Here is a 139,607-nt window from a genome sequence, read left to right on the forward strand (position 1 = left end):
TTTGGTTAGAGCCCTCAACACATGATACCATTTTTGGAAGGAATGGAAGTCAGTACTTGTTTCTTTCTCTGTCAAATTCAAAAGAATCAATATCATTAGATGGACTTGGACAGCCCAACCCAAATTAGGCAACAGGGAAGAGCAACAATATCCCTAGGAAATGATTTACCATGAGGACAGGGAAAGATAGGAGAAGAGATGAGCTGGGAAAAGTCAATCCTAAATCTGGATTCATTAGTGAATACGTCCCCAGCACACCCAGCTGGAGGCCGACCAGGTCTGTGTGTACCATGAGCACTTGAAGGTGGTAAAGCTGGGCTATATTTGGCATAGATTGCATTTGACAATTCTCCCCTGTGCAATGAGGAACAGCCATGGTCTGGACTAGGATATACAGTATCCTTGGTGGCATAATTAGAGCCACGGCTGTTTGGCTTGGCCAGGGTCAGCAGACAGCTATCCTGAGGTTCAGTTCCTGCAACAGTAGTGATGATGCAGATGGTTTCTGGGCATCAGGAACATGGCCTAGTCAGGGCATGTCTTCAGACTGCTCTGATTTCAGAAAGCAGTATACCAGGCATCTTAGCCAACCCTGTCTCAGCAGCGCATTCTGGAGTTACAGCATCAGGAGCAGCTCTGTGGAATCCTCTAGCCTCAAGGGGCACACTGACTTTTGGTCCAGAAAATTATTCTTTTGCTAAGAAAAGAATAATACTTTATATAATACTATATAATAATAATACTAGAATGACAGACATCTGGGCATGAATCAGCTCCCTTGGGGCTTCTTGAATGTACTTGAGGAAGAACACTCCAAAAAAAAAAAAAAAAAGCAAACAAACAAACAAAAAAACACCAAAAAACTGGACTTCCTGCAGTCGTGCATGCCACACAAATTTGTATTGTAAAAGGAAGTGTGACTGGTAAGGATCATACGAGGACACTTTTTTCCAGGTCACTTCAAATACTTCTTTTCTGTCTCTGCAAGATCCTGTTTCTCTTTGAGCTACATCAATCAGTAATCTACTTTTGCTCATTTGTATTCTTGCCTTGGAGACTTCATCATACATCTTCAATGACTTACATTATCTCAAACTCAATTTGCCTAAAACTCACCTCAGCAGAAATTGCTTACAAAATCAAAAACCAAAAATGAACAAAGGACATAAATAGGCAATTTGTAATAGAAAAAACTCAGATGGCCAATAAACATATGAAAAGATGTTCAATCTTATAAGGAATTTTTTAAACAACACTGAAAAAAAATTTTTTTGCCTGTCATATTGATAAAGGTTTCCCCAACACCTAAGCTTCCACTCTCATAATTCAGATCCAAAGTTATTTTTGGAAAGGTGATCCCAAGGTCTACAAGCTTGTTACTGGTTTCTTCTGTCCCCTTGGGACTCTTCTCTCCAGGTGAATGATCCCTCCATTCATCAGGTATCTTCACAAAGAGATGGAAGATCTTCTGACATTTAGAAAAGCTAAGAAAACACTATGGGTCCAACAAAATTAACTGATTTCTTCTAAATGTTCATTCATTTGCTCTCTCCTGAGAGCAGCAAAAGATCTGGATAGAAGAAAAGACACACTTACAAACCTTTCACCTATTTTCACTTGCTACCATGATGCCTTTGATGCTTTTAGGTGTCTTGTAATCCTAATAGAATCTAAGCTTTTGAGGGGAAGTGAAGGGGCCCAGAACCATGTTATATTTCTTTGACTTCTGCTACAGTAGTTCTCATACAGAAAATGTGAAATAAATGTTCGTTCATTTTTTGATTACCTTCCACACAGTATAAAAATTTCAACAATAGGGCGCCTGGGTGGCTCAGTGGGTTAAGCCGCTGCCTTCGGCTCAGGTCATGATCTCAGGGTGCTGGGATCGAGTCCCACGTCGGGCTCTCTGCTCAGCAGGGAGCCTGCTTCCTCCTCTCTCTCTGCCTGCCTCTCTGCCTGCTTGTGATCTCTCTCTGTCAAATAAATAAATAAAATCTTTAAAAAAAAAAAATTTCAACAATAAATTTAATTCAAAAAGGTGGATAGTTGGGGCGCCTGGGTGGCTCAGTGGATAAAGCCGCTGCCTTTGGCTCAGGTCATGATCTCAGGGTCCTGGGATCGAGTCCCGCATCGGGCTCCCTGTTCAGTGGGGAGCCTGCTTCCTCCTCTCTCTCTCTCTCTCTGCTTGCCTCTATGCCTACTTGTGATCTCTCTTTGTCAAATAAATAAATAATAAAAAATAAAAAATTTAAAAAAAAAAAAGGTGGATAGCATGGTTGTGGAGTACTTGAACACGACGGTTGGGCAGATTTAATTTCCCATCTTGACACTGCTGTTTACTAGCTATTTCTTGACCTTCCTAAGCCTTGTCTTCGTTTTTTGTAAAATGGGGAGATAGTGGTATGGTTCTTGACACAGAGTATGCACTCAATAAATGTTATATTTATATATGTTATATTTGAGAAATTATCTTGTAAACAATCTGTAATAAGTAAACCTATTAAATCTTTAGATGATTTTTTATTGCAGCATGACCACAATAGCCAAGAAATGGAAAGAGCCCAGATGTCCATCGACAGATGAATGAATAAAGATGTTACACACACACACACACACACACACACACAATATTACCCAGCCATCAAAAGGAATGAAATCTTGCCATTTGCAATGATGCAGGTGGAACTAGAGGGCATTATGCTAAGTGAAATAAATTAGTCAATTGCTCCCTCTTGTGGCAGGATTCTTAGTCAGAGACATAAGTATCACCTGATTTCACTAATACGTGGAATTTTAAAGAACAAAACAGATGAACATAGAGGAAGGGAATTTACAATGAAGATGAAGGGAATGATAAAGAGAAAATATGTAACAGTGATTATGATATAGTAAATTTTAAGTAAATGTTAATTTTTGTTGACTTTATTGAAGGAAAAATGATTTCAATAATTAAGACTAATTGTCAGCTTAAATCCCCCAGTTCCTTACTGTTTATTATTATGAGCTGTGTAAATAAAAATTGAGGTTTTGATTTTATTGAGCACTTATCCATTGCTGACAAGAATATTGAGAAAAATTTGATAAAACCTCATAAAGTTGACAATGCATATTTCCTCTCTAAGCAATTCCACAATATGAGCCTTACTTAGAATGTCATACATATATACAAGTAGATATGTATTCGTATAGGAGTAGCTATGTTTTGGTGATAGAAAAAAGTCTGAACAAGCTACATTCCCCTAATAGAAAAACGGATAAAGGATGAGATTGCAGCAGTTCAATCACGTCTTCTTTATTTTAAATATTTATTTATTTTAGAGAGAGGGAGAGAGAGAGAAAAAAAACACAAGGGAGGAGGAGAGGGAAAGAATCTTCAAGCAGACTCCCCACTGAGCGGGGAACTCAATATGGGGCTCCATCTCATGAGCCATGGAATCACGATCTGAGTCGAAACCAAGAGCCAGTTGGTTAATCGACTTAGCCACCCAGGCACTCCCAGGCTCCACTTCTGATTCTAGTTCTTTGGCTGTTTCCACCGTATCAACAGTTCTGTACTTCACTGAAGTCTTGATCCATCCAGGTCATCCGTGATGATCAGAATGAATTTTTCTTCTAAACTCCCATTAATGTTGACATTTTGGCCTCTTTCCAGGAGTTACAAATGTTCTTAAATGACATCTAAAATGGTGAATCCCTTCCAGAAGATTTTCAATTCACTGTGCTCAGATTCATCAGAGGAATCACTATCTATAGCAGCTATAGCTTTATGAAATGTATTTCTTAAATAATAAGACTTGAAAAACAAAGTTACTCTTTGATCCATGGGCTGCATGGATTGTTGCAACGGATGTTGTTTTACATCTCTGTTAGAGCTCTGGGGTAACCAGGAATATTGTCAATGAGCAATCATATTTTGAAAGGAATCTTTTTTTCTGAGCAGATCTCAACAGTGGGCCTAAAATATTAAGTAAACCATATCATAAACAGATGTGCCATCACCTAGGCTTTGTTGTTCCATGTATAGTGTACAGAGTAAAGATAGCATAATTCTTAAGAGCCCTAGGATTTTTGGAATGGTAAATGAGCATTGGCTTCAACTTAAAGTCACCAGCTTCATTAGCCCCTAACAAGAAAGTAACCCTGTCCTTTGAAACTTTAAAACCAGGCATTGATTTTTCTTCTCTATCTATGAAAGTGCCATGGCGTCTTCTTTTAATAGAAGGCTGTTTCACCTATATTGAAAATCTGTTGCTTGGTGTAGTCACCTTCATTGATTATCTTAGCTAGATCTTCTAAATAACTTGCTATAGCTTCTACATCATCGTTGTTTTACCTTGCAATTTTACATCTTGGAGATGACTTTTTTCCTTAAGTCTCACGAGCCAACATCCCCAGGTTAAAATTTCTGTGGCTTCCTTGCCTCTTTCAGCCTTCACAGAACTGAAGAGAGTTAGAAACTTGCTCTGGATTAGGCTTTGGCTTAAGGCAGTGCTGTGACTTGTTTGATCTTCTATCTAGACCACTAGAACTTTCTCCATGTAAGCAGTAAGGTTGTTTCACTTTCTTATCATTTGTGTGCTCACTGGAGTAACACTTCTAAATTCCTTCAAGAACTTTTCCTTTTCATTCACAAGTTGGCCAACAGTTTGGTACAAGAGACCTAGCTTTGGGCCTATCTCATGTCTTCCTTTACTTCCAACATATCTTCCTCACTAATCTCAGTCATTTCTAGCTTTTGACTTACAGTTGACAGATCTGTAACTGCTCCTTCCACTTGAACACTTAGAGGCCACTATAGGGCTATTAAATGACCTAATTCCCATAATGGTGTGTCTCAGGGAATATGGAGGTCTGAGGAGAGAGTGACAGGGAAACAGCTGGTTGGTGGAACAATCCAGAACACACATATTTATTCAATTCACCATCTGATATAGAGGAGGTTTGTGATACCCCCAAAAGAATTCAAATGGTAACGTCAAAGATCACTATCAAGAGGACCATAACAAATATAATAATGACGAAAAATATGAAATACTGCTAGAATTACCAAAACGTGACACACAGACACAAAATGAACAAATGTGGGAAAAATCGTACTGATAGATTTGCTCAGCACAGTGTTACCACAAATCTTTAAATTGTAAAAATAAGAAAAAAAGCAATACTTGCAAAGTGCAATGAAGTGAAGAATAAAATGAGGTGTATTCTGCAATATGTGAAAGAACTGTTTTGACATCAAGTAGGATGATTGCTGTTCCTTATTTCCTTTGCCTTGTTACAGAATAGTATTCCATCTCATGACCTGTATTTTTGCCTTTGAATCATGGATCCTTAGTGTCTCCCAAGGCCTTAGAGTTAAAAGACAGGTTTCTACTTCCTTTCAATGAAAAGGAATTTTTAAATACACTCTTATTCTTCAGTGTTTTAGGTCTTTTAATAAAACAAACTAAAGGGGCACCTGGGTGGCTCAGTGGGTTAAAGCCTCTGCCTTCCGCTGGGGTCATGATCCCAGGATCCTGGGATGGAGCCCTGCATTCATGCTCTCTGCTCTGCGGGGAGTCTTCTCCCTCCTGCCTCTCTATCTGCTTCTGAGCTCTGTCAAATAAATAAATAAAATCTTAACAAATAAATAAATAAATAAATAATAAAACAAACTAAATTATCCTTGTTTCTTATTTCATGAATAACAAATTGTTTCTCTTGCCAGGGTCCACTCTAGAACCTCAAATGATTGACTAGTTAAAATAGAAGATATGGAAACCTCCAGATTAAAAAAAGAAAGATAAAGGGCCCATAGACATAAATCCCTTACTCTTTCATAAAAATGGAAGGTTATATGCCACCTGCTTTCATGTGAGTTAATGTACCATTTCAAATAATCTTGTATTATTAGCATACACTAGAAAGAATAGATTATTATCGTTAAAAAAAAAAAAAAAAAAAAAAAAGCCTTTTCATGAGTCCTGCGACTGAGTTTCGCGTCACGGTAGAATACTTGGGGAAGGCTAACTGGGCTAACTGAAGATTTCTGGAGCCGATACCTCATTGGTTTCAAACACTAAGTAAACCAGCCTAAGTAAGCCGGCATTCCACATCAAGGAGACACCAACGGGACTGTGTGTTTTTGTTTTGATAAATCAAGCAAACAGCTCTTGTGTTCCATGTACGATGCCTTTCACTTGCAGTAACGTAATCATCTTTCATCATTTAGTAAATACATATTGAGTGTCTACAATTTGCCAGGCTGTGATGCTGCCGGGAAGAAAACAGCAACCCGGGTCCTGTGGTGCTTACATTAAGGGGAGATACTGCCTATGTATCCAAAAAAAATCTCGCCACATAACCTCAATCTGTAAAACCTGGCTTGGGGAAACGGAAGAGCACGCACGCCCTTGGAGCAGCTGGAGGTCCAAACCCAGGCGGCAGCTGGCGGCGACCAAAGCCGGAGACCCGCCCCGCGTCGCGCGGAGAGGCGCGCGGCAGTGACGCGCAGGCCTCGCCCACTGCTCCCTTACAAGCCGCGCGCTGCTGTGACGCGCAGGCCTCGCCCCCTGCTCCCCGCTGCGCGCGCCCGCCCCCGCGAGCCGAGTGCGCAGACTCGTCGGCCCGGCTCCGGTTCTGTCGGGACGCCGCCGAGCCCGCGACGTCGCCTCCGGGTGAGTTTCTGAGGGGGCCGCCAGGCCTTGTCCTTCCGCAGTGGCCGCGCGGGCAGCAGGGCGCTGCAGCCGCAGTCCCGGCCGCGCTGTTTGGTAAACAGAAGCCCCAGCGTGCCCGGAGCGTGCAACCCCTCGCTCGGCCCGGCCAGCCCCGGGCGTGAACCGAGCTGACGGAGGATGGCAGCCTCCGGGGTGGAGAAGAGCAGCAAGAAGAAGACCGAGAAGAAACTTGCTGCTCGAGAAGAAGCTAAATTGTTGGCGGGCTTCATGGGCGTCATGAATAACATGCGGAAACAGGTACCGCCTTTGTGGGAGTGACGGACGCCAGGGGGGAGGGGGTCCGGGACTCGCGCCCCTGGCTCCCTGGGCCGAAACCGCGCCCGGCGGGGTCGCGGCTCCCTTCCTCGGCCCTCGCCCTTCCTTCCATTTTCGCACGCCGGCCGAGCTGCTGTTGACTCGAGGGTCGCTTTAAACCGTTCTCGAGCCGCAGCGTCGCCTCGTCGGCGGATGCTGTGGCTCCCAAGTCCCACTCCTGGGGGACTCCCCGGGCTGGCATTCGGCGTCGCGTATCGGTTGTGTAACAGCTCTGCCCTAGTTATCTCTTTGTGAGGCGAGGATTCCTCCATTGGCGAGCCGCTAAGGTGTCGTGAGATCTTGTGCGGAGAAGCCCATTGGCACAGCCCAACCCGAAGCCCCCAAAGGGAAAGGCACAGCTGGCCTAAAATCAGCTCCTCTTAAATAAGGATCCCCGGCCCTCCTCTGGGTTAGCCTGGAGGAGCTAGTCGGAGACAAATTCTCCTGTACGTGTTCATTTCGAGCAGAAACCGTCACCGATAATACCGCGCAGTCTTTTAAGGCCCCTGTGCGCCTCTGATTAAGAGGAGCTCTTTGTTCTGGCTTTGATGTGTGGCGCATTAATGAAAGTCTTCACGCCGGCGAAAGGTGGGTTATGAAAGGAATAGATTTTAACACGGAGAATGTGCACTAGAGATGTTTTCTGTTTTGTTTTGTTTTTTAAATTCTATGACCTCTTCTACCAAAGGGCGTAGGAAAGTCACTTGGTTAATTTTTTTATTCCGTGAGCTTTATTTCTTTAAAAAAAAAAAATGCGCATCGAAGGAGATGCGGGAATGTTTCTGTTTTGTAACCGTGGTTCTGTTTTTAAAGAAGACAAAAGGATGTGCGTCTGAATAATAGCAAAACCTCATTTGCTTATCTAGTGGTTCTCATGAGAATATGGAAAACAGGACAGGAATATAAGATTTATATGAAGATACTAGCTTCTGGTTTCTTTAAGCAAACTCTGACTGCCCGGATCTTGTCTTTGTTCATCAGCTCCTGGCATGGTGCATGAATGCAGTAGATATCTGTCCAAATGCCTTTAAATCTTTCCAGGCTTTTGTGCAGAAGTAGCTGTGAACGTCTGAATTCAGTATTGTGTGTAACTTACTTTCATGTATCTATTTTCATGTATACATTCAAGTGCCTTTTTTTGTTAACCTTTTTATATTTACAACACCATTGACTTCATATTACTGGTGCATTTAACAAGTGTCTGCTTGTAAAGGGTGAACACCATTCACCAGTGCTCAAATTTGTTTCCAACATCCCTCCCATTCCCCCCAGATACGTGGTTTTATCTATCCACACCAGCATGGTGAGGCATCGCCTCATTCCTTAAGGAGATAGGGTGCAACTAGGTTGCAGCATCCGTTGTTTATTTGAAAAAAAGGGGATTTTCTGAAACTCTGTGTTTAGCTCTTTGGGTTTAAAAATTGATTCATATCTGGTTCTTAGACTTAGCTTTAGACTTCATTAACTTCTGTTTATTTACTGTTAAGCTAGAAATAAAGTTACTGAAAAATCAGGATTCTGTTACTGTTACTTAGTAGGAAGGGGAAAATAGGTACTGGGTGGAACAGCCAGGGATCTCTTCCACAGTGGTTAACTGACCTTAATATGTTGGATTCTCTCTTTGTCAATGGCTTTACTTGTTATTTGGGTATTCTCCAATAGAACTTCTATGGAACTTCCAACTTCATGGAATCCCGCATCTTTTTCAAGATGTGCAGTTTCAGTCTGCGGTTCATTTACATTGTACTTGTATTGTTCTGTTTAACATTGTAACACAAGAGAGACTCATCAAGAGTGACTGACAAGGGCAGTTGATGGGAATTGGCAGAAACAAACTGGTCTGAGCCAGAAGAAGAATGTTTGAGTGGGAACCAATTTTTTAAATGTTCTTGTCCTTTAGTGAATATTATGCTGTGACTATTTTTGCTTCCCCATATGACCTTATTACTTTGGGAATCAAAATAATGTGTGCCTCAATGACAGGGACCCTTCTGTACATAGCCAGGAACATTGTTACAGGAAGTTGAGAAAGTGGTGAAATTAGAATATCTGAATTCCAGTTCCCGCTCTGCCATTAATTAGTTTTGTGATCTTAGATAAATATGATTTAGGTCATTTCATCTTTCCGTAGCCTGGCAGCTAACTCTATACATAGAATAGAGTGGGGGTTCTTCAGAGCCAGCAGCCTCAGCTTCTTATGGAGCCTTTCCCTTCACCATCCTTGCAGTCATTTTTAGCCTTTTGTTTTTATAGTAAACTTTCCAATGAAGTATAGGAATCACTGAAAGGATACAAATCATAAACATGTAGCTCAATGAATTATTGCAAAATAAACACATCACCACCAACAAGAAATAGAACATGAAGAGCATACCAGAGGTCCCCCTTTACATTCTTCTCAATCACTACCCACCTTCCAAAGGTAACCAGTGTTTCAACTTCTATCATCATAGATTTTTTTTCCCTGTCTTAGAACTTATATAAATGGAATTATACAGTATATAATCTTGGGTATTGGTTTCTGAAAGCTAACATTATTTTTGTGATATTTATTATGTGGTTCTGTGTAGCTCTAGTACATCCTCATTGTATTTAGTATTCCATTGTATAAATATACGACAATTTATCTATTCTATCATTATGGACATTTGAGTTATTTCTCGTTTAGCACTATGAAGAATAGTACTACTTTTTTTTTTTTTTTTAAGATTTTATTTATTTGTCAGCAAGGGAGCACAGCAGAGAGAGCAGCAGGCAGAGGGAAAATTAGGCTCCCTGTGTAGCAAGGATCCTGATACGGGACCGGATTCCAGGACCCTGAGATTACAACCTGCACTGAAGGCAGACACTTAACCAACTGAGCCACGCAGGCATCCCAGGATATACTACTTTGAACATTTTTGCATATTTTGCTCATGTGCACGTGTATGCATTTCTGTTGGGAAATACCTAAGAGTGGCGTTGTGGAGTCATAGGTTATGATATACTCAGCTTTTTTTTTTTTTTTTTTTTTTTTTTTAAAGATTTTATTTGTTTATTTGACAGAGAGAAATCACAAGTAGATGGAGAGGCAGGCAGAGAGAGAGAGAGTAAAGCAGGCTCTCTGCTGAGCAGAGAGCCCGATGCGGGACTCGATCCCAGGACTCTGAGATCATGACCTGAGCCGAAGGCAGCGGCTTAACCCACTGAGCCACCCAGGCGCCCCTATACTCAGCTTTAATAGAAATTGTTATTTAGTGTCCAGGGCTGTGGCAGTTTACACTTAGGCCAGCTGTGTATTGGTTTTTTACTCTACATCCTTATCAAAACTCAGTATTGTCAGTCTTTATAATGTTAGTCATTCTAGTGGGTTATAGTAGCATCTTTTTTTTTTATAAACATTTTATTTATTTATTTGACAGAGAGATCACAAGTAGGCAGAGAGACAGGCAGAGAGAGGGGGGGAAGCAGGCCCCCCGCCGAGCAGAGAGCCCGATGCAGGGCTCGATCCCAGGACCCCGAGACCATGACCCCAGCCGAAGGCAGAGGCTTAACCCAGGCACCCCTAGTAGCATCTTATTTAATTAGGTTGAGCACCTTTTTATTTCCTTAACTTTTTGTTTAGATTAATTTTATTACCTGATAAACAACAGAAGAGCTCTGCAAAGTGGGGCTAGGTCCTAGTCACTACTTTTCATACCTAATTGCTTTGGCTCTTGTGTTAATGAAGTCTAGGAGACCTTAAGGGTCAGGAGACTCAGGAGACCTTCCTGAGTACCACTACAGTTTACAGTTGCCTCATGTTAAGTGAATTAAAGCATAATTAGAATTTAAAAGCTTATGTTAAAGCCCTACTGAGAATTATGTGAGAGAACCAAAAAAGCTGATTTAAGGATTGGATGCTGAGCAGTCAGGTGGGCTTACTTACTAAGTAAAATGACTCAACTTCTGTACACTCAGCTCTTCAAGATTGTAAATTACTAGTAGTCATTAATCTTTACACGGTCTGTTGTGAATAATCTAAACCTTCTGCCTTAAATTCTGAATAATAGAAACAATTCTTGAGCATTTATTTTCAACCAGCCATTCTGCAATGTGTTTTACATGCTTTGTCTCATTTTGTTTCTCCCAACAGCTCCCACTGACAACTCCCATCCTCCAGACCTTCCTATTTTTAACTCTCCACTGTCTTCTTCTTTCTGTCCACTTAGAAGATAATCATCTCTCTCTTCATTCCCTTTCCAGTGCCTCAGGCTTTCATGACCTTCCATCCTTTTTTCCCATCCATCTGATAAAAAGCATCAGTGACTCTTTACCTTTTTTTGTGCAAGGTTTCTAAGCACAGCTGGAAAATATCCCATTACTGGGCAGTTCTTTCCCAGGTAAGTCCTGTTTTCCTCTACAATGAGTCCTCTCTCAGTATCTATACTTTCAGTATATCACCCCTTTTTGATACCATAAATAAATAGAAGACATTATTTTAGAACTATCTAACTTTTAAATTTTCACCACAAAATCTATATACTTATTTTGACAGTTCTTAATTTTTTTTACAGTGAAGGAGCTGCCTCTTTCCATCTAAAGCCAGTACTTTCACTTGGGCTTTGGCTCCCTCAATATTAGCCTAGTCAGGAAAGTTATACTGTTGGTTATTCCATCTCTATTGAGCATCTTTAACTTCTCCTTCTCTATCAGAGTCTAGCATTTAGGCATGTTTTAACTTCTCTGGTTTTTAAATTAACCATCCAGTCCAGTCTACCCATTCTTAGTTTCAACATTCCTCTATAAATAATACCTCTCTCCCTGCTGTTAAAGCCAAAGGGTGGGTAGATTCACTGCCCCCCCTCCCCATTTTGGCTCACTATTGACTTACTCCTCTAGCTCATTTTGGCTTTCTGACTCCTCCGTTTGGATGAATGCTTACTGAGACCCACTGTATGTGGGCATTTTGCTAGATTCTGTAGTTGCAGTGATGAGCAAAATTAGACAGTCCTTGCTCAGGTTTTAGTCTAGTAGGAGAGTGAGACATGAGTCAAGCAATCACACAAAAGAAATGTAAAATTGCAACAGTGGTAGTAGGTATTATTAAAGAGAAGAATGTGATACAGTGAGGGGTTGGATGATTTGACCATCAAATCAGAAAGATTTCCCCAAGGAACTGGTAAATGAACGGAGAGCTGAAATAAGAGTACATGTTAATTAGGCACCTTAAGGTAGAGCCTCTTAGGTAGATGGAACAACAGATGCAGAGGCCCTGATTCAGAGACCTACTTACCATAGAGTGGCAAGTGCAAGAGGCTGATTAAAGACCAGAGTGGCTGGAGCACCAAACATTAGGGGGAGGATGGTGTAAGATGAAACTGGAAAAGTAGCTAGAGACCTGCCCATGCACAGTCTCCTAAGTCAAGTTAGGGGGATTTACCTTTATTCTAAAACTCCTTCAGATCTGTGTTGTGCAGGTGAGAGAAGGAGGGAGACAGTTGGAAGTCAGATTATCTTGAGTAAGATAGGAGCCAATTGAAACAGTCACTGGAGAAATTTGGCCCTGAAGGAAGTAGGGAAGTAAAATGAAGTTCGTTTGGTTTTATTTGTTTCAGTTGGAGAGATGTAAGTGTGCTTAAAAACTGAAAGGAAGAATTCACTCGATATGGAAAGAGCTCAGATGTCCACTGGCAGATGAATGAATAAAGAATATGAGAGATATATAATGATAATGTGACGTATATATAATGTAATGGAATATTACTTAACCATCAAAAAGAATGAAATCTTGCCATTTGCAATGACATGGATGGAACTAGAGGGTATTATGCTAAGCAAAATAAGTCAGTCAGAGAAAGACAAATACCATATGATTTCACTTACATGTGGAATTTAAGAAACAGTTGAACATAAGGGAGGGAAAAATAAGATGAAAACAGGGAAGCAAACCATAACAGGTTCTTAACTATAGGAAACAAATTGAGGGTTGCTTCAGGGGAGGTGGGAAGTGGGGATGGGATAATTGGAGGATGGGCATTAAAGAGGGCACTTGAAGTAATGAGCACTGGGTGTTGTATGCGTCTGATGAATCACTAAATTCTAACTCTGAAACTGATAATACAGTATATGTTATCTCAGTTGAATTTAAATTTAAAAAATTTTAAAAAGAATGCATTTGAGGTGTAGTGCTTGAATGTATATGAGACAGAATGGATAATTGATAGATGATTCCTGAGATGAGATCTAAAGTAAAGGTAATTAATCTCTCTTGGAAGAAGGACATTTTCTCTTCTATAAGAGTGGGAAGGAAGAGAGGTTGGTATATAGGTATGTTTGGAATCAAGAGAATAAAGGAGTTTCTGTCCAGAGGCCTTTGTTCTCTCTAAAAATGGTAGATGAGATCATCCACTAGAATGAAGGAGGAAAATGAAGCTAGAGGTCGAGGCAAGTAATTTTTGTGAAGGATAGAATTGGTAGGATTGCTGCCAGTATTTTTGAAGGTTTTTTGAGGTTTATTATTATGGATTTGTAAGGAATATTTATTCTTAACCAGGGTTTCAAAGCCCTGTCTGATGTGATCCCAATCTATTTCAGTCAGATTTCATACCACTCTTAGCCATTTCAGTCCAGGCACCTGTCTCCCTTCAAAGCCTGAAATGTACCAATGCCTTTTAACTCTCTTTCTCTCCTATTCATGCTTCAGTTCTTACTTTAATGCCATTCTGGATAGAGAGTATCTGATAGACCTAGCTTGGGTTGAGTGCTAAACCTTTGAATCAGGTATCTATGCTAAGGAGAACAAGGTCTTGTAGCACAAACGTGATCTTGAAAGACTCATGTACTGAGACCATTTCTTGAGAGGGGAGAACTCCAGTGAACATTTACTACAAAAATTCATATTGTTGGGGTGCCTGGGTGGTTCAGTGGGTTAAGCCTCTGCTTTCAGCTCAGGTCATGATCTCGGGATCCTGGGATCGAGCTCAGTAGGGAGCCTGCTTTCCCCTCTCTCTCTGCCCGACTCCCTGCCTGCTTGTGATCTCTATCAAATAAATAAATAAAATATTTTTTAAAAATTCATAGCATTGAAATAGCCAGCATATTAAATATTTTAGGCATAATAATATAGCATACAATTTAGTTTCATTCTGTTAAACTGTCAAAAATGTGGTTGATTAATATTTAAGAGAGACAGTCTTAAGAATATGCCATCTATGCTAAATACCGTAAATTCTATACTTAATGTAAAGTTAACATGCTGGCAAATGGTGTGCCAGGATTAAATGAGTTCATTTTGTACTTAAGTTGAATCACACTGTAATATTATAGTGTAAACTTTTATCATGAAAAATTATTCTAGAGTCGTTTATGGGGCACCTGGGTGGCTCAGTTGGTTTAAGTGTCTGCCTTCAGCTCTGGTCATGATCCCAGGATCCTGGGATCGAACCCCCCATCGGGCTCACTGTGAGGTAGGAAACCTTCTTCTCCCTCTCCTTCTGCCTCCTGCTCATGCTTATGCATGCACGTGCGCACTCTTTCTCTCTCTCTGTCAAATAAAATATTTTTTAAAAATAAAGTGGCTTTGTATCTTCTATAAAATTTTTTAGTACTGTTGCCTTTCTTTAGTCACTCATTGCTGTGGGAAGCAGTATGCAATAGTGGAAATAACATGGATTTTGGAGTCAAACAGCTCTGGGTTTGAATCCTAGTTCTGTCTTCTTACTAATTGTGTGACATTGGGCAAGTCACAACTTCTTTAGACTTTTATGTTTGTATGTGCACAACAATGGCCATAATATTATATTGACCTACCTTACTGATGTTGGGGATAGTGAGACAGAGAAAGTGAAAACTTTTTTTTTTTTTTAAGATTTTATTTATTTATTTGACAGAGAAAGATCACAAGTAGGCAGAGAGGCAGGCAGAGAGAGAGAGGAGGAAGCAGACGCCCTGCTGAGCAGAGAGCCTGATGCGGGGCTCGATCCCAGGACCCTGGGATCATGACCTGAGCCAAAGGCAGAGGCTTTAACCCACTGAGCCACCCAGGCACCCTGAAAACTTTTTTTTTTTTTTAATTTTGTTTATTTGAGAGAGATCACAAGAGCGGGGTGAGGGGCAGAGGGAGAAGCAGACTCCCCACTGGGCAGGGAGCCCAGTGCTCAATCCCAGGACTCTGGGATCGTGACCTGAGCTGAAGACAGGCGCTTAATCAACTGAGCCACCCAGGTGCCCCTGAAAATTCTTGATAAATTATTCAGTATTGTCATATAATGTTAGTATTGCTATTATCACAATGAATCTCCTGGAATTCTTGGTTACCAGCAACCAAAATATGTCCTCTCTTAAGCCAAAATAATTTATTGCAAGAATATCAGGAGCTTACCGTATTGACCATAGACTGGAAGAGGAGCAGGAATGGCAAACAAGCAGAAATCCTGGCATTCTCTGTTAGATAGGCTTTGGAGATTCTGTAAGCAATTATAGTGTGGGAAAAGTCTTGACTATTTGCTGCTGCTGCTGCTGCTGCCACTGCCATAAAAACAATTTTTCCACCATCTTTCTATTATTTGCTCAAAATTCAGAATCCTGAAAGTAGGTAAATAATTGGCTGGCCTTAGATTCTTTGCCAGGTTTTGGCTCTGCTGAGTAAAGAGAAGAATTAACTGGGGCGCCTGGGTAGCTTAGAGGGTTAAGCCTCTGCCTTTGGCTTGAATCGTGGTCTCAGGGTCCTGGGATCAAGCCCCGCATCAGGCTCTCTGCTCAGCGAGGAGCCTGCTTCCCCCTCTCTCTCTGCCTGCTTGCTTGTGATCTCTCTGTCAAATAAAATCTTTAAAAAAAAAAGTAAATAGGGGCGCCTGGGTGGCTCAGTGGATTGGGCCGCTGCCTTCGGCTCGGGTCATGGTCTCGGGATCCTGGGATCGAGTCCCGCGTCGGGCTCTCTGCTCAGCGGGGAGCCTGCTTCCCTCTCTCTCTCTCTCTCTGGCTGCCTCTCTGTCTACTTGTGATTTCTCTCTGTCAAATAAATAAATCTTTAAAAAAAAAAAAAAAAAAAAAAAGTAAATAACTGACTCTTAACTTCCATATTGCCCTCTTACCAACATAGTACATAAAGAGGAATTTTTCCAGAAATGGGAGCTTGGGGTTCTAATAGGCAGGAAATTGGATGCTAGATTGCCAGAATCCATTAAAAAAAAAAAGTCATCAGGTTTTTCACTTAACTATATCTGACTTCAAGATTACTTGGTGATAGGGCGCGCCTGGGTGGCTTAGTGGGTTAGGGCCTCTGCCTTTGGCTCAGGTCATGATCTTGGTCCTGGGATCGAGCCCCTCATTGGGCTCCCTGCTCACTGGGAAGCCTGCTTCCCTTCCTCTCTCTCTGCCTGCCTCTCTGCCTACTTGTGACCTCTGTCAAATAAATAAGTAAAATCTTTAAAAAAGAAAAAAAAAAGATTACTTGGTGATATCCATTCCTTCTATAGTCATTTCAAGATTCTGAGGCCTAATTCGTTTTTTTTTTTTTTTTTTTTAAGATTTTATTTATTTATTTGACAGAGAGAAATCACAAGCAGATGGAGAGGCAGGCAGAGAGAGAGAGGGAGGGAAGCAGGCTCCCTACCGAGCAGAGAGCCCGATGCGGGACTCGATCCCAAGACCCTGAGATCATGACCTGAGCCGAAGGCAGCGGCTTAACCCACTGAGCCACCCAGGCGCCCCTGAGGCCTAATTCTTAATAGAGTCTTTACATGATTATGGAGGGGAAAATTTCATAGTTAAAACTTACATAAATATAAGAGCAAGGATGAAAATAAAAATAGAAGCCTCATTCATTTTTTATTATTTATTTGTTAATATTTTTATTATTCATAATTTCTTCTTTTTCTGCCTATTCCTATTCTTTAGGACCTGCAGTTCAGGGTTCTTTATCTGATGGTATGACGTATTTCTTTATTCCTAGGTGTCTTGAACCTTTGGTCTTGCCTGTATAGGGTCACTTTAGTCTTTCATTAACATTTATTCCTGGATTTAGTACCAGCAAGGGGCCTGGAATTTGGTTTTACAGTACTTATAAGCTGAGTAGTTAGCCTATTGCTGTTTGATGGATGCTGGCAGAAGACATGAGACTCCTAGGTTAGAGACAACATATTTGATTAGTTAGAGCACAGTATCATGAGCTTCCACATGTATGTGTCAGTTCCCCTTGCCCCACAAGTACTGTGAGGGTGACCCACTGGGGCCCAGATGGATGTTATACACACAGTGGGTTTGTGTTGTAGCTACGGAATGAACACTGAGCTTAAGGAGTCTGTCATTTTATAGCAAACAGTAAGCAAGCCTATTCTTTACTCCTATAGGGAAGACTATCTTATCCCTTATCGTTGCTTACTGCCAACATAACCCTGAGAAATGGCCCATGGCATGTCCAGGAAGATATGTAGGAATTCGAGAACCATAGAGGACTCTTCTCTCCCAACAACAAGAAGGTATCCAAGGGGATCCCCGAGCTCCAGTTATCCTCTGTCCCATAGAGAAGAGAAACCTTTTTCTTTCTCCTTCAGGTTCAGGCAGCTAACCAAATGTAAAAACTTTTGTTCTTTCTATCCCGTGCGAGGAGAATGACAAAATGCCCAGTTGTAGCCTTAACTTCTAATTCTGTAAAAATATTACTCTGTCACTTGGTCAGAGCATTCTTCTTTTGGGTCCTTGTATCTTCAAACTAGCAGAATCCACCTCCAGAAGGACTGATTGGTGATATCAGAAGCAAAATATTTGTGAGTGAATCGTTAAGCATCAGGGGAGCTTCTTCCATCCCTTGGTTGCCAGGCTAAGTCTGACTATATAGAAAGTGTGTTGTCTGTGTAATTTTTTTTTTAAAGATTTTATTTATTTATTTGACAGACAGAGATCAAAGTAGGCAGAGAGATAGAGAAGAGGAAGCAGGCTCCCTGCAGAGCAGACAGCTCGATGTGGGGCTCTATCCCAGGACCCTGCGATCATGACCTGAGATGAAGGCAGAGGCTTTAACCCACTGAGCCACCCAGGCGCCCCTGTGTAAATTTTTAAAAATTTTTTTTTTTAAGATTTTATTTATTCACTTGAAAGAGAGTACAAGCAGGGGGAGAGCAGAGGGAGAGGGAGAATCAGGCTCCCCACTGAGCAAGGAGCCCCTCCCACCCCCCATTGTGGGCCTCAACCTCAGGACCTGAGGATGATGACCTGAGCCAAACCATCTGCCCCTTGTCTCTGTAAATTATGTGAAATCACATCACTTGAAAATGGATTCTGCTGCTTAAAAAGTTTGAAAACCACTATTATAAGGCTTTTCCCTGAAAGGAAAAGGAGAATGGATATACATACACCCACACACATGGTGTGTGTGTGTGTGTGTGTTTGTCTCTCTTTGTCCATCTGTATGTGGTATGGGGAGCAGAGGGCAAAGGGGCTGGGAAAACATGTTTGACCTTCAGCCTCACCTAGGAGTAGGAGCTCATCTCTCTCCTACAAGTTTTGCTCAATGAGAGTGACGTTATCATCTGATTAAGCTAGAAGTCAAGACATTGTTTTATTAATGGTGCAATTATTCTTTTGAGATGTACATCTACTAAGATCTCCATCAGCTAAGGAGACTAGGTAAAGTATGTCTTATAGTGGACTTTACAGATGGATTTGGGCCCAGCCATCTTTTATTCCCCACTACAGGACATATGAATATGCAGATTCCAAAATTTAAATATTGGGGTATCCAGGTGTGAGATTACCAAGTACCCATCTATCAATAATGTGTTTTTTTAATATATATAATTTTTTAAAGATTTTGTTTATTTGAGGGAGAGAGTGCATGTGCTTGCACATGAGCCTGGGGACAGGACTGAGGAAGAAGCAGGCTCCATGCTGAGCGGGGAGGCCAGTACTGAGCTCTCAGGACCCCGGGTTCATGACCTGAGTCCAAGGCAGACACTTAATTGACTGAGCCACTCAGGCATCCCAGTAGTGTGTTTTATTATGTATTGTCTGGCTGTTAATCTTTATGTAAACTCCCTGATGAGAATCTCAGAAGGTTGAATAGTAGAATTCAGGTACCAAAGCCCTATCCCAACTCCCAACAGAAGTAACTGGACTGAGTAAATAAATAAGAATTTGTTTCCAGGTGTTTTGTGTTTTTTTTAGGTTTTCTGTTTGGTTTTTGTGGTGGTTGTTGTTTTACCTGCACAGGGAGCATTTTGTCCTATCTTAAAGGCATCCTCTATCAATAACTGTTCTTCTGTGTATCTTCTGTAGACCACCTCAGAAAAGTTATTTAAATTTTTTCCTCCAGAAAGCTTTTAAGTGAGTTGATAATCTATTAACTCCAGATTGGAAATTCACTTCTATTTCCCATCCCCAATTTTTCTCAACCAAGATTTCTTTCATGGCTCTCCAGATTATCTGCAGTGACCAACCAAGTGACAGCTTAAAACACTCCATCTAATTACATATTAGAAATACGAAGTCCCCAAAATTTGACTCCTATGAACCCACTCATTATTAAATTCCCATGTCTGTGATCTCCCTGTCAGTTAAAATTAAAGGCCCTTCCAAATATGTGCTCTCCCTTGTTTCTTACACCGCTCAGGCTCAGCTGGAAAGCATTAGCTTAAGTGTTTGGGCAGATTCTGGGAAGCTTTCTTCAGTAGCTGCTGCCTGGGCTGTCTTTCATTGGAATATATTAAATTAGTTTAACACCTCCAAAGATGAATTTCTCCAATTTCAAGGTAGTTGGTGCCACGTGTTTTCAGAATGTTGAAGGGTTCCTAGGGGTCTTAAGATTAGCACAGCATCATCTCCACCCCCACAAACCCAAAAAGATAACTCTACAATAAATAGTGCAGATATTGACACCTTACTATAAAGTCCTAACCTACATTATTGTTCCCAGGCTAAAACAACAGAAACTTCAGTTTCTAGGAAACAGAGAATCTTCAAAGAAAACATAAAGATGTCTGGGCTTTTTGCTTGCACATGTTTCCAGTCTGTGTTTGCTATCTATAATTTGCAGATTCTAAACTCAGGTGAGAGGAATCACTTATCCAGAGGCTAATAGAACACTTTACCATATAGGGAAGGAATTTTCATCCACGCGTAATAATACTTCACTGACATAGGATACCTTTGTTCTTGGAAAAATTTGCTAGGGGGATTTACCCAGCTACCAGGTCTTCTAGAGTCTCCCTTTTTCCCGTTGTCTGTTCTGCACATTTAAATCATAATTTTTATTTCTCTTTTGAACCTTATGTTCTTGACAACCCAGTGCTGAAATAGTTGAGTTCTGTGTAGTGACAAAGTATTTTCTTTTGAAAGACGAATGATCCACATTTGTAGCAGGCAGTCGTGCGGAGCAGTTAGTGCCTTTGCATTCTCTACAGTTCTGATCCAACTGGTTGTTCTTTATCCCTGTGTCCCCAATATGATCCTATCCTGTGAAATTCCTTTTTTCTACTACTAATCCTAACTCTTGGAGGGATCTTTTTTCCTTTCCATTTATCTCAGCAGGAGAATGACCTTTCACTGATTCCTCTAAAGCCTGTGGTCCCCATAGGGACCAATATGGCCTTTACAGTGTGCTTCTCAGGACCTTGCCTTTCCTCGTTATTTGAGTATTCCATGCTTTGGAAACTCAGTGGTAGCATATTCCTTTTTGTTACCTATATGTGTCAAAATGGGCTATGACTCTCTTGTCTGTTCCTTTCAGGCATCCCCAACTGAGTTGTTAACCTGTTCAAGTTGAATCCTTTCCTTTGTACATAATATAGAGCTAACATTGTTTAGATTAGAATACCTTCCTTACTTTTCCTTGTCTTTTGATTTGGGGCCCAAATGTTTGTTTTGCTTCTTTTCTTTAGTGCCTTTCTTATAGACGCTGTCACAGTGGAAATCAAGAGGTCCCGTGTGCTCAGGATTGATTCAGCTGCTGCCAACCTTCATACCCTCAGTAAAGTAATTCCAATTATGGACAGGTTCAGCCTCTCATTTAGGCTTGGATTATGTCTGGGTTGTTTGACCTTCCTTTCGTGTGACCTAATACTCTCCCGTAGCGTCTTTTCCCCACAGACTTCCCAGATATGTTCCACTATAGTATGTAACATTCCTGTCTTCCCATCCATGTCACCTTGCAAATTACATAATGGATGCACTGCTTTGTTGCTGATCTTCCTTTTCCAAAACTTTACAGATCTATCTGAATTTAATGTAATCACCTGTTAAAACTGTCTTAGTCTTTAAGGATAGTCCTTAATTATGTGTTTGATTTCTTACCTTTAGCTTTAAGAGAGCTCTACAACAAAAATTTCTTAGATCCAGGCTTTTTCTGAGAACCGTTTTAGTCTACTGCTGAATTTTGCTTTTCTTCTTCATATATCTCTTTGGCTTATATCACCTTACTTGAATAAATAACAGACTCTTTTTTTCTAGTCTCATCTTGTAAAGAGCAGTTAAAACAAACTATATCTCCTTTGCCTTTTAAAGCTGTTTGACCTAACTTGCCATGTTTCCCTTAAGGAAGAAATCCCCTTTTTCCTCTATTAATCTGGGTATCTCACTTTGTTTTTCTTTTACTTTCCCGTGTGCCTTACTGTGATTATGTATGTTTAAATCCAGTGCTATTTTTCTTGATTATCTGAACAGATAAGATTCCTAAGGCCTTTTTTTTCTTTTTTAAGATTTTATTTATTTATTTGACAGGCAGAGATCACAAGCAGGCAGAGAGGCAGGCAGAGAGAGAGAGAGGAGGAAGAAGCAGGCTCTCCACCTAGCAGAGAGCCCAATGTGGGGCTCGATCCCAGGACCCTGGGATCATGACGTGAGCTGAAGGCAGAGGCTTTAACACACTGAGCCACCCAGGCACCCCTCCTAAGGCCTTTTTAATTTTTCTCTTAGCTTAGTTTATTATGGCTTTGTTGAGGCTTTCTTAGTATCTCAATCGAAGAAGATGATTTACCCCCATATAATAAGGGCTCCATTTCCCTTTATCTTTTCAGTGATTTAAATCCATCACCCAACTATAGTTGAATCTACTACAGTCTACTCAGGGATTTATATCCAGGGCCAACTTGAAATCACGCTGGGCAGGACTGATTGCAGAACCTTATTGACAAGCTACATAAATCCAAAGGTTAGTCATTCCTCAGTCCTCTTTTTGGGATATGATGAAGGATACAGTTTGGGAATAGAATTAGCTGCATGCCTCCTAGTAATGCCAGCACATATTGTTAAAAGTTAGAACCTTTTACAATGCTGTGGAGCTTACATGGAGACTACTGCCATTTGCAGTCCTATTTACCTGGCAAACACATAAAGAGAACAGGTCATTCTACCAACGCTTGCCTGAAATGATTGCGTTTTGAAGTGAAACCTTTCCCAACCAAAGGACTCATATCTGTAGGCACTAAAGCATCACCTAAATTTCTCCTTGTCTTCAGTGCATTGAATGTCTCTGCATAATGGATTTCAGCAACCCTCTTCCACTGTTGGTTCCAAACATTTGAGATATGTTCCACTTTGGGGCAGACTTACAGAAGAAAATGAACCAGAAGGCCTAGCAGTGTGTGTGTGGTCAGTGACCTCTATTTTATTCTTGCTTGTCCTATAGAACCTCTTCCACAAGTGACATTGGAGAAAAGGACTGAACCTTCCTTCCCAGTACTTAACTTGCCCCAGAGAAGAGATACTATATTATGAGAGAGAAATCTGTTTCCCCTCAATGGGTAACAGTTATACTAATACCAATTTTTCAATTATCCATTCTCTTACCACTTTTTTTAAAAATTAGTAGACTTTGCTTTTTAGAGTAGTTTTAGGTTTACCAGAAAATAGAGCAGAAAGTACGGAGTTTTCCATTTTTCCTCTCCCCCTCCCAGTTTCCCCTACTGTTAACATCTTGCTAACACAAGTATGATACATTTATTAAAATTGATGAGCCCGTATTTTGTTACATTATTATTGACCACAGTTTACATTAAGGTTTATTCTCTGTGTTGTACATTCTGTGGATGTTGTCAGTTGTGTACTATAAATGTGTCCCGTTACAGTATCATAGGAAGTAGTTTCACTGCCCTGAACATTGCCAGTGCTCCACCTTCTGGCCACATTTTTGAAATAGTATCTTTATCATATATTAAATTACTGTTTAATGTAGATCCCTTACATTTCTTACGTTTATTTCTCAACATTTAATTATTTTGTTGCTGCCATGCCAGGTTTTTGTGGTTTTTTCCCCTTATTTGTGTTTCCTTATGGCTTACTGCTCACATATAGGTTAGCTAATTGCTTTTTCATATTTATCTTATTTCTGTCCAGCCATCTTACTGACTTTTTTATTTAGTTCTATAAGTGTTAAGTTTATTTATCTTCATTTTCTTACTGATTTTGTTACCTAAAACCCCAAGTTCAGCTGCTCATTGCTCAAAAGCCAATACTTAAGAGACCAGTTTTGATTGGAAAGGCATATGAGCTTTATCCAGAAGGCTGACCACCTGGTATTGTCTAAATACCAACTGAGGTTTTTACCTGGCCCAAAGATTTTTAAAAGCACTTTAGGGCAGTTAATCAGTAAAAAGGGAGTTCAGTGGTCTGTAACACTTCTTGACTGTGTGCAGACTCAATGGTACCAGCTACAGAAGACATAGCAGTGCTTGAAGGTTGCATATTGGTGCTCTGGTTCCTATACAAAGAAAGGTTTGGCTCATCAAGAGGGCTACAGGTGCTTGCTAAACTTAAATACTGGTAAGTTGTCTGGGGCAGAGGCAATTTTCAATTTGGCTAAAATTTTCAGAACAATAATTGATTAATAGTAGTAACAGTATATGTGTCTCTGTTTCAAATTTAAATGAGAATGCTTCTTTTGTGTCACCATTAAATGTGATGTTTGCTTTTAAGTTGAATCACCTTCAGCGAACAGATACATCATTTACTTTATTAAAAAGTATACAAGGAAATGAATTTTTAATTTTGCCTTCTATTGAAGGTTTTCTATGTGAAGTTTTTCTCTTTTAACCTGTGAATATCCTGAATTATATGAAAGAATTACTGTTCTTGAATGCTCCTTGCATTCCTAGAACAACGTTTGACTAATAACCCTGCTGAATTCACTTTGCAAATATTTGATAGATCTATAAGTAAGTCCCTAAAAGAAGAAAAAAGTGCACAAGTACAAAGAAAATGGGATTAAAATACCACCTGGTAGTTAGAGAAAAAAGAAGACAGCAAGGAAGCATAATAAATTATGTAAAAGAATATGGCTTCTGTAAAATGAAACATGAGTTATCAGTAATAAATATGAAGGACCTAAATCTTACTAAAAGTAATTTTAGATGGTGAGAATTTCACAGATTCACAAATATGTGCAATATATAAGAGACTAAAAATTCAAAAGCTGAAAATAACAAATACAGGTGGATATAAACAAATTGCCAGAGTTTATGTATTTTTTTCTTGTTCTATCCAGTGAACATGTATTGTCCAAAGGGTAGTTTTTGTTTAAGTTTCTCTTCATTTCACATAAGACTTGTTACCTTTCATATTCCAGTGTAACCCAGATCTCTGTCTCTTCCCATTTTCTGTCTGCAGATAGACTCTTCCTGAGTGGAACCTCTTTCTTTAAGTCAGTCCCATCTCTTGTTGAAACCTGTTAGTCTACATAGTACAGTCAGATGTACCATTTGGATACAAAAGGTTCCACCCATTCCTTCCATAACATTAATATCCAGCTGGAGATTATTCTTAGCACTAAATTGCTGTGCAGAGAATGCTCTGATTTCTTTACCTTTCTAAAGTGCCTGTAAATCCATGCCACTAAAACTCACTGAGTATATATTTTGGAAAGGTTTTTCGCTGCCTTTCAGTATAGTTGTACATCTTCTGGAACTCTGGTCAGCAGCCATAGACTCCTCCCTTATCTAACTTTCTTGTTCTTCTGTCCAAATTCTTTTTCTCCCTCCTTTTCCTTCTTTTCTTTCCACCTTTTTTCCCTCTTTCTTTCTCTTGAGCAAGTAGATCAGCTTGTTTCGTTGTAACCAAATAGTTGACTTGGTTTTGCTACCTGGTATTTTCGGTATGGTATGTGGCAAAGTCACCTAAGAACTATGCCTACTCTGTACCTCCCCCACCAAATCAAAGGAAATAAAAATTGAAAAATTTGAGACACTCTTGGGATAACAATGGCTTTAACCATAAGTAAGTTGAATAGAATATCTAAGTAGCCGTCTGTAGGCCTTATAAAAAAAATCTTAACATAGCAGTAAAAGTGAAATATGTTCATCTTTTAGCCCACTATAAAATAAAACTAAAGCTCATTTCCTTTCTTGTACTGAGCATTACCGTCTCACTTGGATTTTTATTCGTGGACTAATAAAGTAGAATATAGTGACTTACCTATCAGAAATTATATTAGTAGTTTCTTTTTTTAAGATTTTATTTATTTATTTATTTATTTATTTATTTATTTGAGAGAGAGAGTAAGAGCACAAGCAGATGGGAGAGGTTGCAGGGGAGGAAGAAGCAGACTCCCCCGTGAGCAGGGAGCCTGTTGCAGAACTCCAGCCCAGGACCCCAGGTTATAACCTGAGCCGAAAGCAGACACTTACCAACCGAGACACCCAGGTGATCTGTATTACTAGTTTAGTAATTCCTTAAAATTTACAAAATGTGATAGAATTTTCTCTTATTCTAGAAGTATTATTTGCCTCATATTCCCAGTGCTAAGAGTTCCTAACATATCACAGTCTCCATATTTTCTCTGAGACTAACCTGTACATTTTATCTTCAACTTCATTAAGAAATTGAAATTTTGTTTGACAATAAAGATATTCTTTCTCCTTGAAATTCATCTTTAAGTGTGCCAGTAAACCTTAAATTTTTTCATTACTATTTATTTCTACAGCATTGTAAGTATTTAATCTAACTCTGCCTTCTTTCGACAACCTAGAGTGACACCATTTTGGCCTTGGTCAGAAATCACAATTTAAAAAGCGGTTGCTATCCAGCCCCTATCAGACATACATTTGAGAGAAGTGTTACTAAGGAAAGAGTGCTGAGTGGTCATTGGCTTTGTCCAGTCTGCATTCTGAATTGTTTTTGTTTCAAGTTAAAGCTGTGTAAGCTACTTTCTTGGGAAATACAGTGTGAACTTTGGGTCTTACCAAGTATTGATAATTTTTTAAAAACCCAGATTGCTATGTTTGAAAAACCATCAAGGACATTGCTTTTACTTCATTTAAAATCTCCATAAAATAACACCATGAGAAATACCTTACATTTTGTGTCAGGGAAAAAAATTGGTTTTTCTAAAGGATTAGTAGACTGCTTTTCTAAGGGAAGCTCAGTGCCATATTTTAATACAGCAAATCATGATAGCAACTCTACATCTCTTCTAAATGTGTCTGAGGAACAGTTTCTGTGCTGGACAAAGACTGGATTTGAATAGAAAATTGAGTTGAAGCATTTGTCAAGCACCGGTTTTGTATGTTTGCTAAGCCAGGCCCAGTGCGCCCCTTTTCATTTCATTTATTTCTCCCTTCACTAGAAAACGTTATGTGATGTGATCCTTATGGTCCAGGAAAGAAAGATACCTGCTCATCGAGTTGTCCTTGCAGCAGCCAGTCATTTTTTTAACTTAATGTTCACAAGTAAGTATATTAAAGTAAAACATAAAATTTTTTCCATGAGAATGAGGTGGAGTCTAAATGAAAATATCTTCCTAGTTTTTAAAGCATTTAAGAAATTAAGGCCATAAAACAATGAAATGATTGAAAAGTGGTTGTGGTGAGGATTGAGCAAAAGAAAAATGTTCTTTCATCAACCTTACAGGCCCAAAGATTTTATGGATAAAGGTACAGTTTCTACTTGAATGCCCAGTTTTCTTCTTGACTTTAGATGGAAAAGCAAAGAAGAAAATAAATGTTTAGGATAATTTGTCTAGCAAGTTAAACTAAATAAAAATGAAGTATGAAATACCATACTAGAAAGAACTCTAGATTTAAAGTTAAGAACTGGATCCAAGTCCTGGTTCCTCTGTTTAGTATTATTTTATGAGCTTGATCAGGTTATGTAATATATCTGCCTCAAGTTTTCTCTTTGATGCTCTGGCTACCTATAAGGTTTTTGGTAGAGAATGAGAGCTTTGTTAGCTATAGCTATATTTATTATAGCAGTTGCATTGCTGTAATTGTCATTGTTCTTGTAGATGTTTGCCAGCTGCACCAGATGTAGTTTTGCTCACAGCAATTTAGAAGAGTGCTACTCAAGTATTTTAGGACTTGGGGGAATATTAAGACTATTTTATATATGTGTTTACTTGGCTTTTTTTTTTTTTTAAGAAATATACTAATTCACTAATTTCCTAGCTTATTTTAATTTAAGGCACTTTTCAAGTGTGGAGAATTAATTTTGCATTTATTATAGGAATGTCGGGCTTTCTGGGTATATTTTTTCCAGAGAAATCTCTGTCCTATTATTCTTTTCCATATTTAACATGGCCTGGAATGATCTGGCCCTCAGTTAAACTAATAATAGTACTCATGACATTTATATTTCTTCTTTTCATTTTAGCTAACATGCTTGAATCAAAGTCCTTTGAAGTTGAACTCAAAGATGCTGAACCAGACATTATTGAACAACTTGTGGAATTTGCTTATACTGCTAGGTAAGTTAAGAAGGATCATTTCCATTATAGAGAAGTAAGGTTGGCATCTACCATGCCGGAGCATTGTGGTGACAAATTGGTATGCTCCAAATTCTTCAACATGAAAAACTACAAGGATGCCATACTGATGCAAGGACTGAAAAGTTTAATTTTCTGTTTAATTTCGGGGGCTAATAGGATACATTTTACAATAGCATTATTTAAATAATAAATTGTAGGAGATTAATATTCACTTTAACTTCTTTGCAGAATTTCTGTGAATAGCAACAATGTTCAGTCTTTGTTAGATGCAGCAAACCAGTACCAGATTGAACCTGTGAAGAAAATGTGTGTTGATTTTTTGAAAGAACAAGTTGATGCTTCAAATTGTCTTGGTAAGAAATCAGATTCCTACTAAAAACCAAACTTTAATGTGTATTTTAATTTTAAAAAGTGTGTTTATAAGTATCTTCATCTAATTTTAAAGACATTGTCCACTAGAAAATATGCTCAGAATACATTTTAAGAGATGCTTAAGGAGGTGCTTATTAATCTAGGCCTCAAGAAGCCCATTAAAAACTGTACTATGGGGTGCCTGGGTGGCTCAGTGGGTTAAAGCCTCTGCCTTCAGCTCAGGTCATGATCTCAGGGTCTTGGGATCGAGCCCCACATTGAGCTCTCTGCTCAACGGGGAGCCTGCTTCCTCCTCTCTCTCTGCTTGCCTCTCTGCCTACTTGTGATCTCTGTCTGTCAAATAAATAAATAAAATTTTAAAAAAATAAATAAAAATAAAAAAATTAAAAATAAATAAAAATAAAAACTGTACTACAAAAAAAGCAACAAAAAAAACTGTACTACATTTTTTTTTTTTTTTTTTTTAAGATTTTATTTATTTATTTGACAGAGATCACAAATAGAGAGGCAGGCAGAGAAAGAGAGAGGAGGAAGCAGGCTCCCTGCTGAGCAAAGAGCCCTATGCGGGACTCGATCCCAGGACCCTGAGATCATGACCTGAGCCGAAGGCAGCGGCCTAACCCACTGAGCCACCCAGGCACCCTGTACTACATTTTCTAGAAAAAATATGAAATAACTTTAATAATGATTTTTTATGTATCTGGAATGAAGAGTAAGGATTGCATCTGGTGGTGGTATGATATATGATATCATAAGTATGAGTGTTCACCTTTGTTGAAGCACTTAAGATTGCTACAGTCTGTCTTGAATGAGAAAACTGGGGTTGTGTATATTGCCTGAGGTCTTATAGCTAGTTTGTGGAGGTGCTGAGGTTGGAATTTAAGTAATCTTGTTCTCAACTACTACACTATGTTGCCTCTTTACATTCTTAGTTGTGCTAGCTATTGTTTACTGGAAAAACTAAAAATCCTAGACTATAAAGTAAGATACTAATTAAGGGACTGCTATGGGGGCATGTGGGTGGCTCAGTCAGTTAAGCATTCAACTTTTGATCCCACCTCAGGTCATGATATTGGGGTCTTGAGATTGAGCCCCATGTTGTGCCCCACACTCAGCACAGAGTCTGCTGTCCTTCTCCCTCTTTTCCTCTCCCTGCTGTGCATTTGTCTCTCTCCCTCTCTCAAATAAATAAAAACATCCTTTAAAAAGACCAGTCTCTAATCTCACCTGTGCAATAGAGACATTCTGGGATGAATCTATTTCTCTGGGCCATAGTTTGGGGCTCCATTCATCAATAAGATTAACATTCCTGAGATTTTACTTATTTCTCCTTATATAAGTATTTTCACAAAATTTATTATAAAGCGGGAATTCAAATAAGTTTTTGGAAGATGATGACTTAAATATTTTTCCCTAACTCCCTACCACTCTAAATTTCCAACCAGGTACTTCAACTAAAAGAAAAACAGAGTAGGGAGTGGGATATGATGGTACAAAGCATACTGTGGAACCTGGAGCAAGTTTGTGCTAACCACATCTTGGGCTTTGGGCTTCTGAGGAGACCATTTAGGATTTTTTACTTCTGGATCCCTCTGTCATCATTGTTTTCAAAGCTGAGAGGAGGGACAGCATAGCAGCCTAAAAGGGAGCCTGATTCTCTTGGGCTATCAATGGGGCAAAGATAGTGGCCCAACTAGTTGAGCCAACTACACTCTCAGTACCCAAAGGAACTACTTCAGCCTGCTTTCTGTTTAGCCCTGAGTGTGGCTCTACCTGTGAGTTGATCAGAGAACTCTTTGTTTTTACCACTTGTCAGTTCTCTGCTACCTAGAAGACCCCAACAAGCTGTTTTCCACGAATACCAAAGGAACTCATGACATCTGATGGAACTGGGCAAAAATCATTCTAGGTTAAAGGAAACCCAGTAGTCTGAGGTACAGAAAGCAAGCTAAACAGCCAAAATGAATGTTTCCTATAGACAACGTTAATATAAGAAGAGGAGAACTTAAGATAGAAAGGATGCATATGAAGGGGGTGGGGGAAAGCTGTGATTTTCCATGAAATTCCATTGAATTGAAAAATAGATTGGATATTCCTAAAAATCAGACTGAAGAAGATCAAACAGAGAAAACTGTCTCATGATAACAAAACAAAAATGCAAGGGAATGGAAATAATTAGTGAAAACATAAAAAAATGAAAGGAAGATGAAGGGACAGTGATATGAAATAGGAAGTTCAGAAGGAACAGATGGAGGAAATGCAGTATCAAAAAAGTAATAAAACGTATTTGAGCTCAAAAAAAACTTTACTTTTCACACCAAATTATACTAAGTACCAGACCTGATGAAGTAAGATATTCCTCTCCTAGATATATCCTAGTGATATTTTTTGCCTCCAAAATCAGGAGAGAACTTCTCTTTGGGTGATAAAAATGCTCTGGCACTAGATAGTGGTGATGGTGGCACAACATGGTGAATAAACTAAATGTCAATAATAGTAAGTTTTATGTTGCATATGTTTTACCATAATTTCTTAAAAAACCAATATAAAAAGAATTTATAAGCTTTTAGAGAGAAAGAGTATGGTAGGTTAGCCAGAAATTGGCCACAAATTCTTTCCATCCTTGTATGAGTCTTTGTATATGTGGTTTTGTAGCCGTCAATCAAGAGGTAGAGTTTTTTCCCTGTGTAGCCTAGGCTTTGCCATGTAGCTTGCTTTAGCCCATGGGACATTGGCAAATGTGACATGAGCAAAGGCTTAAAAAATGATTATGCATTGGGGCTTGCCCTTCTTTGCTGCTGGGGACTCTTTTGCTATCATGAAAAGATTAGAGGCCATTTGGGGCACAGATGAGCTGTACTAGCTGATGTCTGTACCAACCAGCTTACATACTACGAGATAAGTAAATGAGGCCAGTCTAAACCATCCATTCCCAACTGAGCAACCGGCTAACTACAGACGTAAGCTAAACCAGCCATGTTCAGAAGAACCACCCAGTTGACTCAGAGAATTGCAAGAAATAATATGTTACTGTTATGTTGAGCCACTAAGTGCTAGAGTTGTTTTTCCTGCAGCAGTAGATAACTGGGGTTCCTGGGTGGCTCACTTGGTTTAGCATTTGTCTTTGCCTCAGGTCATCTCAGGGTCCTGGGATCAAGCTCTGCATAGGGCTCTCTGCTCAGCTGGAAGTCTCCTTCTCTGAGCTCACTCACATGCTCTCAAATAAATAAAATCTAAAAGAAATAGATCTCTCAAATAAGTAAAATCTAAAAGAAATAGATAACTAATATAAAAGTTTACTTAGAAAAGAAAGAATCAGAATGACATCAATTTATCTGTAACAGGAAGTTAGAAGGTAGTAGAATTTGACATGCAAATGGAGAAAAAAATTACATTTTAAAACATTCATTGGACACATTGCTAAGACAAATATTTGTTAAAGATTTTATTTATTTATTTTTGACAGAGAGAGATAGAGACACAGTAAAAGAGGGAACACAGGCAAGGGGAGTGGAAGAAGAAGCAGCAGGCTCCCTGCTGAGCAGGGAGCCCAGTGTGGGGCTTGATCCCAGGACCCTGGGATCATGACCTGAGCCAAAGGCAGATGCTTAACAACTGAGCACCCAGGCGCCCTTGAAGAATTATTTTAAAAGAATTTTTAAAGAGGTATTAAAAATGAACTTACAGGCTATATAGAAATATATGACAATAAGCACAGAAAAAATCAAAACTTTGGAATGTGACTCAAGTATTTCTTTAAAGAGAATTTGATTTGTAGTCTTCAGATACTTCCAAATAAATGCATTTATTTTTATCTCAACAGAGTAATCTACTTGAAGAGGTAGAAAAGAAAATTTTTTACACCTAATGAAAGTAAAAGAAAATACCTTTTTAAAGTAAAATTAATAAAATGGAAAAATCACACTAATAGACTATAGATTGACCAGAGAAACAAAAGCTAATTATTTCAAAGAATCGTATAAAATACCTAACAAGTCTAATCAAGAAGGAAAGATGAGGGTTATCTAGATGGCTTAGTCAGTTGGACCTCCAGCTCTTCGTTTCACCTCAGGTCATGGTCACAGGGTCCTGGGAGCAAGACTACCCCCCCACCCCGCCCAGTCAGCCAAATTGAATCCATCAATGAATGTCTTTTTAAAAATAATTCTTTACCAAAAAAAGTAATAATAATAATACTTTGCCACCCTGGTGTGAGATATTGGTAGTGGAGGAAGTTGGTTGTTTGTGGAACAGGAGTATATGGGAACTTTGTACTTGCTATTAAACTTTGCTGTGAACCTAAGACTACTGTGGAACTTAAAATCATATCAAAATGTAGAATCAAAAGTAGAATCTTATAAGCTTATTTTAAAATTTATTTACAAGAGAAAATGTTTAACACTAGCCAAGAAAAAATGTGAAAAAACATTGAAGGGGCTTTTCCTACAAAGTATCAAAATCAGCCATACTTAAGTCAGTATGGTATTGGCATAAGAATAAACAAATCAATAGAATAGAAGAGGATCCAAATTTATGAAATTCGTTCAGCCTCGTATTTCTGGAGTCATACTTTGTCTTCAGTGTATGTTTGGGGTTTGTTTGGGTTTTTTTTTGTTTGTTTGTTTTTAATATTTTATTTATTTGACAGAAATCACAACTAGGCAGAGAGGCAGGCAGAGAGAGAGGAGGAAGCAGGCTCCCCGCTGAGCAGAGAGCCCCATGCGGGGCTCAATCCCGGGACCCTGGGATCATGACCCGAGCAGAAGGCAGAGGCTTTAACCCACTGAACCACCCAGGCGCCCCTGTTTGGGGTTTTTTAAAGTCATTTTCTATTCATTTACTTTCTTTTGTATTTAGGTATAAGTGTGCTAGCAGAGTGTCTGGATTGTCCTGAATTGAAAGCAACTGCAGATGACTTTATTCATCAGCATTTTACTGAAGTTTACAAAACTGACGAATTTCTGCAACTTGATGTCAAGCGAGTTACACATCTCCTCAACCAGGACACTCTGACTGTGAGAGCAGAGGATCAGGTAACTAAATTGTCTTCCCACATTTTTCTTAGGAAAAATATCCTTATTGATTTCTTATGTTTCATGTTTGGATACATGACAAGGAAAAGAATCATATTGGGAGAGAATCTGTTCATTAAACAGAGTATTCCAAAATCGTTTCATAGGAAAAGTAAATCTTGGGTGCTTGCAAGGGCTTTCTGTCTGAGAGGTAGGCCATTTGGTAGAAGTAAAGTTATTGGATACCATGGTAGGAAGAATAATGCTTCCCCTCCAAAGATGTCCACATCCTAATCCCCAGAACCAGTAAGTACCTTACATGGCAAGTGGGACTTTGCAGATGTGGTAAGTTAAAGATCTCTGAGATGAAATTATCTAGGTGGGCCCACTGTAATCACCAGACCCCTTAAGTGTGGAAAGGTAGGCAGAAGAGTCCATGTCAGAGTGATGGGATGTAAGAAAGTCTTGGCCAGTGATTGCTGGTTTTGAAGATGGGAGGAAGAGGCCATAAGCCACGGAATGCAGGCAGCTGCTAGATTCTGGAAAAGGCAATGAAATGCTTTCTCCTCTAGATCCTCAGGCAACCCTACTGACACACTGATTTTAACCAAGTGTGACACATTTTTACTCTCAAACTATTGGAGGTGTAAGCTGGGTACAGGCATTTGGGAGCTAGGTAGTCCAACAGTAACACTTTGATATGCAGACATTCAGTTAATCCCTCTTTTCAGTCCCACACCCTTCTCTGTATTTGAAGGCAGTAAATTTATGATAATTTGTTACATCAGCAATAGAAAACTAATAGAGGTACTATAAGATCATAAGCCTTGAGTTACTTTTCTTCTAAAGATAAAAGATTTGCACTGAGCCATTTTTGTCTGGTCTTAATGGCCCAGAGTCATTGGTTATAGTAGTCTGCAAATTGACAAGTTGGACCTGGAAGACCTGGCTAGGCAAACAACAACAAACACAACCACACTTCTCAGCTATGTGACTAAAATTAACTGACTTTCATGCATTATGGAAAGGGAATTAAAAAACAACTTTAGTCTGAAGAAAACCTGGCAAATGGTATCTACAGATCATCAGACCTGATGAGCACTACGTATAGGTTAATATTGTCAATGATAAGTTATGTTGATATTATGTACCCTTAATATAAAGTAAGGAGAATGGCATGGCACCTCTGTGGTCTTCCTCTGAAAAAACTGTAATTCTGGTTTAATGAGGAGAACATCAGACAAACCCAAATTGAAGGACATTTTACAAAATATCTGACTAGCAGGGCTCCCGGGTGGCTCAGACAGTTGAGCATCTGCTTTCAGCTCAGACCATGATCTCAGGGTCCTGGGATCGAGCACTGCATTAGGCTTCCTGCTCAGCGGGGAACCTGCTTCTCCCTCTCTCTACTGCTCTATCTGCTTGTGCTCTTTTTCTTTAAATAAATAAAATCTTTAACACTGTCAAAGTGATCAGAAACAAGGAAAGTCTGAGAAACTGTGAAAGTCTAGAAAATCTAAGGTGACATAATGAGTAATGAGATGTGGTATCTTTTATGGGTTTGGGACAGAGGGAAAAATTAGATAAAAAAACTAAAGTTTTGGAAATATGGACTGTACTTAATAATTGATTCGTTAGTTGTGATAAGAGTATCTTGCTACTGTGGTGAGTGCTGTGAAGTATGTAAACCTGGTGAATCACAGACCTGTACCCCTGGGGCTACTAATACATTTTATGTTAATAAAAAATAAAAAATTTATATATGAAAGAAGAGTACCTTGCTAATAATATAACACTTTAACAGCAGGGTGCAGGGTATATGAGGGACTCTGTACTATGTTTGCAACTCTTTTGTAAATATAAAACTTTCCAAGATTAAAAATTTATTTTTAAAAAAATAGGCCAATTCCCATAAAAAATTAACTCATATGGAGATCAGAACTTAGGCCATATTAACAGTAACTCCAACTGAACCAACTTAAGTAGCTCAAACAATTATGTGGCAGATTTTTATGTTTATGAAATAAAAGATGTGTTATCAGTGTGTTTAAACTCATGATTTGTGGTGCACCTGGCTGGCTCAGTTGGTAGAGCATGGGACTCTTGATGTCAGGGCTATGAGCTCAAGCCCCATATTGGGCATGGAGCCTAATTTATTTACTTAATTATTTTTATTTATTTATTTGAGAGAGCACATGAGCAGAAACAGCAGAGGGAGAGAATCTCAAGCAGATTGCACCAAACACAGAGCCAACTCAGGGCTTGAGCTTATAACCAAGAGTCAGATGCTTAACTGACAGCACCACCCTGGGGGCCCCTGGGCATGGAGCCTACTTTAAAAACAAAACAAAACTAATAATTTATAAATCAAATTGTGTTAATAAACTTGGACTTGTTTGGTAAAAATAAATGAGTGCTATAGTACTATTTTGAAAACAATTCTTATATAAATGTCCTTTAAAATATAGAATTTTTATATTGTAAAGTTTCTGGAAAACAGGTATCAATTCATAATTAGGAATACTGTATTGAAATAAAGTCATAGATGACCTTCATATGTCTTGGAGTGGAAACTTCCCCCTGAGGAAATTAGTCTGTGTTCCTGGTACGGAGTGAACATGTATTGAAACTATCATTAACCAGTAGGTTTCTATCAATTGAAATGTACATCACAGCTCCTTCTGAGAAGAAGTTACTTTTTTTTTAAAGATTTTATTTATTTGACAGAGAGAGATCACAAGTAGGCAGAAAGGCAGGGAGGCAGGCAGAGAGAGAGAGAGGGATGGGAGGAGGAAGCAGGTTCCCTGCTGAGCAGGGAAAGACCAATGCAAGGCTCCATCCCAGGACCTTGAGATCATGACCTGAGCCCAAGGCAGAGGCTTTAACCCACTGAGCCACCCAGGTGCCCCAAGAAGTTACATTTTGTTTTAAAAAATCATAAAGTCAGTATCCTATATCCTCCTGTGATTGCATTATATAGTAGTAATTAGTTCTAAAATCTATCTACAAGAGTCATTAGAGCAGTGGGTAAACTATTGTGACATACAGGCAAGTATTTGGGAATGAAAGAAAATATCTGAATAAAATATTGGGAATAAATGGTTGTATCTTCATGAGATCCTCCCCTAACCTTCAGTATGAGAGTAAATAGGTAATTGGAAATGTTGCTGCCTTCTAAGAACTTTATTTACTATGCTATTTTCCCTCCTTAGGTTTATGATGCTGCGGTCAGATGGTTGAAATATGATGAACCTAATCGCCAGCCATTTATGGTTGATATCCTTGCTAAAGTCAGGTTTCCTCTTATATCAAAGAATTTCTTAAGTAAAACGGTACAAGCTGAACCACTTATTCAAGACAATCCTGAATGCCTTAAGATGGTGATAAGTAAGTTGCCTTACTGTCCATCCATAACCTGATCCTATAGCTAGTTTCTCTTGAGCTTAAACACTTTAGAATGGATCAGACTCAGCGCAAGGGAAAAACATTCAAGACTTAGCTCTTTTAGATACTTAATCCATGGGGGTTGTCAGCTCTTTACTTGGAGGAGACTTACATAAGCCCTTATTTTATAGGGACACTGTGATAGAAGGAAAAATTATTTATACCTTGTTTTCTTTTGTGTATGATAGCTTTCATGCTCTTCATTTCTGGTGTTTCTTTTTTTTTTTTTTTAAAGATTTTATTTATTTATTTGACAGAGAGAAATCACAAGTAGATGGAGAGGCAGGCAGAGAGAGAGGGAGGGAAGCAGGCTCCCCGCTGAGCAGAGAGCCCGACGCAGGCCTCGATCCCAGGACCCCGAGATCATGACCTGAGCCGAAGGCAGCGGCTCAACCCACTGAGCCACCCAGGCGCCCTCTGGTGTTTCATTTTTTATATTAGTCAACCATATAGTATACTGTGATCACTTTTTCCTTTTTTTTTTTTTTTTTTCCTGGCCTAGAACTAATATCTGCCATACTTTTTCATTACTTAGTTTTTCTTGACTTGGAGGCTAAATAAATGTTCCTCTGTGAATGTTCCTTAATAAAATTGTACAATTAGACAATTTGTTGCTTTTCTTTTATTTCTTGGAAACATCCTTCATAGAGTCTTCTTTCTACATATTCCAGTATGGACTGTTTGCACTCTAACCTTAAGGCACACTTATCTTAGACTTCCCTTCTCTGCCATCCTGGATGTCCTTTCACTTCTCTCGTAAGTTAGACCCACTGTCTTCCTGGACCCCAGGTGTTCCCTTTTCATAAGTCTCTCTATTGAATGGAATGTATCCCCTAAAAGGTTCCTGAGAAAGTATATCTGATAGTAAATATTTGGAGACTTGATGAATTTCATGTATTTGTTTTACCATAAAGAGTTGAAGGATTCTTAAACTGGGTATAGAATTGTGTTGAAAATCATTTTCACTTAGAATTTTGAAGGCAGGGGCGCCTGGGTGGCTCAGTGGGTTAAAGCCTCTGCCTTCGACTTAGGTCATGATCCCAGGGTCCTGGGATAGATCCCCGCATCGGGCTCTCTGCTCAGCGGGGAGCCTGCTTCCTTCTCTCTCTCTGCCTGCCTCTCTGCCTGCCTCTCTGCCTGCTTGTGATCTCTGTCAAATAAATAAAATCTTTAAAAAAAAAAAAAAAAAAAAGAATTTTGAAGGCATTGCTCCATTATTAACTAGCTTCTGGTGTTATTTTTGAGAAATCTGTCAAAATCTGTCAGTCTGACCCACTTACTTTTTTGTATTCCTCCTTTGTAAGCATTTAAAATCTTTGGTGGGGGGGTGGTGCTCCTGGGTGGCTTAGTCGGTTAAGTGTCAGGTCTTGTTTTTTTGTTTGTTTTTGTTTTGTTTTTAATTTGGCAGAGAGATCACAAGTAGGCAGACAGGCAGAGAGAGAGGGGGAAGCAGGCTCCCTGCAGAGCAGAGCCCGATGCAGGGCTCGATCTCAGGACCCCGAGATCATGACCTGAGCAGAAGGCAGAGGCTTTAACCCACTGAGCCACCCAGGTGCACCCAGGTTTTTGCTTAAGTTCTGATCTCCTGAGTCCTGAGATCAAGCTTGGCCTCAGGCTCTGCGCTCAGCAGGGAGTCTGCAGCCAATCTTCTCCTTCTGCCCCTCCCCATCTTGTGCGTGTGCATGCACACGGGGGCTCTCTCTCCTCTCAAATAAATCAATCTTTAAATAAATATTTTCTCATATCCCTGAGGTTCTTCCGGAAGTTCACAATAATGTAACTTGATGTGACTCTTTTTTTTTTTTTTTTTTTTTTAAGTTATCATGTTGGGCATTTTCTATCATTTCAACAGATTTCTTTGTTCTCTGTTACTTGTATTGTGATTCTTCAGCAATTGAGTCTCTAATCTTATCTCTCTTGTTACCCATCTTTGCTTCTTTGTTCTATCTTCTGAGAGGTAGCCTTAATTTTTCTATCAACACTTTTATTTCAGCTCTTTTTAATTTCTGTGAGCTTTTATTTATTCTCTGGTTTCTTATTTCATGGCTAAAATATCTTATTCTGAAGTAGCATTGTATACCTTTCATGCTCTCTTGTCTGTATTTTCTGTATTACCTTTGAATTTTGTTTTTCTCTTTTTGTTGCTATTGGAAGCTTTTCTTAGATGTTTGCTATCATCTGTGAGTCATATTTATAAGACTAAGTTATTATTAAACTAGTAGATAAGGCAGTGTATGCATGGGCTCCTTACCTCTTGGACTGAACTGCAGGGTAATCAGTGTAAACAGTTTCTTAATTGAGGAGCCTTCAAATGTCAGTATCTGTAGATACTTTCTCAGGTAGCTAGGTATAGACAGCTGGGTATAGACATTCCTTGGTAGGGAATATTTTGATACATAAACTTAGTCCTTGTCTTCAGGCTTATACCCTTCTCTGTGTGATTCCTTGAGACCAGAGTATCTCCAAAGACCAGTCCTCACATATCCTACAGTGGAGAAGGCATGGCAGATTACCTGACTGTGTAGGAGACCTGGCAGTTCAAATGTTGTTTATTCAGAATTTTAGAGTTCTCTTATCTTCATCCCCACCCCACTTTCTGGGATACTTTCTATCTCCAATTAGGAATCTTTCCATGGTTCTGCAGGATAATTTGGCTTGCTTGTCATTGGCATCTTCTTCCACATCCATTTCGGTTTAGCATTCTATCTGCTACCAGTCAGTCTTCATTAACTAAGTTTTAGGGTTACAGACCTATTGTCAAAGGTAGAGTTTGTGTTTGTTACTTGCTTCCCTGTTGTCTGGGATGGCTTTTAAGAGAAGCGGAGAGAAAAAAGGTCTTAAAATGGCACATTCAATCTCAGGTTCTTTTATATTATATTTATATTATATCTCAGGTTCTTTAAATCTGAATCTGGCTTTAGAGGTTTAGTTGGAAATGTCTTCCTTATTCCAGGATGATATTTTAAAAATTTTATAAATTCTTCTCATGCACTTAATAAATTTCTTCTTTTCTCCTTTTTTTTTTAAATTTTAAACTTTATACCCAACTGAAATTTATTTGAATAAATAAGAATCTAGGTTGTTGGGTTTTTTCCCCTTTGTAAGTCTGGCAAGATGGCCCAGTATCATTTATCAAATAATTCATCTTTTCCCACTGATTTGAAACATCATAAACTAAATTCCCACTAATCTATACATACACAAAAATCAGTTTCTCTTCCATTTTATTCTGGTACCTTTTAATTATTGTTGTACCTCACTTAAATTCTATATCCTGGAGAATTTATAATTTTCTTCTTATAACTTCTACACTTAAAAAATTTTTTAGATATTTTTGTTGTTGCTATTATGAATTATATATTTTTCTTTGTATTAGTTATTATTGATCCCTTTTAAAACTTTTTTCAGTTGATTTCTCTTTTTCTAGGGCTTTAATTTTTTATCTGCTAATAATGATAATTCTAGCTTTTCCCCCTATTATCTTGTTACACTGCCCTATTATATTAAATGGCTTTTTCATGACAGTGTTCAATTAACTGATAATGGTGATAAATGGCAACCTTGTCTTTTCCTTACTTTAATGGGAATACCTTTAGTTCTAGTGGTGTGGACATGGGTTTTGACTGTCATTGGCTTATGTATGTGTGTGGTACATAGGTGGATATGAGTGGAGTGGATAGTAGGAGTCTATAATTAAGAAAGTACTTTTCCTAAATCTTAAACTTTAATAAACACCTGTAAAAGTTATTTTTTTCCTGAGTTTGAGGATTTTGGCAAGTATTTCTTTAGTGTTACTGTTTTAAAATTTGGTATGCATATTTAAGCTATACAGAAAAGTATAAAAAATAATACAGATATTCATGAACTTACCTAGCACCTTAAGAAAACAATACAGATGAAGCATCCAGTGTACTCCTTCCCAGTGACAGCTCCCATTCTTCCACCTGAGAGGAAACAGCCCTGAATATGGTGTTTGATTACCATATGATTATTTAAACAGTTACCATATATATAGGCAGCATCTAGTATTGTTTCCCATGTTTCTAAAATCTATGTAAATGTTACACTGTATGTATTCTTCTGGAAATTGCTTTTAAAAATACTTTGTAATTCTCATGTTTTCTCTTGTGACCAATAAGTTAAATAGAAGGGTGCTTTTAAATTAGCCTTTGGTTATAGATTTTACTTAATTGCATTGTGGTCCAGGAACATCATGATCAGATCTTTAGTATTTATTGAAAGTTGTCAATTTTTGTAAAGTTGTCATTTGTATCTTTTATGACCTAATTTTTTGGTCTAGTTAATTTATCAGTTACTGACAAAGTTGTATTATATTTACCCACTATAGTAGATTTCTCAGTTTCTTCTGTAATTCTGTTAATTTTTCTTTTATATATTTTGAGGGCTTATTAGTGTGAGTTTAGAAATGTTATCTTCCTAGTGAATGGGACCTTTTATCATTATGTAGTCATCTACTTTTTCCCTATAAGATTATTGCCTTTCTGTATTTTATTAGATATTTATATAACTAATCTACCTTTTTATCTGGTTAGTGATTTCCTGGCTTATCTTTATCCTTTTGTGAAGTCTTTTCAAACATTTTTTGTCCTTATATTTTAGGTGTATCTTTTTCAAAACAGCATATAGTTTGATTTTCTTTTTTAAACCCTTTTTTATTATCTTTTAACAGGTAAATTATATTCCATTTAATTTACTGTAAGTACTACTTATTTGAATTATTTCTAATGCCTTATTTTGCACTTTTTGTTCATCTCAGTTTTTCTGTACTTCTCTCTTGTCTCCTTTTGGGTTGAGGTTTTTCCCTACATTTTTTCCTTCTACTGTTTGAGAAGTTTTATACTCTGTGTCAGTCTTTTTAATAGTTATCTTTTCTATTTTAATACATGTACCTTAGACATTAATATTTCTACCCTCCTCCATGGGGCACCTGGGTGACTCAGTCAGTTAAGCATCTGTTTTTGGCTCAGGTCATGTTCCAGAGTCCTGGGATTGAGCCTCATGTTGGACTGACTCCCTGCTCCATGGGAAGCCTGCTTCTCCCTCTCCCTATGCCTGCCGCTCCCCCTCCTTGTGCTTTCTTGCTCTCTCTGTCAAATAAATAAAATCTTTAAAATTTTTTTATTTCTACCCTCTCCAGAAGAAAACAAGGATCTTAGGACACTTTAATTCAGTTTCTGTATTTACATGTTTATTTGTTCTGTAATTTAGTTCTCTTTTTCTAATTTTCCAGATGAGACATGGTAATTTTTTAATAAATTTTTAAAAATATTATGAGTGTTTAGATTTACCCATGTTTGCCAGTTTCTTTCCCCACCATTTCTTCTTGTGTCTTAGACTTTCCTTCTGGATTATTTTCCATATTTCTAAAGAACGTCTTTTATAAACTTCATACATTTATAGTCTATTTGTTGTAAATTGTTTTGGTTATCTGGAACTGCCCCCCCCACACCCCATGCTCTTCTTAAATGAAAGGTTAACTAGGCATATAATTCTAGATTGAATACTTTGAAGATCATTCATCCTGCTTTCATCATTACTGTTGGTCCCTGCTGTTCATCTAGTTGTCATTCTTTGTAAATGATCTGGGTTTTTTCTACGGCTTTTTACAAGAGCTTTTCTTTACTTCCGGTGTTTAGCGCCAAGTATGTGTGGGCATTCATTTCTTTGGTTTATCCTGCTTGGTATTTGTTTTGTTTCCTGAATTCAGTGATCTGTGTTTTTCATCATTTAGAAACTTCTCAGCCATTTTTTTTTTTTTTTTTAGATAATGCCACTGCTTCGGGAATTCGAATTAGAAATGTTGGCAAGTCTTTACTTTGTGATTTCTAAACTTTTCATTCATCTTTGTCTCTTTGTGTTATATTTGGGATAAATCTTGAAATGTATATTCCAGTTCACTAATGCTGCTTTCATCTGTTTCTGTTCTGATCAGTTGTTTAACTTATCCTTTGAGTTTTGAATATTAGCTACTTAATTTTTTTCAGAGCAGCCTTGTCATTTTTTATGCTCTTTGCTCATGTTTTCCGTTCTTTCATTTCTATAAACATTTTAAATATAGTTATTTTGTGTTTTGTGTTTAATGAAGCTAATACCTAAAGAGTCTCTGAAGACCAGATGCTGCTGTTTGTTTGTTCTTTTGACTTATTTCTGTCTACTTAATTCCTTAAGTGTTTTGTAATTTGGGATTGTGAGCTTATATTTTTTTATCTTAATTTCCAAGAATATTGGGAGGCCTGGGTTAGACTATTGTGGGTCTTCCTGCTCTCCTCAAAAAGAAAATGGTATTTGCTTTTGCCAGGTGTCCTGGGGCATAAGAAAAAACAAGATTATGTTGAATCTTTCTTAACTTATGCATTCCTAGATGTGCAAGTAGGTAAATTCAAACCTCAAACCTGCACAAGGACAGGCCATCATTACAAATTCTTAGGAAGGAAACTACCTCACCTGGAGCTGAAATTTAAGTAGGCAAATTACAATTTACCTCTTTTGCCATAGGGCAGTTTGGTTTTTTGGCTTTTCTTTTTTTAGCTTATCTTTTCATTAACGGTATAATAATCTAAGTGATCTTGCTTTAGGCAATAATCTCAATTCTGACAGCTTACTTGTATAAATCCAAGACCTTATCTTCTCTCCCTCATACACCCAGTAAGATAATTTCTGAGTTTCTGATATTATCAAAAACCCTCATAGTGGTACCATTAGTACTTATCATTCTAGAGGTCTCTTAATGCTTACTATTCTAGACTTTAGTTTTCTCATTTTTCTCCCTCTGATCTTAGCTGTACATTTTCTTTGCCATTTTAACCATCTTGTTTTAAGTAATCTCTACCCCCCTCCCCAGGGTGGGGATTGAACTCAAAACCCAGAAATCAAGAGAATTGCATACCCTACTGACTGAGCCAGCCAGGTACCCCTTAACTGTGCATTTAGAAGAATGTGGGGGATAATGGTGCTTGGGTGGCTCAGTGAGTTAAGCATCTGTGTTTGGCTCAGATCATGATCCTGGGGTCCTGGGATTGAGCCCCATATCCAGCTCCTTTGCTCAGTGGGAAATCTGCTCAAGGGTTCTTTCCCTCCCTCCCTTTCTCTCCCCCTGTTCCTCCCCCTACTCATGCTCACTTGCTCTCAAAAAACAAAAAGAATGTGGGGGTTTTTTTTCTTTCTTTTCAAGATTTGTTTTCTTTTATTCTTTTTAAGATTTTGTTTATTTGAGAGGGAGAAGGGGTGTGAGCAGGGGGAATGGCAGCGGGAGAGGGAGAAGCAGGCTCCCCACTGAACAGGGAGCCCAATGCAGGGCTCAATCCCAGAACCCTGGGATCATGACCTGAGCCAAAGGCAGATGCTTAACTGACTGAGTCACCCAGGCACCCTTATTTATTTATTTTAGAGAGAGAGAGCACAAGCAAGAGGGGCAAAGAGAGGGAGAGAGAATCCCCAGCAGACTCCACACTGAGCACAGAGCCTGATGTGGGGCTTGTTCTCACAACTCTGAGACCACAGCCTGAGCTGAAACCAAGAGTTGGATACTTACGCAACTGTGCCACCCAGGCACCCCTAAAACAAAGTTTAAATGTTTATTCTTTCTGATGTTACAGTTATTTTGTACCAGGAAGTATTTGTGAAAGTCTGAACAGTCATACTGCTGTAAGTAGAAGTTTAGCTTATTCTTTAAAAATGCATGAAATACGAGTATACTGACTGCAGTATGCTGAGTTAAGTACACTCCTGCAACTCTCCTGGGCTCTTGAATTCCCATTCATCTTAAACCAAAAAACCAATGTGGACAGTATCTACAAATGCAATCAGCAGTTAGATTTCAGTTAATGTGGTAAGCAAGAAAATCTCTCATGGAAGGTAGTTAGAACCTACTTTGAACCAAAAGTTGTTCTTGGTACCTCATCTGGACATTTCACTTAAGGTATAGCTGGTCTCAGTCACAAAGTTTTAAGGAAATAAGTGAAAGAGAAATGAGCATTTTCCCTCCTGCCTAAGACATCTTTCTTAAGAGTGGCCTTAAGTTTGAATGTCTTAGTTATTAAGACATTCTTAATTTGGAAGTCAAGTAAAATTTTCATTAAACACCTAGTTAACGATACTGTCATGATTTTCGGTATGTTGACCCAAGATTGTCCCTTAAATTGGAAAAACATATGATATATTCATACAATGGAATGCTTTGTATTCACTAAAAATATTTTAAATGAATAATAATTTAGAAATTTTTCATAAGTGGCAAAAGCATAAAACACACTTGTGGCCTGTGTGGAGCCCTCCTAAGAGCAGTAGCTCTCAAACCCGAGCATTTCTGGTTCCAAAGTCTTGGGGTATTATACAGTAATCTGGATTTTTAACAAGTTTTCAGGGGCCGTTGCTGCTGGTGATGGTCAGGGAGCCACAGTTTAAGAGCTTCTGTCTTAGACCTAGAGTTGGGTGGCTGAAGAGGGGGTCAACAAACTACATGCCACAGACTGTACCTAGCTAGCTCTGAGTTAAAAGTGGTCTCTGCATTTATAAAGTATTACAAAAACAAATGGAGAGTATGTGACAGAAATCCTATGTGACCTGCAAAGCCTAAAATATTTACTATCTGGCCCTTTTCCAAAGAAAGTCTGACCCCTGACCTAGAGCATGCACCAAAGCCTTAGCTGCAAAGGTTGCCTGCTGCTCTAATACAAAGTGCTTTTACTCAAACTCTAAAATGAAGGAAATTCTAAATATTGATACTGATTTTCATTCACTCACAGACTTCTCCAGCCTGTCTCTCTTTTTTAAAGGCCCACACAGACTCATGAACAAGTGTTTTGCATGTGTTAAGAATTGTTGACATTATTTTTTTTATCAATAATACTACATATATAGTTCAAAACAATATGAAAGGGTATATAGTGAAAAGTAGATCTCTCCATTAACCCTGCTCCCTATCCCCTTATCCCCTCATGCTGGAGATTACAATCTTATATATCCTTCCATTGGTAGTCTGCATACACATTTACCTACATATACTTGTATAAATTACGTATTTAACTATATGCATAAAATATAAATTTTTAAAACACTAATGGTATCATACTGTGTATTCTGCTATGCTCTTTTTCATTCCACATTAGTTTTTGGAGATCATTCCCTCGGTACATATTACCCTTTTTTGGTTTTAACAGCCACTTATAATATTCCATTGTATGAATATACAGTAATTTTTAGCCACTTCCCTGACTGAACTTTTAGGTTGATAAACTCATAGAAGAATTACTGACTAAAGAGTGTGCATTTGTAATTTGGGGGAGATCATATATATTGCCTTCCATATAGTTTGTACCTGTCCACATCCCCACCAGCAGTGCGTAGGAAGCAGTGTGTGTTCCCCCACACCACACCTATAATATACCCTGTTTCCAGACAGTTTGATGATGGCCAATCTGATAAGTGAAGAAGTATGATTTACTTTATTTCTCTAACTAGAGCACTTGAGCATCTTTTCCTATGTTTAAAAGTAGTTTGTAGTTCTTTTTCTTGAGCTGTGTTTAGTTACTTAGTGGAATTTTCTATTAGTAACTGGTTTTAATCTTATTAATAGGGTTTCTTTCCAGTTGGTCTGTTATATGATTAATAAATATTTTCCTAGTTTGTCATCGTCTTTTGGTTTTGTTTCTTCTTTGTGCCATGCAGCAATTTAACTTAAAATTTTATGTAGTTAAGTCTGAAATGTTTTTTCATGTCTTCTGTGTTTTATGCCTTAACTTCCATATTTGGGGCCCTTTTTTTTTTTAAGATTTTAAAAATTTATTTTAGAGGAAGAGAGAGCATAAGCTGGAGGTTCAGAGGGAGAGGAAGAAACAATCTCCAGCAGACTCCATGCTGAGCTCGGAGTCCAACGCTGGGCTTTATCTCACAACCCAGGGTCAGGACCTGAGCCAGAAACAAAGAGTCGCGCACTTAGCTTCTCCACCCGCTCCTGCTCACTTGCTCTCTCTCAAATAAATAAGTCTTTCTAAAAAATCATCTAAAGAACCTACTTCTCCAAGTTTTTTATGTGCATCTAAATTACCTAGAGTTTTGTTTAGTATGTAGATCCTGATTCACTAAGCCTAGTAGATTTTGAAGTTCAGTAGTTCTAACAGACTCCCAGATGCTGAAGCTGCTGGCCTTTGAACCACATTTTAAGTGGCAGTACTAGTACCTGGACCATACCAACAGAATTTTTAATTTTTGAGTCTGTGGTGGTTTCAGAGATTTTTGGCAGCTATTGCTTGAAGAGCCAGATAATTCACTGGTATATAGTAAGTGGGTGGGGCATTCTTAGCATAGAAGTGATTGCTAAGAATAATAAATTGTTAGGACTCAGATCCTTACATGTTTTCTTGCCTCTTTGCCCCTCACTCTTTGCTTAAATGCTGTAGAGGGATAGTAGAAAAACAATTACAGAAATAAAAGCACTATGATGTTTGGTTATTTCCTTTTCAAAGAATTAAAGTGCCTGAAGTTTCTTGAAAAATTGCCATGTGTTTTTCTGCAGGTGGAATGAGGTATCATCTGCTGTCCCCAGAGGATCGAGAGGAATTGGTAGAAGGCACAAGGCCCAGAAGAAAGAAACATGACTATCGCATAGCCCTCTTTGGAGGCTCCCAGCCACAGTCTTGTAGATATTTTAACCCAAAGGTAACTAACTTTTGTTTTTGCTTTTGAAAACCCTTAGCACATAAACACTCAACTGCCATTGGTAATAATAGCTCATGCCTTCTAGAGAAGTTGCAGTTTATTTGTTCTTTCACATCTTTTGAGATACACAGTTCTCTTTGTTTAACAAATAAGGAATTTGAGGCTTAGTCAGATTTTAAATATTTTTGTAATTCATCCAAAGCACTGCATAGTAACCACTATCAGAGAAAATGGAAAACTAGTTTTCCTTCTTATTTTGTTAGCAACTCCTTGCTTTCCTTATATGTCATTTTCAATGAAAATGTTCTGGGGATATATGTGGTATTCTCTCTTTAGTAATTATGTTTTAATGTAAAATAATACATAGTAATTCTAGAAAATTTGGAAAATGTAGAAATAACAAAGAAAATAGAACAAAGAAATAACATTTAACAAAGAAATAACAAAGAAAAAAGATTAAGTTACCTTTAACTCAACCATCTAGAAATGATCACCAATTTTAATGAGTTTTCCAGTATATGTTATGCCATTTGGGCCAGCAAAGCCTAAGTCATAGGTCTAGAAACACAATTTTTCTTAAAAGACTATTAGTTAAAACCTTGAGAGAGTCCACTCACATTTCTACCCCTTGTTTCTTAGACCTATGTGTTTTGGCTATGGAAGAGAGAATGCCGCATTTTGCTAGTTCTGTGTGTTTTACTGGGGCTGAGCAAATATCACAGTTATGAAAGACAGAACCTGTAACTCGTGTTGAATCTACCATATAATGGTCTGTTTCATCATTTTGTTGGCCCATTTTTTATTGATGATAGATACCTGATGAGTCCATTATCCTCTTGACATCAGGATACTTATCTGATACTCATTTCTTTGGAGGTATTCTATGTAATACTGTAGTAGAGACGAACAAAGCTTTTATAAAAACGCATATGATGCTGTCCAGAGTACAAAACATTGTAAAGGTCAATCCAAATCCATAATCAGTATCCATTCTAATGAGAGTAGGGCATTGTCTCTTTTATCAGTGGAGGGGTCCCAGTGTAGTTAGCCAGGTCTTAGGTAACTAACTAGTTCCCCAAGGTGTGGTAACAAATCAAGGGCTTAGGATTGGTCCATATTCCTGATGAAATGGGCGCTCTCTAGTATGGATAGCAGCATTGGCCTTAGGAACATTAGTTTCCATTGCTCCTGGCTTACGCAGCCTCTGTCACTGCCCCTATGGTTACTCATAAACCCACTGAGCAAGCTTCAGATTGGAGAGGGAAGATAGAGATGCAGGAAGATAGAGATAATCCATGTGATTATTAAGAGACTTTGCTGAAGTTGTGGGTACTCCAGTAAGAATTCATATGGGATGCAAATTTGTGTCTTTTCTAAAGGGTCATCTGCATTATCCTTCCTCAGATCTTTCTGTCAGCAATCTTACATTGTTACTTATTTCAGGTCTATATCCATTTAGGTAAACTTTATCAAGAATTGATAAAACCGTAGCCTTTCCTTCCTGAAGGGTATAACGGAAAATAAAAGGAACTACTTAAGATTCTGCCAGATCAAGTGCCTGGGTGGCTCAGTGGGTTAAGCCTCTGCCTTCGGCTTAGGTCACGATCTCAGGGTTTGGGGATCGAGGCCTGCACTGGGCTTTCTGCTCAGCAGGGAGCCTGCTTCCCCCTCTCTCTGCCTGCCTTTCTGCCTACTTGTGATCTTTCTTTCTCTGTCAAATAAATAAATAAAATCTTAAAAAAAAAAAAAAAAGAAAGAAAGAAAAATAAAAAGAAAGATTCTGCCTGATCAGATTCACAGACCTGTACCCCTGGGGCTAATAATACGTTATATGTTAATTTAAGAAAAAAATAGATTCTGCCTGATCAGAAGGTTTCTTCTCAGTTGTCCCTCAGTACCATTCTGAAGGGACTATAATGCTTTAAATGTCTACTCTTGGCTAGTACTATCATAAATGGACCAAGCTCAGGTCTCTCAAATTTATCAGCTGATATATAGGGACCACCTCTATGAAGACATAGAGGTGAGGAAGAAGGCCTCCTAGGAAAGGGTGTAATTAGCTCATTTGGGTATTCTGTGCCTTTGAGACCTTTGTAAGCCCAGGGTTGTGTTTAAATACCACATGACTGGTTGAAGGTATGCTATTTGGTAGATCAGGTAAAACTGTTCAGTGTGTTAATAGTGTGGTTACCTGATTTCCCTTGATGTCAGACGTTTGCTGTCTGTCAAGACCCACTGGCCAGCCAGGAGCTATTTCCTAAAAAAAAAAAATGATACCTGCTTAAAGGAGGTTGGCTTAGCTCCAGAATCCCAGATCATGCTCTATGGTCATATTGGAACATGGCCCAAGCAATAAGCTGCGTCCTAGTCAGTATCCGGATGTCTCAGGATCACAAAGTAACCTGAGCAGCCAAGCCATTTTACTGTAGCCTGTCCCACTTAAAAAGCTGTCTCCTGCTCTAGCTTTTACTTGCAACTGGCAGCATTTTGGTTTACCCACTAAAAGTATTTAAGTGGGACACCCAATTACAGGATACGCCATCTGTTAATATGTAGGAGGTACTTGGCACAGCAAGGTATATCCTTTGTTTCCAAGGAGCTATACCAACATGCTATAGATCAGAACTTGACAAATTTTATCTTAAGAGACCAGATGATAAATATTCTCAGGGTTTTCATACATGAACAAATGGGCATGGCTGTGTTCCAATAAAACATTATTTACAGAAACAGGCAGTGGGCTGTTAGTTTGCCAGCCTTAGTTTGCCAGCCCCTGCTCTAGACCTGTGGGCATCTAAGAGCTTTATAGTGACCATCACTGTATTATAGGATAAACTTCTGTCAAGCACTTGTCTTACCATGTCCTGTTCTACAAACCTGATCAGTATTATGGGCATCAATACATGAGACCGTATGAGACTACCCTTGGTAAAGTGAGAAGGGACCAAGGCTCCTGCAGCTTAGATTATAGCACACAGAGAGTCAAGAGATCCTTGAGGTTAGACCTGGAAATTATTTTGTTTTTCCTGCCAGTCAAAAAAGTCCCATCTAATTGTCTGAGTAGACACTAAAAGAAATATACACATTAGCCAAAGTGTTAGCTGTATGCCAAGTTTTAGTAGTTGTTTCAATCTGGTCCAGGAAGAAGACCACCCTGGCACTGCCACAATGATTAGAGGCACTGGTCTTGGCAGTTCAAAGCAGCAGTTCCTCCTCTGTTTCGGTAGAGGAGGTCGTCTTACCAAAGAAGGCTTCTTCTGTTTACTGTAATCTTAACATCACGATTCATAGAGTGGATATGCTGGGAGATAGCAAAAAGACCTCTCCAAGAACAAAGGATCAGAATTGGATTGGCTAAACACCATTATATTTGGACTGTCCATATTGGGCTGCTCTTAGCCCATCGATCTGTGTCTCGCCCATTCCTCCATCTCCAGAATATAAGCTGACATTCTTACAAAGACATCTAGCTTCCTTTCTCAGTAAAGACTGGTGTCTGGCAGGTACCACAAGGCTTCATGGCCTATGCAGTACAATCCAGTAAGCACAGTGGTATTGTGCTTAAGAGATTGATACACCTTCTATTTCATACTAGGTAAGGTTAAGACTCTTAACATACCAGTGCCTATTTAATTTCAGTGTTTTTTGATTTTTCAGGATCCTTTTGAATTAAGAGCAAGTAATTTATAAATGTGGTATGTTTTTTCCAAGCAAAAATTGAGATCCTAGGACTTTATAATTCTATGAACTACAGCTTTCAGGTGTTGACAATAATCCCCTCTTGTTTTCCAAAGTCTAACTATGGTATTGGTTTCTACAGTTAAAAGCAAAAAACCTAGCTACACTTATGAGCATAGCATAACATACAGACTTGAATCACTATGTTGTGACCTAAAACTAATATGACATATGTCAGCTATACTTCAGTTTTTTAAAAAGGCAATTAAACTACATTTCAGTAGGAAAAAAATTACATTAAAGGAGGTAGCTCTTGTGGTAGACAGAGGGACAGGAGAATCCTGATTTCATTTAGGAGACAGTATACATTGTTTCTAGTATATGGGAAATGTGGAATGACTCTTAGCACTTTATTTTTGATCTGTAGTTCTAACACTTTCCTTGATTTTTTTTTTTTTTTAATTGGACAGTTGAAAAGAAGCATATATTCTCCACAACCCTGGAAATGAAACTGTGACTTCAGAATTCCTATTTGCTCTTATCAGTGATGCATACATACTTACTGCTCTTTTGTATACTCAACCAAAAATTTTTAGACTTTCCATGAATAATTCAAATAATTGAGGAAGTAACTACCAATAAAAATATCCTCATTCTGTCATTTATCTCTTATGCCCTGAAGCTAACACCCTTAGAATCCCACTTCAGTGTTTATTAAATGTGTCTATTAGAAGTACCAGGCCTTCCCTTGTTTTTGCTATAAAACTTTATCCTGAGGACTTTCACCCATTACTATTTTTGTATATAATATTTTAATATAACTTAATTAGACAGTATTCTAGTAAAATAATTGGGAAGGCTGATTTCATTATAAGTTGTTATTATCTATCTTGAATCTGCCTAAATGAACATTATTTCATCATTGACTCAAGTAGATTGCTTAATGAAAAGTACTATACAGGAATTACTTTAAAATTCTTGAACTTAATCTTCAGAAATTAGAATTCAGAAATTCAGATTTGGCCTTCATTAAGTGAGACCCATTTGTGTGTGTCCTATACTAGCCTCAAATTTCTCATTTTCAGAATTGATCTCTTTCGAAGGGGCAATTGAAGCAGTATATTATTTAATTGAATTATTCAGAATTAAGACAGTATCCCTATAAACTGATTTTTTTTTATTTTTCCTAGGATATCACTGATGAGAGGAGGCAAATATTTGTATTAATGGCTGACTGAAAAATGATAAAATCTTAATTTTCTTTCCTCAATATTAATAGGAAAATGTCTTGGGTTATTATATAAAATTGAAATTAAATACTTCTTGCTATGGTCCTTTTATAAAGCTTATTGAGCCTCCATTTCCCCACCTCTACCTGTTTTTAAAGTTTTCAAGTGCTTAGTCATTACTGAAAAAATTGTTTATATGTAACCAGTGCTCTATTCTCTTAGTATTGGTATTCTCAAGTTGTAGAATGAGAATGTCTTAACGATATTGATCCCTAAATAAAAATTGACTTAACAGACCAGTTTTTATTTTGACTCTTCCTGTAGATAAAACAGTGAGCTCTTAAGGGCAAATGAGTTCTTTGCAAATGTCTTGGTTCACCACTTTAATATGGTAGAGAAAAAGGGATTTTGCACACTCCCTGCCAAAAACAAATAAAGACTAAGACCAGTAGGGTAAGGGCCAGAGCCTATAAATTACAAAGGCAGAAAACCATATGGTGCCATATCACATCAGGTTCAGGTTTACCCTGAGTACATTTTCTTATTCAGAACTCTTAAGTAGACCCATCGCTGAGCTTAGTGTCTGGCCCAATGTGGATACTCAAGTTCAAAAGGATGAATAAATCAGTGTAATTTAGTATGACATTTCACAAGCAATTTTGTCAGTTGGTTTTATAGAACTGGATTTAAATATGGATGGGCCCTAAATCAAAAGAAATGAAGTTACCTTCAACTTAGCACACATTTTCCTGTTGGAAATATTGTTTAACATAGGCACTGCAGTGCTTTTTCTCAGAGTATCGTAGCCACCTGACCTCTTAAAATAGCCCTTTCCTGAGGAGATAGTCCCACTCTGTGATCAGGGTGGAAATGGGCGGTTAAACATTGCATATGACTATGGAAGATAGGTACATAAAGAAGTGTACACTTTAAAAAATTAACAAGGCTTTTATAAGAGTATATCAGTAGTGCTTGCCACCAGCAAAAGAGTGCCGTAGAAGCGGTATACGGAGGTAAAAGGTGAGCACTCCTAAAATGATCAGGAGCACCTACAGGAACAAAATACCCAACATGGGCAGTAGTCATCCCAAGTGGATTGGTCATAAAACTGCATGCCCAGAGGCTGATATTGTTGGAATGCAAGTGTGGGTCACCATGGGTATTCCTTATGCTTCCTTAGTTGTCATTATATTAGGCCCCCAGTGGTAACATGTCCTCTGCAGCTTGTGCACATTAAGTGTTCCTCAAGCTTGATTGTTTGCGGGCATTTTGGTTAGACAGGTGGTCTTCACGTTCATGTGGAAGAGACTGGAATGTATTCTGAAATAAATTCTCAGCAGAGTACTCTGCCTTCCTAGAATGTCTTCCAAGATATTGAGAGCCTCTGTTCTTCTCTTTCCACGCATCTACCCCACACGCTGTTCTATAGTTTTGTTCTGAAATCAACCTGAAAGCCCATTGCATCCCACGAAGTTCCCCCTTCAGGGATCTGTTTCCTTTTTCACTGCATCTACAAGAAACCCCGGGGAAATATGACTAACCACAGGAGTGATGACGTCATACTCATTCTCTTCAAGCCATAATTATCATAAATTAACAGATCAGTCTCCTAAAAGAGCTGGGAGAGAGCAGAAATGGAGCTGTAGGTGTTTGAGTGGGGGCTGTAAGTGGGTAGGAATGAAGAAACTAAAAATGGTATCTGTGTGTGGTGGTATTTTAAAGGACTCCAGCCATCCTGGAATTAGCTGGAGAGTAGTGGGCATATGAACACAGGACTACAGGGGTAAGGGTCAGGCTGAGGGTAACCAACAGAGAAGGAGATAAATTTTCACTATTTACTATACCATGTCACTTGAAAATTTCTCTTAGCTATCCTGGTAATTTTTCATATGATGAAGCAGAAGCAAAGTAAGATATGTCATCCTAGGAGTATTAAAACATGTCTGAATAGGTTTGTTGTGATTATTTTCTTTGAATATTTATGATCAGTTATAAGAGATAATTATCCTCAGCTGTTAGAAACAACAGAGCACATTACAGATGCAGAAACATGAAGCAGTTGGAGGCTGAGGTCAATGAGGTGGCCACTGAACATAGCCATTTAAAAGTCCCAGTATGGTGGGTGCCTGAGTGGCTCAGTTGGTTAAGCATTCAGCTCTTGATCTCAGCTCACGTCTTGATTTTAGGGTTGTAAGTTCAAGCTCTGTGTTGGGCTCCACACCCAGGGAGGAGCCTACTTAGAGGAAAAGAGAAAGTCCAAAAATGGAACAGGCATTAACAGCCTTATTGATTTGAAGAACTCCCCCTGAATTAGATTTGTCCATGAAAGTTTCATGAAGGTTTTCTTGAGGGCAACTTATTGGTAGAGTTTGGATAGGGGGAAAAAGACTAGAATATATTGAATCCTAAGTATGAAGGCATCTTTTTGGCTTGATAAGTATGGCTTCCAAAGCATTACTTAACTGAATGGAATCTAACAACTGTAGATTCCATTTTTGTGCTTTAAAAAATTTTGTGATTTAAAAGATTTTGTGCTTTAGAAAAAAAGAGATTAGACAGGTGGAAGAACTGAAGGACGAGGCCATTGGTCTTTTTTTTCTTTTGTGAAGTTTTTTTTTTTTTTGTAAAGGAAAGCAGCTCTTCTGCAGAAAGAGCATTTCAAGTTTAGGTATATAAACTTAGGCAAATTGGCTAGTCTTTCTAAACTTCAGTTTTCTGGTCTGTTAACAAACTGAAATCTCAGGATTTGTGTGGGTTTCTATTGTTCATTAGACTCCACCTTTTCTTTGATCTTCAGGTACTCAATTTCTCCCTGCCATCTTTAGGATTCCTCACTTTCCATATTTAAATGTAAAAAGGCTTACCATCTTCATTTCTTCATTTTGTTTGTCCCCCCAATTGGAGCCCCTTGGCTTTAGCTCCTGTACTCCACACATCTGAGACAGAGCAGGTGTTTGTCCCTTCGTGTGGACTGTTTATTAAATGCGTATGTAACTACATTTTGAGATTTGAAATAATCATTTAAAGGGTAATATGCGGGCACCTGGGTGGTTCAGTGGGTAGGCCTCTGCCTTTGGCTAAGGTCATGATCTCAGGGTCCAGGGATCGAGTTTTGCGTTGGGCTCTCTGCTCAGCAGGGAGCCTGCTTCCCCCTCTCTCTGCCTGCCTCTCTGCCTACTTGTGATTTCTCTCCCTGTGTGTCAAATAAATAAATAACATCTTTAAAATAAAATAAAGGGTAACATGCCTTCCTGTGCCAAGATTTAAGATAACATATCAGTATTCATCTAAATGCAAATCTTGTGTTGAGATAACTGGCAGAGTGCTAGCACAGGGATAGTTCCCTCCTATTTCATTTGTTTTCTACTCAAAGGACAAGCGATATTACTGAACATAATATCCTTCTTGGGTTTCACTTTTGGGTTTCATTTCATATTTAAATTTCTAAGTAGTTTAGGTTTGAGTCTTTGGTTTTTGGTGATACGGTTTTCATCTATGAGTGGAAAGGAAGAACATTTTGTGACTTTATAAAGAAGCAGTACTCTGAATCAGTAATCCCCTTTAAGCTGGTCTCTGGCCTTACTTCAGACTCCTTACTCATGTTAACAGTCCTTAACAGCTGAGAACTGACCACTTACAGGTTTGCTGTTCCTGGTTTTATCTAGCAGTTTACAACAGCATAGTCATGCCCTCCCACCCTACCCAGCACCCTCTGTGGAAGCCATTTTTTTCTTACTACAATACTGTATTTCTTGAAGAATTTAGATTACAGGAGTGGTTTCTCCTAATGGCTGATTATCAAACCCCTTTCTGGACTTTAAGAGGTTAATATGTTTCCAGAAATATTTGTGTGACCCTGTTGAAAATGAGTATATTTCAAAATGGGTACAACCTGTGAAATTACTTGGCATGATCAAGTGTTTACTTCTGAAGACCAGAGTGCCCTAGTAAGTGTGCCATTTGGAAGGAAGGCAAAGACTGTTTTTGATCTGTTTTGTTGAAATGCAGTCTCAGAATATAGCAGCTGATAAGTTTTTCAGTTCCTAAACCCTTAAATTAATTTTTTAAATACTATTTTGTCTTTTTTTTTTTTTTTGAAGATTTTATTTATTTATTTGACAGAGAGATAGCACAAGTGCAGAGGGAGAGGGAGAAGTAGACTTTCCACTGAGCAGGGAACAGGATGCAGCAATGCAGCACTGGATCCCTAAGCCAAAGGCCGATGCTTAACCAACTGATCCACCCAGGCACACCTTCTTAAATTAGTTTTACTTTGACTTTTTTGTTAAAGCATTTAGCACTGTTATAAGCATTTGCTCTGAGAAGTTGTTTTCCTTTTACCATGTTTTTGGCACCATTTGCCTGGTTGTTATATTTACTTTTTCTGTTTAAAACAAACAAACAAAAATGGGCACCTGGGTGGCTCAGTTTGTTAAGTATCTGCCTTCAACTCAGGTCATGACCCCAGGATCCTAGGATCCAACCCTGCATAGGGCTCCCTGCTCAGCAGGGAGTCTCCTTCTTCCTCTTCCTCTGGCTCTCCCTCTGGCTCTCTGGCTCTCTCTCTCTCTCTAATAAATAAAATCTTTAAAAAAAAAAAAATGCTCACTCTAGAAAATTCAAATATAGCATGATGTAAAAGAGAAAGCCAGGACAATCGCAGTATCAAAAGACATCATCAACACCATTCCAGTCTTCTCCATTTTACATATATGGGATCATACTATATGTGCTGTCTTGCAGGAACTATTTTTACTCTTTTAGCATTTATATTGTGGAGTTATTTTCATATCAGCGAGAGAGTATTCCATCATAAGGATATAGCATAATTTATCTAAGTCTAAGGATATACTATAATTTGTTTAATTCTATCTTCTTCATGCTCATCTGGCCTATTTCCTATTTTTTCCTGTTAAAATACCCCTGAAGTGAAACATCTTGTATATGCCAGCTTTATACACTGTCCCAGTTTTTTCTGTAGGGTAAATTCCTGGGAGAAGAATTGTTCTGGCAAAGGATAAAGATAGAAACTATTTTGATTTACAAAAAAAGTAAAGAAAAGCCTGGTTTCTAACATCAGGTACTATTTGTTGGTTGGTCATAGATTTCCTGTCCCTCAGTAGTGCCACCAAACGACCAGGGGCCAGAGTGACAAGATGCTTTCTGGAGTCCGTGTGGTTTAAAGGCAGTCCTATAGTGAGGAACTGGTTCAGATTAGGAGCCATGTGCAGGATCTACAGTCTTTGACCTTTAGAAAGTATAAAATGAAGAGGGCTCAGCTGGATGAGACATTTACACAAATGTGGCCTAACATCCAATAGAAATATTCCCTTCAATATGCTAAGCCCTGGGCTTTAATACCATACAAAGACAGGGGAAAATCCCAGTTTTTCAGAGAAGCTGTGGTTTTAGTGCTTAAGCATTGCTTTTCTTTCTTTCTTTCTTTCTTTTTTTTAAGATTTTATTTATTTATTTGTCAGAGAGAGTGAGCACAAGCAGACAGAGAGGCAGGCAGAGGCAGAGGGAGAAGCAGGCTCCCCGCTGAGCAAGGAGCCCGACGTGGGACTCGATCCCAGGACGCTGGGATCATGACCTGAGCCGAAGGCTGCTGCTTAACCAACTGAGCCACCCAGGCATCCCCAAGCATTGCTTTTCTAAGTGATAAGATAGGGAGGCTGTGCAGAAGGACCTCAGTGGCCATCATGCCAACATCCTGATTTGTATGATTTGTAGATGAGGCTGGTTCACTTCCTTTGATGTCAAGTGAGATGCCCAGAGTAACTTAGCTAGAAATACAGCAGGAACAGAACCCATATTATTCCATTCCCAGTCCAGTGTTCTTTCTAGGAGGCCCTGTAAGAAGATTTTTTCTTTAAGATTTTATTTATTTATTTGACAGAGAGAGAGATCACAAGTAGGCAGAGAGGCAGGCAGAGAGAGAGGGGAGGAAGCAGGCTCCCCGGTGAGCCAAGAGCCCGATGTGGGGCTCGATTCCAGGACCCTGGAATCATGACCCGAGCCAAAGGCAGAGGCTTCAACCCACTGAGCCACCCAGCTGCCCCCCTGTAAGAAGATTTTTAAAGAAGCAGAGCAGTGTAGGAGTTAAGAGTACAATTTTGGAGTCCAACAAATTTGAACTTAAATACTGGGTTCACCACTGGGTTCACCACTTTCTAACTCTGTAACCTTTGACATGGTACTTAACTTTCTAAGATTTTGTTATCTATTAGATAAGGTTCTTACCTCATAGGATTATTGAGGAAATTAAATAAAATAATGTTTTAAGGTATTTCAATATAGTTCCTGGAAAGGGCACTGCTCTATAATGAATTAACTAACTGTTAGCTCTTTGTTCAGGGATGCTTTCTAAATCATTTGGACCCTAAGATATTGAATTTTAGGGCTGAAAGGGAAGGGCCCTAAGATCGTCTAGTTCAGTCTTTTTGTTTCAAAGGATTAGGGAACTAACATCCCTGAAAGGTGAAGTGACTCTGTATGACCCACAGCTTCTCCACAGCCTAGCTCAGTGCCTGTGTTTCCCAGTTCCACAGAGCTGCATTCTTTGTGACCTTCTGAAATGAATGAAGCCAGAAGTGTTTTATGCATTTTTCATGAAACTGCTTCTAGGGATGTTCTTGCATCTGGTATAAACCTGCTTTCTCTATGGATTGTTGCCGTAGTTCTATGATTATTTTTTTAAAGATTTTATTTATTTATTTGACAGAGATCATAAGTAGACAGAGGCAGGCAGAGAGAAAGAGGAGGAAGTAGGCTCCCTGCTGAGCAGAAAGCCCGATGTGGGGCTCAATCCTAGGACCCTGGGACCATGACCTGAGCCGAAGGCAAGGCTTTAACCCACTGAGCCAGCCAGGCGCCCCTCTATGATTATTTTTTAAATAGCTCTTAGAAACTAAGGGGTGCCTGGATGGCTCAGTCAGTTAAAAGTCTGCCTTAGGTTCAGGTCATGATCCCAGGGTCCTGGCATTGAGCCCCAGTTGAGGCTGCCTGCTTAGTGGGGAGTCTGCTGCTCCCTCTGCTTCTGCCCCTCCCCCTGCCCGTGCTCTCTTGATCTCTTTCTCTCTCTTAAATAAATAAATAAATAAATAACAGTCTTTTAAAGAAAAGAAACTAAAATTAGTCAGATAATAGCTTAACAGAAAGTACTTATAATTTAGTAATCTTAAACTCAGATTACATTGACTCCTTGACGTTTCTCCAGAAATCTTAAGGTTTTACATTTTTCTTAATTTTGCTTTCCTTTTTTTCCTAAGATCTGTCTTATTTTTGCTTTGTTTCCCCTCAAAATTATCCAAAATAAAATTCTCAAGTCTTATAAATAAAAAGTATTTCTTTTATTTTGGATTTGGTTATCTTGATTATTGAAATCTATATCTGTGGTGTCTCTATTCTTTGAAGACTCAATGTGTTTTTAGAATGCAGATTAGTATAAAATCAGTCCTTATTCTCAAGGAAAATAGCAGGCTGATGTTTTTGCCTTAAGGGATTTAGAGAAGCTATTACAGCCCCTCACCTGAAGAAGCATTTCACTGTTGGGGCGCCTGGGTGGCTCAGTGGGTTAAGCTGCTGCCTTCGGCTCAGGTCATGACCTCAGGGTCCTGGGATCGAGTCCTGCATCGGGCTCTCTGCTCAGCAGGGAGCCTGCTTCCCTCTCTCTCTCTCTCTGCCTGCCTCTCAGTCTACTTGTCATTTCTCTCTGTCAAATAAATAAATAAAATATTTAAAAAAAAAAAAAGAAGAAGAAGAAGAAGAAGCATTTCACTGTCTTGTAGCCTCTCACTGCTGCTGGAAAATCATCCAGGACAGGATGTAATGGAGTGCTCAGTCACCAAGTCCAGACTTTAGTGTGGTGGGGGATTCAGAGCAAGGCAGTCAGGGAAGCCTGCAAAAAGGAAAGAAGTCTTGACCTTGAGCTTGAAAAAAGTCTAGAGTGTATATATCACAACAGAGGAAAGAAAGGCTAACTAGGATGAGAGAAGACAGAACTTTTACGTGAATGTGTATGTGTATGGATGCATAAATGGGTGATATGTCAAAACTTCCTTCTACCTTTGTTTTTTCCAGGCTTTCCAGTTTTCCCATTTTCCTATCTTCTCCTCAGCCAAGCACAGAGCCTTGCATGAAATAGATACTCAATAAAACTTAACTGAATTAGATTATGTTTTTAGAATAACAGTTCTCTGCCTGCACACATACACTGTAACTCTACTGCTGTGTATCTATCTTATTGCTGACATAAAAGCTGCATGTCCCTGTAGCTTGACCTGTAGCCTAGGAGCTTAGGAAACCTTAAGCAACCCTTCTTCTACGTGCGGGCCCCAGGTTGGGAGTAGTCCCCTGGCATTCATATCTATGGAACCTGTAAGTCTGACTTCTCAACTATGCACATTACCTCCTAGGCAGTATAACAAATTACTAAAGGGCAAACATCAAATCACCTTCTTAGCATTCTCTTTTGGGTGAGGAATAGATTGGGAAAATTTGACTTTCCAGTGAGATCTACCCATACACACACACGGGAAAAAAATCCCCCTCCTCCCCCCCCTTCATTTATACAGCCACAGCCAGGTGTTTTCAAACACAGGCGCATTTGACCCCTGGTAGGTATATTTAATGAGCTCAAATGTTAAAACATTAAATTTTAGCTGAAATGAAATTATACTTGCATTCTAGGTAAAATGTTTGCAAAGGTCATTTCATCTGCCTAGAAGATAAACTATTAGAATATTAAATATAGTCAGTATTGATCAGACTTAGTGTCTAACATGTACTCTGACCAGCGACAGTATTTGGAGAGATGAAAAAGACTTAAAAACTTGAGGATGGGCACCTGGGTGGCTCCGTGGGTTAAACTTCTGCCTTCGGCTTAGGGTCTTGGGATCGAGTCCCGCATCAGGCTCTCTGCTTGGCAGGGAGCCTGCTTTCTCCTCTCTCTCTCTGCCTGCCTCTCTGCCTACTTGTGATCTCTCTCTGTCAAATAAATAAATAAAATCTTAAAAAAAAAAAAAACCAAAAAACTTGAGGGTATCTAAGGAAGTCAGAGCCCATATTACAAGTAGATAGAAGCATGTGCCTTTTTGCCCCCCACCCCACCACACACACACACACACACACACACTGGCTAATCATTTTTCCTTTGGGCTTACAGTTCCAAGAGAGCAGTTTATTTTAATTCTTAAATCTGGAGCCTAAGCCTTATACGACTGGTACATATAAGCACTCATTTATTTCTTACTCAAATCCTTGAGGAGTAGTAGAAAATTAGAACTATTCTGTTACCAAACTCTTGGGAATTATTCCCCCTTTTTTTGGAACTGTATCCTTTGTCTCAATGTTCAAGCTCATTTAGCTAAAAGAAAACATTTTGTTTGTGTTTTTAATCCCAGCTCCTACATGGTCAGTTATTTTTAATCTGAAGGGTAGTATATCTTAGAGATCATTCAAAAGAATCTATCGCCCACTTTCTCATCCTGAAATTAAGGAAGAGCAAGGAAAGATAATGTTCTTGTGGCTATCTTTAGAAATTATAGATAAGTTCCCATATTACTTTCTAATAATATCAAATAAATTGGGTATAAGAGTGGCAAGACTTAAAATTCACTGAGAGTTAACAGTGTATCTTATTAATGAAACTATTTTTCTGCTAACGAACTTTGACAGGTAGGAATATGAATATATTTCAGAATATGTAAGAGAATTTTTAGTTTGCTTTTGAGGGATCACGCCCTGTTGAGTATAGTAATTATTTTCTCTCATTTTTTTTCATTCTATGGTATGCAACTCTAAGAAAACAAATTTTAAAAATAATTTTCCCCAGGGGGTACCTGGGTGGCTCAGTCGGTTAAGCGTCTGCCTTCGGCTGAGGTCATGATCTCAGGGTCCTGGGATGGACCCCAGCATCAGGCTCCCTGCTCAGCGGTGAGTCTCCTTCTCCCTCTGCCCCTCCCCCCAGCTCATTCTCACTTGTGCGCTCTCTTCCTCTTACCCTCCCTCTCTTTTTCAAATAAATAAAATATTAAAATAATAATTTTCCCGAGTTTTTTGGTACCCATTGAGGAAAACAAACTTTGGGGGAAATGTTGTATTTATCCTGTAGTTTTGTGTGCCTCCCAGTCAGGGGGACACATAGATCCTAAGTTGAGAATAAAACAAGGATTAAGACTCTCATTTTTCTGGCCACCCAGAAAGTAGAATGTTTATCATCGCTAGGAGCTGACACCTTGATGTGTTCCACATGAGGGGTTCTTCTTTTTCCTGAGACCATTCCTCATGTTCTGTGATGCTTAATCTCATCTGATCAATGCCTGAAATACTGGACACTAGTGTGATAGCTATCCATCAGATTTTCCCAGAGGGAACTCAGCATTAATAATCACACACACACACTGCTTTGCTCACTGAGATCAGGAATTGTTTGGATTTCTCTTTGAAATTCTCTAATTGTTTTCAGATATTTTCAGAAAGCAGCAGGAACACTGTAGCTTCCTTGCTTAAAAAAAGGGGGAGGATCCAAGATCCTGTGGCTTTGGGAGAAATCCCCCCATACATTTACATAGAAGAAGGTCCTTGGATGTACCAAACATAGTGAGGAAATGAAATGATCCCATGAACTGCCCTTGTTGTGAAGTACTGATACATGCTCATTTCTAATCATCAGGAAGAAAAAAGTAGGTTTCCAGACTGGTTAAAACAGATTACTCAAATATTTCATAGTAAATATCACAGCTTTAAGAGTCCAGCTAAATAAACTGGCTCAACTGAATATTTTTTAAAAATGTAATATCACAGAAGTCTACAAAATATCTTCTAGCTTTAGACATCAGCAGGATAACAGCAGTTTAAGCTTCATATTATCCAGTGATTTTTTTAATATTTTATTCATTGATTTAGAGAGTGCACATATATGTGAGCTGGGGGAGGGACAGAGGGAGAGAAAGAATCTCAAGCAATCTCCTCACCAGTGGAGCTCGACTCAGGGCCCAATCCCACAAGCCAAGATCATGACCTGAGCTGAAATCAAGAGTCTATACCTAACCGACTGAGCCACCCAGGCACACTGCCAATGATTCTTTATATCATTCTGTATATCTGGCAGGAAAGGAATGAGTATGTTTACATTTGGGTTTTTATTGTTGTTCTTGTTGTTTAATTTTTTTTTTAAATTTATTTGAGAGAGAGAGAGAGCACAAGCAAGAGGAATGGGCAGAGATGGGGAGAAGCAGGCTCCCCGCTGAGCAGGAAGCCCAATGCGGGGCTCAGTTCCAGGACCCTGAGATCATGACCTAAGCTGAAGGTAGACACAACCAACTGAGCCACCCAGGCACCCTTGTTCTTATCTGTAAAGATTTATTTATTTATTTATTTATTTATTTATTTGAGAGAACGTGTGTGTAGGGGGAGGAGCAGAGAGAGAATCTCAAGCAGACTCCCCACTGAGCACAAAGCCCCACCTGCAGCTCTATCCCACAACCCCAACGAAGGTCATGACCTGAGCTGAAATCAAGAATCAGACATATGGGTGCACCCAGGTGGCTCATTGGGTTAAAGCCTCTGCCTTCGACTTAGGTCATGATCTCAGGGTCCTGGGATCGAGCCCCGCGTTGGGCTCTCTGCTCAGCAGGGAGCCTGCTTCCTCCCTGCTCTCCCTGCTTGTGATCTCTGTCTGTCAAATAAATAAAATCTTTAAAAAAAAAAAAAATCAGACATTCAGGGGAGCTACCCTGGCGCCCCTATTTACATTTGAAAGTTGTGTGTTTTTTTCTAAATTACAAAGCTATTTATTTTAGAATTTTCTTGTGTTACCATCCTTAATAACAGAAGGAATAGAAGACTGGTGGTAGTGATACATCCAAATGTATTAGAGTTTAATCTGGAGCCAGAAAACACCCAAAGCAGTCACCAACATTCTTAAGAAATCACACAAGATTAAATTAGATCGTGTCTCAAGCCAAACTATATGTACTCTAGCAAACTAACATACTCCTGTATTTTGTATTTTCTCAACTATATCTTTGCCTCATTTGTGTCAATTATATTTTTGCATTACTGACTGCTTCCTGTCCTTTCCGGTTACAGGATTATAGCTGGACAGACATCCGCTGCCCCTTTGAAAAACGAAGAGATGCAGCATGTGTATTTTGGGACAATGTAGTATACATTTTGGGTGGCTCTCAGCTTTTCCCCATAAAACGAATGGATTGCTATAATGTCGTGAAGGATAGCTGGTATTCCAAACTGGGCCCTCCAACACCTCGAGACAGCCTTGCCGCCTGTGCAGCAGAAGGCAAAATTTACACATCTGGAGGTTCCGAAGTTGGTAAGGACTTAACTCAGTATTTTTGTCTGGGGAAGGTGTTTTACCAAGTGTTCCTTGGCTTTCATATTTACAAACAATTGGTATTGTCTTTTTGACTTTTTTTTTTGAAGATTTTATTTATTTGACAGAGATCACAAGTAGACAGAGGCAGGCAGAGAGAGATGGAGGAAGCAGACTCCCCGCTGAGCAGAGAGCCCGATGCAGGGCTCGATCCCAGGACCCTGAGATCGTGACTTGAGCTAAAGGCAGAGGCTTTAACCCACTGAGCCACCCAGGCGCCCCTTTTTAACATAATTTAAATACATATCTGTCACATTTTAGATCCCATTTCCCTGAAGGTTTACCTTACTTTTCTATGAATCATTTTACAAGAACTTCAGGTTCCTAGATTATGTTAATTGTCCCATTTTTTTCTCATATCATCTGTATTTTAGTTCTATCTAGATTAATTTCATTTTTAAAAAATATTTTCTTTTTATTTATTTATTTGTAAATGAGCAGGGGAGGAGAGGGGCAGAGAGAGGAGAAGCAGACTCCCCACTAAGCAAAGAGCCCAATATGGTGCTCAGTCCCAAGGACCCCGAGATCATGACCTGAGCCAAAGGCAGACATTTGACTGACTGAGCCAACTTGGTGCCCCTAGATTAATTTTAGATACATAATATTATTTGCTTTAAAGACTGCAGAGTTTGGCTCACTGACAGACCCTTTAAAATCTATTACATTCACATTTTTTTAAATCTGTTATACCTTATTACCTGTTCTTTATTTGTATCAGAGAAAAGTAAGAATCATATTTCTCATTTGCATTTATTCTTTAACTATTTCATATAAAGGCTGGGAGTGCTGTTTTATGCTTAATTGATCAGAACAGGGTATGGATTTGGGTGTAAAAAATCTTTGTCGTTGATGGGTAATTTGTTAGTGTCCAGTGGTGGTCTTTTTCTAAATGAATAATTTTTCTAAATGGATATTCTAGGTGCAGACTAGATGCATAATAGCTCTCACCTTTTCAGGTAGTTTCTTTAGTTAAATAATGGGCTTATAAAGAAAACTAGGAAGACCCAAGTAAACCTGAGGTGTCGAATTCAAATGTCAATTAAGTCTTTATTTTCTTTGATGATTTTTATATTAGGCCAAAGAATGTTTTACTTTAGGTCAGCATATTTATGTTTTAAGTTTTTACTCCCCCACAAGATGTCAAAAGAATATTAGAAAAATTAAAGGTATTTTAAAATGTGACTTAAGAAATTATCTTTTCCCCCCCTTTAAAAACATTTTTTAGAGAACATCTAATACAGCATATTTCAAATACAATAAATCTTAAAGATAATAGAAAGTAACTGTACTGTAGAAACACTTTTTGTGGAAATTAGATAACTTTATATCTTCAGCAATTACTAAGTCAATTTTTTACTTAAGTAGTAGTTTCTCATGTCTGCCATACAGTGTGTATTTCCTCTTAGCACCAGCTGAATCTACCAAATTGAAAATGTTCTGAGAGTTAAAAAAAAAAAAAAGTTATTGTTAATCGAGACCATTACTTCTTCCATTTGTTACTCCCTGGACTTTGTTTTCTGTAGACCTTGACTGTGATGGAGAACCTTAAGGGTGGTATTGTTTTTAAGTATTATCAAGAAGCCCAGGAGTGGGAGATGAGTTACAATTAGGTTAAATTTTAACTTCATGGGGCACCTGGGTGGCTCAGTGAGTTAAGCTTCTGCCTTTGACTCAGGTCACCATCCCCGGTGCTGAGATCAAGCCCAGCATCGGGTTCCCTGCTCAGCAGGGAGCCTGCTTCCCCCTCTCTCTCTGCCTGCCTCTCTGCCTGCCTCTCTGCCTACTTGTGATCTCTCTGTCAAATAAATAAAATCTTTAAAAATTTTATTTTAATTTTTTAAAAAGTTTTTATTTAAATCCTAGTTAACATACAGTGTAATATTAGTTTCAGGTATACAATTTAGTCATTCAACACTTCATGCAACACCCAGTGCTCATCACAGCAAAACAATGAAATTTTTTTCTGATTATAATTTCAAATGTGAAAAAGCCAGAAGATTTAAGAAAAAGTTGAAATATTTTAAAAATGAAACAGCAATGTCTAGTCTAGTGGTCTTAATGGTTGTGTGTGTGTGTGTGTATCTCCACATATAAATAATCCTAATGCTTTTAAAATCATACATATATATGTATTTATGTATATATATTCAGTGTCATACTATATAAAATTTTCCTTTTTTCTTAATTTTTTTTTTATTTTTTTATAAACGTATAATGTATTATTGACCCCGGGGTAAGTTCTGTGATTCGCCAGGTTTACAGACTTCACAGCACCCATCTTGTTTCATTTATTCTCTTCCTACCCCCCAAACCCCCAACGTTGCATCTCTACTTCCTCATATCAGGGAGATCATACGATAGTTGTCTTTCTCTTATTGACTTATTTCACTAAGCATAATACCCTCTAGTTCCATCCACATCATCACAAATCACAAGATTTCATTTCTTTTGATGGCTGCATAGTATTCCATTGTATATATATACCAGATCTTCTTTATCCATTCATCTGTTGATGGACATCTAGGTTCTTTCCGTAGTTTGGCTATTGTGGACATTGCTGCTATAAACATTCAGGTGCACATGCCCCTTCAGATCACTATGTTTGTATCTTTAGGGTAAATACGCAGTAGTGCAATTGCTGGGTCATAGGGTAGCTCTATTTTCAACTTTTTGAGGAACCTCCATGCTGTTTTCCAGAGTGGTTGCACCATCTTGCATTCCCACCAACAGTGTAGGAGGGTTCCCCTTTCTCTGCATCCTCACCAGCATCTGTCATTTCCTGACTTGCTAATTTTAGCCATTCTGACTGGTGTGAGGTGGTATCTCATTGTGGTTTTGATTTGAATTTCCCTGATGCCAAGTGATGTGGAGCACTTTTTCATGTGTTTGTTGGCCATCTGGATGTCTTCTTTGCAGAATGTCTGTTCATGTCCTCTGCCCATTTCTTGATTGGATTATTTGTTCTTTGGGTGTTGAGTATGGTAAGCTCTTTATAGATTTTGGATACTATACTGATATGTCATTTGCAAATATCTGATATGTCATTTGCAAATATCTTCTCCCATTCTGTCAGTTTTCTTTTGGTTTTGTTAACTGTTCCTTTGTTGTGCAAAAGCTAAAAAAAATTTTTTTTTACCTTCTTTTTTCTTGGGAAGGAAAAAAGCACTTGTTGCTTTATTAGTATCATTTCTAAAATTCTTTATTGAGCCCCTATAATGTACAGAAGTTATAAGACAGGATGTATATGTTTTGCTGTTAAAATGTGTAATCAAAGTACACTAGAGACATACAGTGATACCTTGAGAGTACAGTCCCGACTGGGTCAGCATGACTTCAGGGCTTACACAGCCACTGAGAGTAGTCAGGAAGAATAGTTTTGTTAATGGTGCAGTGACTATTATAGAATGTTAAATGATAAACCTGAGCATATTATCAGATAGTAGTTTTCAGAGTTTAAGGTATGGATTTACCATCTATAAATAGCTATGCTTTATAAGGATTTAAAGTTTAAATAATTACCATCATGCCTAACTGGGCGTGAAGACATACATAATGTTACTTAATTTTTCTTCTGAAATCAAACCAATTTCTTTTCCTAAAGTTAGTTACTAATAAACATCTCCAGCACATCTTTTTAAAAAATATTTTTCTGAGATCTGTACAAACAGGGTTAGCTTTTTCTTAAGCTAGTCCCCCATTTTGCTGTTACTGTTAATTAAGTTCAGAAAAGACTACAACTTTATAAATTCTTCCCTCCAGTAAGTAATGACCAGCTCTACTGTCAGCTCCCTCCCAACCCACATATACACTAAGAGAAGCCTGATGGAGCCTTTTTCTTTTACAGGAAACTCAGCTCTATATTTATTTGAGTGCTATGACACGAGAACTGAAAGCTGGCACACTAAGCCCAGCATGCTGACTCAGCGCTGCAGCCACGGCATGGTGGAAGCCAATGGCCTGATCTATGTTTGTGGCGGAAGTTTAGGGAACAATGTTTCTGGGCGAGTGCTGAATTCCTGTGAGGTTTATGATCCTGCCACAGAAACGTATGTATCATTTAAAATTCTTATTTTAGGGACACCTGGGTGGCTCAGTGGGTTAAAGCCTCTGCCTTCGGCTCAGGTCATGATTCCAGGGTCCTGAGATTGAGCCCCGCTCTCTGCTCAGTGGGGAGCCTGCTTTTCCTCCTCTCTCTCTCTGCCTGCCTCTCTGCCTACTTGTGATCTGTCTGTCAAATAAATAAATAAAAATTTAAAAAACAAAAAAAATTTAAATAAAAATATGTACACACTTTTGAAGGAGCTACGTTCAGGACATTTATGTCCTGGACCCTTCCTCTGTACTTTAAGAAATGGCTTGACCTTAATATACCCTGTGGGAGCTCATCTGTTTCTGTTCCTGTTTATGCAGTAATTGCCTATGAATGAGACAAGTCTGACTAATTCATCAAATTCATAAAATATTTTTGTTTGAGGTCAGGAAATGTGAAGAAGATGGGGAAGAATATATGGTCAGAAGATTTGCCTTTTTTTTTTTTTAAAAGATTTTATTTATTTGAGAGAGATAGTGTGAGCACAAGCCAGGGGAGAGGAAGAGGGAGAGAAAGAAGCAGGCTCCCCACTGAGAAGGCAGCCCAATGTGGGGCTTGATCCCAGAACCCTGGGATCATGACCTGGAGTTGAAGGTAGTTGCTTAACCAACTGAGCCACCTAGATGCTCTGTATATTTGCCTTTAATTGGAAACATTATGTATTGATTTGTGTCATTAATAAATCATACCCCTAGGTAAAATGTCTTATTCATGCTTACTAAATTATGTTTAGAGACATATTTATTCATTAAGATTATTCTTAAATCTGAGAAGTAAATAGCTGCTTTTTAAAAGGCAAAATGCTAAAGAAGGAAATGGCTAGCCAGCTTTTCTGACCTTGTAATTGGTGATAGAACCTATTCAGTGTAGCCAGAGGCAATGTGCCAGTTACTGAAGGTGTGAGGGGTGATAAGTGCAGTGACATTAAACTAATAAGGGAATGACCACAGGTAATATCCCAGTCAGACCTTTAGTTGATACTCAGAACATCCAAAGGCATTTGATAAGAAAAGTTATTTATTGATTTGAAAGGTTTGTTCTTCCTTTACCAGAACAAATTACTGGGTAAATATGTTCAACTTAAATGTTACTCCAGAGAACTGCACCAAAAGTCTTATGCTCAAGTTTTATATTTAGGAAATATTGCCAGATTACAAAACATAGAAGTCTTCCATTCTAGCTCTTGGTTTAAATGAAAAGTAAGAATTTAATTATAAAATATGATTAACCATGTGCAATTATTTATTTATGCTTCCCACTTATTTTTAAAGGATTTAAAATAAATAACTCCTCTCCCAAACAAAACTGTAGTTACAGTTATTCTTTTCTCATTTCTTTGTTCAGCTGGTTACCAGTGTTAGAAATAAAATTGAAAACAACTTATCTTGAAACTTCCCTTTTGCTAAAGTTTAGAGACTAGAGATGCCGGGGTGGCTGAGTTGGGTACGCCTCCAAACTCTTGATTTCAGCTCAGGTCATGATCTCAGGGTCAGGAGATCCAGCTTCACATTGGGTCCCAAGCTCAGCAAGTGGTCTGCTGGAGATTCTTCTTCTGCCCCTCCCCCCATTCCCTCTCTCCCTCTCTCCCTCTCTCCTTCTATAAAATAAATAAATCTTTTTTTTTTAACTGTTGAGACTAGAAAATCTCTTTGAGATCATCAGATTTACTACTTCTCAGTGTTTTTCAAAAGGTATCTTTGTACTTGCCAGGGAACTCTGGGGATACCCCTTATCTCATTCTGTCATCCTTCATTTGAGCTGTCTGCCCCATCTTGTCCCAAACTATAAGAGAAGGGTGTGTGCAACTCTCTTCCCTCCTATATCAGTCTCTACTTTACCTCCCAGACAACTGTGCTTAAAAAGTAGTATAACATACTAATTGGAAAACTGTAATCTCATTATCCTGCTTCCTAATTATTTTTTCATTTCTAAAAAATCTCTTAAAGTAGAACCCATACCAGATAAACTCCAAGATTCTAAATTTTGAGATCTTCATTCAGGCACTATGAGTGCATATCAATATATTCTTATTCATAGTAGCAGAGAAAAAATATGAAGGAATTCTGCAACCTCAGTATTTTTTAAAATTAGGTAGCTGTGTTCATTTTAGGTAATATCTTAAAACTCAAACAAGTTAACATTTCTTTTGTACATATTAAACTTATGTGTAAGACTTGAATATTCTATATTCTCTTCAGTGCCCTTAAATTTTCCTAAGTGGAAGGCTAGTGTGACTATAATTACCCAGATCTTAAATGAAGTTATGTGCTACAATGATTTCCCTTTTTTTAATATGTGATCTATCCATCTAAGTTATTTTTTGTAAGAATTCTTTCTGATTTTTACAGTTTTCTTAAGTATTTTGTAACTACAGTGGTTTAATTGGAAGCTAAGAATTGAAGCCTTATGGAAATAATGTGACAGAGTTTCTGCAGTCAGAATTTTAAGAAGAGCTTCTAAACACAAAACCGCAGGTTGGAGAGAGCAAGCACCTAGTAAATACTTTCCCCATGAAGTTACAGGAAGAAGAAAGTGTATGTTGTGAAACTTCCTAACTTTAAACCTTCAGGAGGCTTAAGTACACAGATATTTCTCCACTTACAATGAGGTTACATCCTGAGAAACTCGTTGTCATTTGAAAATACTGTTACCTTGAAAATGGCATTTAATACAACTGACCTACTAAACATCATAGCTTAGCCCAACCTACCTTAAAACATGCTTAGAACATTTACATTAGCCTACAGTTGGGCAAAATCATCTTAACACAAAAACTGTTTTGTAATAAAGTGTTGAATATCTCATGTATCATATCGACTACTGTACTGAAAGTGGAAAACAATGACTGTATGGGTACAGAATGGTTGTAAGTGTATCAGTTCTTCACCCTCGTGATCCAGGGCTTACTAGGAGCTGTGGCTCACTGCTGCTATCAACATCATGAGAGAGTATCATATAGCTGGCCCAGGAAAAGATCAAAATTCAAAATGTCAAGTACAGTTTCTACTGCATATATTTCACTTTTGCATTATCATAAAGTCAAAAAATCCTAAGTTGAACCATTGTAAGTGAAGGATGACCCTACATAAAAATATGCTCTTATTTTATATCATGGACATGTGTAGAGAAGAAAGGAGTATATATTTTGAATTTTTCCAAGTCAGATACTATGTTTAATATACTTTGACAGCTCTCTGTATGCAACTTACTGCATGGAGAGGCAGTGGAGGGCCAATACTGGCTCCCACCTCTGAGCTCTATGCAGTCTTTTCACCTGGAAGAGCATGGATGTTTACCCTGGGGAGAAATAAAGGAATAACGTTGCCCATCTCACCTTACAGAGTGCTCTGAAAATCAATGTGGCATCTGTCAAACCACTTTTAAAACAAAACAATTTTATGAATATAAGGCAACAAAATAGTTGTTAATATTTCAGAGTTAATCATTATGTCCTAATTATATTTTGCAAAGTTAAATTTAGTAAATTATTTAAAAGAAGAGATGCAAATAAACATTAAAAAGTTACACTTATAAAAAATAAATAAAAAAAAATTTTTTAAAGTTACACTTATGTCAGATTACCCTTTTGTTGTTACTTGGATACTTTTGGTTTATGTTAGCTATTGAGACACAAGCCTGTGTGCCAGTACCACCTTCACAGTCACAAACCTCAGTTGTGTGTGTGGGGAGTGTATGCAAAAGAAGGAATTGAGTCTCACAGAAAAAAAAAAAAATAACAGTTGTCTATGTATATGAGGCTGCTACCTATGAATTAATATTCTTCAACACTTGTGTCCACATTTATGTTCTCAATCTTTTTTTTCTTTTTAAGATTTTATTGATTTATTTGACACAAAGAGAGAGCACAAACAGGGAACAGCAGGCAGAGGCAGAGAAGCAGGCACCCCCCCCTGCTGAGCAGGGAGCCCGATGGCAGGGCTCCATCCCAGGACCCTGAGATCATGACCTGAGCCCAAGGCAGACACTTTAGCGACTGAGCCACCCAGGCACCCCTCAATCTCATTATTTATAGTAGTGGCCATGAACATAACAACATGCTAATAAGTATTAAATTTGACAGAATGACAGTACTTTTGTTACTTATGAATAGTAACAAATATTACTAATTTGCTAGAGCCCAATGTTAAATTTGTGTTTGATTCATACATAAATACTAATTAAAACCACATGTAGTGGGTGCCTGGATGAGTCAGTTGTTTAAGTGACTGCCTTTGGCTCAGGTCATGGTCCTGGAGTCCTAGGATCGAGGTCTGCATCGCCTACCTGCTCAGCAGGGTGTCTGCTTCTCCCTCTGACCCTCACCCTCATACTCTCTCTCTCTCAAATAAATAAAATCTTTAAAAAAAAAACACATGACAGTATTAGTATTTTATATTTTCTTAAGTATCCTCCCTTTCTTTTTTTATTATTACCATTTTAACAAGTTACTGTGAACTAGGAAATGGATTTCTTCCAAAGATGTGTTAGTCTCCAAATATTCTCTATTTCTCATATTCTGTTGGAGTCGAAAGGAATAAAATCTCCGTTTACCTCACCTATAAATAAATTACCCAAAACCATATTAAACTTTTGTCTTCTAGCCTTTCAGATATGTGTTTGTGTGTGGGTGTGAACACATGTGAGTACTAAATGAGCACTAAACTGAGATAACAGACCTTTCCTATATAAAGTAGTTTGCGTACTTCCCGTGAACAAGTACTCTAAAAGCTTCCTCTCATTTTTTCAGATGGACTGAGCTGTGTCCAATGATTGAGGCCAGGAAGAATCATGGACTGGTATTTGTAAAAGACAAGATATTTGCTGTAGGTGGTCAGAATGGCTTGGGTATGTGACATTAAATCACTGTTCAACTTTCCCAGTGAGTTTGCTGATACCTCCTTCTCATAAATCTTTAAAACATTTCCTAAAATCTCAATACAGGCATTTATCACATATATTATTATGTTTATAGTTTCTGAGAACTAATATATTTTACAAAACATTACAGTATATTTAATATCCCTTCGATGGCCATCAGTCATTGTGACAGTCTCAGCTTTACACACTTCCAAACACCCCCTGGGTAATAATGTCATACTAGCTAAAGAACTATTAAATGACAGAAACATTTGAGTTTTTACAAACTTTTAAATACAACTTCAGGCCCTAAATGACAAAGTTTCCTTACCACTTTTAAACTTTGCATGAAAATGTCAATATTGCTATTTTTAAATTAGTAAATTTGATTTTTGTTTTCTTAAATAATTTGTAGTAAAAAAATCTGAAATTATTTCTTTAAATAATGGAGAATTTGGACTGAATCGATAGTCCACAAACCTCATTTTAGTACCTTTAAGCATTACATAAGTATAATAAATACTTTCTTCCCTTCTCTTGTCTCCGGCCATTGCTGTTTTCCATAAACTGCTAAAAGATAAATGGCAGAAGGATTAAAAACTTTTGAATAATTATAGTCAAAGTTAATCAGAAGGAAAATCCACTGGTTTGTTTACCTCCCCAGAACAGATAGAACATTTATAATTTTGTAAAATAAACATACTTATTTAGGATTCAAGTAAAAATTAAGTTAAATTTTTATTGTGTTAAAGTAAAAATAAGAATAGATGATAGCTATATCTTAATTTTAAGATTCGTAACTGTTGAATATTTGAAAATGTTCATAATAAAATGTTGGGAAGATCCAAAGAATTATTACCTTAAGAGATCTTAGAACTGTTAACATAGTTGTTCATGCTGTTTTATTCTTTTGAAGGTGGTCTGGACAACGTGGAATATTATGATATTAAGTTAAACGAATGGAAGATGGTCTCACCAATGCCATGGAAGGGTGTAACAGTGAAGTGTGCAGCAGTTGGTTCTATAGTTTATGTCTTGGCTGGTTTTCAAGGTGTGGGTCGATTAGGACATATCCTTGAATATAATACTGAGACCGACAAATGGGTCGCCAACTCCAAAGTCCGAGCTTTTCCAGTAACAAGTTGTTTAATATGTGTTGTTGATACTTGTGGAGCAAATGAGGAAACACTTGAAACATGAAAAGTGAATGGACTTCAAGATTTATCGGAGACTCAAGAATATGGCCACCAGTGCTTTGTTCCAAGAGTTTGGTTACAAAGTTTTAGTTTGGTGTTTTGTTTTTTTTAAAGGAAATTTCAAGTAAAGTAAGATCGCTATGAAATAGATGTTTCTTTTATATGAATTTCCTTAATTCAAAGACCATATTTTAGCTGGCCACTTAACCAAGACATATCTAGCAAGAAAACTTGAAAAATCATAAGCATTTGATGAAAATATGAATTCTTGAATGAATTTTACATTTGAAACTATGATTATGGCAGAGTGGGGGATTGGCTCATCAGTGAAGCAGCCTCATCTTAGCTCTAGATTCTATTTTCATACATCATAGAAGTGCTATGTAGTTAGGTCTGTTTGTTTCTGTTCAGTCAAGAACTAAGAAATAGTATGAATTATAAGTCAAATCAGGCAACTCTGATGAAGCATCTTAGTCTCACCTAATTTTGCTTGTCTTCATTTGTTCCATATAGTGCCAAATTTATTTCATTTTAAAAGCAAGCAAGAGTGAGTCAAGGTATACACCTGTTCTCTCACAGAACTTCATAAACACATTTTGGGCTTAAATGTACCCAGGTCCTCATGAAATATATTCATTCCAATTAAATATAGTCCATCTTTTCAAACACAGAATGTCAAGCTTAGCACACTCATTAATTTATAGTACTATTTTACCCAGTGGTTTAAAAAAATGATTATGCCTTTTCAGTCCTCACTGTTAAATAAAATAAAATCATAGTAAGAATGATTAGCAAAAGATAAAGCTATTTATAGCTAACTTCTAGGTTACTGGAATAGCACTGATAGTTACACAGTATCAATGTTGACTGAACTTCTTATGGATTAAAAAGATACATGATTTCTTTTCCTTACTAGGACACATCAGAGAGATTTGACCCAGTTACTAAGTTTTGTAATAATTTGAGTTAAATGTTTGTCATCTCGTATTAATTGCTTTTATCTGGTCAATAAATCTTTCACAAACCCAGCTACTCATTTCTTTCCTAGTAATGTTTTGCCCTTTTACATTACAGAATGTATGGAATGAGCCATGTAAAGCTGTCACCATCAGTGTTTTTATCCAATAATATTAAATATTTTTTAACTTAAAATAGACTGCTAAGTTTTATTCATCCTTCATTTCAAATGTGTTAGGCAGTGGTTGTTTTTAAATTTGTGAAGCTGTATTTCTATTTTAATTTTCATTGCTTTATTTGTATGGGGTTATAATCTTAAATCCTAAAAATGTTTAAATGAAAAAGATTATAAATATAAAGTATACTGATAGGGACACCTGCATTGCCCAGTCAGGTTAAGCATCCGACTGTTGGTTTCAGCTAAGGTCGTGATCTCAGGGTTGTAAGATCAGCCCTGTATTGAACTCCTATGCTGCTTAAGACTCTCTCTCCCTTTCCCTTTGCCCCTTTCCCCTGTGCTTGCACATATGCACTCTCTAGAAAATAAATAAATCTTTTTAAAAAGCATAATGATATATTTTTATTTAGTTTTTTATGCATGTTACAGCTTTATTGAAATGAAAATTACATTATACAGTTCACCCATTTAAAGTGTATATCATTCAGTGGTCTTTAATACATTCACAGAGTTGTGCTGTCATCATCACAATTTTGGAACATTCCCATCACCACAGAAGTCAAGTCCATACTAAGCAGTCACTCCCCGTTTTCCCCTGTATTAATTTCTTGTGGCTCCTGTAATGAATTGCCATGAAGTTGGTGACTTAAAACAACAGAAACTTATTCTTTCACAACTCAGGAAGCCAGAAGTCCTAAATCAGGGTGTCAGCAGGGTTGCCTCCTACAGTTCTGAGGCAAAAACTGCCAACCTGCCCCCTAGCTTCTGGTGGTTGCTGGCGGTCCTTGACATTCATTGACTTGTAACTGTGCCACTTCACTTACTGCCTCTGGCGTCACATGTCCTTTCCTGTGTTTCCCTTGTGTCTTGATATGTTGTGATAAGGACAGCAGTCACTGGATTTAGCTAACCCTCCTCCCAATCTAGCATGACCTTATTTTAGCTAATGACATCTACAAACAATCTATTTCCAGATAAGGTCACATTCTGAAGTTCCAAGTGGATATGAATTTGTGGGGGGGGGGGGACATTAGCCAACCCAATTACATCCTCCAGATATCCTAGACCTAGACAACCATTAAATTTTTCTGTCTGTAGATTTGCCTGTCTTGAACATTTTTATGTTGGGTTTTGAATTTTGTACTCCACTAGGGGAGAAAACTCCATGTTTTTTGGAGAGAAGAACATCCATTTATCATATTACAATTTACTTATATTACTTAATATGATACTCTCCCATATGGAATGTGAGCACTGTTTGAAATATTGTAAATGGACTAGCCTTTTCTTTGGCTATATCAACTGACTGGAACATACTATAAGTATGTAGATGAAACCTGGGTTTGGGGGTTTTGTGGGGGGTTTTTTTTAGGGGAGGTGGTGTTAGTAATCTCAGTAATTACTAATTAGTACTTTCTGCCTTGGGAAATATTCTACAAAATTATAAATGCCAGGATAATGGCACAGTATATTGGCAAGTTGGGTTTGGTATTTTTTGTTTGTTTGCTTTTTTGGTGTTTTGTTTTCTTTTCAGATGTATTTATTGACTTGAGGGGCAGAAGGAGAAACTCCTCAAGCAGACTCCCTGCCAAATGTGGAGCCCAGATTCCCAAGATCCCGACCCAAGCCAAAACCTGAAAGTCAGACACCGCAGCATTTTTCTATTTCTTTTTCCCCCCATAAAAGTCCTGTCCTTTATATAAATGGCTCTGCTTTCTTTTCAGTAAACGTGATACGTTATTTTTCCATCCTTTGCAGTGACACTATTTTGATGACAGCAGTTTATATTTTCAAAAATCACAACTTGAACATGAAAGTTTAATATCTTGAAAAAAGTGTGGGGGGCGCCTGGGTGGCTCAGTCAGTTAAGTGTCTGCCTTTGGCTCAGGTCATGATCCCAGGGTCCTGGCATCGAGCCCCACATCGGGCTCTCTGCTCAGTGGAAAGTCTGCTCCTCCTCCCTATGCCTGCCACTCCCCCTGCTGTGTTCTCTTTCTTTCTCTCTCTCTCTCTCTCTCTCCCTTTAATAATAAAATCTTTCCTTAAAAAAAAGTTACTATAAAAAACAGGACTTAATTACAATTGTGACCTAGCTTTCAAAAACCTGATCTGTAATCTTACAGGAAATTCTGAGTCACAAAAATGAGCCAGTTAATAAACAATTACTAACTAAGGAATCTATATTCCTTTTGCCTTATATTCTATTAACAGCAAAAAATTGAGATTTGCTGCCTGTCAGGATAAAAGAGTATTTGAAGGAAAGGGTTGACTTTATTTTTCTTCTTCTTCTTTTTTTTTTTTTTTTTTTTTTTTTAGGGAGAGGGAGAGAAGTAGGAGGGGGCAAAGGGAGAGGGAGAAAATCTTAAGCGGGCTCCATGCCTAGCTAAGAGCCTAACTGGAGCTCGATCCCAGAACCCTGAGATGATGGCCTGAGCCAAAATCAAGAGTTGGATCCTTAACTGACTGAGCCACCCAGGTGCCCCCAAAATTTCGCTTTTTAAGGGTGACACCATTAGCATACACCAACAATGTCCAGAAAATTCAATCCACTCCAACATAGCACCAAACCAAGTCCCAAAAATCTGATAATATGAAGAGACATTTTCAGGTTGCATCCTTCAAATGTGCTAAATCCTTTAAATATTCCTCCTAATATTTGCCTCAAAAGACTAACAAAAGTTTGGACTTTCATCTTCCTAACTTCCTCCTTCCCAAGACTATTCAAACTACTTTGAGAGAAATAAATATTTTAAAGTTTGTGCTGGGAAATTGAAAGATTTTACTTTTCCAGAGCTTTAAGCCTCCTCTCATAGCAGCTATAATATGGGTTCTGGATCTGGTTTGTTCAGTTCTTGTACGGAACTTCTCTGATTATATCTTCCAACCATCTGTTGAATTTGTTTCCACTACCCATGTTTAATATTTAAGAATACTTTTTTTAAAATGATTATTTCATATAGCATTGTTATTGTTTCATGGTATCCTCTCTGACGATACTTTAGTTTTTTAATTTTTACTTATTTTTTTAAAGATTTTATTTATTTGACAGACAGAGATCACAGATAGGCAGAGAGGCAGGCAGAGGGAGAGGAAGGGAAGCAGGCTCCCTGCTGAGCAGAGAGCCCAGGACCCTGGGATCATGACCTGAGCTGAAGGCAGAGGCTTTAACCCACTGAGCCACCCAGGCGCCCATAGTTTTTTTTTAACATTTTCTACACACTTGGTGTGTTTCTGCTTATTTTTTTTCCTGTTTGTTTTGCTCTTTTCTAGTCCCTGTCTGCAAATTTTATTTAAAATGAGACATTGAATGAGTTGATAATTTTTATATGCAAAGGTGGGCCTAATTATCAGTGAGCCTCATCATATGATGAGGGAATGGTCACCTATTTTTGTTGGGAATCCACCAGATCTATAGATATTTTTCTGGGATGTTTGATTCTCAAGAAAATAATCTTGCAAACCCCTACCTTAGGTGCCGAGTGCAAGTTGGGGAAAAGGCTCTATAAGGCTGGCTATAGGATTTCTGGAGCTCAGGCAAAGAGGACTATACTTCACCATTCAATAAACAGCTTGCATTGTCAGTACTGTAACTTCTCTGTACTTGATGTCCTGGACTCAAAGCCTCTCTCGTCCCCACCCTACCCCATTTTTTTTTTCAAGGAGAAAACCTATTTCCCATCAGGTAGGGATAGCTACCGTCACTGGGTGGATTTATGGAGCTGGATTCTAATTGCACTACATAGAGATTTCAGTCTACCCTTCTAAGGTACCTGGTGGCTCTTAATTTCTGAGGATTTTCCAGAATGTGACCTTCCTCCTCTCTGCTAAGTAATTTACTATTCCTCCAAGCACATTCAATCTTCACAAATTGTTGTTTGAGATTATGGTTATTTGCTAGTATAATCAAAGATTTTGGTTTTTGCTTGTTTCCCCTTACTTTGAGATGATTTTTCAAGAGGAAAGGGAGGCAGAACTATTTTTACTTTGCCATCTTGAGATTAGAAGTTTCCTTTCTGTGACCTCACTCTTGATTTCCACCAACCCAGCCCTAATTGATCTACTACTGAATTCTGCATTCCTTAGCCCTAGGCTCCCATTGTCTCCCACTGTCTCATGAGCACTCACCTAGATGATCTCAACTGAGATCTGGCCTTGCCTACCTTTCCACCTTCACACAGCGCCATGTCCATTCTCATTTAAGCTTCAGCCACCACTGGCATTAAAGGTCTTTGATCCCAGCAGAGTCCTTACACATGTTGGTCTTTGCATAGACAAGAAAGTCAATGGCCACAAGGTGAAACTGGCTAATACAAGGGAATTGCTCAAAATAAGTATGGATAGTGAGAACCAAGTTTCTCACTATCAAAGGTAGAAGTTAGAAATACAGGAAGAAAATAAAAGAAATTCTGTAATCTTGGGATTAAACGAGGTTATCAGTATAAACTCATAGTTTCTAATACATACACAGAGATATGTATTGATGTAAACGTATGCCTGTCTATGGTATATATTTCCTAGCAATGCCCACAAAAGGGCTTGGGAGAAAAGACCTCACAATAACAATGAGAAAATTTGAAGCTCAGATCTTGGCCTCTAAGTACCATTGAAAGACCCAGGACTGCTGGAAGAAAAATGGCTGATTCTAGAACTAGATCAGGGAAAGTATAAGATTGAGCCTGGAGCATCTTTTGGGCCAAGGAGTAAAGGAAATGTTCAAAGAATTAATGGGGTGTGTCAAAAACAAAGATTAGAGGTCTCTCACTGGCCAAACTGAGGATGATTTGAACCTCAAAATAATGACAGTAATAGATTATAACCCACTGAATAAAATTGGAAAATTGGAGGCCATAGTGATAGGAATAAATAAATGAAAGAACCAAAAAGCTTGGGGAGGAATGGCACATTTATACTTTCAAAGTATCTCCTTACAAAATCCTTATTAATAACAAAGACAAAAAGAGTCATTGTAGTAGCTCAGCAGACACCATCTTAACCGAGTGATCAAAGTAAACACCTCAGGTAATGGGACAAACTGAAATTGTGCACAACCTGAGAGATGCAATGTAAAGACCATGACATCATGTATGTGATAATCCTGCCAAAGATGCTTAATCTGAATCCAATCACAAGAAAATAGCAGATAAATCTGCATTGAGGAACTTCTACAAAGTAACTAGCTGTAATCTCTAATAGTTTTAAGGTCTTGAAAGTCAAGGAAAGACTGAGGAAATGTTCCAGGATGAAGAAGACTAAAGAAATACAAGTAAGGCTAAATAAAGGAAGAAAAAATATATATGAATAAGACAATAAGACAACTGGATCTTTTTCTTTTAAAGACATTGGGACATTTGGCAAAACATGAACAGAATCTAAGGATTAGATAGTTATTCATCAATTCTAACATCCTGATTTTGGTGATTGTACTGTGGTTATGTGGGAGAATGTCTTTATAGGAAATAAAGTATTCGGGTGATGGGGTATCAGGTCTGCAATACATCTCTTATACTGTATTTGTAAATCTTCAATACATTTCAAAATAAGTAAATTGATTTTTTTTTTTTTTTTAAAGTAAGCTCTACATCCAGTGTGGGGCTTGAACTCACAACCCTGAGATCACGAGTTGCATGGTCTACTGCCTGAGCCAGCCAGGGGCCCCACTTGAATTTTTTTTTTTCTTTTTTAAATAAACTAGGTTTAAATAAACTTGGGCATAGAGATTACTTAAAATAAAAACTTTAAACTACATTGTAGCAGTTATTCCCAGTGCTTTTGTAGCTTCCACTGTATTCAAAATCCAAAGATGCGAACAAGAACAATGGCCAATCATCTTAAAACACCAGGGATAAATCTATAATCCAACAAAGTCATATTTTTTGCCTCCTGGCAACCAAGGAGACCGCGAACCAGAGGAACGGTAGGGGTGTTTCACCCTACGAAGGAAAAGACAACTGTAAGATTTGCGGACTAGGTGGATTTTAGGTAAGATTATACAAGCTCAAAGCAAAGCAGAGCTCTGTGTAAAGGCATCAACATCAGATCTGGACTGAGCAGTGGATGTGGGGTCACGTTTCCTTGGAAACTACAATTTTTTTTTTTTCTTTTTAAGATTTTATTTATTTGTCAGAGAGAGAGAGCGCGCACAAGCAGTGGGAGCAAGCAGCAGGCATAGCAAGCAGAGGGAAACAGGCTCCCTACCCAGCAAGGAGCTCAACCCGGGACTCATGCCAGCAGCCTGGGATCATGACCTGAGCAGAAGGCAGCCGGCAACCGACTGAGCCACCCAGGCCTCCTGGAAACTACAAAGTTAAGAAAAATAGGAATGCTTTTTTCAGGAACGCCTTATCGGAAGCTGGGCACCTGGATAGAAATGATGCTGCTTCTCTGTGTCCAAGAGTCTCAGCTCCTCCAGGCAAGAGTGGGATGTTTCATTCTTACTGATACAATTTCAAACAGCGGCGCGTACGCGGACTTGAAAGAGCTAGCTTTCTCAGAGTGTAAGAATGTAGTGTTTATCCAAAGATGGGGTTATGATACTTTTCAGTTGCAGTCTGTCCTTGAAGGAAACACTGTTTCCTGTTTACCTTATAAGTGGCTATATCGGTTTTCCACCTGATGAATGGCTGCGCGGATTTTCACTTTCACAACAGTACAAATGCAAATTACAACTCGGTCTCTCGAACCCTCCGTGGCTGTGCTGAAAATCTAAATTTCCTTAACCTGCTCTCCTCTTATTTCGGAACCTCAAGCTTTCCTTGCAGTCCGAGGCTCTGCACCACGCGCAAACGCGCCTCTTCCCCCACGTTAACCATTCAAGCTTTCCGCTCTCCCAAGCCCAACTCAGTGAGCGGGGGGCCGCCCGCTCTTCTTAAATCCTATTGGGTAGGACCTACGCCTCTCACCGCAGGGCAGGACCAGAGAAGGGGGGAGGTGGGGACGCGAGAAGATGACGTCACGGTAGCAGGGAGGGACCTTCGGTTGCTTTGGGCTCTCCGTCCGCTGAGGGTGCTGACTGAAGACCGTTCCGTGGGCGACGCCGTCGGCTATGACCATTTGTCAGTTCTTCCTTCAAGGCCGGTGCCGCTTTGGAGACCGGTGCTGGAACGAACATCCCGGCGCCGGGGGTGCGGGCGGAGGACGGCAGCAGCAGCCCTCAGGTGACGTGCCCCTCCATCCTCCGCCGCCGGTGGAGCGGGGGAAGGCCTGGAGCCAGGGCCGTGGGGCTGAGAACGGGCGTCCGTCGTGGGGCCCGTCGCTCGGCGGCGTAGCGCGGCGGCGCACCAGTCAGGTGACGATGACGTGCTGGCGTCGTCCCCTTTTCGGTCCCGCCCACAGGCCCGGCCCAGGTTCTCTCCGGTGCTCCTCTGCGCTGTGTGGGGATTCGGCTGGTTGTAGTTGAGGGGATGAAGACCGGGACTCGGCCTTTGGTACGAATGCGAAACCATGAGTTTTTAGGTCGGAAGTACGTGTCAAAACTCTCGTGTCTGTGCGTGGGGATGGTCCGGAGAATGGGTGTAGGTCGACCCAGACGCCTCCTTGCTTTCCTACCCTTCTGCGTACTGGTTCTTTTGTCTCCCTTGACACCCTAGATATAATTTTTACTGAATTTTTTATTTTTTGAGAGAGGCTAGCCGTTGGGGTCACAGCCTGGATGCTGAACGTTGGGGAAGTCGCAAACTCCTTCGAACAGTCTAATAGCTGCAAAACTCTACCCTAGGCGAGTGTACGTGCTCGTAACGTTGGAGGTGAAACTGGAAGTTGCCCAGTAAAGAACTCTGAGGTAGGGGCGCCTGGGTGGTCAGTGGGTTAAGCCTCTGACTTCGGCTCAGGTCGTGATGTCGAGGTCCTGGGATCGAGCCCCACATCGGACTCTCTGCTCAGCAGGGGGCCTGCTTCCCTCTCTCTCTGCCTGCCTGTGATCTCTGTGTGTCAAATAAATAAATAAAATTTAAAAAAAGAAGAAGAAGGACTCTGAGGTATGAGAGAAGGGGTGTGGAGGACCGCGTTACCCTACTCCCTGGGTCTAAGTCATTGTCAAAGTTTTGGGAATATTTAAGCCAATTGTGGATGAGGTGAAAGGAGGGCGTTCCAGGAGAGGAGGGATCAGACATGAAACCACGCAAAGCAAGGTTTTAAAGGTCAGATGAATAAGTAGGTTTTTATTTTCTTAGGATTGGAACTTAGTCCTTAAAAGTATCACAAGATGCTGACCCCCTTCTGTAACTTTCCTTCCCTTCCCTCTCTTAGGACTGTTCGTCTCATCTTTAATTTGTGTTGCATAGTGGTTTCACGTCTGATCGCTCCTCTTGAACCCAGGCCTTTTGCATCACCCACAATTAGTCTTGTGAAATATTCCAAGCCAAAAATTAGGACTCGGGGTCTGATACTTGGGAACGTATTTCCTTGGAAAATGTGACTTAATATTTGACGTTCTGTGGAGACTCACAAAAGATGTAGTAATTAGAAAGCAAATATTTAATGGGTTGATGGATGGAGAGAATATAAATAAAACTCAACAAGTAAACAGTATTTATCTCCCAGAAATGAATGCTTTTGTAATTAATAAATGAAGACCAAAAGCTATATACAAAAGAAAGAATGAACTTCTTTAGTTGTGTCATCCCCCAACGAATTTGGAACTTCAGAAAAATAAAATACCATTAACACTTAAATGAGGGGTCTGGCCCAGCAATCTGTTCTTTTTTCTCTTTGGTTTTATTAGGTAGTTTTAGAGTTGGGAGATGAATTTTCATGAAGGAATATATCTCTCATCATTCCAGTTTTTAATATATTTCATGGCATATCTCTTAATTCAGTCAGAAACAAAGCAAATTATCTTGGTTCCAACTAGGAAGTGCTGAGTAAATGAGGTAGTTTAAGATTTTATTTATTTGACAGAGAGAGAGCACAAGCAGGGGGCGTGGCAGGCAGAGGAAGCCTGATGTGGGCTCAATCCCAGGACCCTGGGATCAGGACCTGAGCCAAAGGCAGGTGCTTAACCCACCTGAGCAGCCCAGGTGCCCCACAATTTTTTAAAATACAGAGACGGGGCGCCTGGGTGGCTCAGTGGGTTAAAGCCTCTGCCTTCAGCTCAGGTCATGATCCCAGGGTCCTGGGATCAAGCCCCGCATCAGGCTCTCTGCTCAGCAGGGAGCCTGCTTTTCTCTCTCTGCCTACTTGTGATCTCTGTCAAATAAATAAATAAAATCTTAAAAAATAAATAAATAAATAAATAAAAATAAAATACAGAGACAGGGGAAGAGAGTCCTGTTGCTTCGTTGTGATAATTATGAAATATTAGAATCTGCTGATAATAGAACTGAATGCATTTTATTCACATGTAAATAATCTCCCTGTGAAAGATAGGTGGGTAGATGTTATTTCCCCAGAGGGAGGACTGAGTCAAGTAGATTTAAGCATCTGTTCAAGGATAGAGGGTAGAATCTAATTTTTCATATTCAACAAACTCTTTAATACATTGTCCATTTTCTTGGGCGCCTGGGTGGCTCAGTGGGTTAAGCCGCTGCCTTCGGCTCAGGTCATGATCGAGGCCCGCATCGGGCTCTCTGCTCAGCAGGGAGCCTGCTTCCCTCTCTCTCTCTCTGCCTGCCTCTCCATCTACTTGTGATTTCTCTCTGTCAAGTAAATAAATAAAATCTTAAAAAAAAAAAAAAAGAATCTATAAATACATTGTCCATTTTCCGATGTTACTGCTCTATAGGGCACTGTAAGAGAGCAAAGAATGATTAAGACAGCTTTTTATCCTGAAGGAGTTTATGATTTAGGATACATCCTAAATCTACTATCAAGCAATTATTTACTTAATAAGCTTATATCAGCTGAACTTACTAATATATCATTATTTTCCTCAGGGTTTGCACTTCTCTCAATCTTGTTAAACAAAATTTGCCATTAGACCATTACATGATTTGTTGTTTACAAGTAACTATATGTAAGTCAAAAATGAAGAGTTTTCTGATTTAAAATGAGTGGCAGTGTGGTGCTTGTTGAATCTTTGTATAATGTCTGCCCATAGTAAGATAATATTAATGAAATTTTTAGAGGTTTAAAAGAGGTATTGCCAATAAAATTGTTTTATTCTTTATTTTCAGGTAATAACAGACGTGGATGGAATACCACCAGCCAAAGATACTCCAGCGTTATCCAGCCATCCAGCTTCTCCAAATCAACACCATGGGGGGGCAGCAGAGATCAAGAAAAGCCATCTTTTAGTTCCTTCAATTCTGGAGCTTCAACTAGCAGGAACAGAGGGTTTGGAGTGTCCCAGAACCCATTTGCTTCACCCAGCCCTGATGGGCAGAAAGATGAAAAGAAACTTCTGTAAGTGGTAGCCTTCAGAGAAATTACTACCCATTTGCTTATTTTTTTTTTTCAAAAGTACCTACAATATTTTCTTTAAAAAGAAGTAATATTGGAGCACTCTCTCTGCCTGCCTCTCTGCCTACTTGTGATCTCTGTCTGTCAAATAAATAAATAAAATCTTCAAAAAAAAATCATTAAAAAAGTCAGAATAAGCAAAAAGAAGAAAAAGCACCCACAATCCTATTACTTAGAGATAACTACTATTTTGCATATGTCATAGTATTTACCCTTAAAAATATGTCCCCTTTCCATACCAGCGTAATGACTTCTCAGAGCTAATTATGCTTTTTCCATTTTTCTATTGATAACAGTATATTGTGAATATCTTTCTAAGGTAGTTTTGCTTGAGTTTGTTGTATATTATTAGTTCTTTACAAAGCATGAGGTAATTTAAAGCACTGTTGGTGGTCACTTGTACTCTTGGTGGTCACTTACAGCATCTGGTATATTTTTCCTAAAACTTTTACTTCCACTTCCCCGTTGAAACTGGTTTCATTTGATTTCCTTCATTACTGTAGAGTAGATTCCCTATTAGAATGTGTGACTTGTGCCAAAATAGTCCCTGGCATTCTGTAACTGTTGCTTCAGCTCCCAGGACAGTACTTAAATATATTCATTAGTCTTTTATTTCTCATAATAAATTAGAATGAGTGTTAAACATTTTGATCCATATATCATATACAATTGATTTTTTTTTTTAATAGGTAAAAGAGCAAACAAAGCCCACCTTCCTGTATTTGATGTTGTAAAAATCCTGAATTTAGTACAGTTATCTCTGTGGTATCTCTCATTTTATTAATTGTAACATTCTTGATGGTGGAGGGAAACATTTAATTTAGAGTTGAATCTACCCATCACTTTGCCAATAAATTAACTATATGGGTGTGGGTCTGTTGTCCCTTTTTGCAAAATATAAGAATTAGACAAAATGATCCTAAAGTGCTACCCACTTTTAAAATTTTATGGTTCTATATTACATGGTTCTTTTTTTTTTTTTTCAGTGTTCCAAAATTCATTGTTTATGCGCCACACACAGTGCTCCATGCAATACGTGGCTCTTTGTTATTGATGTTTACGATAATGAACGAAGAAAGATTAAAATTAGTATTGTATATTTTAGTTCTTTAAAATATGTGTAGTTTGATAGTTCTCATTTACCAAATCTATTGCTTAATGGTTCAATTAACTGGAAAACCAAAACCATGAACTTATTTAATATTATAATACTTAAAATCATTAAATATAGTTCTTAGTTCATAAATTCTGCTCTAAAGAATAGTCTTCAGAAAATACAATGGAAAAAATCTAGGGGCACCTGGGTGGCTCAGTCAGTTAAGCATCTGACTCTTGATTTCAGCTCAGGTGGTGATCTCAGAGTCCTGAGATTGAGCCCTGTGTCAGACTCCACCATCAACGGGGAATCTGCTTTTCCCTCTTCCTCTACAGCCCCCTTTGCATGTGTACTCTCTCCCGCTCTCTCTAAAAATAAATAAAATCTTTTCTTTTTTAACCTGAAAGTACATATTTACTATAATTTAGAATTTCAGTCATTGAAAATTATAAACAATAAATTTTAACAAGCAGATGAAAAAGATCCTTTGCTTTTTTTTTCCCCAGGGAAGGAATTATAAAAGATATGGAAATTTGGGAATCATCAGGGCAGTGGATGTTTTCTGTTTATTCACCAATGAAAAAGAAACCTAATATTTCAGGTAATTGAGAAATTGTATTTTTTTTAAATATGTTTTACAACTCTTATTTTCTAAAACCAAGAGCATGCCAAGTAAACTAACTACAAACTTAGCTACAGTTAAGAAAGTTTGGACATTGTTTCGAGTATTCCAGTATTCTGGCAGAACTTCGTAATTCAGAAATAAGGACTAGAAGATACAGTTCTGTTCTTTTTTTTTTTTTTTTTTAAGATACAGTTCATTTAAGATACATAGTTCTCATGAGAAAATACTGAAATCAGTACCCACCACAATTCCAGTTCTGTAAGCCCCCGAAGAATCTCTGCTTTCTTGTTTACCTATGGGTACAACTTCAAAATCTCTTAGCTGCCTGCAGTGACCTGAAGATTCACATCTTACCTGTCATTAAGGCTGTGGCTGCCTGATGCTGTTCTCCCTTTCTTCCCTATATTTTCTTCTAAAGATAGCTATTTTTCATAAAGCATGTTGAGACCTGTCCTGGAGATAATGTTTGAAGGTAAAGAACTTCAACTGGACTACAGGGATAGCATTTGTTTAGAACGCCCTTTTTCCCTTGTTTTCTTTGTTTCATAGTCCCTAAGCCCTTTATGAGCTGAAACCTAGAGCACCACACTTTTCTAATCCCTCTTGGGTGGTCCTGGGCATCTGCCCTACAGAGTAACCAGCAAGTATCTAGCAGATGAGAGCCTTTGCGATCTCTCAGAACTCTGGGATCCCTGCTCTCTCTCAGCTCATTTCCCTATGAGTATTGGTATCACATCAGTCCTTAGTTATTTATTCACTCAGTCATTCAAGAAAATACTTACAGAATTTCTTTTGTGGTAGGCCCTATTCTTAGCTCTAAGATAGTGATAAGCAAGACAGACAAGGTCCCTCCCTTACAGAGCTTATATTCTTGAAGGAAGGAGACAATAAGTAATATAAATAAATACGATAATTTCACTAGTGTTTTCTTTTCTTTTCTTTAATTTTGGTAAGATTTATTTATCTATTACAGAGAGAGAGAGTGCACAAGCCAAGGGAGGGGCAGAGGGAAAGAAAGCAAGAGGGGAGCAAACTCCCTGCTGAGCGGGGAACCCAACACCAGGCTTGATCCCACAACCCGTGAGGTCAACACCTGAACTGAAGCCAACTTAACCAACTAAACCACCCAGTCTCCCCTAAAAAATAATATTTTTAGTATCTGAATATTCCATGTGATATTTGGGACATACTTATACTAAAAAGGTATTTGTTATATATTTGAAATTCAAATTTAACTGGGTATCCTGTATTATTATTTGCTAAGTCTGGCAACCCTATTCCTGAGATCATTCTAAAGGCTCAAAATTCAATTTTCATAATAGTACTAAGACATTAATTGCCATTTTGACTCTGTTGACATTTGCACTATTGGTACAAAAACATTGATGGGTAAAACGCAACTTACTGTACTAGCAGACTATAGTAGTCAATACAAAACCATTTTTTTAAATTTTTTTTTTAAGTTTTATTTATTTGACACAGAGAGATCACAAGTAGGCAGAGAGGCAAGCAGAGAGAGAGAGAGAGAAAGAGAGAGAGGAGGAAGAAGGCTCCCCGCCAAGCAGAGAGCCCAATGCGGGACTCGATCCCAGAACCCTGAGATCACGACCCGAGTGGAAGGCAGAGGCTTAACCCATTGAGCCACCCAGGCGCCCCCAAAACCATTTTTTTTAAAGTTTTGTTTACTTAAGTAATCTCTACAACCAGTGTGGGGCTCAAATTCACAACTTTGAAAGGCAGCTATGCTCACCACTATGCCACCAACGCTCAAATTCACAACCCTGAATCAAGAGTCACATGCTCCTCTGACTGAGCCAGCCAGGCACCACTGTAAAAAAAAAAAAAAATCAACGCCTTTTTTCTCTTAAAATTTCTGATAAAGAAGTAAAAATGTTGATTTTATTAATCTTGACCCTTGAGTGCACACCTTTTTAATCTGTGTGACAAAATGGGAAGCACACATAAGTGCTTCTGCCACATACTCGGATATGATAGTTGTCTTGAGGAAAAGCACTAAGGTTATCATTTGAGTTGTGAGCTCAACTAGCCACTTTTTTCACAGACAATATTTACTTGAAAGAATGACTGATAACTCTCGTTACCTAGACTTTGGTATTTGGCAACATTTTCTTAAAAAACTAATGAAGTAAGCCTATCACCTCAAAGAAAAAAATGTCTATTTTTTAGCCTTTTTTTTTTAAATTTTTAAAGATTTTATTTACTTATTTGACAGAGATAGATCACAAGTAGGCAGAGAGGCAGGCAGAGAGTGGGGGGAAGCAGGCTCTCTTCTGAGCAGAGAGCCTGATGCGGGCTCTATCCCAGGACCCTGAGATCATGACCTGAACCGAAGGCAGAGGTTTAACCCACTGAGCCACCCAGGCGCCCCAATCATTTTTTTTTTTTTTTAAGATTTTTTTATATATTTATTTGTCAAAGAGGGCAAAAGCACGGAGAACAACAGGCAGAGCAGGCAGAGGGAGAAGCAGGCTCCCTGCTGAGCAAGGAGCCCAATGTGGGATCCCAGGACTCTGGGGTCATGACCTGAGCCAAAGGCAGGCACTTAACCAACTGAGCCACCCAGGTGTACCAAAAAATGACTGTTTATTGCCAGTGACAAAATTCAGGCTTTCAAGTGAAAATTATACATGGCTGAAAAATCCATTCTAAGCGCAAGATAAACCATTGGATTTAATATAGTAGTACAAAAAGTTAATGAATATGGTTTGAGTTTGCATTATAGCTAACCTTTAAGAAACTATAACCTCTCAAGTTTTGAGGTAGTGTCAAAAAAGAATGTCCATAATTACCTGAAAAAGCTATTTAAGTCCTCCATTTCCAACTACTTATCTGTATTAGAACAAACTTTCTTCATATACTTCAACTAGGCAACAGATTGCAACAGATTGAATGTAGAAGCAGAATAATCCAGCAGGGGCACCTGGGTGGCTCAGTGGGTTAAAGCCTCTGCCTTCAGCTCAGGTCATGATCCCAGGGTCCTGGGATCGAGCCCCACGTCGGGCTCTCTGCTCCGCAGGGAACCTGCTTTCTCCCCTCTCTCTGCCTGCCTCTCTGCCTACTTGTGATTTCTCTCTGTGTGTCAAATAAGTAAAATATTAAAAAAAAAAAAAAAGAATAATCCAGCAGTCTTCTATTAAAGTCAAATGTTAAAATAATTTACAAACAGACCCTCCATCTGCAAAAAGCTGATGACCCACTGCAAGTTCTGAAGAGGGTTACCATTTCTTAGCAATAAAATATTTTAAAATTACGGTATACTTAAAAATTGGCAAACATAAGACAAGCCTGCTCATTTCACTAAATTTTTATTTTTTTGCTTTGAAAATTAGTCTTTTCATTTATGTTGATATGTAGTTGGTTCCCTTTTTTTTTTTTTTTTAAGGTTTATTTATTTATTTGACAGACAGAGATCACAAATAGGCAGAGAGGCAGGCAGGGAGAGAGGAAGAGAAGCAGGCTCCCTGCTGAGCAGAGAGCCCGATGCGGGGCTCGATCCCAGGACCCTGAGATCATGACCTGAGCCGAAGACAGAGGCTTTAACCCACTGAGCCACCCAGGTGCCCCCCCCCTTTTTTAAGATGTATTTACTTATTTGAGAGAGAGAGTGCAGGCAGGGGAAGAGGGGAAGAGAGAGAGAATCTCAAGTCGACTCCAAGGTGAACATGAAGCCCAACACAGGGCTCAATCCCATGACCCTGAGATCATGACCTGAGACGAAATGAAGAGTTGAATGCTCAACCGACGTACCACCAAGGCGCCCCTGGTTTCTTATTTTTATGTGATTTAATATGTTCTGTATTTCTTATTTTTCATTTTAAATATGGTCATTATTGATATGTATAACCTATATATGCAAAAGCTTTTGGGGGTTTTTTAATGATTTTTAAGAATATATTTGGGTCATGAGACTAGGAAGGTGGTGAACTACTGTCCTGGATTTTTTTTTTTTTAAGATTTTATTTATTTGACAGAGAGAGAGATCACAAGCAGTGGGGAGGCGTAGAGGGAGATGCATGAGTAGGGAGCCCGATGCAGGATTCCATCCCAGGACCCTAGGATCATGACCTGAGCTGAAAGCAGACATTTAACCTACTGAGCCACCCAGGCACCCAACTGCTGTCCTTAGACATCAATTATAATGAATTAACTTTTCCTGTGCATCTAAAATGATATTATTTTTGTATCACCCTTGAGAGAATTGAGAAAATACTCACTCACATAATTTTCTGTGTCCTGTGGGGCTCAGAGGAGGAACAGCTGGAAGGAGGAAAAAGTGACTTGAGGGACAGCATTCCTTTAGCTAAAGTGTTTATCCTTTCTTAGGGGACAGTATTGAAGATGAGTCCTAAGTGAAAAGAAGGTTGTCACTTAGGGGAATTATTTGGGGAAAACATTCTTGGCAACGGGAACAACTAGTGCTTAGGCCCTTGTAGGAACAAGGTTGGCAAGTTTGAGGACTAGTGAGGCCTGAACCACTGGAGGAGAGTGAATAAAGTAAAGAGTTATAGGACACAGGCCATGGAGTCAGCCAGGAGCCCCGTCATATTAGGCCTAATTGTTCTAGGTAGCCATGTGGAGCTTTAAGTGGGAGAAGGACATGATCTGATTAGAAAAAACTTACTTGGACTGTTGTATGAAAAGAAATGGTGTGTAGGGAGTGGTGGGGGGTGGAAAGCAATATAAAGGCAAGGAGATGAGTTAGGAGACAAATGCTTGTGACTGACTGAATTATCATTACTAGCGGTGGAGACAGAATTGGTCAAATCCATGTTCCATTTCGGAGAGAACTGGGAGGATGCTGATTAATTAGATGTGAGGAATGAGAAATGCAAGGGGATTCCTAGGTTTTTTGGCCTGAACAGTTAATCAAGATGGTATAAAGATAAATTGTTAGAAGAATCCAAGGTTTTGGGGGCACCTGGGTGGTTCAGTGGGTTATGCCTCTGCCTTCGGCTCAGAGGGTCATAGTCTCAGGATCTTGGGATCAAGCCCCACATCAGGCTCTCTGCTCAGCAGGGAGCCTGCTTCCCTCTCTCTCTGCCTGCTGCTCTGGCGACTTAATGATCTGTCAAATAAATAAATAAAATCTTAAAAAAAAAAAAAGAATCCAATGTTCTAATTTGAACGTTTAGTCTTTTCTTTATTCTGGGGTATAGGGGTTTGTGGAGTTAATGATATGTGGGATATGAGTAATTCTCTGTAGAAAACATCCTGAACTTTCTTTAGAAGTTTTCCTAATTATAAATTTATGGCTGGTGCCATAAAAGACTTGAAAAATACAGAAATATGTAAACAAAATAAAGATCACCTGATTTCATAGAGATAACTATAGCATTTTTGAGTCTTTTCTTTCAAAATATACACACACAACCATATTTCCTGTATACATATAAATATATAAAATTAGGATCATAATCTAGTTTTGTATTCTACTTTGTTGTTTTCAGTTTGTCTCTACTACTAAAAATACTAGAATGAACATCTTCATACATTAAACTCTTTGTATATCTAATTATTTCCTCAGGTTAAATCCTAGAAATTCTATTAAGGACAGAAGGTGTAAACATATTTAAGACATTTGATGCTTATTTAAAATTTTTCTCCCAGAAAAACACCTTTTTATTTCCCTTAAAAGAAATTTAGGAAAATATCCATTTTACCACATCCTTAATAATAGTAAATACCATCCATTTTTAATTTTTTCCATTAAGTAAAGCATTTTGTCTCTATTTTTAGTTGTATTTTTAAATCAACTTTTTTATTTTACTTATTTACTGGCTATTTGAATTTTTTATGAAATAAAAATAACTTATTTTTCTTACTGGTTTTTAAGTACTATTTATACATTGACATTAGCTCTTCTCCAGTCATATATGTTACAGTCATGGTTTTCTTAGTTTACCATTTGCCTTTTAGTTTTGCTTATAGTTTCTGGCATGCAGAATATTTTTTAGACAGAAGTTTGAATGTGTATGTGGTCAACTCTTTCTTTTCTTTGTTATTCCTTCCATCCCATTTATCTTTAGAAAATTTCTCCCTTTGAAAATCAGATATCCAATTGTATTTTATTTTAATTTTATACTTTGTTCAACATTAGAATATAGGCTTTGAAATTTTTCCTTTTGATTATAAAAATTTTCTTGTGATCAGCATCAGCATATTTTCTTGTCTTGAACTTCTAGCTTTACTATAATATTAAAAGTATTGTTATTTATTTTAAAGATTCCAATTGATTCCTCACTTCAGGTTTTACAGACATTTCACCAGAGGAGTTGAGGCTTGAATACCATAACTTCTTAACCAGCAATAACTTACAGAGTTATGTAAGTTTGTTTCCTATTCATCTACCTTGATACCAGATTAGCTGTTAATTACTGTCTTCTCTGTTTGTAGTGGCTTGCTTATATGTTGGCAAAGTGAATGAGGTCTAGAATTTTTCTCAAGACAAGGCTATTTGTATTTTCTAAATTACTTTCTTTGAAATTGGTTGGTTATCTAACACGGTAATAATATATTTTGGCTATATAACTAGGAATGTCACTATTTTTATTAGAAATAATAGCAGTTATTCCTAGAAGTCAGACCCTTTCATCATTTGACATTTATGGAGCGTCCCTTAGGTGCAAACACCATGATGAATGCTAGAAAAACAAAGTGAAAAAAAGACACCGTCTGTCATATTAACATTCTCGTGTATCAGATGTCAAAAAATAAAAAAGCTGGGCTTAAGTAAGTTTGGTGCTGAAGGAAATGACATAAACTGTATTTTGTGTTGTTTACGCTCATGATCAAGCATTTCTACTAGTACCCATGTTTGCCTCCCATCCAGATATAACTCTCTGTGTGCTGCCACATACTTGAGAGTCTGAACCAGGGGACATTGGGAGTTGGAGAACAGGGAGGGAACTATAGCTGGAATATCTTAGGCAAATAGTACAATTTGCCATAAAAATGTTTTATAAACTTTTTGTGATTTTGGCAAGTAAAGACATGAAGTTGTTGGAGAAACAAAGTTAAAACACTCAAAATTGACTCATTATTTTTCTGTCTTCTCTCTTCAGCTAAATTCCCTCCAACAGTTAATAAATCAATGGAGAAATAGAATAAATGAACTGAAGAGCCTAAATACATCAACTAACATAGCCTTGGTGAGTAGTGGAGAGTTTTCTACTGGAAGTATCTTATCTGTTGCTTTTTTGCAGAGAATTTCACTTTGAATTTGGAAAGCAAAACTAAAATTCTCTGTCAGGAATTATGATACACACACATTCTCAAGACTGTATCATCATTTAAAGTCACAGTCCTGGAATTGCTTTCTCTCTGTTCCTTAGAAAAGCACAGATAACTTTGCTTTCCTAAAACTATTTTTAGGGTAAAGTTTTTTACTTTGGTGGTCTAGTTTTGAAAATATATAAATTTAAGTATGTAACATTATTAGCATTTACAAAGAAATTGCTCTGAAAAATGATATGAATATACATTTAGACTAATGTATACTTTTATGACTGAAAAACACTCACCATATGTTCCCTAACTTATATAGAAATGCCTTTAGTAGATACATACCCACTTGTCTCCAAAGATACATGGTCCTGACTGTAGCATATTCATTCTCTATCACTAAAGTTATGATGTTTTAGGGGCACCTGGGTGGCTCAGTGGGTTAAAGTTATGATGTTTTATTCCCATAAAAACTCTTTAGGAACCTTATTTTGAAATAAGATATTTACAGTTTCCCTGCTGATTTATGCTTCTACTTTCTGAAAAGGATATGAGAGTTGTGGTTATGTAACTTAATAAATGACTATGTGACCATTCCAGCACCCACCCCTTTCTTAAATATGTACTTCCTAAACAGACTTTTGGGTGAGCTCATTTCTTCACTGTTTAGTTGTTATGATGCCATTTAAATTTAGTAGGACATATTGTAAGTATTCTGTCCCTATGTGAGAGGTGGCCCAGCTCACCACTGCTAATGTAGAAGAGATAACTGAGTCCAAAGAACTACAGAACTTCCCTTGGGATTAGAACATCCTTGCCCTTTGTCAGCTCTCTAGGGGCCCCTCCAGAGGTGAGGAGGGTCCTGAACAGTCCACCCACAAGGGGCTTAGAATGTGTCAGTAGTTTATTCTTTATGCCAAGTAGTTAATTCTTTGTTCTTTTAATCCAGCATATGTATATGTTTATCTGTTTACCTGTTGATGAATATTAAACTGAGGGAGAGAAGCTAGACCAAAAAAGAAAACAGAAAAAAAGTACCTACTATGTGATTTCATTTATATGAAAAACTAAAGAAAACAAACTTCATCAGAGCACCTGGGTGGCTCAGTCAGTTAAGCATCTGACTCTTGATTTCAGCCCAGGTCATGATCTCAGGGTGGTGAGATTTAGCCCCTTGTTGGGCTCTGCACTCAGTGCAGTGTCTGCTTCACAGTCTCTCTCCTCCCTCCTACTCACTCTCTCTCAAATAAATAAATTTTTAAAAATCTCTCTCTCTTTTTTTTTTTTAAGATTTATTTGTTTATTTGACAGAGAGAGACAGCAGGAGAGGGAACACAAGTTGGGGGAGTGAGAGAGGAAGAAGCAGACTTTCCGCCAAGCAGGGAGCCCAATTCGGGGCTCGATCCCAGGACTATGGGATCATGACCTGAGCCAAAGGCAGACAGTGACTGAGCCACACAGGCACCCCTTTATAAATCTTTAGAAAAGAGAAAGCAAACCTCATTTATAGTGATGGGAAGGAGATGAGTGGTTCATGGTACCTAGGGTTTGAGAGAGGCTTGACTGAGAAGGAACACAAGGGATCTTTGAAGGGTGATGGAAATATTTTAAATCTTGATTGTCATGGCTATAAGTTTGTCAGAACTCACTGAAATATATGTATGTATGACAGATGCCCTTTATTGCTTATAAACTACACTTCAGTGGAATTGATTTTTGAACAATGCTATTGAGGCTTCCAAATGAGAGAGATCATATCTGTTTGAGTTGATCAGGAAAAGATTCTTGGGGGTAAGGAGTAAGGGAAAGTTCCTCAAAAGGGAGATTAAAGGGTCACCTGGGTGGCTTAGTCAGTTGGGCATCTCCTTTGGCACAGGTCATGATCTCAGGGTCCTGGGATCAAGCCCCACATCGGGCTCCCTGCTCAGTGGGGAGTCTTCATCCCCCCCTCCCTTTACCGCTCACCCCAGCTCATGCTTTCTCTCTCAAATAAATAAATAAATAAATAAATTTTTTAAGGGAGATTAAGATTTCACTATGTACAGATGAAAAACATTTCTAGTGTAGAAAATAGCAAGAACAAAAAGTATTCTCAGGGATAGGAAATATTTACTAGAGTTCAATAGTAAGCTTTTAATGTAATTATGAATCAGCTTGAGGTCAAGAATTAGAGTAAGCAGATTGGGTAGCCTCTAAAGGCCCTTTATGTGAAATCTTGGTTTCTTGATAATTAACCTATAGACACTGAAAAATATTAATAAATTTTTTTTCATTTTCAAACATATTCATTGAAGAAATTTAGAAAATATTTTAGAAGCTTAAATTAAAATTAAAATCACCCATAATTCATCAGCCAGTTGTTCTTATCTCATTGAGATTGGTCTATCTTCTTCTGTGCATATTCATATTGTGGACATTTTTCTATGTTAAACATATTTTTTAAGTGTACATTTTAAAAATTGAATTTGCCTATAAAGTGTATGGGAAAGGTAATTCAGAATTATTCATCGGGTGCCTGGGTGGCTCAGTGGGTTAAGCTGCTGCCTTCGGCTCAGGTCATGATCTCAGGGTCCTGGGATCGAATGCCGCATTGGGCTCGCTGCTCAGCAGGGAACCTGCTTCCCTCCCTCTCTCTCTCTGCCTGCCTCTCTGTCTACTGTGATCTCTTTCTGTCAAATAAATAAATTAAATATTTTTTTAAAAAAAAGAATTATTCATTAATCACTTTATTATTTACCTACTTTTTTTTTTTTTTAAAGCTCTCAGATGTAAAGGATGGAATAAATCAACCAGCACCTGCATTTGGATTTGGCAGTACAAATGCAGTAACATTTGGATCACCAGGTAAATGATAAAGTAATGTAACACTTCATTAATTTTAGAAATGTGGGATTTTAGAGGTTTTAGATCATAAAGTCTGAAGGTATGTTAAGTGGCTTTTAATTTTTTTTTATTTTTTAAATATTTTTATTTTTAATATTTTTAAATTTAGATTCATTTAATTAACATATAGTGTAGGGGCACCTGGGTGGCTCAGTGGGTTGTCTTGGCTTGGGTCATGATCCCAGGGTCCTGGGATCGAGCCCCACTTCGGACTCTGCTCGGCAGGGGGCCTGCTTCCCCATCTCTGTCTCTGCCTGCCTCTCTGCCTATCTCTCTGCCTACTTGTGATCTGTCAAGTGAATGAATAAAATCTTTAAACAAAAAGCAAACATATAGTGTATTATTAGTCTCAGAGGTAGAGTTCAGTGATTCATCAGTCTCATATAACATCCAATGCCCGTTGTATCATGTGCCCTCCTTAATTTCTATCACCCAATTACCCCATCCCCCAACACCCTCCCCTCCAGGAACCCTCAGTTGAATGTATAGATTGTTCTAGGTTGTGATCTCTCCAGTTTCATTCATGATTTTATTTATTCAGGTCCTTTCTCTTTTTTCTTTTTGGAAAATCTGGCCAGGGGGTTATCAATCTTACTAATTCTCTCAGAGAACCAGCTCATAGTTTCATTGATCTGGTGTACTATTCTTTTGGTTTCTATTTCATTGATTTCTGCTCTAATCTTTATTGATTCTCTTCTCCTGCTGGGTTTAGGCTTTACTTGCTGTTTTTTCTCCAGCTAGTTTAGGTGTAAGGTTAGGTTCTCTGTTTGGGACCTTTCTTGTTTCTTGAGAAAGGCCTATATTGCTGTATATTTTAGGACTGCCTTTGCTGCATCCCAAAGCTTTTGAACCATTGTGTTTTCCTTTTCATTTGTTTCCATGAATTTTTAAAATTCTTCTTTAGTTTCCTAGTTGACCCGTTCATTCTTTAATAGGATGTTCTTTAGCTTCCATGTATTTGAGTTCTTTCCAGCTTTCCTCTTGTGGTTGAGTTCCAGTTTCAAAGCACTGTGGTCTGAAAATATGCAGGGAATGATCCCAGTCTTTTGGTACCAGTTGAGACCTGATTTGTGACCTAGGATGTGATCTATTCTGGAGAATGTTCCATGTGCACTAGAGAAGAATGTGTATTCTCTTGCTTTGGGATGGAATGTTCTGAATATATCTGTAGTCCATCTAGTCTGGTGTGTCAATTAAAGCCCTTATTTCTTTATTAATCTTCTGCTTAGACTATCTGTCCAATGCAGTGAGGGGGTGTTAAAGTCCCCTACTATTATTTTATTATCAAGGTGTTTCTTTAATTTTGTTATTAGCTGGTAGGGGCATAAATAGTTACAATTTTTAGGTTTCTTGTTAGATAGACCCTTTAATTATGTTATAATGTTCTTCCTTATCTCTTATTTCAGTCTTTGGTTTAAAATATAATTTGTCTTTTGACGTCCTTTAGCATGATAAATGGCTTTCCACCCACTCCCTTTCAATCTGAAGGTGTCCTTGGGCTTAAATGAATCTCTTGCAGACAGCGTATGGATGTGTCTTGCTTTTTTTTTTTTTTTTTTTTTTTTTTTTTTTTTTTAAGATTTTATTTATTGGGGCACCTGGGTGGCTCAGTGGGTTAAAGCCTTTGCCTTCAGCTCAGGTCATGATCCCAGGGTCCCGGGATTGAGCCCCACATTGGGCTCTCTGCTCTCTCTCTCTCTCTCTGCCTGCCTCTCTGCCTACTTGTGATCTCTGTCAAATAAATAAATAAAATCTTTAAAAAAAAAAAACTTTCAAAGATTTTATTTATTTATTTGTCAGGGAGAGAGAGTATGCACAAGCCATGCAGAGTGGCAGGCAGAGACGGAGAGAAGCAGGCTCCCTGCTGAGCAAGGAGCCTGATGCGGGACTCTATCCCAGGTCGATGGGATCATGACCTGAGCCAAAAGCAGCGGCTTAACCAACTGAGCCACCCAAGCGTCCCGTGTCTTGCTTTTTTTTTTTTTTTTTTTTTTTTTTTTTTTTTTTTTTTTTTTTAAAGATTTTATTTATTTATTTGACAGAGAGAAATCACAAGTAGGTAGAGAGGCAGGCAGAGAGAGAGAGGAGGAAGCAGGCTCCCTGCCGAGCAGAGAGCCCGATGCGGGACTCGATCCCAGGACCCTGAGATCATGACCTGAGCCGAAGGCAGCGGCTTAACCACTGAGCCACCCAGGCGCCCCCGTGTCTTGCTTTTTTAACTAATCTAATAATATGTCCTTTGCAGCATTTAGCCCATTTACATTCAGAGTAACTATTGAAAGATGAATTTAGTGCCATTATATTCCCTATAAAGTCAGTTTCTGTATATTGTCTCTGCTCCTTTCTGGTCTTTTGTTACTTTTGGGCTTTCTCGTCACTTACAATATCCCCTTTAATATTTCTTACAGGGCTGGTTAAGTGATCACAAATTCTTCTAGTTTCTGTTTGTCCTGGAAGCTCTTTTCTGTCCTCTTCTGAATGATAGCCTTATTGGATAAAGTATTCTTCGCTGCATATTTTTCTCATTTAGCACCCTGAATATATCATGCCAATCCTTTCTGGCCTCGAGGTCTCTGTGGATGTATCTGCTGCCACTCAAATGTTTCTACCCTCCTAGGTTAAGGACCGCTTGTCCTGAGTTGCTTTCAGGATTTTCTCTTTGTCTCTGAAATTTGCAAGCTTCACTGTTATAAGTTGAAGTGTTGACTTATTTTTATTGATATTGAGAGGGATTCTCTGTGCCTCCTGGACTTGAATGCCTGTTTCCCTCTCCAGGTTAGGGAAGTTCTCAGCTATAATTTGTAAAGAAAGAAAAACTTATGTATATACAAAAATTAAATTAAATACAATGAAAGGATAGAATATAACCATAAAAATGAAAATTAAAAAATACTTGAAAGAGTTGATAAGGGTAGTGTAGGTTCACCCAAGGGATGCCTGAGTGGCTCAGTTGGTTAAGCCGCTGCCTTCGGGTTAGGTCATGATCCCAGAGTCCTGGGATCAAGTTCCACATTGGGCTCCTTGCTCCGTAGGGAGCCTGCTTCTCTCTCCGTCTCTGCCTGCCACTCTGCCTGCTTGTGTGCACTCACGCGCGCGCTCTCTCTCTCTCTCTCTCTCTGACAAATAAATACATAAATAAATAAAATCTTTTAAAAAAACAGGATGTATGACATCCTTGTCTTAAAAAAGAGTTGATAAAATAAGAAATTGCTTGAAAAGGAAAAAGAAAAAAAGTTAAAATGGAAAGACTGTAAGATGCCTGGGTGGCTCAGTTAAGTGTCTGCCTTTGGCTCTGGTCATGATCCCAGGGTCTTGGGATCAAGCCCCACATCAGGCTCCCTGCTCAGCAGAGCCTGCTTTTCTCTCACCCTCTGCCTTCCCCTCCCCCTGCTTGTGCTTTCTCTCTCTCTCTCAAATAAATAAAGCCTTAAAAAAAAAAAAAGTAAGACTGAGGAATCATTAAAAAATAACATGAATTCTATGTACTGTTTTTCCCTAGCGCTGAAGTTTTGTAGTTCTCTGTGATTGGTAAACTTGATCTTAGCTGAATATGTTGGTGATCTTCTGGGAAAGGGGCCTGTTGCACTGATTCTCAGGTGTCTTTGTCTCAGGGAGAATTGCACTGCCTTTGCCAGGGAGCCGCACTAAGTGTAAGCACTCCAGATTGCTCTTTGTAGCTTTTGTTCCCTGAAGGCTTTCCGTGCTGTGTTAGAGGATGAGAATGAAAATGGCAGCGTCCCAGTCTCTAACCCTAGAGCTAAAAGCTCATAACCTGCACTCCTCAGTATGGCCTCAGGGAAAAGCTGTCTTCCTGGTCTTCTTTAGCACTCTGTGCTCACCCAGCCTGTGACCAAGTGTTTCTATCTCAGGCATGCAACTCTGTTTCAAGTCTCCAAAGCCTGCAGACTCCTGCAGCTCATACCCATACCCCTCCTCCCCACGGGGAAAGAGGGGGGTGTCTCACCACAGTTCTGCCACTCGCTGGGTCCCTGCTCAGAGAACAGTTGCCCAGCCTGCCACAATTTGAGGTTTATGGCAACAAAGAGCAGAAAGCCCACTCCTGAGCTTGCCATTTGTAGCTGGCTTTGCCACTCTGATGCTTGAGAACTCTGCCACATTAAGGCACCCCAGGTCTTCCTTTGCGCTCTGGGGTCCTGAGATCACACTCTCCCCCATAGGATTCTGCCCTGCCTCACCACCTGAGCACCTTTCAGGCAGGCATTTCCCTCACTTGGATAGACAGACTTCTAAAAGTTCCCATTTTTGTGCTCCGCTGCTGTATCACTTTCTGGTAGCCAGCTTGCAAACCACCCCCCCCCCCACCGCCATTTATCTTCTGATACATCACCTTGGATTCACCTCTCTGCATCTCCTACCTTGCAGAAAGTGGTCACTTTTCTGTTTGTAGAATTGCAGCAATGTTTTTCTTAGCTCTCCAGTTGAGTTCACAGGTATTCAGAATGATTTTTTAGCTATCTAGCTGAATTCCACGAACCAGAGAAAACTAAGGTCTCCTACTTCTACACCATCTTCCTCCCTCTCTTTAAGTGATTTTTAAATCATCCTTGCAGATTCTACTGCCTTCTATAATGGAGCTTCAGAGAATTTGGCTCATTAATCATTTGTGAAATAGGGGTCAGACTGGGCACATTTTTTGAAAGACCCTGTGGCTCAGGCTTTCAGAGCATATTTTAGCAATGGTTTTTCAAAAGTTTTATCAGAGTACATAGTAGCTATGGTAGCAGCACATTGAGGACCTTCTTTTCACAGTGCATAACAGTATAATATTGTCTCAAGTGACAATATTGTATCACTTTTTTCTTTAATTTAAAAGAAAAATTGTTTTAAGTTAGTATACAGAGGTAAACAGTGGTTCTTAGAGACAAAAAGGCAAATTAGGACTGAGGAGTGTGAACTGTCATAAAAAGTATAAAAATAAAAATGGCAACTCCAGAAAAATTTTAGCCAAAAACTAGAGATGTTAATTATTAGAGTACAATTTCATCAGATTTGTCTTAGTTGAGAGCTGGAAGGGGCTTGAGAATCACTCCATTTATACAGGAGGAAACTGAGATGAAGTGACCACTCTATATTTGCTTAAAAGAATATAGCTAAGGAAAGAGTTACTTCTTTGATAATGGATGTGGCTGATTTATTTGAGGTTGAAACAAAGTGAAAGTCCACCTCCTGATCCCAGAGGTTTCTCAAAGCTGTACCCATGAGTGAGGATGATCAAATGAGGTCAGATATAGCAGAAAGATAGGACAACAGGGTTTAGTGGGTTTGTTCTAGCTTCTTCTTTTCACTTCTTCTTCTATCCAATAAGCTTCTCACATTCAAACATGGTAGAAATAAGAGAAAAAGGAGGGGTGGTTAATATGGTTACATTCTTTACTATAATAGGTTATTTTTTCCTTTTTCTGATTTTTGTAGGTTTTCCAGTGAATAACAGCAGCAGTGCTAATGCTCAGAATTTTAGTTTTAAACCAAGCTCTGCCCCTTCTGGAAGTCCTCCTATGTTCGGGAATACTCCAGCATTTGGAGCTGCACCCTCTGCCAGTTCTGCCATCACTACTTCTGTTCCAGCATTTGGATTTGGGAAACCTGCAATCACATCTGCTGCTTCATTTTCTTTTAAAAGTACTGCAGCCACTGGTTTTGGATCACCTGGATTTTCAGGATTTCCAACTTCCATGGCAGCAGGCTCTTTTGGAGCTCCAGGGGCCCCAGCCTTTGGAAGTGGTACTTCTGTGGCTGGTTTTGGTAGTCTAGGTTCACATTCCCACACTGCTTTTTCCAAGTCATCTAGCAACACCTTTGGAAACAGTAGCATATCTACCTCTCTCCCAGTCTCAAATGGCAGCACCACAACAGATAACAAATTATTCACACCCAAGGATCAACTCACAGCAGAAGAACTGGAGCAATTTCAATCCAAGAAATTTACTCTAGGAAAAATTCCCTTAAAGCCACCACCTACAGAACTTCTAAATATTTGAAAGGACAATTTTAAATACAGAAAAGAACAGCTCTTAAAATTGTTCTGAGTGGTTTGTATAAAATTGCTTTAAGTGATTTAAATATATACATAAATATGTATATATGTACATATATACTTAAAAGGAATATAAGCTTTCATTAATAACTTTAGGGGTCTTGAAATTCAATATTTTTTCTAAGTAAAGCATAAAAAGTACTCTGCAAGAGTTTTTTTTTAAAAATTCAATTATGAATGGAATCGAAAAAACTGTCAGTGTGCACTGAATAAAGTGCTTTTCTCATTCTATATCACTTTACTGTCTTAACATTTAAAGGTTTACCTTTAAATATATATATATATATATATATATATATATATATATATTTGTTTATTTTTTAGAAAGGAGATCATTTCTAAAGCCATGAGGGGAAAAAATGCTTAAATATTTAGCTTGCTTATCAAATAAACATCAGTAGCATGACTATCCTTCATGTTAAAGAAAATTCTCTTAGAGAAGTAATAGTTTTTAAACTTTTTTTAATTATTCAGACCAACAAGGCATTTTCCCTGCATAATTTTGTTCCCCTTCCAATTTTCACTCTCTTAAGGAATACCATTTGAGTTTTCTTGAACAGTTTTAGACTTATTTGTATCAGGGCCTAACTTCTGTATAATTCTGTTTATTCCTCACATTATCCCATCAACTTGGCAGGTTGTAAGAGGAATGGAAATTGTGGTCTCACGTGAATAAATAGAGTATGTGGTAGGGTCAGGATTCACAACCTCTGGTGAGCTTCTGTTAGAATTCTCAGACATGTTTTGATCTTCCTGTGCCCTCTCCCTGTGCCTGTATATCTGTGTAAGATATACAAGAGTGATGTCTTGTATATCTTACATATAGTTGATCCAAGCCAAAGACCTGTTATGAGTTGAGGCTTATGTGTCAGAGTTATGTTTTCCTCTCTCAAGCCTCCATAATGACATAGCTCGCACAACAGAACAGTTACCTGACATAGATCTGGGATTGAACTGATTTTTTAATGTGAAATTAGAACCTTACCTAATAAAACATATACCCCAAATGATTTTAGAGTTTATGCAAAGAACGCAGTCCTCAGAAGATCCAGATCCTATTGTTATTTCTTTCAAAGAACTGTATGATTCCCAGCTAACACTTCTGGAAGCCCAAAATTTGGGATCGAATCTGTAGCCAAGGGGTATATGTTTGAAACCATCCTTGGTGTGGAAAGAGTAAAAAGATCCCAAGTTCCTGCTTTGGTCTCAAGTTCTAAAGACTTTCCAGTGTTACTTCACTCTTAGGATTTTTCTATGTGATGGAATAAACCCTATGCTACCAGGCTTACTAGTCTCCTGTGGGTCCCAGTTGAACTTCCCAGTGTCCTAGAGGCTCTGAGGATGCAAAGGACGTAGTGTTTCTAAATTTGCCTGGCTACAAGCATTACATGAGGTATTTGCTAAATTGCATATCCAGAATAATATATCCACTAGGCTAGACCTGGAGATGTGTTTTTTACAAAGTGTTTCATGAGATTCTATAAGCAAGTTTGGGGAAAAGGAGCCGATCTAGCTGCATTTAGGCTTCTTAGTAATATGTGACTTGGGAGTTTCGTTTTAATTATTGAAGTCTATTTTATGTGCTTGCGCATGTGCACACAGACACACACACAGTGTGGTGAACTTAGATCCAAGGTGGTTAAGTAGTACAGTCATCAAAAAGCACAAGTGCATGCTTTGGGTTACCTAAAAGTCTGAGAAACTAAAGCGAAGGAGTTAATGAAGTAGAAACAAGCAGTATGCAAGCATACCAGTATCAGGAGTCCAAGAAGGCCTGAGCTCCTAGACCTAGCTAAGGGGCAGCAGGACTTCAGAAAATCAGAAACAGGTACCAATGAGGTGGTGGCCAGGTAGACTGAGTTTCAAGACCCTGGGAAGGGAGTGGATGGGGGAAAAAGCAACCACAAGAGTATGTGCCACCATCTGGATTTATTCATTGAGATCAGAACCAGTTCTGGCAGAGCTGGTCTAAACTGAAAGTATACCCCCAAATAAGCAAAAACCACTTCCCTTAGCAGCTGCTGCAACAGCTATTTACCTAGAATGGGAGCAAATGACAGAATTGCAAACAAGGTTTTATTACAAGTAAACTGATTTAGCTAACTTGGTTATCTCATCACAGATGAGAAAGGGAGGAGTATAAGAGCTGAGAGCCAATTAGAAGAGGAGAGAGAAAACAGCTGATATTAACCCTATTTAAAAAGCATAACATGAGTTAGCCACACGGTATTATTCGCAGGGATAAAATCTAGTGTCCAGCCACAGGAAATCCATTAACTGGTAGATTCATATATTGGAATATTGGACAATATTTCTAAATGACCTAAAAGAATAGAGAATAACTCGGAAGGGCTTTTATTCTGTAGTCAATGGGCAAAAGCCTGTTATAAAATCATACATACAAATGTGGCCCAATTTGGGAGGAAAGTCTATATTCATAGGGAAAGGAAAGCCTAAAAGTTAATAATAGATCAAATCTTTTACTGTAAAAAAAAAAAAAAAAAAACCCATATAGCATTAAATTTACCATCTTAATTATTTTTAAGTGTATAGTAGTGTTAAGTAGTGTGTACAACAGTCACATTGTTGTGTAACACATCTCTGGAACTAAATCTTGCTACACTGAAACTACTCCATTGTTTTCTTTTCTTTTCTTTTTTAAGATTGTATTTATTCATTTGACAGAGAGAAAGAGACAGAAAGCCTGTACAAGCAAGGGGAGTGAGAGAGGGAGAAGCAGGCTCCCAACTGATCAGGGAGTCTGATGCAGAGCTTGATCCCAGAACCCTAGGATCACGACCTGAGCTAAAAGCAGTCACTTAACTAAATGAGCCACCCAGGCACCCCTGAACCACATTTTCTTTACCCATTCATCTGTTGGTGGAATTTGGTTTGCTTGCACTTCTCGTCTACTGTAAATAATGCTGCAGTGAACATGGTGTACAAATATCTCATTGAGATCCTGCTTTGAGTTATTTTGGGTATATACCTAGAAGTAGGTTTACTGAGTCCATGGCAACTCTTAACGTTTAGTATGTTGAACCTATATGCCACTTCGCAGAGCAGCTGCATTATTTTACCTTCCCATCAACAGGGTTCCAATTTCTCTGTGTCCTCCCCAACACATATTTTCTTGTTTTCATAGTAGCCATCCTAATGGATGTGAGGTGATAGCTCATTGATTTGATTTGCATTTCTCTTACAGTTAGTGATGTTAAACAGCTTTTCAATTGCTTGTTGGCCATTTGTACATTTTCCTTGGTGAACAGTCTATTAAAGTCCTTTACCTATTTTTAATTTTTTTAAAAAGATTTAGGGTCACTTAGGTGGCTCAGTCAGTTAAGCATCTGCCTTTGGGCCTTTGGCTCAGGTCATGATCCCAGGCCCTGGGATGAGCCTCACATTGGGGCTCAGTGGAAACTCTGCTTGTCCCTCTTCCTCTGCCTCTCCCCAGCTTGTGTCTCTCTTACTCAGTCTTCTCAAATAAAAGTAAATAAAAATCTTATTTTAAAAAAATAGAAGATTGGGGGACACCTGGGCGGTTCAGTGGGTTAAAGCCTCTGCCTTCAGCTCAGGTCATGATCCCAGGGTCCTGGGATCGAGCCCAGCATTGGGCTCTCTGCTCAGCAGGGAGCCTGCTTCCTTCTCTGTCTGCCTGCTTCTCTGTGATCTCCATCTATCAAATAAATAAATAAATAAATCTTAAAAAAAAAAAAATAGAATATTGGGACGCCTGGGTGGCTCAGTGGGTTAAATAAAGCCTCTGCCTTCGGCTCAGGTCATGATCCCAGAGTCCTGGGATCGAGCCCTGCATCCGGCTTTCTGCTCAGTGGGGAGCCTGCTTCCCACTCTCTCTCTGCCTGCCTCTCTGCCTACTTGTGATCTCTGTCTGTCAAATAAATGAATAAAATCTTTATAAATAAATAAATAAATAAAGGATTATTTATTTCTTTGAGAGAGAGAGCGCAAGCACAAGCTGGGGGAGAGGGAGAGAGAATCCACAAGCAGACTTCCCACTGAGCATGAAGGCTGACACACTCTATCAGAGCGGGGCTCTATCCCAGGACCCTGAGATCATGACATGAGCCAAAACCAAGAGTCGACTGCTTAACTGACTGAGAAACCTAGGTGCCCTTTTGCCTAATTTTTAATCCTAATTTTAATTTTGCCTAATTGTTTTCTTATTGAGTCATAGAAATGCTCTGTGTAGTCTGGATATTAACTCCTTTATCAGATATCTGATTTGCAAATGCCTTACTGCCTCTTCATTCTGATTGTTTCCTTTGACATATAGAAGTTATTAGGTTTGAAAAAAAAAGTTACTAGGTTTGTTGTAGTCCCTTTGTCTATTTTTGTTTCTGTTGACTGTACTTTTGGTATCATATTCAAGAAATCATTGCCAACTCCAGTGTCTTGCTTTTTTCCTGTTGTCTTCTAGGAATTATATAGCTTTAGGTCTTAAATTTAGGTCTTTAACCCATTTTAATCTATGTATATGGTGTAAGGTAAAAGTCCAATTTTGTTGTTTTTTTTTTACATGTGGATATCCAGGTAACCCAATAGTATTTGTTGAAGAGACTGTCCTTTATCCATTTTCTAGTCTTGGCACCTTTGCCAAAAATTATTAGGGTATATATGCACAGGTTTGTTTCTGGGCTCTATTCTGTTCTGTTGGTCTATACATCTGCCTTTATATCAGTACCACACTATCTTAATTAATGTTTCATTGTATTTTGTTTTGAAATCAGGAATTTTGAGGCTGTCAATTTTGTTCGTCTTTTTCAAGATTGTTTTGGAGACTTGGGATATTTTAAGATTCTGTATAAATTTAGGACCTTTTCTTCTACTTCTGAAAAAAAAGAAAGGATTGGTGTTCAATATGGATTGTGCAGAATCTTTACATCATTTTGGATAGTATGCATATTTTGACAATATTAAGTCTCCCGATCCATAAGCACAGGATATCTCCATTCATTTGTGTTTTCTCTCTCTCTTTTTTTTTTTTTTAGCAATATTTTATAGTTTTCTTTTTTTAAAGATTTTATTTATTTATTTGACAGAGATCACAAGTAGGCAGAGAGGCAGGCAGAGAGAGAGAGCAAGGGAAGCAGGCTCCCTGCTGAGCAGAGAGTCCAATGTGGGGCTCGATCCCAGGATCTTGGGATCATGACCCAAGCCAAAGGCAGAGGCTTTAACCCACTGAGCCCCCAGGCACCCCTGCTTTATAGATTTCAGAATATAAGTCTTTCACCTCCTTGGTTATGTTTATTCCTAAATATTTTACCCATTTTGATGCTATACTAAATGGGGTTATCTTCTTTATTTCCTTTTTGGATTAATTACTGGTAGTGTATAAAATTTAACTGATTTTTGTATGTTGATTTTGTATCCTGCTACTTTGCTAAAATTATTAATTGTAGCAGTTTGTGTGTATTGAGTCTTTAAGGTTTAGTACGTATAAGATCATATAATCTGTGAATAGAGATAATTTTGTTTTTTTCCTTTTCAATTTAGATGCTTTTTAATTTCTTTCTCTTGCCTAATTGCTCTCTGGCTAAGAATTCTAGTAGTCTTTTGAATAGTAGTGGTCAAAGGAGGCATCTGCCTTATTTCTGATCTTAGAGGAAAAACTTTCAGCCTTTCAGAGTTGAGTATAATGTTAGCTGTGGGGTTTTCATTTATATATGTATTTAATGTTAAGGCAGTTTGCTTCTATTCCTAGTCTGTTGAGTGCTTTTTTAATGAAAGTGTTATATTTTGTCAAGTGTTTTTCTGCATCAACTGAGATAATCATGTGGACTTTGTCCTACATTTGTTAATGTGGTGTGTTATATTGATTTATTTTTTTTAATTGTTGAACCATCCTTGCATTCTAGGTGCAAATCCCATTTGATCATGATATATAATCCTTTTAGTGTGCTGTTTAGTTCAGCTTACTAGTATTTTGTTGAGAATTTTTACATTGTTACTCATTAGGAATATTTTTCTACAGTTTTATTCTCTTATGTCTTCATCTAGTTTTGGTATCAGAATAATACTGGCTTTACAGAATGAGTTTGGAAGTGTTTCTTCTTCAATTCTTGGGAAGATTGTGAGGAGGATAGGTGTTAATTCTTCAAATGTTTGGTATAATCTTTCAGTAAGTCATCTGGTCCTGGTTGGGAGATGTTTGATTACTACTTCAATTTCCTTACCAGTTATAGGTCTGTTCAGATTTTTTATTTCTTTATGCTTCTGCCTTAGTAGGTTGTACATTTCTGGGAATTTATATAATTCTTCTAGGTTATCCAATTTATTATTATAGAATTGTTCATAGTAGTCTCTTATAATCCTTTTAATTTCTGTGATATTAATTACAATATGCACTGTTTCCATTCTAGTTTTAGTTATTTCAATCTTCTGCCTCTTTTTGTTAGTCTAACTAGGGCATTGTCAATTTTGTCAATCTTTTCAAAAAACAGTGTCTTAGTCTGCTCAAGCTACCATAAAATGTCATAGACTGGGTGGCTTAAAAAAGGGTATTTATTTCTCACAGTTCTGGAGGCAGAAAGTCTGAGATCAGGCTGCCAGCATGGTTAGGTGCTGGTGAGAACCTTCTACTTGGCTTGCAGATAGCTGTCTTCTTGCTGTGTGGTCACACAGCCTTTTCTTGGTGCATGTGCATGAAGATAGAGATTGTTATATGGGCATTAATCCCAACATGAGGTTCTGACCCTCAAGATTTCATCTAAACCCAATTATCCCTCAAGGGCCACCACCAAATTCTATCACACTGCAGATTAGGGCTTTAATACATGATTTTTTATCTATTAAAAATATATTAAAATATAATAAAATATATATATATATAATTTTTTATATATTCAGTCCATAACACACCAACTCTTGATTTTGTTGATTTTTTTAAATTGCTTTTCTGTTCTTTTATTTCATTTACCTCTGCTCTAATCTTCATTATTTCTTTCCTTCAAAGTTGGGGTTTAGTTGTTCTTTTTTTGTCTCCTCAAGGTATAAAGTTAGATTATGGATTTGAGATCTCTTTTGATGTAAGCACTTACCACTGTAAAATTTCCTCTTAGTATTGCTTTTGTTGCATCCCATAAGCTTTGGTGTATTGTATTTGTTTTCTTTTGTCTCTAGATATTTTCTAAGTTCCTTTGTGATTTCTTCTTTAACCCATTGGTTAAGAGCGTGTTGTTTAATTTAATCCACATATTTGTGGATTTTCCTTCTTTTACTATTTTCTAGTTTTATTGCATTGTGGTCAGAGAAGATACTTTGTGTAATTTCAGTCTTCTTAAATTTGTTAAGACTTATTTTATGGGCACCTGGGTGGCTCAGTGGGTTAAAGCCTCTGCCCTCAGCTCAGGTCATGATCTCAGGGTCCTGGAATAGAGTCCTGCAATGGGCTCTCTGCTCAGCAGGGAGCCTGCTTCCCTCTCTCTCTCTCTCTCTCTCTCTGCCTGCTTCTCTGCCTACTTGTGATCTCTGTCCGTCAAATAAATAAATAAAATCTTTAAAAAAAAGATTTATTTTATGACCTAATCTGTGGTCTACCCTAGAGAATGTCCATGTGCACTTCAGAAAAATATGTATTATACTGTTGGGTTAAGTGTTCTATACATGTCTCTTAAGTTTAATTGGTCTATATATAGTGTTGTTCAATTCTTCTATTTTCTTCTGTCTGGTTATTCTAGCCATAAATGAAAGCAGAGTATTGAAGTCTCCTACAACTACTGTTATGCTGTCTATTTTCTCCCTTCAGCTCTGTCAGTGTTTACTTCCTATATCTGGGAGCCCTAATATTAGGTACATATTTTATAATTGTTGTATCTTCCTGGTGAATTGACCCTGTTATCATTATATAATGTTCTTCTTTGTCTCATGTGACAGTTTTTGTCTTAAAGTCTATTTTAACTAAATATGACCTCCTCTCCTCTTTTCAGGTTCCTGTTTGCATAAAATGTCTTTTTCACGCTTTCACTTTTAACCTATGTGTGTCTTTAGATCTAAAATGAATCTCTTGTAGACATTATATTAATTGGATCTTGTTTTTTATCCATTCAACCAATCTGTGTCTTTCAGTTGGTACATTTAAAATCCATTTACCTATAAGGTAATTGCTGACAAGGAAGGACTTACTATTGCCATTTGTTCATCGTTTTCTGTATATCTTATAGCTCCTTTGTCCTTCTTTTCTTCCTACTACCTTATCTTATATTTCATTCATTTTTAATTTTTTTTTGTAATGACATATTTTTATTCCCTTCTCATTTTCCCTCTGTGTATATTCTATAGTTTCCTTGTGGTTATCATTGCAATTACATAAAACATCTTACAGTTGTAACAATATATTTTAAGCCATTAACAGCTTAACTTCAATTGCGTATAAAAACTCTGCCCCTTGGGGCGCCTGGGTGGCTCAGTGGGTTAGGCCGCTGCCTTCGGCTCAGGTCATGATCTTGGGGTCCTGGGATCGAGTCCCACATTGGGCTCTCTGCTCAGCGGGGAGCCTGCTTCCCTCTCTCTCTCTCTGCCTGCCTCTCCATCTACTTGTGATTTCTCTCTGTCAAATAAATAAATAAAATCTAAAAAAAAAAAACTCTGCCCCTTTACATAAACTCTGTACCCCCACTTTGTTATGAAATGCAAATTACCTCTTTTTATATCATATCCTTTAGCACATATTTATATATAATTACTTTTTGTGCATTTGTTTTTAAAATTCTATACTAGAAAGTGATATATTCCCTACATTATAACACTACATAATTACACATTTATATATTTACCTTTACCACAGGAGTTATGTATTTTGTATTTTTATATTTATATATTTTTTTTACTACAGGAGTTTTTTGTATGGTTTTGGTTGCTGTTTATCATCCTTTCACTTCAACTTGAAAGACTCCCTTCAGCATTCCTTTTTATTCACAGCCAGTTTATGGACCTGCTGTGCTCAGTCTCTGACCGCATACATCCACAGTGGGCACAAAATTTTCTTCCACTGCTACTTCTTAATCTTCAGGTTTTCCTCATGTTTGTTGAGCCAGCAGCACATGGCACACGTTTTCTTGGGCCACATTTCCAGGGGCTTTACTACTTGCCCTTGTATAATTTTCCTAGATTCTAGTTAACTAGAATTAGTTAGCTAGTTAATAACTGCCTCTCTGCCTACATATAATGTCTGTCTGTCAAATAAATAAACAAAATCTTAAAAAAAAAAAACTAGATTCCTAGTTAATGTGGTGAGAGCACAGATGATGGATTTGTGAACAACTTGGATCTTGGACAGCTTGGATGCCATTCTGCCTGTCACATTGGAGACATGCAGCTGTGATAACTTTACCTTCCTGTTGTCCAGCTATTTCAACAGTTCCTCTTCCTTACCCTGAAGATCTTTTTTTTTTTTTTTTAAGATTTTATTTATTCATTTGACAGAGATTACAAGTAGTCAGAGAGGCAGGCAGAGCTAGAGGAGGAAGCAGGCTCCCCACACGGCAGAAAGCCCAAAGAGGGACTCTATCCCAGAACCCTGGGATCATGACCTGAACTGAAGGCAAAGGCTTTAACCCACTGAGCCACCCAGGCGCCCCTTACCCTGAAGATCTTGATACTTAATATTGGCCAGGGCTGCACAAGCCACGACGTCTGCCATCTGCTCCAAGGGAAAGAACCCAACCCATCAGCATTTCTTTTTTTTTTTTTTTTAGAATTTATTTATTTATTTGACAGAGAGAGATCACAAGTAGGCAGAGAGGCAGTCAGAGAGAGAGAGGAGGAAGCAGGCTCCCCTCTGAGCAGAGAGCCCGATGCGGGACTCGATCCCAGGACCCTGGGATCATGACCTGAGCCGAAGGCAGTGGCTTAACCCACTGAGCCACCCAGGCGCCCCCCATCAGCATTTCTTATAGGGCAGGTCTAGTGATGAGAAACCCTCAGCTTTTATCTGGAAAAATCTAAATTTCTCTTTTGTTTTTGAAGGATAGTTTTGCTGGATGTTGTATTCTTGGTTGGCCCTTGTTTCTTTCAGTATTTTTAATATATCATCATACTCCCTTCTAGCCCACAATGTTTCTGCTGATAAATCTTTTGATAATCTAATAGGAGCTCCCTTGTACATTACAAGTCACTTTTCTCTTTCTGCTTTCAAGATTCTTTTGGTGAATTTTGACAGTTTGATTATGAAATGCCTTGGAGTAATTACCTTCAGATTTATCTTAGTTGGAGCTTTTTGAATTTCATGAATTTGTATGTCCATTTCTAGTCTCAGATTGAGGGAATATAAGGCCATTAGTTATTCTTCAGCTAGGCTCTGTGCTCCTTTCTCTCTTTCTTTTTCTGCTGAGACTTCCATAATGTATATGTTGTTCTGCTTTCTGGTGTCCCATAAGTCACTTAGGCTCTCTTCATCTTTTTTCAGTATTTTTTCTGTTTGCTCCTCTGCCTAAGTAACTTTTAAAGTCCTGTCTTTGAGTTAGTTCACTGGTCCTTTCTTCTGATTTGTCAAGTCTGACATTGAATAGTGAATTTTTCAGTGCAATTATTATTGTTTTCATTTTCAGAAGTTCTGTTTGGTTCTTCTTCATAGTTCTTTCTTATCATTGATACTCTCATTTTGCTCATGTATTATTTTCCTGATTTTGTTTGGTTGTCTATCTATGCTTTTTTTCATTTGTTGAGCATTTTTTAAATTTTTAAAAAATATTTTATTTATTTATTTGACAGAGAGAGAGATCACAAGTAGGCAGAGAGGCAAGGGGGCGTTGGGGGTGAAGCAGGCTCCCTGCTGAGCAGAGAGCCCAATATGGGGTTCGATCCCAGGACCCTGAGATCATGACCTGAGCCAAAGGCAGAGGCCCAACCAACTGAGCCACCCACGTGCCCCTCATTGAGCATATATGATGGCAATTTCAAATTCTTTGGTAGCTCGTAAGTCTCCATTTATTTAGGGTCGGTTTCAGAAAATTTAATTTTTCTTTCTTTTTTTTTTTTTTTTTAAAGATTGCGTTTATTTATCTGACAGACAGAGATCACAAGTAGACAGAGAGGCAGGCAGAGGTAGAGGAAGGGAAGCAGGCTCCCTGCTGAACAGAGAGCCAGATTCGGGGCTTGATCCCAGGACCCCGAGATCATGACCTGAGCCGAAGGCAGAGGTTTTAACCCACTGAGCCACCCAGGCGCCCCTAATTTTTCTTTTAAAGGGGCCACATTTCCCTATTTCTTTGTATGTCTTGTTCTCTGCTGTTGGGATTTGGGCATTTGAAATCAGCCATCCCTCCCCAACATTATAGTCTGGTTTTGTACTGGAATGACATTCTCAATTCAGTGCTGCTAGAGATTCTGGAGATTTCACAAGCCTTTTCTGGGGAGTGTGTCCTTTTGGGGCTTGTGTGTAACCTGACTGAAGAGTTTGCCTGTTTCTACTCAGTACTCCCCATCAATACCTGCCTGTGTGCAGTGACCTCACTGGTGCTGTAGTATGCCGTGGCAATGGAGAGCCACCTAGTGCCTATCCATGGTACTGCAGACTCTTGTTCATGCCAATCACTTTGATCTTGCAGGCCAAGCTCCCAACCAGACTCCTGGTTGTCAGACAAGATGTAAACCAGTCCCTTCAACAATCCACCTAAAAGAGTGTTGGGCATACATTTCATCCACAGGGAGAAGATGGGAGTTAAGTGTTTCCTCCCGGTAGCACTCACTGGGTCAGAGGGAGAGCTCTGGCAAAAGAAATCACTATGAACTTTACTACCAGGCTTTAAAGTGGTTGGCTTTGCACTCACCTGGAGTGCAGGAACTCTTGACTGGGCTCCAGATTGGTCCACGCATTGCAGTTAAATCTGTGTCTCCAAGGGGGAAGGAGGGTGGAGGGCTTCCTATTCTACCATCTTGCTAATGTCACCTCTGATAGCTCTAGTTTTTATGATCTTTTGCAATGTTTCTATGTCTTAAGTACTTTACATCTGTTAGCTAATTTAATCCTCACAACCATATGATCTAGGTGCTATTATCATGATCCTCATTTTCTAAGTGAGAAAATGACCTATCCAAGGTCACCCAACTAGTCACTGGTTAAATTGGAATTCAAATGCAGGACTTAGAAGTGCATGCCTTGGGGCACCTGGGTGGCTCAGTGGGTAAAAGCGACCTTTCGGCTCAGGTCATGGTCCCAGGGTCTCTGCTCAGCAGGGAGCCTGCTTCCCTCTCTCTGCCTGCCTCTCTGCCTACTTGTGATCTCTGTCTATCAAATAAATAAAATCTTTAAAAAAAAAAAAAAAGAGTCTCTTAAGAAAAAAGTGAAGGAATCTTGTAAGAAGGATGTTTAAAATATGAAACAGATTAATGAAGACATCTTCTTTGTTCCAAATATTAGTTTATGTTGAGAATTATTACAGAAAAAGAAACTCAAATGGTCCAACTTCAAAAATATTCATGAAAGACAATACAACAAGATACGACTTCACGCCCACCAAATTGGCAGAAATCAAAGTCTGATGAAAACAGGTGTTGAAAAAGATACAATATCGTGGAGACACTGTGAGCTGTTAACACGAGTGTGGATTGGTGCAAGCACTTGAGAGAGCAATTTGCAATATCTAGAAATGTTGAAGATACACATCTCTTACAACCTAGTAGTTCCACTCCCCCATAAGACCATTGCTCTTCTAAGTTTGGTCCTAGGACCAGCAGCATGGATACCACCTGGAAACTTAATGCAAATGCAGAATCTCAGGCCCCTTCTCAAACCTACTGTATCAGAGTTTTCCTGCTAACAAGATTTGCCAGATGATTGAATGCACATGAATATAAGAGAAACAATTGTATGTGGGAAAAAAACTTGAGCAAATCAATACAGAGTATTGTCTGTGGTAGGAAGACATTGAAAACAACAAGTCCATCTGCAGGATAACAGGTATTTGGTAAAAGAGGACATATCTATACAATAATTTGAGTTACATGTATAAACAACTAAAAAAATACAGGTGCAAACTGATATCTATGGTATACCATTTAAAGTACAAAATGCAAAATAATATTATATATTATTTTTGAATATATAAACATAGTAAGGAAATGACAACATGAGAATGACAAACACCAAATTCAGAATAGAGTTTGCTTAGGGAGGGAATAAAAATAATGAGATTTTGGACGCATATGCAGGGCACTTTATCTCTGTGACATTTAATCTGAACTTAATACAACAGTGGAAACATTTAATAGAGTGGATGATGAGTACATAGTTATCCAGGATGTTATTTTCTACACTTTTCCATAGACTTGAAATAAGTTTAAACATTTGTAAAGATTTCATTAAAAAAAAAAAAAGAAATGCCTTCTTTCCCACCCTAAATTGTGTATTATCAAGTAGCTTTTAGATTTCTGAAGTGATGCTATGAATCAACTAGTTTGTCAAATTGTATCCAAGTCTTTTGGATTAAATATGCCACTCTGGTGAAGCTTGCCTTCAAATACTGAAGCCCAGAGAAGAAAACCAGGGATCAGACCGTGGATATGGACAATGTAATTTTTGCTACCATGCTGTTGAAATGTTAAGGGTTTACAGTCAAATATTTGTGGAGCAAAATGAAAATTATACCTGATTCACTAGTTTGTCTCTCTACTTAAAACAGACAAGAAAGATAATCTAGACTCCCTATGTTAACCAGGTTTTGATGGTCTTTTCTCAACCTCATGCCATCAGGCAGCAGGAAGTCTCGTCTTGTTTCCTTGTCATTTATAATATAAACAGTATTCAATCCTGTCCGCAGTGAAGCAGATGCATAGAGGATTCTCTGCCATTAATGTTTCCTTTGACATAGTACTTGTCAAGATTTTTCCACTTGGGAAACTTTTTTTTTAAAGATTTTATTTATTTATTTATTTATTTATTTATTTTTATCAGAGAAAAAGAGCACACACAGTGGGGAGCAACAGGCAGAGGGAGAAGCAGACTCTCCCACTGAGCAGGGAGCCCAACCCAGAACTCAGTCCCAGGACCCTGAGATCATGACCTGAGCCAAAGCAGATGCTCAACCAACTGAGCCACCCAGGTGTCCCTACACTTGGAAAACCTTCTAGTGACTGCATGACTCACATTTCCTTTCCATCAGGAGAAAAAAGGTCAAGAGAAGACATTACTGGAATTATTTATTAACCCAGAAGCTACCCAACTCAGGAACATTCACAGAATTCAGTAGAGGAAACATAGTCTTGTATAAGAAAAAGATTGCCTGGTTTATTGGAACTGTTGCTTTCTGATATTAAGGACCCACCAAGTGCAAATGTTACACTACCATAGATTCAGTCCTAGGCCTACTGAGCAGGTTTGGAAACGACCCTGAAGGATTATGGAAAGTTCCAAACAAAGTGTCAAGTCTCTCAACAAGGTCATCATCACGATGAAGATGAACAAGAATCAAGTCATCTATGCAAATTCAGATGGTAACATGTATAAAAAGTCACTGCAATGAGGACATCACAATGCTGGAGTACAGTTCATGAAAAGCCAGCATCAGCCTGTGATAATTTCCCAGAGGAAAAGAATTTTAATAGTTTTTTTCTTTAAAGATTTTATTTATTTATCAGAGAGAGGGGGGGGGAGAGAGCGAGCACAGGCAGACAGAATGGCAGGCAGAGGCAGAGGGGGAAGCAGGCTCCCCGCCGAGCAAGGAGCCCGATGCGGGACTCCATCCCAGGACGCCGGGATCATGACCTGAGCCGAAGGCAGCTGCTTAACCAACTGAGCCACCCAGGCGTCCCAGAATTTTAATAGTTTTGAGACAGAAGTGAAATCACAGTGGAAGAAGAAATAATCAAAGCAGTAAGAAGTAACCCTCTAAACAGAAATCAGCTGAGTCCAGGAAGATTATATTAACTTCATTATATAGAGTTTGAAAAGCTTCTTTGTCTCTTTCGATAAAGAATCTTTACTTACTGGGAGAACTTGGGCAGGTTAACTTTTCCAATCCTTTTATCTGCAGAACAGGCACTATCCCCCACCCAGTGACTGTGTGGATCAGTAATGAATATAACATCCTTAGCAGGGAAATTATGCTTAGTAATTCCATTAGTGAGAAAAATAATGCTTGGTCATGACAGAGAATTTAAGCCACATAGAAACTCATAAAATGAAAATTATTCTCCACCCTCCCAATGGCATTGTCTTTAACATTATTGTGCATGATTCTCTCATTTTCATCTTTATACACATTCTAATAGTTATTATCAGTGTTATCATACTATGTTTCATCTTGTCACCTAACAAAATGTTTTGAAGAATCTTCCAAATCAGCATGTATAGGTTTACCTCACTGTTTCTAATTAAAAAAAAAAAAAAAAAAGATTTTATTTATTTACTTGACCAATGTCACAAGTAGGCAGAGAGGCAGGCAGAGAGAGGTGGGGGGGGGGGGGGAAGCAGGCTCCCCGCTGAGCAGAGAACCCTATGTGGGGCTCAATCCCAGGACCCTGAGATCATGACCTGAGCCGAAGGCAGAGGCTTTAACCCACTGAGCCACCCAGATGCCCCTCACTGTTTTTAAAGGGAGGATTCCATTGTATGTCCATTGCTTAATTTATTTAACTATGCCTCTAGTCATGGCCAACAATGCTTCAATAGGATATACTAGAACATATATCTTTTCACTATTGTGCGAATGTTTTTTAAAAGTGGAAATGCTGAGTTGAAAATATGGGTAGTTTTTAATTTATTTATTTTTAAATAGTTTTTATTTTAATAGACTTCATTAGATTGATCGTTGAAATGTCTTACTGATTAATCCCCTCCTGTCCTTCCATCCTCCTCACCATGTAGGTCCTGAAACAGAAGACATAGCCTACTTACATTTCAAAGGTAGTGAATTTATTGTCATGAATATATACAGCAATAAGAGCAATTAGGACTGGGGTCTAGATCAGCAATGTTCCCATCAATCCCTTCCAGGGAGCCTCCTGGACCACTACTGCATGGACAACGCTGCAGATCTTGTTGGGTTTTTTTCCATCAAAATTAGAAAGATGAGGATTTCCAAGTGTTCTGAAGCTGTCATCTGTCCTTTAGATAGGCTTCCATGATGTTTGATGGCTGAATGTACAAGTCTTTCATTGACCAGAGAGACGTATCTCATCAAAACACACAGAAAAAAAATTATTAATGGAAATTACTACCTAGCTCACCCATGGGGGCAGAAGTAGAGAGAGGTGGTTCTAAGAAATGGCTCCAGCTTTCTCGCCAGCCAAGCAGCTTCTAACAAGCCAAATTTGAGATGGAAATGGACAAATGGGAAAGGAAAATGAAACTATGGGGGGTGGGGGGTCTATCCCCAAGTGACTGTGGCGCCTCCTGGCCTCATCTGTTTCTTCTTCTAGCTTAGAGTCCACAGCACATCAGTCCAACCACTCTTGAAGGTCCATAACTGCAACTCCTCCATATCCCTTCCTCCAGGCACTTTCCTGGCAGCCTGAGACCTGGGAGGCTGTCTGCCATGACGAGCACACACGCAGAGCTGTGGGGCTGCTATGGAAAGCTATGATGCGAAGTCATGACCTTAAACAGAAAGCCACAAAGTTCCTCCAGGCAGCTCATCCACTGCTCCCACCTAAGCTTTTCTCCCTTTCTTTCTCTCCTCTCTGTTTCTTTGTTTCCTCCTCCCTCCCTCCCTCCCTCCATTTCTTCCTTCCTTCCTTCCTTCCTCTCTACACTCAACATGGGGCTCCCTTTGCCACCCTGAGATCAAGTCTCATGGTCCACTGACTGAGCCAGCCAGCTGCCCCCTGGTTTTTCTATACCTTTTCTACACCATCAAACCTGTCTTTTCTCTCTCAAAAAATGACCCTCTTCATCCTTCACTGAGAAATTAGAAGCCTCAGACAAGACAGTGGTCCTTCTCTTCTGTACTCCAAAGCCTGCCCTTCACACATGCTATGGGGACACCACCAATTGCCTACTCTCCTCCTAAGTCACCTGTTCTTCCCCTTTGCGGACTCCCCCATAAACATCACACATGTTATAGCACCTGTCTGCTGGGGAAAAACCATTGCAAAATGCTCTTGACCTTGTCTTCAAAACCACCACCCAAGCTCTCTGTTTCCTGTAAAGGTCACATTTCTCCAAATCTTGTTTCACTTGACCACTCTCCTCCTTGACCCATTCTCACCTCACTGTTCAACCCTTTTCAATTTGTCTCACCCCTTATTCCACTGAAACTGTCCTTGCTAAGTTCTCAGCACCCGTTAGGCGTCTGGGCTCCCTTTTTCCACTGACCACATTCCTGCAGCAGCTCCAGACTCCATGTCTCTTAGAGAGTTAGTGAAGAAAAAGGGGCACCTTCCCAGGATTCCCAACAAAATCCTCACTGCCTCTCCCTGGCTCTGATCAAAGGTATGTGCCCACCCTGGGTCAGTCACTGAATACGCAGAGTCTCTTCTGATGATCTGACCAAACTCTGAAACAAAGATCTAACCCCTCCTTTTTAACAGTGGTGCAATATTCCATTGCATGAATGTGTCATAATTTATTTCACCTCTCCTTTTCTGAAGGACATTTGGAGTTTTCTAGCTATTTCCTAACACAGGCTTGCACAAGATGCACATTCTAGGACCTTGCCCACAAACATACACACTCAAATCACACAGTTCTTTCTTTATCAACCTCTTCAAGCACATGACTGCTGATTTGTGCTTTTCATGCTTTTAAGGAACTTTCCATCACACCACCACCATGTCACAATGTATATTCCTGTGACCGCTCTAAGGAAGAGGAAGGGAGAGGGGACCTTGGAGGCTGCAATGTCTAGATATTTTCTTCATTGTCTTCAGATCTCCAAATGTAATCCAGCTGTCAATAGAAGGGCTCTATGAAGCTTCCCCTAAAATTAGAAGGAAAAAAGTACTTCAAATTTCTGTGAAAGCACCACTTACCTTCTAATCTCTCTGAATCAACTTGGTAGAGGTGATGGGGGAACTTTCTCCTAATCTGCTCTGCCTCTGCTCCCACCATAACACTTCAAAAGAATTGGCAAAAATCTTGAAATTTCCAATTTCTTTACTTTTGCTGCTATGACCAAAACCATAGGAAGAGCCACTACCATGACCCTCCAACCTCCAACCCCAAAGAGGTGACCTTGCCCCCAGACCAATGCCTGACTTCTCAGCCTCTGTTTTGGTCCTTGGGCTTTGTGGGGAATGGCCTGTGTGTCCCACAATGCCAACCCACCAACCTGAAGCCATGAATCAGCACTTCTGGCTAAACGAACGCAGCTTCTCTCAGAAGTACGTCGTGTGTCCTTTCTGCTTCTGAGATCCAATTTAAAAATAATAATAATAATAATAATAATAATCCCAAAGCTCTCCTGGCCAGCTAGTCTCAGTTTTGAAGTTCTATCTCCCAACTCTGCCATTGACCAGGTCTCCAGTTAATACCCAATTACACTTCCCATCCTTGTTTTGTTGCTGATAAAATTTCTCTTACTTGACCTTGCAGGAAATTTATTTTTCCAACTTTTTTCTCTTTTGCTTTCACATCCTCACCTCTGCCATGACAAAACACCACCGGCCCCATTTGCCAACCCTTACAATAGAGGTCCTCTTCCTCCTCCCTCTCCCCCATGCCCACCATGGAGTGAAAATGCAGCCCTAAAATATTCTCTCTCCAGCCTCTCTTTGTTGGGATTTTCACCCCTCTTCTAGCGTGCTCAGCTCCCCGGGGCCTCCCAGAGGAAGCCCCAGCCCACCCTGGAATACGGTCTTCCTGCTGGCCACATTTGCTGATACTTCATAACAAAACTGTCCTTTACTGGGGCTTGGTAAACTGAATGAACAAGTACTACTTCTAAAATATAGAAAGAACTTGCTGTAACTGCCAGCATTGTTTCTAAAGGGATCCACAAATGCTGCATGCACTATTGGCATTAATAAACACATTTATCTTAAATACAATTTTATCCAAAGAAGCCTCGATACAGAGGCAGGGAAGGTGTACAAGTTATGGATCCTAACTTGTGATTATTTTGGTTTCCCAAAGCCCAATTTTTTTAAGTCTATAATAATATCTGTAAGTATATATGGCACTTAAAGTACAGGTTCTCTGCTCCCCCCAGATCCCACCGAAGCCAACGCTGTTCTGGGCAGCCCTATGAGACCTGGATTTAGTTTCTCCTTCAGAGTGTCCCTGGTGGGCCATGCCTACCACTGGGGGTACATGAGATGACTTTAGAAGGTAAACGAACACATCCGTTTTATTTCAACAAGTTTTCAATATTTATTTTTTATAAGATTTTATTTTATCTATTTATTTGACAGAGATCACAAGTCGGCAGAGAGGCGGTGGGGGGGGGGGGCAGGAAGCAGGCTCCCTGCTGAGCAGAGAGCCCAATTCAAGGCTCGATCCTAGGACCCTGAGATCATGACCTGGGCTGAAGGCAGGGCCTTTAACCCACTGAACCACCCAGGCACCCTATATTTATTTTATAATAGGTAACAGTAGATTGTCTTTCTATAGAGAGAAAAAACAAAACTAGAATATCAAAATCCGACATTTGGAGTACTATCACTTAGGAGGAGATTAAAGTATTGACATAGATTCAAAGATAAATATCAAGTAAAAACTGTAATAAAAGTACACATATATAGGACACCTGGGTGGCTCAGTTGGTTAAATGTCTGCCTGCAGCTCAGGTCATGATCCCAGGGTCCTGGGATCAAGCCCAGTGTTGGGTCCCTGCTCAGCGGGGAGCTTGCTTCTCCTGCCACACCCCCTGCTTGTGCGTGCTCTCTCTCAAAAAAGTAAATTAAAATATATATTATAGGGCGCCTGGGTGGCTCAGTGGGTTAAGCCACTGCCTTCGTCTCAGGTCATGATCTCAGGGTCCTGGGATCGAGTCCCACATCGGGCTCTCTGCTCCGCAGGGGCCTGCTTCCCTTCCTCTCTCTCTGCCTGCCTCTCTGCCTACTTGTGATCTCTCTATGTCAAATAAATAAATAAAATTCTAAAAAAAAAAAAAATAAATAAAAATAAAATAAAATAAAATATATATTATATATAATATATATTTTAAAGATTTTATTTGTTTATTTGACAGGGATCACAAGTAGGCAGAGAGGCAGGCAGAGAGAGAGGAAGGGAAGCAGGCTCCCTGCTGAGCAGAGAGCCTGACATGGGGCTCGATTCCAGAACCCTGAGATCACGACCCGAGCCGAAGGCAGAGGCTTTAACCCACTGAGCCACCCAGGCGCCCCAAATATATATTTTTAAATAAAGTACAAAGATATGAGAAAATCCCCGAAAGTGATACAGGAATGAAGCTGAGGACCCTGGTCTGCCTCATGCTGCCTAAAACATCATGGTGTTTCATCAGAGCTCACTAATGTGATGCCTGACCCTCACCTGTCCTTCCTCCATCGATAGTGTGAATAAGCTCCCAGAGGCCGGGTCAGTTAGCCCGGTGGCTGGCTTCCTGTGCACCGCCTTCCTGCATGGCTGGTGCAGCAAGGCAGAACCCACCTGCTGCACTAAATGTGTCTGGCGCTCAAAGAAGGCCATTAGGCATTTATCTGGTCAGTGGCCAGTGAGCTGATTTGGATTTGTTTTACTTTTGAGAAAGAGGAAGAGGGTGGTAGTGATTTTCTCCCCGGGGGCCCCGAACAGCTGACTCAGTGTCACGGGCTTGTTGGTCTGGCAGCCTTTCCGCACCAGGCTCGGGCCTGCACACAGCAAATCCCATGACTCCATGGGACTACCCGGGTCATTGTTGTGCCAGAATGTTCTTGTGAATGATACTGCTTAAGTGAGCAGGTCCAGAAAAATATTTTTAGCTTCAAGAAATTTTATGAGAAGAGGGCACTTGATCTTACAGGATTTGATTTATTTCAACAGTTGTCATTTAAGTTATTGAGTTGTAACTTTTTTCTAGACAGGGTATGAAAGGACTTATAAAAATACATACAGTAAGATAAAACCTCTATAGATGAGGAAAATGGGCCCAAAGGAACATGGGGGCGGGAAAGATAAAGTAGAGCCAAGAATGAGGCCTGTCATTACAATGTAGAGCGGTGGTAGCCGGGTGGGTGGCTCAGCTTCCTCGCAGCAGGACAGCGAAGGGAACAGTGACATAACTGGTCCATGGCGACCCTACCATTTTTTCTAAAAATAGAACACAAACTACTGCTCAGGAGAAGGCTAACCATCCCATGTGCTGAGACCAAAAAGAAGGTTTTGGTGTACGTGTGATGCGGCCAATGGGGTCCTCAATAATTTGTCTGGCATGCCCCGGAGTGGCCTCACAGGGCTGTTTTGTACCACATCCATAATCAGAGGGGGCCTCAGGCCAAAGCGAGCGTTGGAAACCAGTGCTACAGGGAACCAAAACTACACTCTTTGGGAACACATCTCAGCTGGTTAGCTTAATCCCTGCGTGGGTTTTGGAGGGCCTGGTGCAGCAGTCAGATAGCACCTCTGAGCCAGTTCTGCAAACCTTTCAGCATCAACAGGTTCAGTGAAGGCCTCCCTGAACCAGCTTAGGATGTGGCTCTTCCAGACCACAGTGCTGTGTGCTCCCTGGCTGGGGGCAGGATGAGGACTGGCTACATCATGTGTGGGCCGAATGGAAAACGAAAACACAAGACCCCTTGTTTAAAAATTAAGACTTTCAAGATGGCGACAGCAGAGCTGTAAAGCAACCACAGGGCCCTTGTAGGGGTGGAGCCTGTGGGACTGCCCAAGTCACACACCTATGAAGTCCGCCCTGGGCAGGATGGACATCCTTGTGAAAACCTGGAGAAAATGAGGAGGGCACAGTAAATGAGTTAATATTTATAAAGTGTTTAAAACAGTACCTATCGCAAAATAAGCACTGTATATATGTTTGCTTTTGCTATATAAGAATTATTATTTTAATTCCTAATTATCATTTTAATGAATAATATAGCAAATATAAATACACAATACACTGTTTATCTTATTAGGTTTTTTGTTGTTGCTATTTTTATTATTATTATTATTATTATTATTATTATTACTATTATTCAGTTATTGTTATTTATGTGTCTGAAGTTTAGCACAAAGGACCAGACTGGAGATCATTTGGAGTCATCAACATGCACCAGGCCTTTAAAACCATGGGAGTGGGGGCACCTGGGTGCCTCAGTCGGTTAAGTGGCTGCCTTAGACTCAGGTCCTGATCTCAGGGCCCTAGGATCAAGTCCCGCATCAGGCTCCCTGCTCAGTGAGAAGTCTCCTTCTCCCTCTCCCTCTGCTGCTCCTCCCTGCTTATGCTCTCTCTCTCTCTTTCTCTCTCTGTCAAATAAATAAATAAAAATCTTAAAAAAAAAAAAAAAAAAGTCATGGGAGTAGATGGGCTCAACCAAGGGTACATACACACAAGCAGAGGATTGAAGCTCTGTGACAGCTAGGGGTCAAGGAGTTGGGAAGGAACCAGCAAAAAGGATTGTGAAGGAGGGAGAGGACAGGAGGGGGTGGGGTCCTAGAGTCCAAGAGAAGATGATACATCGAGAAGGAAGGGGATGGGTTGTGTTTGATGATGCCGTTAGGTAAAATAAGAGGAAAACTCAGAATGGATCATTGGATTTGACAATACGGAGGTCATGGTGACCTCGATAAGAGCTGTTCCAACACAATGGTGGGGTAAAAACCCTGAACGAAATGGTTTCAGAAGGAAGGAGGAGGTTGTGGGTGGTTTCAGAATGGGAGGAGAGGTGGTGGATGCACTAAATTTGTACGCGCTTTCCAGGAGCTGTGCTACCAAGAGCAGCAGAGAACCGGGACAGCAGCGGGCCAGCAAGCCCGAGAACCTCCGTCCTGTAACTGCAGGGACTAAGTTCTGCTATGACCACACGAGCTTGGAAGAAGACACTGGAGTCTGAAATTTCCCATAATAGAATGTGAGCATATTTCCTGTAGACACGTGTGCTTAGAAACAGGTCAGGCTTAAATCTCGCTTCCCTTCCCTCCTCCCCGCCTCCTCCTTCTTCAGGTGGTTTCCTAATTGTTCCTTCAGTTTGTCTCACTTACGAAGGTGTCCCACTTTGTCCTGCCGTCTTTCTGAAGGATGTACCTATTAAATATTTTCAGGGGCGCCTCGGTGGCTCTGTTGGCTCAGGTCATGATCTCAGGGTCCTGGGATCGAGTCCCGCATCAGGCTCCCTGTTCAGTGGGGAGTCTCCTTCTCCCTTTCTAAACATTTTTTTTTTTTTAAAGATTTTATTTATTTATTTAACAGAGAGAAATCACAAGTAGATAGAGAAGCAGGCAGAGAGAGAGAGGGGGAAGCAGGCTCCCTGCTGAGCAGAGAGCCCGATGCGGGACTCGATCCCAGGACCCTGAGATCATGACCTGAGCCAAAGGCAGCGGCTTAACCCACTGAGCCACCCAGGCGCCCTCCTTCTCCCTTTCTAATTCTGCCTCTCACTCGAGCTTTCTCTCTCTTTCTCAAATAAATAAATAAATAATATTCTCATCTTTCTCTCCTCTTAAAAGTGTGATTAAGCTTTAAACTGCAGCCCTGCATGTCTCGGAGTCTGGTGAGAGCTGACCCGGAGGGACAGGCACCTCCGCAGCAGGTCTGCTCGAGGCCCTGGGGCTGAAGTGTCCCGGAACAATGGCCCTTATTCGCAGTAGGGCCGCCTTTCAGGAGGCCGGGGTCCTCTCCTGGTGCCAACCCCAGCTGTCTTTTTCACCATTCTGAGCTCTCCTCCGCCACCTCGGCCGGGGCCTTCATTCTTTCTCAGAAACCCCATTCCTTCGGCAGAAGCCACGTGTTCCACTCAGGCCCCATCTGACAGCTGTGGCCCCTGGCCTGGCCCCACAGACGCTCACTGTTCCCTTTCACAGGCTCGGAGGTGTTCCTGCCAGAAAAGTCCACTTCCTTTACGCGTCTCTTTCTCATGGTGTCACTCTTTTTGGCCTTGAGCGTCATGCCAATTCCTTGCACACTTGATGAAAGGATTCAGGGGCAGAGAACTTGAATCAATGGGGTCTTTTTATTTTTGAACACCAGTAAACAGCACAAATCAGTTCAATGAGTTCAGACTCCCAATTATTTCCATGCTTGCTGCAGTCTCTCACAGCATTAAATCCCACTGAAAATGCCTCTTGTTATCTCCAGCTAATGAAGAATGTCGCTCTTTTTTCTGGGTTTGAACACACTCCAAAACATTGGCCTGAAAGATCGATTTAACGCTGGAGCGCCCTGAACACAAGAATCTTTAACTTTCCCTTGTATACCACTCCCTGGCATTATTCTAATCATTTTTTTTTTCCTCTCTACATTTTATTCTGCTCACTGGCAGTATTTTTATCTGTTTGCTTGTGTAAAATGCAATCATTTATTTCCAAGACTAATGAAGCCATGCCACATCTTTTCCAGGGACTAAGTTATAAATGATAAAATTCGAGATTAAAAGCTCCAGCTAACCTGTTAACTTGTCCAATTTGTAACTCCGTCAAAAGGGACTCCTCTCACCATCTTCATTCTCAATATCCCGGCCCAGGTAGGGGGACCCTTCACAGTGTCTTTGTGACACCAGCAGAGAACATGGCCCTCTCTATTTTTTTTACTTGGTATATTAATTTATTGAAAAATAAAGCCACAGAACAAGTCTTTTTGAAGAAAGAGTTAAAGCAAAAAAAAAAAAAATCATCTGCATATTGTTCCTTGTAATACTGACTGCCTCCATATTTTTCAACAAATTAAGCCTTTTATAATTAATCTGCTAATACCAACAGCGTACGTGCTGCAGGTGACAGAGTGAAACCCTCAGGGCAGGGAGAGGTTCGGTGACAGATTCTGGAATCAGACGACGAGGGTTCAAATTCCAGTTCCAACACTTACAGCTGTGCGATCTTGGACCAATTACTTCACCTCTCTGCGCCCTAGTCTTCTCCTCTGAAAAATCAGAACACTTAAAGTACCTACTCCAGGGGTGCCTGGGTGGCTCATGGGTTAAACCTTGGACTCGTGATTTCGGCTCAGGTGTGTGATCTCAGAATTTTGAGATCTAGCCCTGCAGTGGGCTCCGCGCTCAGCGGGGAGTCTGCTGGAGATGCCCTCCCTCTCTCTCTCTCCCTCCACCCCATGCCCCCTTCCCTCTCTAAAACAAAACAAAAACAAAAACCTACCCCAGGCAGGTTGCTATGAGGATGTAAAATACTTAGACTTCGGCCTAGTGTATGAAAAGCAGTCAGCACTGTCACTGATATCAATGATCACTCTCTGTCTCTCTCTGGCCTCACAGTCCTGCCAGGATGTCCTCCCGTAGCACTTCTCCAATCCTTCCTCGCACTGTTGCTTCCTAATGCTTACCCTTGCTTCACAAAAAAAAAAACCTCTGGCATTTTTTCATTCATCAAGTGGCCCGCCACTCCACCTAGGAGAAGCTGCCGTGCTGTGGCGTGACAGATTAGCAAACTTTCACTTGTAAGGCAGGCATGATCAGGAAACTCCAGGTCACAACATGAACCAGATCTGGTTTCTCGAGATGCTCATTACTTTTTTAAAAAAATATTAACCTATATAAATAGAGTTAATTTTATCCCTCCTTTTGAGGTATATAATTAGCGTTAATCTCCACATGTCTGTTCCCTTGCTTTATTTAGTTATTTCTGTATTCTCTTAGTCACTTCCCTCACTACCATATTCCCCTACCCACTGTTCTGTGTTTAAGGTGACTCTTGGTTTCCCGGTGTTTGGTAAAGGAGGTGCGCTGGTGAATGCACGTGTTCTTCCATTACGTGACATGTTGCCTGTACCTCTTCCCTACAGTCTTAAGATTCCTGTGTCTAGGAGGACTTGAAGGCTTCACGGAGCTGCCTGGTACGCGGGGTGCGTACCCTGATACTTGATGCTCCCCTTCCCGGGGGGACAGAAAGCCAGGTTGCCCCCAACCATCCTCCACAACAATATGGGAGAAAAGGGGGTTTCTCCAAAGATGGTTTTGGGAAATCTTGCTACTACACGGATTAAAAAAAAAAAAAAAATGGACTCACCTAACACTGCATGCAAAGTGAACTGTAGCGCTATTAAAGACCAAAATCCGGGGCGCCTGGGTGGCTCAGTGGTTTGGGCTGCTGCCTTCGGCTCGGGTCATGATCTCAGGGTCCTGGGATCGAGTCCCGCATCGGGCTCCCTGCTCCGCAGGAAGCCTGCTTCCCTCTCTCTCTCTCTCTCTCTCTCTCTCTGCCTGCCTCTCTGCCTACTTGTGATCTCTGTCTGTCAAATAAATAAATAAAATCTTAAAAAAAAAAAAAAAGACCAAAATCCAAAAGCTGAAAGAACGGGATTAGTAAAAGAAGGTGTGGGTAAATATCTCAGTGGCCGGGGCCCTCGGGAGACCTTCTTCAACCACAGTTCAAGAACATAAAAGTCCTTGAACATTTCTACTCAATCCTCTTCCTATCGCTTAGCCCTTCGCAACCGCCCAGAGGTTTTCTTTTGTGTCAGGACAAAACCAGAAGAACAACGAACCTTTAAAGCCGGTCTTTTCCCTACTTTTAGTTTTCTCTTCCTGTAACTCAAAAATATTTCTATTTCTCTTTTGTAGGCACCCCTTTTGCACAGCACAGGGGTCAGTAATCTACGGCCCATGGGCCAAATCCAGCCCGTCTTCTAGTTTAGTACAGTCTGCTAAGAAAGGTTTTTATATCTTTAAATGGTTGAGGAAAAAAAGAATATTCTGTGACACTTTAACAATAGGCAAAATACAAATTTCTGTGTCTGTAAACAAAGAACTCAACCTAGGATGCTCTCTTAGGGAGAAGAAAATAGTCCCTGAGGCTCCCCAGCAGACGTCCCCTCATGGTCTGAGGCAGAAGCCGATCACAGTGCTAGACCCCCTGGTCTTGGAGAACTAGAGATAACCCCAGAACTCAGACAGCCTCAGGGAAGGAGGAATCAGAGAATGGCTTTAAGGTAGGCAATAAATAGCGTCTGCCCCAAGGCTCATGGGGACGCTGATTTTTTTTTTTTTTACTTTGGCAAGGCAACCCAGAAATGTGAATGCTTTCTTGTGAGCAGAACCAAGCAGTAGCTTAATTCCAATCTTTCCTGAGACTATAACTTGTTTTAAAATAGCATAACTTTCCCAAATAGTTTCAGATGGTTTTCAAACCACAGAAGGGCCAAAGTCAGCTGAGTAGCTTTTACAAGCTCTGCTTGTTTTGTTCTTTTCTCTTCTTTTCTTTACGTCTTTTTTTCTTTCCTTTTTTCTTTTTTCTCTTTTCTTTTTTTGAGATTTATTTATTTGAGAGGGAGAGAGAGCATACCAGCAGGGCGGGTAGGCGGTGGACACAAAGCTGGCTCTCACAACCCTGAGATAGGACCCAAGCCAAAACCAAGAGTCAGATGCCCAACAGACTGCACAACCCAACCACCCCTCTGCTTGGCCTTTTCTCTTCAAATGCAATGTTCCCCAGTCAGGACCCTTCTGCCGCTTCATACTCGTGGGTTCAATAGTGTCCTGCAGACTTCCTGGAGTCAAAAGCCTCATATTCTTAACGGCTGGCTCATTAGGATCACTGGATTCATCGTCTGCAATGGTGAAACAGCCATCAAACAGAACCACAACGTGCAAGTGTTAAGTAATGACTTGTAGCCAAAGTTCGCGGCGGTGTGCGTTAAAGAAAGACTTGAACATGGACACACAGGCAGGAGCTAGGGCCCAGCCTGTGGCCTGGGGTGCCGGGAGCATGCCCCGACAGAGGGCTCCTGGGATTCTCCAGACTCCTGAACTACACGTTCTGTTTGTGCTCCATTGCAGATGGGCAAGTGAGGGCACCGTCCAACAAGGACTGACAAGGAAAGTAATACAACTTTTAAAGCTAGGAACCCTGGGGTGCCTGGGTGGTTCAGTCGATTAAGCCTGGGATCAGCCCGCATCAGGCTCCTTGATGGCCGGGGAGCCTGCTTCTCCCTCTCCTTCTGCCTGCTGCTCCTCTTGCTTGTGCTGTCCCAATCTTTGTCAAATAAAAAAATAAAATCTTCAAAAACCATAAAACAAAATTGGTCTTTAAAGAATAAAGAAAGATAGAAACCCTGAAATGCCAACTCCATGGAGAGAGAGTTCTGATCTCATGGGTTTTATATACTCTTAAAAATATTTGGCTGCTCTGCTGACTCCATATCACTGTCCCCCAGCTTCTGTTCAGTCTGTGACTTTGGCGGGGTCTGTCCCCACACCCTCTCCCTGTCCTATGCCGACAGCCCCACCGGCCTTAGATCTGTAAGGAGTAAGGAGGTCCACCCACACAGTCCACCCCACAGAAACCTGGAGGGAATGGGGTGTGATGAGAAATTACACACTTAAACACAGCAAATAAAACACTTTGTTTCACCAAGGCGGCTGCCTTGACCAGTCCGGTGCCTAGTCCTGACTTAGTAGATGTCTCTTAATGTCAGAAGGTAGTGAGGAATTAGTCAAAAGAACAACAAAACATGTTTAAATGTTTAAAACATTGGTGACTGTGAAACTCCGGGGGGTCCAAGAAGAAGCGAGGGTGAGACTGTGGTCGTGCTGGGCCTTGAATCAGATTCTGCTCAGAGGTCTTAGGCTCTAGAATACCATCCTGCTTTACTTCGTACAGCTGGGCCGTCTGCCCTGAGCTGTGTTACTTTTGCATTTCCATATTTAGAGGTATTGAGCAAAACCCCCTCTTTCATTTTATAAAGGATGAATGAATACACACCATTTAGCAACAAAGCTAGAAAAGCTTTACAATTCACAGGATTAATAAAAGAAAGGGGTGGGCGCCTGGGTGGCTCAGTCAGTTGGGTGTTCGACTCTTGGTTTCGGCTCTGGTCATCATTTCAGGGTCCTGAGATTGAGCCCCCCCGGTGGGCTCCGTGCTAGGCATGGAGCCTCCTTAAGATTCTCTCTCCATCTCCCTCTACACACTGCACCCCCTCAGGCTGAATGCATGAATGAATGAACGGTAAGTAGACACGCAAGGGTGTTAACCGTCCAAACCCAGTGAATTAAGAAAAGGCTGAAGGTAAAGAGGGCAAGCTGGGAAACTTCTGCAACCTAGCCTCTTGTAAAAACTGATCTGCTCGGGGCGCCTGGGTGGCTCCATGGGTTGGGCCTCTGCCTTCGGGTCAGGTCCTGGTCTCGGGGTCCTGGGATCGAGCCCCACATCCGGCTCTCTGCCCCACATCCGGCTCTCTGCTCAGCGGGGAACTTGCTTCCCCCTCCCTCTCTGTCTGCCTCTCTGCCTGCTTGTGATCTCTCTATCAAATAAATAAATAAAATCTTAAAAAAAAAAAAAAAGAACTGATCTGCTCTAACAAGAAAGAAAGGGTTCTTGTGTGTGTGAGCTATGTCTCCTTACATTTTTGTATTTTCAGTGACATCACATTCTAAACATGTTCAGGATTTTCTCATATATGTTAAAATCAGAATAAGCTTGCTGCTTTTAAGGTGAATGAAACTTTAATTTCATTATAAATTTCATGTGACAGATTGACTGGCCTCTCTTCCTGACATAAGGTCTCCAAACCTCAATCAGCGATGTTTCAGAACCAGCCCCATGCCTTGCCCTGTGCTAAGAGATTGGATGTATTTCTGGATAAACCATATCCTCTCCAATTTCAAGAACTCAAAAGTGATCAACAGTTACCAGAAGGTAAGATGCGCAAGAAAGGGAGTGCTATCACTTATGTGGCATTCCTGCTCAAAATGCATAACTCGAACATAAGCACGAGGAAGCATAGGACAACTCCAAAGGGAAGGGTGCTCCATAAAAAAATTGGCCAATAGTCTTCCCAAATATTAATGATGTGAAAGACAAAAAGGCCTGAGGGAATGTTCCAGATTAAGTGAGACTAAAGAGATGTGACAACTAAATACAGGGTTGGATTGGATCTGGAATGGGGGAGGGTGGGAGAGGGAGGAATTGCTCTAAAGGATGTTACTGGAATAACAGGAAAGATTTGAAAATGAACTAGGAATTAGATAGTATATATTATGTTCATGTTAGATTTCCTGATTTTGGTAATTGCACTGTACTTATTGTTAACAGATGCCCTTGATTTCAGGAAATACCAGCCGAAGAGAAGGAGGGTAAAGGAGCATAATATCTGCAATTTGTTTCACAAAAAAATAGAAACACGAAGAAATGTGTATGCAGATGCCTATACACACAAGTATACGTAAGTTTGCACACACATGTGGCAGAATGTTAAGACTGGTAAATCTGGGTAAGGAGTATACGGTGAAGTTGTACTCTTCTTGTAACTCCCCTGTGTGTTTGCAATTATTCTGAAATGAAATTAAAGTTTAAAAAAAGTTGATGGGTACCTTACACTCCTGAAATCCCTTGCCTTGAGAGATTCCGCTCTTGGTTAACACTGAAACATTATCTTGAGCAAGACACTGATGATTAAGTTGAGATGAACAAGTTTTACAACCAGGGTTTGCAAGATTTATTTCGACTTTGAAAAGAAAGCTGGAGACGGGGAGTCGGATAGTCGGGGTGTTGGGGGCGAGGAATAGTCATTAAATCAATTATTTGTAATGACAGCTCGAACTCTTCTTTAACTCCTCTCCTGAGAAATCAGTCAGGAAAAAAAAAATACCACATGTACATTAAAATATACTCACTACAACACTCAATTTCCATCAAAATCGGGCTGGACCCACCACTGTGGCTGCGCGTTACCCTCACAGCCGGTGGACCGCCCACTCCTCCGGGCACTGCTCCCCTGGGGGCCGTCGCCCCCCTGCAACTTGCTCTGCCTGGAGCCGCACAAGTCCCGGGCCCTGCCGCACCCCGTGGAGAAGCTTCTCCTGTCCCTCCCCGGCGGTGCTGTCCCTTACACCAGCCACGGGCGCGGGGGCCAGTGAGCTCCGCAATGCGCTGGCCTCGGGGACACGCGTGTTCTAAGTGCGAACACTGGATTTCAAAGGGAAAAAAGAAGGTAAAAGATCTTGTTAATAGTGTAATACATTGGGACGCCCGGTGGCTCAGTCAGTTTGGCGTCTGCCTTCTACTCAGGTTATGATTTTGGGGTCCTGGGATCCAGTCCTGTGTTGGGCTCCCTGCGCAGCCCCTGGGGGTCTGCTTCTCCGTCTCCTTCTGCCCCTCCCCCCTGCTCGTACTTTCTGTCAAATAAGTAAAAATAAAAGCTGTTTAAAAAAAAATAATGCTACATATTGATTACATGCTGAAATGATGTTTTAGGTATATTGAGTTAAATAGTGCATAGTATTAAAATAATTTTGACAGTTTCTCCTTACTTTTTTAATGCATCTAGTAGGAAATTTTAAATTACATATGTGGCTCACATAATATTTGTATGGAATTGCGCTACCCAGGTGGAACAGAACAGACCTTGCCATACGGCACCCTAAAGAATTCCTCCTCTTGGCACCTACCTAAGCTTCCTCCCTAGGCTGCTGCCTCTGACAGGACTGTCAGGAAATAGGGAACCTGGCTTTCCAGTCAGGAAAGCCAGGTTCCCTATTCTTCTTTGTATCTATCCCTGGTACACCTGGTAGAGGCCGCTGAGGAGTTCATCACTATACATTTTTAAATCAAGGTGAAATTCACATAACATACCACCAACCATTTTTTAAAAAATATTTTAAAGATTTTATTTATTTATTTGACAGATCACAAGTAGGCAGAGAGGCAGGCAGAGAGAGAGGAAGGGAAGCAGGCTCCCTGCTGAGCAGAGAGCCCGATGTGGGGCTTGATTCCAGGACCCTGGGATCATGACCTGAGCCGAAGGCAGAGGCTTTAACCCACTGAGCCACCCAGGCGCCCTCACCAACCATTTTAGAGTAAACAACTGAGAGGGATTTAATACCTTCACGATGTTGTGCCACCACAGCCTCTGTCTGGTTCCCCGCCATTTTCATCATGCCCCAGTCAAATCCCATACCCACTGAGCAGTTTTCCCCCATTCTCTCCTGCCAGCAGCCCCTGGCAACCAGCAGTCTGCCCTCTCTCTGGAGGTGCCTCTATGGGACATTTAGTATAAATGATGTATTACACAATACGTGACCCTCTGTGTCCGCTTTCTTTGACTTCACAGAGTGCTTGCGAGGAAGCTCCACACTGTAGCAGGCATCAGAAGTCTTTCTTTCCTTTTTTTTTTTTTTTTAATATTTTCTCTATTCATATTATTCCTTCCTCCTTGGAATGTGCCATCCCCATGCTGGACTCATCCAGCTTAACTCAGCAGTTAAGACTAAGTCAGCTCATACTTTCTCAAGAGGCCTCGCCTCGTCTCTCCTCGTCTCTGAACCCCTTTAGCTCTGTCTACGTAATTTAGGTTAAATGCCACACATCGGTGATAGTTAAGATTGGTTCTAAAATAATCCAGCAGGTAACAGTGTGGGGAGGATGATGAATGAAACAAGCTTGGCCAGATATTGATGATGGTTGAAGCAAGTGATGGGTACATGGAGGTTGATTCTATTTTTGATGGATTTCTATTCAATACATGGTTGATTTCTATTCTATACATGGAGGTATCATTCTATTTTTGTGGATGTTTAAAAATTTCCAGGTTAAAAAACTTCAAATAGCATCTCATGCTTTTATTCGTTTGAGGTTAATGTCTTACCCTCCCAGTGAGATCTTCTGAGGTCACAGATTGTCATTCATGCCTTGGTGGGTAACGGCTACCCCAAAAAAGTGGACACCACCCTTGTTTGTTGAATTAAATTCTATCTGAGGTGTTTAAAATTTTCATTGAGAAGAAACTGAATTTAGGGAAGATACAAAATGTTGTTCTATTTTTGGCTTTGTGACCTTTCTTCTAAAGTCAAAATTCCTTTTGGTTTCTGTTCTAGCTTCTTCTTTCTGGACTTAGAATTGATCTCCAATGAATAAGCAGAATGCACTTACTCCAGTATTCTAAACCATTTCTAGATAATCCCTAATTATCATAAAACTGGAAGCCAGGTTTCCATTCGGAATTCTGTTTTGGCCCTTCCTTCCTTTCATCCTTCATAAACCCATACTGTTTCTCCCTTCTTTGTCCCACTATTCTGTGGACACCAAAGGGGCATACTTATCTTTGCTTCTGCGTTCACAACAAACTTTCATGTCTTATGTTCCTGTCACACCAAAAAGAGAAACTAGGACTTCGATAGTGTGATGACCCGTATGTTTCTACACCTACTGCTCTTTTTAATTTCAAACGGAGCCAATAACTCCATAAGAAGAGTCATGTCACAAATTATTTGCATGGAGTGCCTGTGTGGCTCAATCTGACTCTTGATTTCAGCTCAGGTCATGATCTTGGGGTCATGAGATCAAGCCCTGAATCAGGCTCTGCGCTGGGCATGGAGTCTGCTTGAGATTCTCTCTCTCCCTCTGCTCCTCTATCCCCCCCCTCCCTCTCTGAAAAAATGAATGTTTGCAGCCAGCACTCAAAAAGAAAACCCCTTCATGGGGCACCTGGGTGGCTCAGTAGGTTAAGCCTCTGCCTTCGGCTTAGGTCATGATCCCAGGGTCCTGGGGATCGAGCTCCACATGGGGCTCTCTGCTCTGCGGGGAGCCTGCTTCCTCCTCTCTCTCTCTCTCTCTGCCTGCCTCTCTGCCTACTTGTGATCTCTGTCTGTCAAATAAATAAAATCTTAAAAAAAAAAAAAGAAGAAGAAGAAAACTCCTTTGACAAAATCTAGTGTCCAGTTTCTTCAGGTAGAAAATCAGGCTGAAAAATACAACAGCCACTGATACTTTGTGATTTCAGAAGTGATCAGAAAAGATTGACCTTGGTGATTCATTTTCTCTTCCTTCCTTGAAAGGCTAGGAAAAATATTTTGGTGGAAGAATAATTTTAAAACTTAATAAACCTGGAAGCAAGGGAGTTTACTTATTCATGTGGAGAGCACCCAGACAGGAGAGACTAAAGAAGCAGACACAAACAGAAGTCTCCGAGTCCTTTGTTAATGCTTAAATCTGAAAACCATGACTCTGATTATAACATGTTAAAAACCCCACATTAGGACAACGCAGTCACATGGGCTTTCTCTCTCTCTGAACGGATTCCTTTATCTTTAGTTTCTTCTTGCTTTTCTGGTCTGCCAAATATCAAAGCCTTTGTTTCAACAAGTCTTGTAATCTTTGAGAGGTATTTCCCATGACTGCTCTCATCACCAACGCTTCTTCATAAACAGAGTTTTTGTTAAGTCATCTGCTATTTAACCGTGATAAAGCAGAATCTCGGCTCCTAAAGATGTTTACATCCTAACCCCTGGAATTTGTGAATAGGTTCTATGGCAAGGAGGGGGGGGTTGGATTAAGATTGCAGAGGGAATAAGGTTGCTAATCACCTGACTTTAAAACAAGGCAATTAAACTGGATAACCCAGGTGAACTCAGTGTAATCCTAAACTTCTTTATAAGTGAGAGCGAAAGGAAGGAGAATCAGGGTCAGACTCATTTCCTGGGAGAAGAGATTAGATGGCTCTTGCTGGTTTTAATGATGGACACAAGTTACCAGCCAGCCAGGAAATACGGAGGGGCCTCTGGAAGCCTGAAAACGTAAGAAAACATTCTTCTAGACCTTCCCTACTGCAGCTTTGATTTGGGCCCAGTGAGATGCATTCTGGAATTTTGACTTCCAGAAGGTAAGGTAATAGATCTGTTTTAAGCTTCCAACTTCCTGCAGTTTGTTATGGTGGCAATCCGACAGTTGTTTCTAAGATTTGGGGAAAAGAGGACCTGGATTTTTATATTTTTGCTTAAAAACACCAGTTTGAACTGGGAAATTTCTACAGTTAAAAGTGGTAACTCCCAGGACACCTGGGTGGCTTAGAGGGTCAAGCGTCTGCATTTGGCTCGGGTCATGATCTCATGATCTCGGGGGTCCTGGGATTAAGTCCCGCTTCAGGCTCCCTGCTCAGTGGGGAGCCTGCTTCCCCCCCCCCCTCTCTGCCTGACACTCTGCCTACTTGTGCTCTCTGTCAAATAAATAAATGTTTAAAAAAAAGTTAAACATGTTGTTAAAAAAACACAACGATGTAGATTATTCACATTACATAAAATAAATACTTCCATTGTTCATTTATTCATCCATTTTTGAAAATAGTTTTATTTCTGTGCTGTTTGTTCTCTTCATGCGTGCTTCAAAGTAAGAGGAGCTTTAAAGAGCTGCACGTGGCCCTGGGCAGGGAGCTGCCCACACCTGCTTGGCCGACGGCAGTTTCACAGACTTTCTTCCTATGCCTTGTTAGCACCGCCAAGACCTAAATTAATGCCTCCAACCTATCTCCCCCGCCCCCTGTTAGGACTTCCATGTATACTGAAGATGGTTGTGTGGCTGGGACTTACAGAAAGATCCCAGGCTGTTCAGTGTTCATGTTGCCACGTTTTCTACACATTGTATAACCAGAAACGATTTGTTCTAGGCAAGCTTGGTTTTTCATCTAATGCCTGCTTTCTTTGACATGAAATAAACATGCACTATGTTTTAAGCAATCGGCCCTGGGAGGTACAACACAGAATACTTGTAGAGCAGTGACCGGAAATCAGGCAGGTCGTTCCAGAAGCTCTACGGAACTGCTTGGGTGTCCTAAATGGGCCTATAATGACATTTCTTA

General features: G+C 39.4%; 2 protein-coding genes and 1 long non-coding RNA gene across 10 annotated transcripts; 2 read left to right on the forward strand and 1 right to left on the reverse strand.

Annotated features, from left to right (window-relative positions):
• Positions 1–6,544: 6,544 nt before the first annotated feature.
• KLHL7 (kelch like family member 7) lies at positions 6,545–75,761 on the forward strand. 4 transcript variants are annotated; one of them, XM_059171346.1, is made up of 12 exons: positions 6,817–6,953; positions 21,980–22,113; positions 26,521–26,623; positions 27,546–27,639; positions 27,889–28,013; positions 32,890–33,065; positions 36,257–36,431; positions 47,023–47,165; positions 64,166–64,406; positions 68,311–68,512; positions 73,304–73,401; positions 74,330–75,761. In XM_059171346.1, exons 3-12 carry the CDS (start codon positions 26,545–26,547, stop codon positions 74,611–74,613), a joined length of 1,617 nt encoding a protein of 538 aa, XP_059027329.1. In that variant the 5' UTR covers positions 6,817–6,953; positions 21,980–22,113; positions 26,521–26,544; the 3' UTR covers positions 74,614–75,761. The 4 variants fall into 4 exon arrangements, with proteins under 4 accessions (XP_059027330.1, XP_059027328.1, XP_059027329.1 ...); XM_059171347.1 differs by lacking the exons at positions 6,817–6,953; positions 21,980–22,113 and adding an exon at positions 6,545–6,656; XM_059171345.1 differs by lacking the exon at positions 21,980–22,113 and having other exon boundaries at positions 6,573–6,953.
• Positions 75,762–82,580: 6,819 nt separating this feature from the next.
• Positions 82,581–119,961, forward strand: NUP42 (nucleoporin 42). 5 transcript variants are annotated; one of them, XM_059171353.1, is made up of 7 exons: positions 82,583–82,898; positions 85,854–86,082; positions 87,742–87,836; positions 94,128–94,204; positions 94,943–95,029; positions 97,862–97,946; positions 119,861–119,961. In XM_059171353.1, exons 1-7 carry the CDS (start codon positions 82,787–82,789, stop codon positions 119,944–119,946), a joined length of 771 nt encoding a protein of 256 aa, XP_059027336.1. In that variant the 5' UTR covers positions 82,583–82,786; the 3' UTR covers positions 119,947–119,961. The 5 variants fall into 5 exon arrangements, with proteins under 5 accessions (XP_059027333.1, XP_059027336.1, XP_059027334.1 ...); XM_059171351.1 differs by lacking the exon at positions 119,861–119,961 and adding an exon at positions 103,419–104,023 and having other exon boundaries at positions 82,584–83,203; XM_059171349.1 differs by lacking the exon at positions 119,861–119,961 and adding an exon at positions 103,419–104,023 and having other exon boundaries at positions 82,588–82,898.
• A 51-nt stretch (positions 119,962–120,012) lies between these two features.
• Positions 120,013–124,703, reverse strand: LOC131829499 (uncharacterized). Its single transcript, XR_009352874.1, has 3 exons — positions 124,430–124,703; positions 121,821–121,913; positions 120,013–120,144 (listed from the first exon to the last, which is right to left on the reverse strand). It is a non-coding gene; the product is annotated as an uncharacterized LOC131829499 (long non-coding RNA).
• Between the last annotated feature and the right edge of the window lie 14,904 nt (positions 124,704–139,607).

Source organism: Mustela lutreola, chromosome 4 (assembly GCF_030435805.1).
Source record: "Mustela lutreola isolate mMusLut2 chromosome 4, mMusLut2.pri, whole genome shotgun sequence".
NCBI classification, from domain to species: Eukaryota; Metazoa; Chordata; class Mammalia; order Carnivora; family Mustelidae; genus Mustela; species Mustela lutreola.

What these genes read in the sequence shown, in the direction of transcription:
- KLHL7 (XM_059171345.1), top strand. Translation starts at nt 6,834, where the DNA reads ATGGCAGCCTCCGGGGTGGAGAAGAGCAGCAAGAAGAAGACCGAGAAG. An exon ending in GAATTTGCTTATACTGCTAG is followed by an intron (nt 27,640 to 27,888) that starts GTAAGTTAAGAA and finishes ACTTCTTTGCAG; the next exon opens with AATTTCTGTGAATAGCAACA. An exon ending in TGATGCTTCAAATTGTCTTG is followed by an intron (nt 28,014 to 32,889) that starts GTAAGAAATCAG and finishes TTTTGTATTTAG; the next exon opens with GTATAAGTGTGCTAGCAGAG.
- NUP42 (XM_059171349.1), top strand. Translation starts at nt 82,787, where the DNA reads ATGACCATTTGTCAGTTCTTCCTTCAAGGCCGGTGCCGCTTTGGAGAC. An exon ending in ACGGCAGCAGCAGCCCTCAG is followed by an intron (nt 82,899 to 85,853) that starts GTGACGTGCCCC and finishes CTTTATTTTCAG; the next exon opens with GTAATAACAGACGTGGATGG. An exon ending in CATCAACTAACATAGCCTTG is followed by an intron (nt 95,030 to 97,861) that starts GTGAGTAGTGGA and finishes TTTTTTTTAAAG; the next exon opens with CTCTCAGATGTAAAGGATGG.